The sequence below is a fragment of the Eucyclogobius newberryi genome, unplaced genomic scaffold (genome assembly GCF_026437365.1).
Source record: "Eucyclogobius newberryi isolate DKJ021-1_F unplaced genomic scaffold, fEucNew1.0.hap1 SCAF_11, whole genome shotgun sequence".
Lineage (NCBI taxonomy): Eukaryota > Metazoa > Chordata > Actinopteri > Gobiiformes > Gobiidae > Eucyclogobius > Eucyclogobius newberryi.
Genome location: NW_027315735.1, coordinates 29249123 through 29393301, shown reverse-complemented (window position 1 = coordinate 29393301; position 144179 = coordinate 29249123). Strand labels below are relative to the sequence as shown.

The 144179-nt window shown below is 40.6% G+C and overlaps 3 protein-coding genes across 4 annotated transcripts; 2 read left to right on the top strand and 1 right to left on the bottom strand.

Moving 5' to 3' along the window:
- Window positions 1-11000: 11000 nt before the first annotated feature.
- Window positions 11001-25768, bottom strand: zc4h2 (zinc finger, C4H2 domain containing). Its single transcript, XM_072439852.1, has 5 exons — window positions 25660-25768; window positions 23215-23386; window positions 22948-23120; window positions 13848-14010; window positions 11001-11445 (listed from the first exon to the last, which is right to left on the bottom strand). Exons 1-5 carry the CDS (start codon window positions 25710-25712, stop codon window positions 11332-11334), a joined length of 675 nt encoding a protein of 224 aa, XP_072295953.1. The 5' UTR covers window positions 25713-25768; the 3' UTR covers window positions 11001-11331.
- Window positions 25769-37401: 11633 nt separating this feature from the next.
- Window positions 37402-61133, top strand: LOC140354677 (moesin-like). 2 transcript variants are annotated; one of them, XM_072439851.1, is made up of 14 exons: window positions 37402-37488; window positions 39123-39206; window positions 42294-42389; window positions 43903-44025; window positions 47368-47519; window positions 47631-47714; window positions 50177-50323; window positions 50400-50496; window positions 52681-52844; window positions 53845-53975; window positions 54729-54889; window positions 56196-56288; window positions 57523-57759; window positions 60894-61133. In XM_072439851.1, exons 1-14 carry the CDS (start codon window positions 37480-37482, stop codon window positions 61056-61058), a joined length of 1743 nt encoding a protein of 580 aa, XP_072295952.1. In that variant the 5' UTR covers window positions 37402-37479; the 3' UTR covers window positions 61059-61133. The 2 variants fall into 2 exon arrangements, with proteins under 2 accessions (XP_072295952.1, XP_072295951.1); XM_072439850.1 differs by lacking the exon at window positions 37402-37488 and adding an exon at window positions 38908-38946.
- A 3389-nt stretch (window positions 61134-64522) lies between these two features.
- Window positions 64523-125335, top strand: LOC140354676 (progesterone receptor-like). Its single transcript, XM_072439849.1, has 9 exons — window positions 64523-65921; window positions 73766-73902; window positions 77499-77615; window positions 84536-84664; window positions 90063-90269; window positions 95651-95795; window positions 109184-109314; window positions 110638-110789; window positions 123356-125335. Exons 1-9 carry the CDS (start codon window positions 65002-65004, stop codon window positions 123518-123520), a joined length of 2103 nt encoding a protein of 700 aa, XP_072295950.1. The 5' UTR covers window positions 64523-65001; the 3' UTR covers window positions 123521-125335.
- Window positions 125336-144179: the final 18844 nt, after the last annotated feature.

Sequence of the window (144179 nt, the reverse complement as noted above, 5' to 3'; positions counted from 1 at the left end):
TTATCGTGGCAGGAGTTTTGAGGCCTAAGTACATAGTTCTGAAATGGTGTGGGATGTGAAAAACAGCCTGTAGTGGCTTTTTAATTTCAATTCAATATCTTTGAGAGACAGGACAGTCCCAGAAAACGTGATCGTGGTTTGTCTCCTGGTGCCACAGTTTCTCCAGTAATCTGCTTTTCTCTGTGGATAATGGGCACTTTGACATGATGTTATGGGAAATGTGACACATTTTTCCAAACAAATTCCTTCCAAATATGGGATTTTGAGGTTCTCACTGGGATGTACATCTATACTTTCTCACAAGGTTACACGCTCTTTCCCATCAGTCTTTGTTATATTTAGTAGAGTGGCTGTCCAGATTTTTTATATATTCATATCATTTAGAAATTACAATAAAAGTTCTGATTTATAAACCTTATAAAAAATCAGTCAGAGGGTTATAACGGTCATTGTTTTGTTTTGTTTCATTTCTTGATTATAATAACTCCTTATTTGTAATTACTGATAAAAGTCCTGTTTGTCCAAGTCAAATGACTCTTTCTCCTCCTGTTTGGGGGTCACTGCCCCGAGTGCTCCGATGACCACGCCTTCTCCAGACCTCTCTGGACCGGCCCCTTACGGATCGTCCCACAGGTGGTGGCTCCACGGGGGGGGCGGCCTCATGTTGTGCCTGGTCGGGCCTCGTGAGGACCTATTCGGCCCCCAGACGCTCGCCGTCACCCACCCCAGGCCAGGTGGAGCCCCTGTAACACCAACGTATCTGATGAAACTAATGATCTTCATGGACGTGTCAGAAGAAATGCTCATATAATATATTAGAGATCTTTATTTGGGCAGTTTACATTCTACATGACATATGGAGCATTAACATGATCATTACATAGAGCTGTACAGAAGGAGCTGGATGCATTTATTCAACTGTTATTGTCACTCACAGCTGCTTCAATGAGGTGACAATATTTGTGACTTCTGGAAATTGTATTCACTAAAAAACATCTTTTCCTCAAGTAAGTGAAAGTTTATTCAAAGATATTTCCCAAACTGCACTGGGGTTCCCTCCAGCTGGTTCAAAACAAATCATTGTCCTTGTTGCATATTTCCCCCCAAAAAATACAAGTTTAAAAGCTCGTTGTGGCTGACGGGACCCACGAGATGATTCGAAATAATGATTCAAATCTGAAATAAATAAATGAAAGATAATGGTGACTAATGACCGCAAGACCTTTCTGCTCGGTATTTAAAATCAGTTTTTTTAACATTATAAATCAGAATTACTTGAAAGACATGCAAACAACCAGCAAAAGAAAATGGAAGTGATCAAAAAATAAGAAAATAATTGTACAAAGAAATACAATAAATCTGTTTCCTTAATCCACAAAACCGCTAAATTATTAAAATGTTGAGCTGAATTTTGAGTTTTAAATGTGTGTTGTTTTTTTGACAGAAAGTAATGGCTGGTGTTGTGCATTTAAACTGTTTGTTTCCATGGAGATATCATTGCTAAGAGTGGAATATTCCACAGTAGAGCATTTAACATAATCATTCCTATTAAACACATTCTTACAGTGAGTGTGGTGGCCTCTCCACAGATCTGACCTGGAACTTAGCTGGGTGGAAGTTCAACACCATGCTAGACAACAGTAACCATGGAGACAAGTAGACGACAGACCCTCCGCCAGTGAGGTTCCACAGTGTCACTTTAAGTAGGATTCCGGCCAAAACAAATGAATGCAAATCCATAAATGTAAATAATAAACATTCATCGTTGAGCTGCGCCTTTTTTTGCCACTGTAGAACTAAATAATATTTGAGATTTAAGAATTTTTCACGATCATAAGTGTAGTTGGTTCAGGAGCAGGACCACGCCTCAACCTCTACTCCTCCAGTAACCACGCCCCACTCTTTAACCACACCTCTAATTACCCAGAAGCCCTATTTATAAGGCCTGTCCACAGCATCTCTTGTCATCTCTGCTCTCTCGACCCCGCCCTCCCTCCCTCCCACCCAATGTCTCTATCATCTTCACCTTAACACATCACCATCTACAGAGGGGGGAGGGGGGGGGCTGATTACCCGAGACAGAGCCCCCATCCTGGGTCTCTACCCAGCCAACTCTCGTCGCTCCATCGTCGCTTCATCGTCGCTCCATCGTCGCTTCATCGTCGCTCCATCGTCGCTCCACTGTCGCTCCACCGTCGCTCGCTCCACCGTCGCTCGCTTCATCGTCGCTCCACCGTCGCTCGCTCCATCGTCGCTCGCTCCACCGTCGCTCCACCGTCGCTCGCTCCACCGTCGCTCGCTCCATCGTCGCTCCATCGTCGCTCGCTCCACCGTCGCTTCACCGTCGCTCGCTTCACCGTCGCTCGCTCCATCGTCGATCGCTCCATCGTCGATCGCTCCATCGTCACTCGCTTCATCGTCGATCGCTCCATCGTCACTCGCTCCATCGTCGATCGCTCCACCGTCGCTTCACCGTCGCTCGCTTCACCGTCGCTCGCTTCACCGTCGCTCGCTCCATCGTCGATCGCTCCACCGTCGCTCCATCGTCACTCCATCGTCGATCGCTCCACCGTCGCTTCACCGTCGCTCGCTTCATCGTCGATCGCTCCATCGTCGATCGCTCCACCGTCGCTCCATCGTCACTCGCTCCATCGTCACTCCATCGTCGATCGCTCCACCGTCGCTTCACCGTCGCTCGCTCCATCGTCGATCGCTCCATCGTCGATCGCTCCACCGTCGCTTCACCGTCGCTCGCTCCATCGTCGCTCGCTCCATCGTCACTCCATCGTCGATCGCTCCACCGTCGCTTCACCGTCGCTCGCTCCATCGTCGCTCGCCCCATCGTCACTCCATCGTCGATCGCTCCACCGTCGCTTCACCGTCGCTCGCTTCACCGTCGCTCGCTCCACCGTCGATCGCTCCATCGTCGATCGCTCCATCGTCGATCGCTCCATCGTAGCTCGATCCATCGTCGATCCATCGTCGATCCATCGTCGATCCACCGTCGATCCACCGTCGATATTATCGATAACCATTCTTTCATATTCCATTGTTGTGCCGTGGTCCTCTGAACTGTAACTAACTAGTGAACTGTAACTTAATCCCACTGAAACAAACGCAAATATTGAGTGAGTAAAGTTCCCGCCTTTTCTTTCTCCGTGGGTGTGTTTAGCTCCCGCGCTTGTCCTCAGACGATCTCTCCGGCGCGATCGTGACGACAAACATTTCGCTGTGTAGCCGCTGCCCGCTGCGTATACCACAGTTTTCCCCCCTCGTTGGCGCGGTGGAATTGTCCGTCAGCTGCTGGTCTGCGCGGGGCGTTAGTGCAGTCTGCAGTCAGCTGTTCTCTGCCAAACCCAATCTGTCTTTATACTGTCCATCCATCCATCCATTCTCTACCGCTTGTTCCCTTTCGGGGTCGCGGGTGACTGGAGCCTATCCCAGTGACTTCGGGCCTTAGGCGGGGTACACCCTGGACAGTGGCCAACTTGTCGCAGGGCCAACACAGAGACATAGACATTACAGACAGTTCACTCTCACATTCATTCACTAGGGCCAATTTAGAGTTACCAATTTTTACCTAACACATGCATGTCTTTTGGACGGTGGGAGGAAGCCGGAGAACCCGGAGAGAACCCACGGTAACACGGGGAGAACATGCAAACACCCAGAGAGATCATGTGATGTTGGTCTGGTCCAGGAATCGAACCCATGATCTCCTTCTTGGGAGGCAAGAGCGCTAACCGCCTTTGCCACCGTGCACCCTATACTTATACTGTGTGTGTTTAAAAGAGCAACAATTTCACACCCTTTTTTTTTCCTTTACCAGATGGTCCCAAAACATCTCCGTAAAAGTCCATGGCGCGGCGCTTCGGTCGCTGTCAAAACTTTATCGTCTCATTTGGTCGACGACAGACGAACGGTTGTTTGTTTAACTGACGATGGAAATTTAAGGCTTTTCAACTCGCCGCACGTTGTTGTCTAAAGCGAGTTTATTCAACTGGAAGTGAAAAGTAATGAGTTGGAAAAAAGTGAAATAAAAAGCAGAGAAAAGTGGTGCGTTCATCTCGTAAAGTACAGTCTTTATGGAAACGCCGGTCTCGTATAACTGCATTGTTGTCTCGTGGCTTTGCTTTGTGTTGTTTTTTTATTCATGGACCCCGAATGTGGAGCTAAATAAACTGAAAATATAGACTTTCATTGAACCGGCTCTGATAACTGTGGCGTGCAAGAGCAGTCAGATCTGTTTGTTTAGAGGTGTGGTTCCCTCACAGCTTTGGCACTAGAGTTTTCCAGTAGAAATGCCCCTTTAGGTGTTACAGTCGTCTAGTTCCGGTGAAGTTGCAGTTTAGTTCCGGTGCAGTTCCAGTTTAGTTCCGGTGCAGTTCCAGTTTAGTTCCGGTGCAGTTCCAGTTTAGTTTTGGTGCAGTTCTGGTCCAGTCCTAGTGCAGTTCTGGTGCATTTCTGGTTTAGTTTTGGTTCAGTTTTGGTTCAGTTTTGGTTCAGTTCTGGTGCAGTTCTGGTACAGTTCTGGTACAGTTCTGGTGCAGTTCTGGTTCAGTTCTGGTCCAGTCCTAGTGCAGTTCTGGTGCATTTCTGGTTTAGTTTTGGTTCAGTTTTGGTTCAGTTTTGGTTCAGTTCTGGTGCAGTTCTGGTACAGTTCTGGTACAGTTCTGGTGCAATTCTGGTGCAGTTCTGGTTTAGTTTTGGTTCAGTTTTGGTTCAGTTCTGGTACAGTTCTGGTGCAGTTCTGGTTCAGTTCTGGTCCAGTCCTAGTGCAGTTCTGGTGCAATTCTGGTGCAGTTCTGGTTTAGTTTTGGTTCAGTTTTGGTTAAGTTTTGGTTCAGTTCTGGTACAGTTCTGGTGCAGTTCTGGTTCAGTTCTGGTCCAGTCCTAGTGCAGTTCTGGTGCAGTTCTGATGCAGTTCTGGTGCAGTTCTGGTTCTGTTCTGGTCCAGTTCGGGTCCAGTTCTTGTTTAGTTCTGGTTTAGTTCTTGTTTAGTTCTGGTTCGGTTCTGCTTCAAGCTCAGACTTGCTTTCGTCCAAGTTTAAACCTGCTTTAGCCCTGGTTTATTTCAATTCCAGTCCTGTTATATGTCTAGATTTGTTAAAACACTGGTTTGTGCAGGTCTTGTCCAAGTTTATATTGCTTTAGTCTGGTTTAATCCTGGTGTGGACCCAGTCTGGGTTCAGACCTGGTCCAGACGCTGTTTTTCTCCTCTTTTTCAACACCCTGACGCACACAGAAAATACAATATTCTGCCATATTCTTGCCATCATTCGTCACAATTCCCCCCCACTTAAGTCAAATGAGGTTCCATCGGGTACAAAGGCGCGAGTAAAAGTATAAAACAGTTTGGCCTGCGTTTCAAAGAGCCGCTGAGGCCTTTGAAACCACCGTGCAGGTGCCGAGCTTGTTTCACACGCAAAACAAAATTGTATCCAAAAGATTCACAGTGTTGCAGATCGCGCTTTCCTCGGCGTCAGCGCATTGTGCCTTTTTGTTTTACTGCTGTGTGAAATCACCGTGTAATGAACCCAGTATTATTCCACACTGTTTACGCGAGGAAATGTACAGCAATAAAAAAAGCACACGTTCGTTACTCATTAGATGATTATAGGATTTGCTTGTATGAAAGAAAAACACTTACTTTTTTATGGCGCTGCACTCCTGCCCCGGAGAAAACTAAACGTGATGGACACTTTGAACAGCTTCTGGAATTTAGCGTGAATAAACATGCTCATATTACATTGCCAAAGAAAGAAAGAAAGAAAGAAAGAAAGCAAGAAAGTGACAAGAGTGAACTAAAGAAAACAAAAAAACATGACAGCTTGTGAGGGAAAAAACAACACGTCAAACTGCATCGCTTATGAATTTAACGACCGGGTTTTAATCAGTAATAATAATGATAATAGTGATAATAGTAATAATAGTAATGATAATAGTAATGATAATAGTAATGATAATAGTAATGATAATAGTAATGATAATAGCGTCGTGCCTCGTTGCGCTATCCTCACTGTCCAGCAGGTGGCGTTGACGCATCAACAGCGGCGTAAAGAGAGAGAGCGCGTGAGAGTTAGAGTACAAGAACGCATGAAAACGATGTTCTTTTATGACAAGTTTAATATGTACTAAAATTATGACCTCATGTTTATGGTGCGTGTATCTCTAATTGGACATGGGCTGTTAAAACGCAGATTCTGTTGTAAACTCACACGGAGAGAATAAGATGACTATAACTCAAAGCATATTTCCAACAGGTTTAAATGCAGGGAGAAGGTGTGAGTGGAGGACACGTAACAGGGAAGGAGATATGTAACATGGTTCAGTTGGTTTGGCTTTTGTTGGAGCCAAGGCTCTACGCACGGCGCGCTCTCCGGCACCTTGGCTCGTCTCCCGAATCGGCGCCGAACATCAGAAACTTTCGTGCAAAAGTCGAGCCGATGGTTGTGTCGCTGGTGGAAAGAGTCTCACCTCTTCTTTGTTTTTCCCCTCTTCTCTCTCTTCTTTGGATAAGCTCGCTCTCTCTTTTTGGAGCTCGTGCGATGTGTTTTCCCGCCCGTGCCAGAGGAGTGCAAAAGCTCGACCTTGACATATTTTAATCGGCGGGAAGACGCACGGGCGCAGTTCCCGACAGCGAAGGGCAGACTAAACACTTCTGAGCGAGCCGAGGGACCGCTCACAAAGAGTGCAGATAAAAACGTGTGGGTTTGAGTGCGTTACAGTCGCAAAATCAACCGATCTGTCGGTTTATCTATCAATCCATCGGTCAATTTGTGGCCCAGACTGTTCAGAATTCATTGCATTCACTGGAGTTGGCGGGAAACGGTGGTATTTTGTCAGGTTAAAAGATGAAGCTGTAAATATGTTTGAGCCAAAGTGATCGTTACATAACTTTTTTTTAGACGTTTAGAGCTGGAAACTCGATAATTCCGTTGGAAAAAGTGGAATATGGTGAGAAAAGGAAGGACAGAGAACTGAAATTTAAGCTCATAGAAACAAAAAACAGAACAGAAAAACCCAAACTTATAGTATGATATAGAACTGTGTGATTTTCAGCGTTTATTCATCTAAAGTGTTGGGAAGAATACTGCATTACGATCTACTTTGTAACGTCTTCCGTGTCTGTTTTCTGTCTGTTTCTGTTTACTTCCCTTTTCAATACAAAAATCTGGCCGTACCTGCTCGCCAGCGCTCGGAGGCTAAGCGGGACAGCGCCTGGTTAGCACTCGGACGGGGACGACCGGAGGAAATGTCGTGTCCTCGGGCAGAGACATTTCAAACGCATTGCCAAAGCGCTCGGAGTGCCTCCAAGGTGGAAAAGCGCTATATAAATACACTGTAATAATAATGCTGGACCGAGACCAGCGAGGCACAAGCCGGCCCGTGTTCTGTTTGACTTTGAAGCGCCGCCGCTCGGACGCGGGACTCCAGCCACGGAGCCGGGAGGTGGATACATGTGGAGGGCGGGGGAAAAGGGCGATGACGAGAGGAAACGGATGACGAGAAACGAGTGGATTTTGAATGACTGGACTGAGTTAACTTCGGGCTTTTATCAAATGGAAAAACTGACTTTTACTGTGAACTCGAACGTGGACAAATTTAACAATCCCCGGGACAGATGGGACCGATGCACCGGGGGACACGTGCCGCACTGACCTTTTATTTCTCTTTTCGATTTGATTTCACCCGTCGCTCTCTCTCTCTCTCTCCCCTGGTCTCGTTCTGCTTGGTCTTTATCACAAATTAGAAGAGGAAATATTGCACATGCCCACCATAATTTAAAGCTTCATTTTCCTGATAGAATACCACAATTAGTTTGGAAAAGTAGCCGTGTTCTGAATGCAGAGAAATAACGAGTCGCTGTATTTCTGTATTCTGAATCTGTATTTTCAGCAATAGCAAAATTAACCAAAATATTACAGCCATAAATAAAGAGTTTAACATCATAATCTGGACTGAAACGCATAGGAAAAGAGCTTTTTATTACAAACACTACTCAATAACTAAATCAAAATGTCAGAAAAGAGTAAAAAACATCCAAATTTCATCAATAATACATGTTTTTCTGTAAATATTCTCTCAACTTGCAGACGGCAGTAACTATAATTCAACAAGTATTTGCTTGAAGATGTATTTAAAAAGATTCAGTGATATATAAGTAATTACTCGGTTGTCGACTACTAAAATACTCGTTAGTCGCAGCCCTATGTAGGCTAAATCTCACTTTTTATAACTCCAGTGGCATGAAAAAGTGGGACAATGCGTAAGTGGGACGAGGGAAACCGAAAGAGGGACGAGTCGTCTCCAGAACCATTTGGTTGACAATCGTTTCCACACTTTCGCAGTGGGGAAGTAACGATATCCTCTCGGGGGGCCGGACTTTGAAAAGGGGCTGACAGGAGTGTAGAAAAGGAATGTCGAGATTATTCAGGTCACAACATAATCGTAAGAGAGAGTCATTGTGAGAATCGTAGGAGACAGTTGAATTTTTGCTCGGGAAAAAGGAAAAGTAAAGTGTGTGTTTATGTCAGATTCAATTTACTTTATCGTTTAGATAGTTTGATTTAATAAAACTGTTTACATGCACAGTCAATAGTCGTGAATAATTTAAAATTGTGATGTTTCTTCCCACAATAGTCGTAAAAGAAGCATTATTTTAGATGTGATTTTTGATTATTTTTTCCTTGACAAAACCTTTGGTACAAGTCATTTCTGTCATATTCCAAAGCTTTAAACTATAAAAGTGCTGAATAACAGGAGCAAAGGATCATGGTCTATGTAGTTCCCTCTGTTTAGGGATGATTATTGTGAGAATTAACACTTAACTTCTCAACCAAAACAACATTAAAATCCTCAACATGTGACCTGCTTTATGAACTTTCAATTTGACACAAACGGCAAATAAAAAAAGCACTTTACATTCAGATTTACTATTTTGAGGAAAGGGCTGAGCAAAAACAACTCGATTTTGCTTCTAAAATTGTCACATTTCGCTGAATTGAACTAAAAAAAAAGACCTTTGAATTGACAATTGAATTACAAAAAAAGCAATTGCTCTTCTAAGAAATGCCACGATTATCATTTTTTAGTCGTCACGATTATACTGTGACCTAAACATTCACGATTATCGATTCACCTGATAACTTTGACGTCCCTCACAACAAAACAAAGGATTTAAACACAGGAACTTATAATTGAGTATATAACAGCCGACAGTTTTATCATGAGACTATTGACGACACAGCGTCACATTAGTTCTGTTTCATCCCTAACTTATAAGTCCTAGAATAAAGACTCTGCCCTCTGACTCGTGAGTTCCTTAAATGTTATCGCCCAACACAATAACGGCAAACGGCAAATCAAAACAGTTCAAAACGCAGGACAAATCCATCAAAGGACGTCCAGATCTTTAGGGCGCATCTCATTTACCCCTCAAATCCCCCCCACCCAAAAACCGCCCGCGAAGCCCCTCGCCGGCTCCGGGAAGAACTATTTGGTAAAACACGTGCGGGTCACAGCAACCTGCGGTTCCCCCGGCAACGGCAGAAGAACGTGGAGTTGCCGGGGCAACGGCAGAAATGAGGGGTTACCCTGACAAAACCGCTACAGGAACTCATTTAGACAGACCTCGCTGTCCCTTTTTCAGACAGATAGCTGCAGACACGACAGCCGCTGTATTAACGCGCTGAAAGGAACACGCTCCGGCTTCACTCGCCCCGTTTTTCTGACACGCCCGGGGGTTTTTTTTTTTCCATTAATAAACAATGATTCATAAGTTTGCGACGCGCGTAAATAGTTTCCAGTTGGCGTTGACGTATAGTGCCAAGTGAAACATAAAAGCGTGGTCTGGTTTAATTGCAAACGCGCCGACCACAACCGGATCTTCCTGCTACGACGATAATTACCCTCAACCGTTCAAACGTGTGAAAGCCAAAACGACATTTGGATTCTGCCGTTGTCACGATTGCCAAACGTTTCAGACTCTTAGTTCGATACGAGCGAGCGTTTGATGCCGCGATGATGAGATAAGATAAAAACAAGACAAAAGACTGACGTTTTCGATGCAAAATAGCAATAAAAGTGGTTTTATTCTAGTTCTGATGAAGCTAAAATGACACATTTTGCACGATTCTTGTGGTTTTTCTTGTATCGATACAAATTTTAGCATCGATTAGTGCCAGATTTGTCTTTTTTTCCTACAAACAAAGAGAACAGTTTCTTATTTCTTCGCAGTCCGTCAACATTCGAGTTGTGGACAGTGAATAAACGTCTTCACTCCGCTGTTTATTCATGCATTTATTCATGTTTTGCTTCTCACATCTGCGCGGTTTCATTCTGCTTATCGTGGCGGTGGCGTAAAGAAAGTATCATCGTTTAATTATTGCAATATTTTCCGAGGCAATCCATCACACCGCACCGCACCCGGAGCCAAAATCTGGATCAGAACAGCTATTTTATATTCTGGATACTTGAGAAAATGGCAGAAACGAGACTATTTAGTCATGATAATAATAATAATAACCAGCTGCAGACGTAACAATGCTGTAGATCAATGGAAAAGTACCATGTTGGTTTACTTGTCAAGAGAGAAGAGTGAATCATTTTTGTCTTTTTGCCTTAATGCTAACCTTACAAACTCTTGAATTAATTTACTCCCTCTTCTGCTCTCAAAAGTGTAAAAAAGTCAACGTGGGCGCTCCGGCGACGCCTGCAATACTTACATAAAGAAATAACACGTAACACCCCGGATCAGTACAAAACAGCCATTTATTTTCACTAATATAATAAAGTTAAACAAAAAGAGCACTAACACGTCGTAAACATCAAAACAACAATGTCTTTCGGTTATTTTAAACACACAACATCTCGACCTTGGCACGGGAAAACGATCACGATGGAAGCACGGCACGCGGTATTATGATATCATAGGTCATTAACGATACAGAAATGAGCTAAATTAGCGGTTGGTCGAGTTTTCTTGGCGCCCGTCCTCCGCAGACACGGTTAGGAAGTCCTTTTACGGAGGTCGTACGTACTACATTTGAAACACGTCCTATTTTAAGCACTGGTAAAAACAGAATGAGATCAGCCACGGACAAAAGGGCAGCTACGTGTTTGATCGAAGGGGGGGGGGGGGTCCCGCGGGGCGTTCAAGCGCAGCCAGGGAGCGACGGTAAATGTACCTGGCCAGCCTCGGATCTGCTGGTTCCGGGCCGTTCCCCCCCGTCGCGAGGCCGCCGCCCCTGACGCCGCCGCCGCCCCTGACGCTGCCGCCCCTGACGCTGCCGCCCCTGACGCTGCCGCCCCTGACGACGCTCCAGAGCTCTACTCGTCCGGCTTCCTCTTGGGCTTCTTCGGGTTACGGGAGCGGCTCTTGGCCTTGCACAGCGGGCAGATGGGCGCGTTGCGGTGGATCTGCTGGTGGCACGATAAGCAAGCCTGGGGAAAAATGGGATGAAATGAAGAAGTGCTTTAGGCAGCGTCACAGCATCACGGCGCTGTGTTTGGGCCTCGTCAAAGTGGGGATTTTTCTTGTATTATTCAAGGGTCCGGTGACTAATTGTGAGTTTATGCATTTTCATTTTGGATATTTCTTATGAATTTACAGTTTGATGATACCAATACTGCAAGAATGGTCTTGTTTCACTTCTCTAAATACAAAATACAATCTAAAAAATTATTCACTAATGTTCTACAAACAAAAAGCTTATATTATTGACAAAAAAAGTCAAAGTAATTAACACAATTATGTGCTGAAACAATATTTTTTTATATAATCTATTTATTTTATTTTTATTTATTTTATTTTTATTTATTTTATTTATTTTATTTATTTTATTTATTTTATTTATTTTATTTATTTTATTTATTTTATTTATTTTATTTATTTTATTCATTTTATCTATTTTATCTATTTTATGTATTCTATTTATTTTATTTATTCTATTCATTAATCATACACAATTTTGGCATCGCAATTTATTTTATTTTTTATTTATTTATTTCTGGCGCGTCTTTTTATAACCGCGGCTTCTCACGGCGCCCATCTCGCCAGCGCCGGACCCTGTTTTTGTCCAAGCCAAACATAAGCACATGGGAGCAGAAAAAAAAGAATCTCACAAGATCATTTTCCCCGTGCGTGCACAATCTTGTTGCAACCTAATCCTGCGAGATCTTGTGGCGTGAGATCTTGTCCCATCCCTAATGGTTTACCAAATCATGTTCTGCCAAAAAATGCAATTTTCCCACCCCGAAAATGGAACAAATGGTCAATCGTGTTACTTCTCTGAGTCGTCACGTGTAAATATTGCTATAAAACGCATGTGATTATGATACGGTTGGAGGTAGCTGTGGCCGATATGCTGTTTCCATCACAATTCATGCCATTAGTATCGTTTTATATGCTATTAAGAAGTGGCTAAAGCCGTCTGCTGCATCTCAATTGGTCAGTTCCGCCTGTCACTCACTCGGAGCGTGGCCAACGGGAGCCGTAGGCGGGGGGAAAGGTGCCTGTGCTTGAACATAGAGCTGTATTTAAATAGAAAGGCGCTGGATCATATCTCTTCTCTCATATCTGGTCCCCGAAAGCTCACTTAAGTAGCCGTGCTTAGTAAAGTGCCTCTAGCAGTCTTAGCTCTGTTTGCAAACTAGGTGTGACTTTGGTGAAGATCCTGAGGAGTGTCGAGCGTTGAACCCAAAAGGAGGATGTTTCTTGAGCCGATAATGCCTCGTGATTGTCTATTGAATCAACACATGAGAGGCTCGTTATGTTGTGATGCAAGTGATATTTCGGGAGGCGGCCGTCCAGTTTGGGCAGTGTTGTCGATACAGTTTGGGTGTTTTAGGTTTCAGAGGAGCCAATACGAGTGTTTCCTTCAATGTTTTTATGATAATTATCGATAAACGTAACATTTTATTCGATTGAACTACGGGCGTGGTCACACTTTCCTCATCAAAACCCAAAAATGAACCTGAAATGAAGGACTGGAACAGGATTTTCGGAACAAATGGGGAAGTACCGTGTGTACTATTGAGCCACATGTGTACTGTATGTGTACTATATGTACCGTGAGGGTCATGTCGAATGATTTTATATTTTATTTAGCGCTTCTTGGTTGACTGAAACATGCCCTGTGCATCGATTCATTGACATATAAATACATCTATGATTAATTTGGAACCAAAAAAACAAGACAGAAGTTTATTCAAGAACTATTTATGCAAAGAAGTTCTAGTAAACTGACTGTATTTGTATATTTGAAAAAAAAAGAGAGCTTCATCTGAACCGTTCACTGCTAAAACTCAAACTTCACTAACTTCACGCCTTCAATTTCCTGCTGTTGTTTCAAATCATTAGTCGATTAATGAAGATTTTGGTTGACAAAGACATGACCAGTTAATCGACTAAACGACAGCTCTTTGTATTGATCTCTCGTGATTAATCATAGTTCTTTTGCCTGTCCAGAATGGTATCAGTCTGTATTTTCATAGAGATCTAAATCAGTCTGGTTCAGTCGTCGACTTCAGGTGATTGACAGGTGGATTGGATATTCAGGGACGCGCATGGTCCGTCCGTGTCAAGACAAACACGGCTGCGGACCAGGAAAAACCACCTCATCGAAAAACATTGTGGATTCCTGCAGAATGGATGAGCGAAGCACTAAACCCCGTTAATCTGAAGTGAGGGAAGTTTATTTTCTGTTCTAAATGCCGGACGGCCGACGAGCTTCAGTTTCACGCGGAAATAAACAAATCTGATGTCGAGGCCGTGACCGTAATCGCTCACGCTTCATAAATAATTGAATCTGCGTGTGTTCTGTGGATCCCAGACCGTTCTTTACCTTCATGGGCGGGGGCTGCTGCCTGAAGGTGGCGGTCTGGCGGGCGTCTTGCTTCCTGGAGACCTGGAGCTGTTGCGCGGCGGCCGCTGCAGCCGCCAGGGACTCCGGGATGGCGGGCTCGTGCGGCTCCTTCTGCCACTCTGCCTTTTGCTTCTCGAAGTAACTGCATACAAACACACACACAAACACACACACGCCGTGCTGTGATTCTTATTCAGAGCTGACGAATCATATCACAGTCAGAGATTATCCCAACAGGGGCTCGTGTTGTTGTGCGGTGTCAAAAACGAACACAAAAGAAACTCAATCTGCACGTCTGTTTGAGGGAGGAACTCAAACGTGGGAGTACAATGTAAAGTCTGTGTGTGTGTGTGTGTTAGCGTGTGTGTGTTACCGTGTGTGTGTTAGCGTGTGTGTGTGTGTTAGCGTGTGCATGTGTGTGTGTTAGCGTGTGCATGTGTGTGTGTGTTAGTGTGTGTGTGTGCATGTGCTTGTGTGTGTGCATGTGTGTGCGTGTTAGTGTGTGTGTGTGCATGTGCTTGTGTGTGTGCATGTGTGCATGTGTGTGCGTGTTAGTGTGTGTGTGTGCATGTGCTTGTGTGTGTGCATGTGTGTGCGTGTTAGCGTGTGCATGTGTGTGTGTTAGCGTGTGCATGTGTGTGCGTGTTAGTGTGTGTGTGTGCATGTGCTTGTGTGTGTGCATGTGTGCATGTGTGTGCGTGTTAGTGTGTGTGTGTGCATGTGCTTGTGTGTGTTCATGTGTGTGCGTGTTAGTGTGTGTGTGTGTGCATGTGCATGTGTGTGTGTTAGCGTGTGCATGTGTGTGCGTGTTAGTGTGTGTGTGTGCATGTGCTTGTGTGTGTGCATGTGTGCATGTGTGTGCGTGTTAGTGTGTGTGTGTGCATGTGCTTGTGTGTGTTCATGTGTGTGCGTGTTAGTGTGTGTGTGTGTGCATGTGCTTGTGTGTGTGCATGTGTGTTAGCGTGTGTGTGTGCATGTGCGTGTGTGCGTGTGCATGTGTGTGCGTGTGTGTGTGCATGTGTGTGCGTGTGTGTGTGCGTGCATGTGAGTGTGTGTGCGTGTGTGTGCATGTGTGTGTGTGCGTGTGTGCATGTGTGTGTGTGTGTGTGTGTGTGCATGTGTGCATGTGCGTGGGCGTTGTGGCCTTCATGCTTTAATTGGCTTATTCCCAAACAAAGAGGGAAGATAAGGATATCGACTTTCATTACACTCCCCAGTTTCTCCTAAAATAGTTTGCAAGCATTTCAATATCGGGAGTGATGTTTACTATTCAATTGCGGCCTTAATCCTTAAAGCTAATAAAGCTTAGTCAACATGCGGGGAATTCAAAGTCAAAGAAACATCATCTCGCACTTGTCCAAACATCGGGTAATATTTCCGCCCGGGTTTTCGTCCCGTGGTGCGGCGTCGGGAGTGCTCGTTTTGCACCAATACTGTATGTCGCTTTGGCGGGATGTCGAGGTGTGATTTAATTTTTGTGTACACTGCTCGCACCTCGCGGGGACAATTACAATGGAAGATGTAAAAAGGAAGAAAAAGACTCCGGGATTACTTCTGCGACGCGGTGAGAGGACGACAAAGCGCTGAGAAGTTACAACTTTTTTTTCATTTTCTCCAGTCTGAAAGTGCCTTCCACCAACAAGGTCATCCGAGAACCCCCCTGCTTAAGCGCAAATCATCTTTACTTCAAATACCGTATCTTCTGAACTATAAGTCGCACCTTTTTTCATAGTTTTGGCCGGGGTGTGATATACTTATATTTATACTTATATACTTATACTCCGGAGCGACTTATATGTGATATTATTTGTTATTTTCACACTTGCAACCACATTTCATACTCCAGTGCGACTTATATATGTTTTTTTCTTCTCTATTATGCATTTTTTGGCTGGTGCGACTTATACTCAGGAAAATACAGTACATTGTCAACGTCGTCAAAGTCGAGACGATTTTTTAGTTACAGCAAATGGCCTGAAGTGGAATAATGATCCAATTAAAGTTTATACTACTACTGCAGTAACACTACAACTGCTACAAATACTAATCATTCCACTTAGTCGCATATTATTTGTTAAAAAATCGAATCTTTGTGGAAACTTTATTTTGCTTGCATGTTTTCCTCGATATCATTACTAGCGCTGTCACTTACGAGACATTTTAAATACATTATCAGCCAAATACTGTATTGTTCGGACTATAAGTCGCACCAGCCAAAAAAAAATGCATAATAGAGAGTATGCACTGGAGTATGAAATGCGATTGCAAGTGTGAAAATAACAAATAATATCACATATAAGTCGCTTCGGAGTATAAGTATATAAGTATAAATATAAGTCGCACCCCAGCCAAAACTATGAAAAAAGGTGCGACTTACAGTCCGGAAAATACGGTAAATGGTTGAAATGTGCGCTTTGAGAAAGAAATATTTACAAATGAGGCGTATTATTGCAGAAAATCTCAAATTATTTATCATTTTGTGATATTTTGAGTGAATAAAGCCACTGTCTGCGTTATAAAAGCACTTTTCGCATGCTATTTTCAGAGTTTGATTGCGGTTATGCGGTTGGCTTGCCACAATTAGCTGTTGGACGTTGAAAAAAAATATATATCTTTGTAGTAGAAACTTGACACAGTTCCCGCACTTGAGCCAACGTTTGCTGTATCACTGCTACTGTTTGCAAGTTTTTCCGCGAGATAAAGCAAATATTATTACACACACGGGCCTGAGTGTTTCAAGTGTTTCCATTGGCAGTTGTTGTCGTAAAAAGTGAAAGGAAGCTAAGAACACAAGTCCACAAAGTTGTTCTAGTGTACAGAGCAATTAAAGGAGACAGGCAGCGGGCACGCCACTCCGCTCCGTCTCTTTTATGGCCACTATAAAACCAGGGTCACATTACTTTGATTCCTGACTGAAGTTTGAACTCTGGAGTGGGGCGCAAAAAAAAAAAAGAAAAAAAAAAGGAAAACATGTTGACGACAAGCTAATGAATCACAATTTGACCTTGACACCGGAGCTACGCGACCGCCCAATCCAGAGGTTTCTCCAGGGGGGCGGTCGCCGGGCCAAAACCCGCCGGCTGACGCTTTCTTCACCAATAAAACCACGCACGGCGATAATCTGCGTCATTCGCCGCCACCATCATCACCGCCGCTATTTATGCGATCCGGTGCTAGAGTTACATTACCTCGCGTCATTTCATGTAGACGCGCCGCGGCTTGGCATATTTGCAGCCGGGCGTGGCGTACGTGTTCGCCCAGGCGGCAGCTCCGTTGGCCACTTGGCACAGTTGCCCGAGTCGTTTTTCGAGGTTTTCGGGAAAATAGAGACGGCCCAGGTTAAGAAAAAGACCGGGGCGGTTTATTGGTGCGTTTATTTGGCTGTAAAATGCTCAAAATAAAGCAATATATACGGTGAGGTCGTCTCATGCAACCGTTTGACTTCATCCAAACTGCTATTGTGACTTGATTACTGAGAAATGCATGTACTGTATTTTCCGGACTATAAGTCGCACCTTTTTTCATAGTTTTGGCCGGGGTGCGACTTATATTTATACTTATATACTCATACTCTGGAGCAACGTGTATGTGATATTATCTGTTATTTTCACACTTGCAACCGCATTTCATACTCCAGTGCGACTTAAACATGTTTTTTTCTTCTCTATGATGCACTTTTTGGCTGGTGAGACTTATACTCCGGTGCGACTTATAGTCCGGAAAATACGGTATCTTCCTAATACAAAATTGCAGGCGTTAAAAATATATATATATATTCAGGATAAGAAATATATTTACTATTCAATTCAAGTTTGTTTTTTTACAGCATATTTAAATCATAAATGTCACTGTGAAATATACAAAAGCTGCACGGTATAACTCAAAAGTATGAGAATAAAACCAAACGGGTCTAACAGACATTTCTTAACAGGCAAAATGTGGGAAAAAGCAGCCTTATTCAGTCAATATAAACTAGCCTTGATTTAGCCTTGGTTTTGTCTCTATTATGTTATTTGGACATGGTTCCACTAAAACAGAGGTGTCCAAACCTTTTTCACTGAGGGCCACATTTTGGTGTTTTGATGAGCCTCCACACCTTTAATAAGGCTTGAAACATTGATATGTGGTCTGTATCTTATCAAAATGTGTGTTATTTAGGTTATCGTCGCAATTTTTTTCCAATTTTACAGTAAAAAGTTATATTTTTTGTTGTTTGGGCCATTTTAGCTGGAAGCCTGAGGGCCGCATTTGACCCTCGGGCCATAGTTTGGACATCCCCCAACTAAAACATTGAGGCATGACCATAATTGGTAACAATTTCAGTTGTTAATTGAACTGAAATGATCAAAAAGTACTATTGAACTATTGCAATGATCTCAAAATCGCAGTACGTGACAGCCACATTTCAGATATCTCGCAGCGCTAAAAATACGACAAAATATCATGGCCTTTCTAAACGATATAACAAATTGTACATGGATATTGTGCACGGATATAACCGGTAGAGTTGCAGTTGCTGGCGCAGCCCGGGCGAGAGCATAAAGGCATGTTCTGGTGCATCGCTCCGCGAGGCCGGACCTGGCCGCGACCACGACAAATGACAAACGCTATCATCAGACACTCGACTTATATTTTGTGAATGCTTGTGCCACTCGCGGGGCTTAACTGTAGGTCATCCGCTAATGGTGAGGTGAGAGGGCGCCGCGGGTTACTGAATACACGTCCTGTGTCGCAACGCTCTCGGTTAATGGTTTTCGTGGCTCGTTCGTCTCCTCCCGGTGCGTTCGAACAATGATTGGAAAATGTCTACTTTGGGATTTCGAAATGGGAATTCAGCTGTCTCTGATCGTCCAACATATGTGTGGGTCTCTTAAATTAAGTTAAGAGGTTTATAGTCGGTCCTCTGTTAGTAAAAGCATGTGGTTTGTTGCAGATTTCATGCTTTGGAAGAAGGAATTATGTTTTATGTTTGTTGTTTTAAGCAGTAATTATTGAAAGTTTGTCTCATGTTCGTAACTTTTATATCGGAAGCCATTCAAGTGCAATACTGTCATAAACATGTGGAATATTGTCATAATCATGTGGAATACTGTCATAAACATGTGCAATACTGTCATAAACATGTGCAATACTGTCATAAACATGTGCAATACTGTCATAAACATGTGGAATACTGTCATAATCATGTGGAATACTGTCATAATCATGTGCAATACTGTCATAAACATGTGGAATATTGTCATAATCATGTGCAATACTGTCATAAACATGTGGAATATTGTCATAATCATGTGGAATACTGTCATAAACATGTGCAATACTGTCATAAACATGTGGAATATTGTCATAATCATGTGGAATACTGTCATAAACATGTGCAATACTGTCATAAACATGTGGAATATTGTCATAATCATGTGGAATACTGTCATAAACATGTGCAATACTGTCATAAACATGTGCAATACTGTCATAAACATGTGGAATACTGTCATAATCATGTGCAATACTGTCATAATCATGTGGAATACTGTCATAAACATGTGCAATACTGTCATAAACATGTGCAATACTGTCATAAACATGTGGAATACTATCATAATCATGTGCAATACTGTCATAAACATGTGGAATACTGTCATAATCATGTGCAATACTGTCATAAACATGTGCAAATCTGTCATAAACATGTGGAATACTGTCATAAACATGTGCAATACTGTCATAAACATGTGCAATACTGTCATAAACATGTGCAATACTGTCATAAACATGTGCAATACTGTCAAATATGTGCAATACTATCATAATCCTGTGCAATACTGTCATAATCACGTGCAATACTGTCATAAACATGTGGAATACTGTCATAATCATGTGCAATACTGTCATAAACATGTGGAATACTGTCATAAACATGTGCAATACTGTCATAATCATGTGCAATACTGTCATAGACATGTGCAATACTGTCATTAACACGTGGAATACTGTCATAATCATGTGCAATACTGTCATAAACATGTGCAATACTGTCATAAACACGTGCAATACTGTCATAAACATGTGGAATACTGTCATAATCATGTGCAATACTGTCATAAACATGTGGAATACTGTCATAAACATGTGCAATACTGTCATAATCATGTGCAATACTGTCATAAACATGTGCAATACCGTCATTAACACGTGGAATACTGTCATAATCATGTGCAATACTGTCATAATCATGTGCAATACTGTCATAAACATGTGCAATACTGTGACGTAATGGCAATCATCCTGGTGCAATATTTTCTGTCCATATAACAGGTGTTTACACCTGTTATATGGACAGAAATAAGTGGTATTGTTATTAGGGGTATAAGACGTTTTTTAAAAATATATATATTATTATTATACTTTTGTGCCTAATCTGTTTATGTGCCTAATCTGTGTTGCGACATTTGAATTTCCCCATTGTGAGACACATAAAGGTTATCTTATCTTATCTTTATAAGGACAAAAAAAAATCATGATGGTGGATAATTATTTTGTTGCTTGGCTCTAATTGAACCAAACTTGTTGAGACTGGTAAGATAACAAATATAAGAGAATGTTAAGAAAACAATTAAACACTCTCTTTTAGTTAAATTGTAGTTTGGACTTGGGTAAACCAGGAGTGTGTGGTGTTTAGGTTTAGGTCTAGTTTAGACACAGCAGTGACGACAATGCCTTAATATTTTAATTATGTACTTTTAAACCTGTTTTATATGTAATTCATTTCATAACTATTATTGTGATGTCAGTGTTGGCGCAGCAATTATTGGCCTCTTTTTTTCCCCTGACGTAATGGAAGGAGTTACTCGATAAGGAGCAAACAAAACAAAACAAAACCGTTCTACATGTTCTGTCCAGTGGGAAATACACCTCTGTAGTGTTTATTGTACAGCAGTGAGACAATGTGGTGTATAGAGTTGTAGCCATCTCCCCTGCTGACCACGTTTCAAAACTCCACGTGGACTGAAGCGCTGCGATTTGCCACAGCTTGGCTTCGGCTCTCACTGGTCTACCTGCTGCATGCCCCGCCCCCCACGATTCATTTGATTTGACACAATTCATCAGCAGCAAGTGAACAGCGACAGGTGAACAATGGCCCTGTGTGGAGGGTGGAGGCGACACATCTGCCCAGTATAATTATAACAGCAGTGGAAAATAATTGTTTGTCCTCATATTATACAAAATCAGCACTAGTCAGTAGGATGTGACACAAAATGCATCCAAAACTCACCAAAATCCACCAAATACTGTTTTGTGGAAAAATGTCCTCCCAACACTTTTCTAAATGGTCTTTTAGCATTACCGTATTTTCCGGACTATAAGTCGCACCAGCCAAAAAATGCTTAATAGAGAAGAAAAAAACTTATAACATAACATATAAGTTGTACTGGAGTATGAAATGTGTGAAAATAACAAATAATACACATATAAGTCGCTTCCGGACTATATAAGTTGCACCTTTTTTCATAGTTTTGGTCGGGGTGCGACTTATACTTATATCTATACTTATATACTTATACTCCGGAGCGACTTATATGCGATATTATTTGTTACTTTCACACTTGCAACCGCATTTCATACTCCAGTGCGACTTATCTATGTTTTATTCTTCTCTGTTATGCATTTTTTGGCTGGTGCGACTTATACTCCGGAAATTACGGTATTTGTAATTGTGAATTTTGACAACCATGTATCAAACTGTACGCCTCAACAGCATGTCTCAAGTTAAAAATAGACTGCAAAGTAATCGGGCGACGTTAATGTGCTGTGTTAAGTGCTAGATGGTGCGTTAAGGCTGGTTAAACTTTATAGTCGGGCCTGCGTCCTGACCTGTTCTGACGTGCACCGACGCAGACTTAAACCCTTTGAGCTGCCGTGGAGTAAATCATGGCCTGGGAGCGCTGATGAATTCAATGTCTGTGTATTTATTTACTAGGACAAAAAACAATCATATTAGACCCTGTGCGCATGTCTCTGCTGACCTTTATCAAGCTGTCCCGAGCCCTTTTTAGTAAGTTGCCCGTATAGTCTCTGTGGATAAACCGATCGGTCCTCGCTGCACTTTGATGCCTTTTGACCGAGTTGCGCGTACGCAGGCACAGCGAGCGTTCTGATTGGCCGCCTGGTGCGTCGCAGGAGTCATGCGGCACCTCTGAGTTGATTTGACGCTCGAGTAGCCCACCGCTGTCATGGACGATTATGTAAATGATGACTCAGGGGGGGGGGACAGTTAACACCGCCGGGTACTGCAACTAACATATACTCCTTCCTCTAAACTAGGGTGTGTTAGTTTCAGTGTATTTAGATATTTCAGCCAGTCTCCTTACCACCGCCGATGTGTCAGAACTGAAGAAACTACAGTATTTTCCGGACTATAACTTACACCTTTTTTCATAGTTTTGGCCGGTGTGCGACTTATACTTCAGAGCGACTTATGTGTGATATTATTTGTTATTTTCACACTGACAACCACAAGAGGGCGCTCTAGGCTCTAAGCAACGCAGAAGAAGAATCAGCACTTCTTCTACCTCCGGAGTTTGGGGAGTTGTTTAGAAGTGACACAGAGAAAGAATTCAATGGATTTAGTGATTTGGGGTAAAACTGATGCTTTGGTAAACTTGTTAGCATGTTCTTTATGCTATAGTTATCTGAATAACTGTTCATATGTTACGTTAACATACCAGACACTTACCACAGTTCTGTCCGTGCGTCATGTAGCTGAAGGTGCTACGTTAGCATACGTACACCTATTCACCATGTTCTCTAATCTGTTATTATTCTAAATTGCATTTCAAGATGAAATGTCTGTTCTTGGTCTTGGATTTTATCAAATAAATTTCCCCCAAAAATGCGACTTATACACCAGTGCGACTTATGTTTTTTTCTTCTCTATTATGCATTTTTTAGCTGGATAGCTGGATTTTTTAGCCCACTCTAAAACCTCTCGTCCAGTTGACAGAACAAATCTTTTCATTTCGCCGTGTAGCGCGCCGGGACCACACCAAACTGCACCGCTGCGTCACAGAATAGCACTTACTCCAGTGAAAGCTTCTCCTCTTCCTCGTTGAGGTTGGGCAGACGGTGCAGCCCCAGAGTCATCCTCAGGGCGTCGACGTGCTCTTTCAGGGGCTTGTACTCGTCGTGGAGGCGGCGAGTGGTTTCGAGCAATTTGTTCAGATCGTTCTCAGACTGCTTGATCGTGCTCTCCATCTGTCGCACAAAAAAAGACAACGCAAGGTTTGGCAGTTATCGGCGCGACGACCGTGTCCGTTATGTCAGAGTCAAAGCGTTTTTTCGCACTTACCACATTGATGTCGGCGTGGATGAGCCTCAGCTCCTCGACGTGTGCCATCTTCTCCTGCAAGAGGAGGTCCATTTCTTGTTTGTACTCCTTCAAATGCTTTTCCTCCGACTCCAGCGACTCAAACTCGTTCTTGAGACGAGCTTTGATCTTCTGCATCTGGACGGTCTTGTTGCTGTGAGCGAACGAAGACGAAAACGCCAACCGCTTCGTTAATTCAATAAAAAACAATATTCATCACATATGTCGCAGCCTGTGGTTTCGTCTCGTAGCTCAGTGGTATATTTAGTTTAAAAACAGAATAAGTTATTAATTGCTTAGTGTATTATTTGCATTTTAAGAGGCGTTAGGAATTAGCAAAGGAAAATAATCCATCCTCAACATGTCACCTATGAACAGGAAGCTGAAACACATACATAGGCAAGTGGGTTGACAATAATAGCCTATTTCAGCCAGGTTGAGGCACAAAGGTGCAATAAAGACAAAAACAAAAGGTGCACTGTGTCACTTTTCATGTCAGATTTGTGAAGGTGCCGCTGCAGAACCTTCAGGCGTTCAGTCGATTAATCGGTCGATGGCGTCTTGGTCGAAAGATTATTAGGATTTGTACGGGACGACACCAGAAAGTACCAGATATGGAGCAAATTAGTTGTATTTTTTAGTATTCATTATAATTATAAAAAGGCAGATTAAACTTGTGTTTCACATGATTACTCACAATCACATGTCGTGGCTTTTTTGAGCGCATTTTGGATCAGATACAAAAGGATATGCAATGGCGCCGAGAGAGCTGGCCACGCCCCCTTTTTAGTCAGCTAACTGATTGACAGGACGTGTCTTGAGTTGAGCGAGAATCTCTTTAGTCGACTACAGCCCCGGACTGTTAGAAAGCGTGTTCTTTAAGGCATTTTGTTTTCAAACTAGGGGAGTTTTTTCCAGTGATCACATTAAATCCTAAAAAATAACAAACACATGGAAAAGTTGCTTCACCAAACTGTAGCTCGTGATAACTCTGTTCTGCCTCAGTGCGCTCAAATTGTTACCAGAAGTCAAAACAGAATTAGTAGGTCATTTGTCCCGATTGTTCTCCATAGTGTTGCATTGACGGGCGGGTCAAATGCAGGGCATAAATGTATTTACGGGGTCAATAAAGTGTTGACCTTAACCTTGGACTGGCGGTTTTCTTTATTGTTTGTATAATTGAATACAGACATTTTCGTCCTGGCGATGAAAGAGGAATTACACCGACGCTAATGCTAATGCTAACTCAAAACTGTAATGAATAAATAAATAAAAAGCCTTTTTATGGGTTTCAGAGTGGTGAAAATGTAGCACCTTTTGCCAAAACATTTTAAGGCGACAACAACGATAATTCTGATAATCGATTAGTCTAGCGATTATTCTTTCGATTAGTAGTTTAGAACGCAAGTCTTAAACAGATATATACTGAGTTTGACCCAGATGAAGCCGTTTGAGGATCCTGGTGGAGCACATTAATTGACTAAAGAGTGTTTTCATCAAATACACAACATTTACACATTTTACGTCATATTTCAATTACGATTTTACGTCATTTTCCGGCAATTGAGGCTCAATTTGAGTCATAAAGCTTCTTTTCTCAGCTCATGTCCTGTTTTTGAACCCGTGTTTAGACAACTAACGATTATTAAATTACTACATTAGTTGACAAATATTAAAATAATCAATTCATTGTGATTAAAACGATTAACTTGTCGCAGCCCTGAAGCATTTAACTCATCACATATTTGCCTGGGCATAAATCCTAGGTAATAAAACATACATAATCATAGGTTTCAGCTTGTTGACTTTTCACGCGGCAAAAGATGGAATATCTGTTTGTCAATATTATTTGCAATGACATGTCCTAATAAAGTCTCATCATTCTTAAACTTAAGGATAAACAGGAAGCTAAAAGGGCATGAATACGACCCAAAGACACTCAAGTACCACCACAGCCTCAAAGAAACCCCGCAGTAACAGAGTAATAACCAGTTTCTCACGTGCATCTGTTCTTTCATTGATAAAAAAAAAAAAAAAAGGACAAGTATCCGCTCTGTTATTCGCCCTCTGCGTGTTTCTGACAGGGCGCTGTGTGCGTTGCTAAGTAGCTCGTAGCTTCCCCCCGCGGGTCATGGATGCCTCACATCTGGCGTGTAGCGGATGCACATCTGGACGCGGCGCATGATCTCACCGAATTCCCCTTGTCTCTCTCTCTCTCTTTCCCCCAAAACAACGCGCCGTGTTTATGCTCTTACGCAAAGGCGAACGATTAAAGAAAGGCGAGAAGAAGAAGCCACGGAAAAAGGAAAGAGGAGGCTAACTGCGGCTAGCTGCGGCTAACGCGGTAACAAAAGCCAAGTCCCGGGATAGCGCTAACTAGCTAATAACCGGCTAATAACACCGCGCCGCGTTAACGTGTTTCCGTACCGTATTTCCAGGATACTCTCCAGTTTGCACATGATTTCCTGCTCGTCCGTCATGGTTGTGGGGGGTTGTGGAAGTCGCGGCGTTTGTTGGCACGAGTCTGTGTTTTCCGTAGCGCGGGCCCGTCGGTGGTGGTCTGGCCCCCGTGTGTTGATCCAAAACACAATAGGACACATGAACGCGCAGCTGGAGCAGGGGGGGAGGTGTCACGTGACCGCGCTCGCTTTTACGTGCGCCCGCGTGCGTGCGTGCGTGCTTACGTGAGTCCCCCGTGTCAGCGCGCCTCACGAGACCGCTTTGTCCCCCCCTTCCCACGGGGCCCCCGCGGCACATAGGCGCGCAGCAGGAGGGCCCCGGCGCGTGTGAGGGCCCATTTCCTCACGCGTAATGATCGCCTCCGACGGTCCCTCATCTGCCTAAAGAGTGGGTCCAGCTCGACTCAGACGGTCCCTCATCTGCCTGAAGAGTGGGTCCAGTTCGACTCAGACGGTCCCTCATCTGCCTGAAGAGTGGGTCCAGTTCGCCTCAGTCGGTCCCTCATCTGCCTGAAGAGTGGGTCCAGCTCGCCTCAGTCGGTCCCTCATCTGCCTAAAGAGTGGGTCCAGCTCGACTCAGACGGTCCCTCATCTGCCTGAAGAGTGGGTCCAGTTCGACTCAGACGGTCCCTCATCTGCCTGAAGAGTGGGTCCAGTTCGCCTCAGTCGGTCCCTCATCTGCCTGAAGAGTGGGTCCAGTTCGACTCAGACGGTCCCTCATCTGCCTGAAGAGTGGGTCCAGTTCGACTCAGACGGTCCCTCATCTGCCTGAAGAGTGGGTCCAGTTCGCCTCAGTCGGTCCCTCATCTGCCTGAAGAGTGGGTCCAGCTCGCCTCAGACGGTCCCTCATCTGCCTGAAGAGTGGGTCCAGTTCGCCTCAGTCGGTCCCTCATCTGCCTGAAGAGTGGGTCCAGCTCGCCTCAGTCGGTCCCTCATCTGCCTGAAGAGTGGGTCCAGCTCGACTCAGACGGTCCCTCATCTGCCTGAAGAGTGGGTCCAGCTCGCCTCAGACGGTCCCTCATCTGCCTGAAGAGTGGGTCCAGTTCGACTCAGACGGTCCCTCATCTGCCTGAAGAGTGGGTCCAGTTCGACTCAGACGGTCCCTCATCTGCCTGAAGAGTGGGTCCAGTTCGACTCAGACGGTCCCTCATCTGCCTGAAGAGTGGGTCCAGCTCGACTCAGACGGTCCCTCATCTGCCTGAAGAGTGGGTCCAGCTCGCCTCAGTCGGTCCCTCATCTGCCTGAAGAGTGGGTCCAGCTCGCCTCAGACGGTCCCTCATCTGCCTGAAGAGTGGGTCCAGTTCGACTCAGACGGTCCCTCATCTGCCTGAAGAGTGGGTCCAGTTCGCCTCAGTCGGTCCCTCATCTGCCTGAAGAGTGGGTCCAGCTCGACTCAGACGGTCCCTCATCTGCCTGAAGAGTGGGTCCAGTTCGACTCAGACGGTCCCTCATCTGCCTGAAGAGTGGGTCCAGTTCGACTCAGACGGTCCCTCATCTGCCTGAAGAGTGGGTCCAGTTCGCCTCAGTCGGTCCCTCATCTGCCTGAAGAGTGGGTCCAGTTCGACTCAGACGGTCCCTCATCTGCCTGAAGAGTGGGTCCAGTTCGACTCAGACGGTCCCTCATCTGCCTGAAGAGTGGGTCCAGTTCGCCTCAGTCGGTCCCTCATCTGCCTGAAGAGTGGGTCCAGCTCGCCTCAGACGGTCCCTCATCTGCCTGAAGAGTGGGTCCAGTTCGCCTCAGTCGGTCCCTCATCTGCCTGAAGAGTGGGTCCAGCTCGCCTCAGTCGGTCCCTCATCTGCCTGAAGAGTGGGTCCAGCTCGACTCAGACGGTCCCTCATCTGCCTGAAGAGTGGGTCCAGCTCGCCTCAAACGGTCCCTCATCTGCCTGAAGAGTGGGTCCAGCTCGACTCAGACGGTCCCTCATCTGCCTGAAGAGTGGGTCCAGTTCGACTCAGACGGTCCCTCATCTGCCTGAAGAGTGGGTCCAGTTCGCCTCAGTCGGTCCCTCATCTGCCTGAAGAGTGGGTCCAGTTCGACTCAGACGGTCCCTCATCTGCCTGAAGAGTGGGTCCAGTTCGACTCAGACGGTCCCTCATCTGCCTGAAGAGTGGGTCCAGTTCGCCTCAGTCGGTCCCTCATCTGCCTGAAGAGTGGGTCCAGCTCGCCTCAGACGGTCCCTCATCTGCCTGAAGAGTGGGTCCAGTTCGCCTCAGTCGGTCCCTCATCTGCCTGAAGAGTGGGTCCAGCTCGCCTCAGTCGGTCCCTCATCTGCCTGAAGAGTGGGTCCAGCTCGACTCAGACGGTCCCTCATCTGCCTGAAGAGTGGGTCCAGCTCGCCTCAGACGGTCCCTCATCTGCCTGAAGAGTGGGTCCAGTTCGACTCAGACGGTCCCTCATCTGCCTGAAGAGTGGGTCCAGTTCGACTCAGACGGTCCCTCATCTGCCTGAAGAGTGGGTCCAGTTCGACTCAGACGGTCCCTCATCTGCCTGAAGAGTGGGTCCAGCTCGACTCAGACGGTCCCTCATCTGCCTGAAGAGTGGGTCCAGCTCGCCTCAGTCGGTCCCTCATCTGCCTGAAGAGTGGGTCCAGCTCGCCTCAGACGGTCCCTCATCTGCCTGAAGAGTGGGTCCAGTTCTACTCAGACGGTCCCTCATCTGCCTGAAGAGTGGGTCCAGTTCGCCTCAGTCGGTCCCTCATCTGCCTGAAGAGTGGGTCCAGCTCGACTCAGACGGTCCCTCATCTGCCTGAAGAGTGGGTCCAGTTCGACTCAGACGGTCCCTCATCTGCCTGAAGAGTGGGTCCAGTTCGACTCAGACGGTCCCTCATCTGCCTGAAGAGTGGATCCAGCTCGACTCAGACGGTCCCTCATCTGCCTGAAGAGTGGGTCCAGTTCGCCTCAGTCGGTCCCTCATCTGCCTGAAGAGTGGGTCCAGCTCGCCTCAGACGGTCCCTCATCTGCCTGAAGAGTGGGTCCAGTTCGCCTCAGTCGGTCCCTCATCTGCCTGAAGAGTGGGTCCAGCTCGACTCAGACGGTCCCTCATCTGCCTGAAGAGTGGGTCCAGCTCGACTCAGACGGTCCCTCATCTGCCTGAAGAGTGGGTCCAGCTCGACTCAGACGGTCCCTCATCTGCCTGAAGAGTGGGTCCAGCTCGACTCAGACGGTCCCTCATCTGCCTGAAGAGTGGGTCCAGCTCGACTCAGACGGTCCCTCATCTGCCTGAAGAGTGGGTCCAGCTCGACTCAGACGGTCCCTCATCTGCCTGAAGAGTGGGTCCAGCTCCAGTCTCCTCGTGTCCGTCTGTGAGAGTCGGATCTCTCCTTCACTGGAACTCCTCCAGGTTTCTACGCTTTTTTCCCAAAGAGGTTTTTTTTGTAGTTTTTCCTGGCCGAGAAGGAGAGTCTAAGGACAGAGGACCCTGGGACATCGTCCCTCGCCACCACAGACATTGTCTGACTTCATCGCCACCACAGACATTGTTGATATATTTCTCCCTGTGGCAGAGGCAACTGTTGTTGTGATTTTGGGCCTTACAAAAATAAATTGATTTGATTTGATTTGGGGGTGCACGGTGGCAAAGGCGGTTAGCGCTCTTGCCTCCCAAGAAGGATATCATGGGTTCGATTCCCGGACCAGACCAACATCACATGATCTCTCTGGGTGGAGTCTGCATGTTCTCTCCAGGTTCTCTGGCTTCCTCCCACCGTCCAAAGACATGCATGTGTTAGGCAAAATTGGTGACTCTAAATTGGCCCTAGTGAATGAATGTGAGAGTGAACTGTCTGTAAAGTCTATGTCTCTGTGTCAGCCCTGCGACGAGTTGGCCACTGTCCAGGGTGTACCCCGCCTAAGGCCCGAAGTCACTGGGATAGGCTCCAGTCACCCGCGACCCCAAAAGGGAACAAGCGGTAGAAAATGGCCTAATATAAGTAATCAGTCCTTTTCCTCTGTATCTACCTCTGTATCTACCTGCGTTGCAACAATGAAATTTCCCCATGTGTGGACAATAAAGGATTATCTTATCTTATCTTATAATACATATATAGAGTCAAATATGGCATGCATAAATGAGGCCCTGCGACGAGTTGGCCACTGTCCAGGGTGTACCCTGCCTAAGGCCCGAAGTCACTGGGATAGGCTCCAGTCACCCGCGACCCCAAAAGGGAACAAGCGGTAGAAAATGGCCTAATATAAGTAATCAGTCCTTTTCCTCTGTATCTACCTCTGTATCTACCTGCGTTGCAACAATGAAATTTCCCCATGTGTGGACAATAAAGGATTATCTTATCTTATCTTATAATACATATATAGAGTCAAATATGGCATGCATAAATGAGGCCCTGCGACGAGTTGGCCACTGTCCAGGGTGTACCCTGCCTAAGGCCCGAAGTCACTGGGATAGGCTCCAGTCACCCGCGACCCCAAAAGGGAACAAGCGGTAGAAAATGGGTGGATGGATGGATGATTTGATTTGAATGATGACTAATGATGATCAAAGCCTCCGTGAAGCCCCGCGCGCCTGGTGAATGCATGAATGATGACGTGTTAGAACTGGACCATGTGTTTCTCGCTGCACTATTTCTGACCATCTGTAAATGTAAATATCTCTGTACAAGTTTGTTTTTGTATTGTTTACCTTATTTTATTAGTAATTTACTCATTTATGCATGCCATATTTGACTCTATTTATGTATTAGGGCCTAATATAAGTAATCAGTCCTTTTCCTCTGTATCTACCTCTGTATCTACCTGCGTTGCAACAATGAAATTTCCCCATGTGTGGACAATAAAGGATTATCTTATCTTATAATACATATATAGAGTCAAATATGGCATGCATAAATGAGGCCCTGCGACGAGTTGGCCACTGTCCAGGGTGTACCCTGCCTAAGGCCCAAAGTCACTGGGATAGGCTCCAGTCACCTGCGACCCCGAAAGGGAACAAGCGGTAGAAAATGGATGGATGGATGTTGCTTGATTATTATTTTATTATACATTGTTTACGTTGCACCTTTTACGCCGAGACAAGTTCTTATGTTTGCGAAACTGTGACAATGGAAATAAACCTTTTTCTGATTCAGATTCTGGTCACAGCCCATATACTGTATTGTTTGTATTATTGATGTGGTATGAATATATTTAATAACACTCAACCAAGCAGAATTTGTACTCACACACAATTAATGTCATATTCATGTGCATATAACTGATGTAAATAAGAGTGTTTACCTTACCATTATTATCAGTATTATTTGTATAATGCCAGGTATTTTTATTATTATTATTTTATCTTTATTTTTATTTTCTGCTCTCCATTCCCTATTAAGAGATGAGGGGCCTGTTTACAGGAGTTTTGTTAATAAGAGTTTTTGTTTTGGTTCATAAGAGTTCTTCTATTAAGAGTGTTTCTTTAAACTTCCTATAAGTTATCTGTCCTTTCCCCCTGTATCTACTGCATTGTACACGGAAATGTCCCCATTTGTGGACATTAAAGGATTATCTTATCTTATCTTATCTTAGAATTGGCCTAAAAGTAATAAAATAAAATGCAATATTCTGTTCAAAACTACTGCACATACTAGGATACAGTTATAGATCCAGAAGTAGCACAGCTTGAGTCACTTTTCCGAGTACTTTTCTCACAGCACAATTTCACTCCTTTGAGTAATAGGCCTCTATATTTAGATCGAAGTAAACATGTTTGTTACTCGTCTTCAATAGAGTCTACATTAAAAGCATTATGTAAATGAATGGTTTGAACATTTGTTCTGCACCGCTCCTATAGGCCTATGATTTGTGTTTGTTTGTATATCATTTTTGTGCTCGCTCTATCATTTGATAAATCCAGACTTTTGCTAATAGGCCTTCAATGTCTGGTCTTAGATAAGTTTTCACTCTTATTTGAGTAATTACTTGTACTACTTGTACTTGAGTATATATTTTTTTCGTGTTTTGTTTGTTTATTTCTCTACCTACCTCTGTGATTTATTTCAGTTTATTTTAGTAGATGTCTTATGTCAGCGTTACAAAGCAGTTGTAGAGATGTAGGTGGCAGCTAAAGGTACTGCACCACATATTGACCACTAAAACCTGCAAAATAACTACTCAAGTAGAAGTGAGGCCTGTAAAACACCCATAAGTCAAATAAACCATTGATCACACCCATAACATAGAAGTTGAAGCCTATTATTAATTTTTGTTTTAGTTTATTTGATTTCCCTTTGCGTTTAGCCATTTGTAAACATGACACAGACGTAGTTCAGAGGCAATATTGTTTAATACATCACTTATTACATCAGTGAAGGAAGCGTATTTGCTGTTCCATTGTATCCAGCAACATTTAATTTGGCTACGCTCACTATAACCTTTGGTAATTGTATCTTTCCTGTTTAATATGCCAAACGCAGTGACACCGGGCAACAATACACGGAAATACTTTTTAAAGGCTGAGCACAATATGTCAAGCAGGGATGTAGTCTTTGGCCTGCGACTAATTAAACTCAAATAATTGTCTTGGATTAGATGTTTAGATGATAAAGTGGCCAAAAGAGTAACATTTTCTTTCAATTTAAAGATGAAGCTAAAGAGATGCCACCTGAGGCGATCCTGATGGAGGATATTTACAGATAAAAAGGTTAAACATCAAATCATGACATGCACATACTTCCTTTGTCGTTTGGATGTAACTCGTGCTCTGTCCGGTTCCTAAACCTCTCAGAACATGCATGTTTTACTGTCTATGATTAAGATCATAGATAAGATAAGATATTCCTTTATTGTCCACACATGGGGAAATTTTGGTGTTACAAGTAGATACAGAGGGAAGGACAGATTAAAAAACACTCTTAATAGAAGAACTCTTATAAACAAAAACAAAAAACACGTATTAAAAAACTCCTGTAAACAGGACCTCTCATATCTTAATAGGGAATGGAGGGAAGAAAATACAATAATAAGATATTAATAATAAAAAAATTAAATAAAAATTAAAATAGCTGTCCAGATTATGATTATTCCATTTGTAAATTCCATTTGATTATAAATATGGTGATATATTGTAACGCACTTCTTGGCAATACACGTCTCAACACGGAGATGTATAGAATCGAGATACTTTCTAAGAACATCATGAACTGATGTTCTTAGAAAGTATCTCGATTCTAAGAAACTTTCTAAGAACATAAAAAAAGTCCCATTATTGTCACACCTGATGAAGGGACCTTTAAAGGGACTTTTTGGCTTCACATAAGACTTGCTTTTCTTTGGTCTGCTGCCTACACAGAGTAGGATATAAAAGTTCAAAAACTCGATTCGAATCAGAGTCAAAATGTTTTGTTTTTCTAAAACTCCTAAAATCCTCCTCTTAGTGTTTGGAGACCCTTTGTCCCATATTGTCCTTCTCCTTTGCAGTCGTCCTTGTACTTTAGTAACAGCGGTTTAGTCCTATTTTAGACCTGGTTTAGTGTAGTTTAGATGTAGTGTAGTCCTGGTTTAGACCTGGTTTAGACCTATTTTAGACCTGGTTTAGTGTAGTTTAGATGTACAGTAGTGTAGTCCTGGTTTAGACCTGGTTTAGACCTGGTTTAGACCTGGTTTAGACCTGGTTTAGTGTAGTTTAGATGTACAGTAGTGTAGTCCTGGTTTAGACCTGGTTTAGACCTGGTTTAGACCTGGTTTAGACCTGGTTTAGTGTAGTTTAGATGTACAGTAGTGTAGTCCTGGTTTAGACCTGGTTTAGACCTGGTTTAGACCTGGTTTAGACCTGGTTTAGACCTGGTTTAGACCTGGTTTAGTGTAGTTTAGATGTACAGTAGTGTAGTCCTGGTTTAGACCTGGTTTAGACCTGGTTTAGACCTGGTTTAGACCTGGTTTAGACCTGGTTTAGTGTAGTTTAGATGTACAGTAGTGTAGTCCTGGTTTAGACCTGGTTTAGACCTGGTTTAGACCTGGTTTAGTGTAGTTTAGATGTACAGTAGTGTAGTCCTGGTTTAGACCTGGTTTAGACCTATTTTAGACCTGGTTTAGTGTAGTTTAGATGTACAGTAGTGTAGTCCTGGTTTAGACCTGGTTTAGACCTGGTTTAGACCTGGTTTAGACCTGGTTTAGTGTAGTTTAGATGTACAGTAGTGTAGTCCTGGTTTAGACCTGGTTTAGACCTGGTTTAGACCTGGTTTAGACCTGGTTTAGTGTAGTTTAGATGTACAGTAGTGTAGTCCTGGTTTAGACCTGGTTTAGACCTGGTTTAGACCTGGTTTAGTGTAGTTTAGATGTACAGTAGTGTAGTCCTGGTTTAGACCTGGTTTAGTGTAGTTTAGATGTACAGTAGTGTAGTCCTGGTTTAGACCTGGTTTAGACCTGGTTTAGACCTGGTTTAGTGTAGTTTAGATGTACAGTAGTGTAGTCCTGGTTTAGACCTATTTTAGACCTGGTTTAGTGTAGTTTAGATGTACAGTAGTGTAGTCCTGGTTTAGACCTGGTTTAGACCTGGTTTAGACCTGGTTTAGACCTGGTTTAGTGTAGTTTAGATGTACAGTAGTGTAGTCCTGGTTTAGACCTGGTTTAGACCTGGTTTAGACCTGGTTTAGACCTGGTTTAGACCTGGTTTAGTGTAGTTTAGATGTACAGTAGTGTAGTCCTGGTTTAGACCTGGTTTAGACCTGGTTTAGACCTGGTTTAGTGTAGTTTAGATGTACAGTAGTGTAGTCCTGGTTTAGACCTGGTTTAGACCTGGTTTAGTGTAGTTTAGATGTACAGTAGTGTAGTCCTGGTTTAGACCTGGTTTAGACCTGGTTTAGTGTAGTTTAGATGTACAGTAGTGTAGTCCTGGTTTAGACCTGGTTTAGACCTGGTTTAGTGTAGTTTAGATGTACAGTAGTGTAGTCCTGGTTTAGACCTGGTTTAGACCTGGTTTAGTGTAGTTTAGATGTACAGTAGTGTAGTCCTGGTTTAGACCTGGTTTAGACCTGGTTTAGACCTGGTTTAGACCTGGTTTAGTGTAGTTTAGATGTACAGTAGTGTAGTCCTGGTTTAGACCTGGTTTAGACCTGGTTTAGACCTGGTTTAGTGTAGTTTAGATGTACAGTAGTGTAGTCCTGGTTTAGACCTGGTTTAGACCTGGTTTAGTGTAGTTTAGATGTACAGTAGTGTAGTCCTGGTTTAGACCTGGTTTAGACCTGGTTTAGTGTAGTTTAGATGTACAGTAGTGTAGTCCTGGTTTAGACCTGGTTTAGACCTGGTTTAGTGTAGTTTAGATGTACAGTAGTGTAGTCCTGGTTTAGACCTGGTTTAGACCTGGTTTAGTGTAGTTTAGATGTACAGTAGTGTAGTCCTGGTTTAGACCTGGTTTAGACCTGGTTTAGACCTGGTTTAGACCTGGTTTAGTGTAGTTTAGATGTACAGTAGTGTAGTCCTGGTTTAGACCTGGTTTAGACCTGGTTTAGTGTAGTTTAGATGTACAGTAGTGTAGTCCTGGTTTAGACCTGGTTTAGACCTGGTTTAGTGTAGTTTAGATGTACAGTAGTGTAGTCCTGGTTTAGACCTGGTTTAGACCTGGTTTAGACCTGGTTTAGACCTGGTTTAGTGTAGTTTAGATGTACAGTAGTGTAGTCCTGGTTTAGACCTGGTTTAGACCTGGTTTAGACCTGGTTTAGACCTGGTTTAGACCTGGTTTAGACCTGGTTTAGTGTAGTTTAGATGTACAGTAGTGTAGTCCTGGTTTAGACCTGGTTTAGACCTGGTTTAGACCTGGTTTAGACCTGGTTTAGACCTGGTTTAGTGTAGTTTAGATGTACAGTAGTGTAGTCCTGATTTAGACCTGGTTTAGACCTGGTTTAGACCTGGTTTAGTGTAGTTTAGATGTACAGTAGTGTAGTCCTGGTTTAGACCTGGTTTAGTGTAGTTTAGATGTACAGTAGTGTAGTCCTGGTTTAGACCTGGTTTAGACCTGGTTTAGACCTGGTTTAGTGTAGTTTAGATGTACAGTAGTGTAGTCCTGGTTTAGACCTATTTTAGACCTGGTTTAGTGTAGTTTAGATGTACAGTAGTGTAGTCCTGGTTTAGACCTGGTTTAGACCTGGTTTAGACCTGGTTTAGACCTGGTTTAGTGTAGTTTAGATGTACAGTAGTGTAGTCCTGGTTTAGACCTGGTTTAGACCTGGTTTAGACCTGGTTTAGACCTGGTTTAGTGTAGTTTAGATGTACAGTAGTGTAGTCCTGGTTTAGACCTGGTTTAGACCTGGTTTAGACCTGGTTTAGTGTAGTTTAGATGTACAGTAGTGTAGTCCTGGTTTAGACCTGGTTTAGTGTAGTTTAGATGTACAGTAGTGTAGTCCTGGTTTAGACCTGGTTTAGACCTGGTTTAGACCTGGTTTAGTGTAGTTTAGATGTACAGTAGTGTAGTCCTGGTTTAGACCTATTTTAGACCTGGTTTAGTGTAGTTTAGATGTACAGTAGTGTAGTCCTGGTTTAGACCTGGTTTAGACCTGGTTTAGACCTGGTTTAGACCTGGTTTGGTGTAGTTTAGATGTACAGTAGTGTAGTCCTGGTTTAGACCTGGTTTAGACCTGGTTTAGACCTGGTTTAGACCTGGTTTAGACCTGGTTTAGTGTAGTTTAGATGTACAGTAGTGTAGTCCTGGTTTAGACCTGGTTTAGACCTGGTTTAGACCTGGTTTAGTGTAGTTTAGATGTACAGTAGTGTAGTCCTGGTTTAGACCTGGTTTAGACCTGGTTTAGTGTAGTTTAGATGTACAGTAGTGTAGTCCTGGTTTAGACCTGGTTTAGACCTGGTTTAGTGTAGTTTAGATGTACAGTAGTGTAGTCCTGGTTTAGACCTGGTTTAGACCTGGTTTAGTGTAGTTTAGATGTACAGTAGTGTAGTCCTGGTTTAGACCTGGTTTAGACCTGGTTTAGTGTAGTTTAGATGTACAGTAGTGTAGTCCTGGTTTAGACCTGGTTTAGACCTGGTTTAGACCTGGTTTAGACCTGGTTTAGTGTAGTTTAGATGTACAGTAGTGTAGTCCTGGTTTAGACCTGGTTTAGACCTGGTTTAGACCTGGTTTAGACCTGGTTTAGACCTGGTTTAGACCTGGTTTAGTGTAGTTTAGATGTACAGTAGTGTAGTCCTGGTTTAGACCTGGTTTAGACCTGGTTTAGACCTGGTTTAGACCTGGTTTAGACCTGGTTTAGACCTGGTTTAGACCTGGTGGTACTGGAAAGGTTAAACCACCGAATGTTTACGCTGGAAGCTGCTCCCCAAGTGTATGTTTTCTGACCAAAAACTTGACATTTACTGTTTTAAACATGCATATTTACAGTGTGTTTTTCTTGTATTTATTGAAATAAATGAATACAGTTTACTACTTCTACAACAACAACAACAACAACAACAACAACAACAGTATAACAGTACAATAGGCTAATAGGTTTCTGGTTGTGATATTTTAAGGCAAAAAAAAAAAACATTTCAACATAACACAAAGAAAATGATTCACATGTTTGTCATAAATAGCAACGCAGTCTTATTTGCTTTGCTCCTGTTTGTTTGTAATTCCTTTCCCTATATGTATAACGCTGCTGTGTGAGTTTAAGTGTCACCTCAGTAAACTCTTAGGTCTCTGAGGGGCCTCTGGATTACAAATAAAGAAGTCGTGAACAATACAATGGTCCTTTCTGGTCCGCGCTAATCCTGAGAGGTATTGCAAGCAGTTTCATATGACTGGAAAAGGCTCCTGCTCCTGCACCGCTCTGGAGGAAAAAAAGTGTCAACTTGTGATAAAATACCGCGCACAATGTCTACAGTAAGTACCTTTTTTACTGCTTCAATTTTCACTTCAACTCGCGCGTTGAGTCGAGAGAGGAGAACGGCGATTGTGTTTTTCCACCGGTGATTTAATGTGAGCTGCAAATGACTTGGCACCTTCGGTTTAGCGAGGCCCGAGTAGCCTTTCCATTGTGTTTTTAGTTACCGGAGCGCGGACGGCGTAAAAGTGTTGCGTTCGGAAAGTTGTGTACGTGTGATTTACGTGGTAAATACCCGTTCTATTATCACTCTGACTCAGTGTAGCTTTTTGTAGTGGAGAGGTCTGACACCTGCTCGTTTCTGTGATGATTTATTTCTTTCAATCAGCATATTAATCAATGTGTCAGGAGGATGCCGGAGTTAGCCTGAGAGCGAAATTCCATCCGTTGCCCTATACGACCGTTGAATGTTCCGCAGTGTGGCGTTAAAAGCTCCATGGAGATAAGCGGGAGACGACACCGGGCCACGTCACAGGTCGGGTGTTTGTCAAGGGATTCAGTCAAGATGCTGTGTAAACTCAGTGTTGTACAGGCGAAGCAAAGACAAGCAGGTGTCGGACCTTGAACCAGAAAAGTTACATTGCACACAATAAAATATCAATTTGTTTGTCTGTTTTTGAATGCAAACAACACAGAAAAGTATGATCACATGTTACATAATACTCGCATAAATTAGGATTGGGATTTCGGGGTCAAAAGCTGCTGCTGCCCGACTTTGATACTTGAAGTCAGCTGCTGTAGAGATGGACTGATGAACTAATTTGGTCATTTATCTGAAACATTTGAGGTCTTTGACCTAATGTTACTACATTTCGGGGTTTACTCTCGGTTGCCCACAGATAAGAGCAACATATTTGTGCAAAAAGAAACGGCACAACTGTTTGATTACTATGTGTAACGTAAGCTTATTTGTTTTCCAAAACAAATAACTGGCTAATGTTTAGCTTTGGAAAAAGCTAACAACAACCAAACGTACTGGTCAGCACTATTAAACACTGTAAAAGAGCGGCCTCTGTGATTTTATTACTTGTCACATCAAAATCCTGACTTTCCAAGATCCATCCATCCATTTTCTACCGCTTGTTCCCTTGTTGATATATTTCTCGTCGCGGGTGACTGGACCCTATCCCAGTGACTTCGGGCCTTAGGCGGGGTACACCCTGGACAGTAGCCAACTCGTCGCAGGGTCAAGATATAAAGCACAAATATGCAAACAAGTCTGGACCTCGACTTCTCATTTTGCAGCATGTGTTAATATAAGTTAATATAATGTGCTGACATAAGGTGTAGTTTGGTTTCATTTAAAGACTATAAAAGAGTGGCCTTGGTTGTAGAGTCATTCATAATTAAGCATTTTTGAAATGAACCAGTTCTGTCTAAAATATATTGGGCTTCATTTTTTATTATAGCCCCCTCCAGCCACTTGTGATTGGATGCTGCTTGTTGAACAGAAAAATGTAAGGAACGTTTCTTTGGTCATTTTCTGAACCAAAAGTATGGCTAGTTTCAGTTAGTAACCCACATAAATTGAGTTTAGCTTTAATTTCTTTAGTCGTGCATGCTTTTTTATCTATTGTTCTCCCAGTTTCCAAATCCTCCTCACTGTGAGCTATTTCTGCTTTCCTTTTTTTAGATGAATGTTCGAGTCACAACAATGGATGCGGAGCTGGAATTTGCCATCCTGCCCAGCACCACCGGCAAGCAACTGTTCGATCAGGTACAAAACAAGGCACCGGCGGTTTATCTGCCCGACGAGAAATACTGAAGTCTGAAGTCTGCTGAGGGGTTAGGTCAGAGAGGCGCTGGTGACAAAACCAGCAGCCCACAATAACATCCTCTGCACACACCAAAACTGACCCTTTTTCCTTGCCTGTTATTAATCAATGCTGTGTGAAAAATGTACAATAACGGACTAATAGAACACAGAGGACAAACAAGCTAAGAAAATTCCTCGTTTCGATCAAATTTGGTTTTGTCTTGTTCAAAAGAAGCAACGATACATCAATGCCAGTCAACACAACACAAACATAATAGTCTCATTGCTTCCTCCAAAGCCTGAAGTCTTTTCCAAACCACATGCTTTTCGCTGTGGATCCAAGCACAACATTGGCAATAAGACAGAAGCTGAAGCTCGATCTTAATCTTGACTGACAGAAGGATTTGTGTAACAGATACCGCTCAACGGAGGAGCACAAAAACCACATGTTTGCAAAGAATTCAGTTGGAAAATTGGGGTCAAAGGGCTCACTATTCACAGTGCGCGGTGGCCAAGTGGCCCACAGCGGGTTTTGGGACTCTCCTGTTGATCATAAATATTGCACCGCGATTAACAGCGTGCTGCAAACTTCTTAGCATCCGCTTCAGAAGTACGGACCTCAAAACTCTTGCAGTGGACTCAATAAGTGGATACCTCTGGAGCATACTGCAGGAAAGAAGATCATTGTATAAAAAAAAAATTATGGAAACTGAATACACAATCAAAAAGGGCTGCAACATGTTAGTGTTCGGGTCGGAACAATAAACAGAGTCCAAAGCGTGAGTGAGAAAAGGTGTTTTATGACTCGCACTGAGCAGGACACGTGCATTTTTGGCATTTTTTAACAAACAAATACTATATCTCTCAATCAGGAGGATCTTAATAAGCGCCATCTTTAACAACATTGAGTAAAAATCATTTGGAATGTTCAAAACAACCAATCATATAATCAACATAATACTCGCTGGACAAAATGATCGTTAGTTGCTGCGAGGACGGGACAGAAATTATAACTGACGGTTTGAAAATGGAGTATTTTAAACGACTTTGGACCAAATGGGACGATTATTGGACCATTTTTAGGACTATATGTTAAATGTTTGTAGGTTCACGCTCTGTGTCTTGGGTCTGTTCTGTTGTTATTTAATGTTGTGTCCCTGTAGCACACGACTTCCTTGGTTTTGTGAGGATTTCTTGTACTTTAGTGATTTGTACCTATCGTTTCTTGTTCCTCCAGCTTTCGTTCCACGTAGGAGTCTTTATTACCTTAATGGGCTCAGGCTGTTGTTGAATATTTGTCTGAGTCTCAAGTCTGGCCAAACACCCAATTACCGTCCTAACAGTGCAGCAAAAATAACGATTTAAAAGTTTTACTCAAGATTATTGTTTGAAGATTTGTCAGTTTGAGCATGTTTCAGAGGAAGAAATGTCACTTCTAAACCTATTAATATGAGTAGCGGTGATTATAGTATTTATTTTATTAATGCTTGGAGCCGTTGCCAAAGAGAAAAAGGTCCATAAAGGTTATTTCATGTTTTTTTATGTATCTGTTTATGGTGTTTCAATGCAAAATGTACTTGTAAACATCCGTCATATTCCTACTTTAGTGGCAGTAAAGTCCAAAATATAATTCATGTATTCCTTAAACTACAATTATAGCCTGCATTTTCAAACTGGTCAAATGTCCTTTTTATTTAGATTTACCTCATATTGAGTGAAAATCCAAGCACCATAGTAACCTTGCACCATTGTTGCATGTTGTTGACCAGCTGTGACGAAGGAAATACATGTAAAATAATTTGTCTATCAAAACACACCCACAATTCAAATGTTCCGAAGGCTTAGAGATGCACCCTGAGCCCTGTCACACAAGTGTTGCTTTCCCTGGTTCTGCCTTGTACTTTAAACTGTATGCAACTAAGCCTGTTTATTTATTTACTTTGTGTTCTTCTTCACTTTGAAACAAATGGAAAAAGCTAATTCTTGTCCAAACCAAATCTTGTCTAAACCATTATGGAAATTCAAATGTATGTGATTTGGAAACTTAAATTAACTTTTGACCAGTGCCTATGACAAGGTTGGACGACTTAGTGTGTTATAAAATGCAGTTAAGATAAATGTATTTGGGATTTTGCCATTTTTTTTAAAATCTCAAAATAGTAAAAAAAAAAAAAGAAAATAAATTCACTTTCTGTTTGTAATTGATGACATCACACAAGGAAATCACCCAGCAACCACGGTCACAAAACATGTCACCATTTGTTTTATTTGACAAATGAAAATACATGAGAGCACCTGAGGAATAAAGTCTGGCGGTAATGCAACACTCGGATGCCAACCGCCATAAAACAACAACAACAACAACAACAACAACATGAGAGCACCTTTATTTTGTTGAATTAATGTTTAAAGGGTCAAAAAAGTAGTTTATTTGTCCAAATGATGCATAAACTTGTCCTTAGTGTGATGTAACTTCCTGTCATTTTCTACTGTTTTCTCGATAAATACCAGCTTGGTATAAAACTGTGATTTATAAGTACAACAGGTATAAATACACAAAATAAAGTCAAAATCAGAAAATCATACAAACCTGTGTTAGACACTTTGACAAACAGAGCAAACTAGAAACCTTCAGGAATAACATGATAATAGAAATCATAACTGTAACCATAATAATAATGATAATATAAAAAAATACTATAGTAAATTAGATTCGGCTTTGGCTATTTGAGAACCACTTTACATTTGTATTCTCTATCAAAATGCCAAGTTATTTACCACGACACAAAACTTTAAACTGTGCAGTGCTCGAATGCAGACTTCATTTCACAGATTGCACATATTTTCTCCATTATTCATGACACAGCAGATCAAATCCACACTTACAATTTATAACATCACGTCGCATATTCTCTGACACTTGAAGCTGACAGCATGTGGCCTTTTCGCACACAGTGGCCCCGGAGGCGCGTTGTTTACGGCACAAATAGGCACTTAACCCAAACCCTCTGACCGTCTCTCGTTGTTGTACTGTTTTAATGTGTTTAGATTGTGAAGACTATCGGGCTGAGAGAGACCTGGTTCTTCGGTCTGCAGTACCAGGACAGCAAGGGCTTCTCCACCTGGCTCAAACTCAACAAGAGGGTATGGAGCATTTGTGATTACACAGGTCTTTAAAAACAACGGAACAATACTAACATTTCAGAGTAAGTCAATTCAATCGTCCAAAAAAGTCAACCTAAACGTAAACCGTGTGACTTTATCCATCAATAATTGTAAAGTTGTAACGTTTCTTTGCGTGAATTTGATATTGTGATATCCCAGGTCTCGATCTCAATGGGTTTTACCTGGTTAAATAAAGGTTAATAAGTGAAAAGTAAATGGTTTCAGTAACAATTTCATCACGTATAACCCACTGTTTTACACCTGTCCTGAGTCTGTTCTGTTCTGTTTTGTCTATGTGTGTTGTCATTTTGTCTGGGATGTTACACAAAGCACCACGTGACGTCAGACGTGTTGAATCAAAGCTCATCAGGTTCTGGCCCAGCTTTGAAATCTATAAGAAATATAATCTATGTTGAGTAGAAGATTTCAGACAGTTTTTCCAACGGCCATTTGCTGTTCATAGTGGCATTTATTAGTTATTTTATCCATTGTGTGTGAGTACATATATATTTTATGGCGATAAATTGTTCAGTAAAATTGCCATAGATAACTTTAGGTGCGTGGAATAGTCTTAATAATTATAGCTTTATGTGGTACAGGCAATAGAAGTCAAATAAGCAATAGATGTACTAACTAGAGTGCTTTAAAGATGCAATATGTAACTTTTCAAGTGAAGGCTTCACCGCTTGCCTGAAATGTTCCGCAATTTTTTTTTTCATATTTATTTGAAACATAAATCACTCATAACATATTAATTAACATCAAACAATGTAAATGTGCCAGAGACAGCCGGTCTAAGATAATTTGCATAAGTAATCGCTTTGCCAGATGTCAAAAAGGGATCTGGCAAAGTGACGTATGGCGTGGTGTAAACAAATCGATCTCCATGGAGACAGCCAGGTGACGCTTTCGGGCCAAATTACAGGTCAGATCAGTGAAGAGACAAGCCAGCTCATAGTAAGAGTGCATGTTATTGAAGGTATTTCTTAGCAATAAATTACCTTTATGCGTACAAATACAAGTATATTTACAATATAAGTATAAGGCCATATTGGGAAAGATTTCATTGTCATTGCAAAAGAGACTAATTTTCCGGGAACCATAAGTGTCCAGACAGGGATCTGTCTAGCTCACAAACCCTTTGGCCCAATGTACAAAGTGTTCATTTTTGGTTCCTTGTACAGCTTTAAAAATATATTTTTCATATGGTGAAGTGAAACTGGGGTGGAGCACCCAAGCACAGCCAATCAGAGCACTGCTTTTGTCCCAAACTTCCGGTTTGATGAAACATAAAATGCTTTATAATTAGATGCAGGAAGCGCGCAGTGGAAAAAAATACAAAATCTACTAATGTACTAATTTAGTAAGTGCATCACTCATCGAACTCTGACTCCTTTGCTTCCCTCCTGTACTCCCCTGCCACGAGTTGCATACATAAATATGTTCCTTTTCCTTTGAGAGTGATTCATCTATCGACGTTTGTGTCCTGTAGGTGACGGCTCAGGATGTGAAGCGAGACAACCCTCTGCTTATTAAGTTTAGGGCCAAGTTCTACCCCGAGGATGTGGCAGAGGAGCTGATCCAAGAGGCCACACAGCGACTCTTCTTTTTACAGGTTTGGATATTCAAAACCCTGACATTTGCAAAGACATTCCACTTTCATTTTCACTGCACTAAAAATATTGGCATTTATAAATTAGAAAAGAACGGAAAAGAAAAAGTTAGATGGGAACACTTTTTATTGTTATTACATTCATAGAACCTCCATCCATAACAGGCAGCAAATCTGATTTATTTAATGACTTTGGCAATTTTCCAAGCCAAATTACATAGTTAAACTGAAATGTAAAATTATCAAAAATGTTTTTATAACCAAGCACAGACAAAACAACAAATGTCGAAACAAAAGCTGAACTCTTAATGACTACGGTGACTCAGTTCTCCCATCAAACAGGTGAACTTTTCTGAAAGGATTTATGCATCACAACAGATACAGAAGCTTAAGAAAAAGACTCTTATAATGATCAAATCCAACATAAGCAGATGAGCCTTTTATATTTTCTTCATTGTAAATTGCAACAACAACAAAAAAGCTCTTTAAACATATCTACTTCCATGAGACAGGAAGGTACCGGGAGAAGTTAAAGGTCAGATAGATTTGTAGAGATAATAGTGCACTCAAGTGTTTTTGAGCAATAAATGCAAAAAAAATAAAAAAGATCCGAGACAAATATTTGTATGCAATTATGTGGAAAATTCTAGCAATACTACTTCCATGGAGACAAGCAGGTAATGGACCCTGAACATGGATTATTGCAGAGTGCTTTTCTGTATCTTAAATGAATGTAATTTAAATTTGCTTTTAAAATGTACAATGTGATTCAGAGCAGTTGGCATCCGATTCCGGTGGATTAATGCAATAACACTCAGATAGAAATTAAATCTTTGTTAATTTATGAATACAATTTTTACCACTTATTTTTTGGGAGATTTTACAGCATGACATGTTTTCTGCCAGTTTAGCACTTTGTATTTGGCTTAATTTATGGGTGATTTAGAAGTATCAAGTCACCTTAACATGTATGCTTTAGATGGGGAGTGAGAGCCAGAGGAACCAGTGGAAATCTGCAGGAGCAAGGGAACAGGAGCAAGGGGACAGGAGCAAGGGAACAGCAGCAAGAGAACAAGAGCAAGACAAGAGAAGCAAGGGAACAGGAGCAAGGGAACAGGAGCAAGGGGACAGCAGCAAGAGTACAAGAGCAAGACAAGAGAAGCAAGGGAACAGGAGCAAGGGAACAGCAGCAAGGGAAAAAGACAAGAGGAGCAAGGGAACAGGAGCAAGGGAACAAGAGAAAGGGAACAGGAGCAAAGGAACAGGAGCAAGGGGACAAGAGCAAGGGGACAGGAGCAAGGGAACAAGAGAAAGGGAACAGGAGCAAAGGAACAGGAGCAAGGGGACAAGAGCAAGGGGACAGGAGCAAGGGAACAAGAGAAAGGGAACAGGAGCAAAGGAACAGGAGCAAGGGGACAAGAGCAAGGGGACAGGAGCAAGGGAACGGGAGGAAGGGAACAGGCGCAAGGGAACAGGAGCAAGGGAACAGGAGCGAGGGGACAAGAGCAAGGGGACAGGAGCAAGGGAATGGGAGGAAGGGAACAGGAGCAAGGGAACAGGAGCAAGGGAACAGGAGCAAGGGGACAAGAGCAAGGGGACAGGAGCAAGGGAATGGGAGGAAGGGAACAGGAGCAAGGGAACAGGAGCAAGGGAAAAAGAGCAAGGGAACAGGAGGAAGGGAACAAGAGCAAGGAAACAAGAGCAAGGGAACAAGGGCAAGGGAACAGGAGGGAGGGAACAGGAGGAAGGGGACAGGAGCAAGGGAACAAGGGCAAGGGAACAGGAGGAAGGGAACAGGAGCAAGGGAACAACAGCAAGGGAACAAGGGCAAGGGAACAGGAGGGAGGGAACAAGAAGAAGGGGACAGGAGCAAGGGAACAAGAGAACAGGAGCAAGGGAACAAGAGAACAGGAGCTAGGGAACAAGAGAACAGGAGCAAGGGAACAAGAGAACAGGAGCAAGGGAAAAGGAGCAAGGGGACAAGAGCAAGGGGACAGGAGCAAGGGGACAGGAGCAAGGGGACAAGAGCAAGGGAACAGGAGCAAGGGAACAGGAGCAAGGGGACAAGAGCAAGGGGACAGGAGCAAGGGAACAAGAGAACAGGAGCAAGGGGACAAGAGCAAGGGGACAGGAGCAAGGGAACAAGAGAACAGGAGCAAGGAAGGGAAAGTCCCCAGTCTGTAATTGAGAACTTTAGAAAAAAATACTCTATGAAGTAGCAACTACTTTGATATGTTTTCCTTTGCCAAGTTAAAGTTCTGTACCTGTTGTTTCTGGGGACCGTCCAAATGATAGAAAATGTGCTGCTGGCTGGCAATAATGAAAGATTTCCAGCATTAGGCGTTGACACTCCAATGTTCTCTGGTTGCATATTGTAAACCATGCACAGTAGGCTATGTAATCCCCACCACTAGGCCTCTGGCTTAAGGTCTGACAATAAATCAGCCACTGTTTGTATTAATAACTTGTTAATAATGCCATTAATCATACTTGAAATATTCTTTTTTATCACTCAGTGTCAGCGTGTGTCCTTTGTGTTAACCCGAGCAGCTGTGATGGGTTCAACACCTTCCAATACTTCAAAGGCCGTGTAGATGTAGTAAAAGTACAACTAGAGGTGGGAGGTGAATTATTGTTGCTTGGGAGATGTGCAAAATATGAATATCGAGTGAATTGTCTGTAACTAAAACTGTTAAAATGACCTGAAAAGAGACAGAAAAGTCTAGTGTAAACTTGCATAAAAAGGTTAGAGTGATATTTCTGCTCTTTTGTGGTTAATTACATGGTTCAGTCATGTTTTAGTACTTTCCTGATGCACAATGAATAAAGGAATATCGTTATAAGATAAGATATTCCTTTATTGTCCACACATGGGGAAATTTCATTGTTGCAACGCAGGTAGATAGAGAGGAAAAGGACAGATAACTTAATAAATTAAAAAAAAAAAAAAAAAAAAACACTCTTAATAGAAGAACTCTCATAAACAAACACTCTTTTAAACATATACACACAGGCCTACTCCAAAAATATCCAGATATTCATTTTTGTCTTTTTCCTCTCAAAAACAATATCCTTATAATTATATCAGTCTTCAATATTTCTACCTTTATATTAATGCTACTGCTAAAACTGTCGATTAAAGGCTATTGAGAGTATGCTAACGATGATGTCTGCTCTTGACCTAATACATAATGTACTACACTTTTTTATTTGTATTTGTTAGTAGAAGAGAGGGATGCTGCTGGCCCCACACGGCTTCAAACAGCACAACAAATACTCTACAACCATTATTTTCATTTTGAGACAGTATTTTCCACCATTTGACTAACAGTTTTCTCGTTTCAGGTCAAAGAGTGTATCCTGAATGATGATATCTACTGTCCTCCGGAGACGGCCGTGCTGCTGGCCTCATATGCCGTTCAGGTCAAACACGGAGACTACAGAAAGGATTACCACATACCTGGATATCTGGCCCGAGAAAAGCTCTTACCACAAAGGTAGGCCGAGGAGGGGATGAGAGTGTAAATCAAAGTTCAAGTCATCTCACCCTTTTCTGCCTTCTCTGCCGTCTGAACGTGGCGCCGCCGCCTCCGGTTCCATAACACCAGGGTTTTGGAGCAGCACAAGTTGAATAAGAATCAGTGGGAGGAGAGGATCCAGGTGTGGCATCAAGAGCACAAGGGAACGCTGAGGTAAGGCCATAAAAGCTCACACTTTAAAGTACTTAGAAGTTTTAAAACTATCCAAAGAGGTTGGTACAGTAGCCTAAAAGTGTACTGTGGAAAACTGTGTATAATATATGTAGCAAAAGTTAAAAGATGTATATATTCTTGTCCATATGCTGCACATTATATACTTTTGGATATTTCTGTTTAGTTTAGTTTAGTTTATTTGTTTATTTCGTTTAGTTTATTTAGTTTAGTTTATTTAGTTTAGTTTATTTAGTTTATTGATATTAGTTATTTAAATAGTATTTATTATTTGGTTATTTAAATATGATTTAGTTATTTAAATATTATTTAAATATTATTTAGGTAGTTAAATATTATTATTTAGTTATTTAGTTTATTATTATTTAGTTTATTCGTTTATTTAGTTTAGTTTAGTTTATTTGTTTATTTAGTTTAGTTTATTTGTTTATTTATTTATTTAGTTTAGTTTATTTGTTTATTTATTTATTTAGTTTAGTTTAGTTTATTTGTTTATTTATTTAGTTTAGTTTATTTGTTTATTTATTTACTTATTTTAGTTTATTTGTTTATTTGTTTATATATTTATTTAGTTTAGTTTATTTGTTTATTTATTTATTTAGTTTAGTTTATTTGTTTATTTGTTTATTTATTTTAATTTATTTGTTTATTTATTTATTTAGTTTAGTTTAGTTTATTTGTTTATTTAGTTTAGTTTAGTTTATTTGTTTATTTAGTTTAGTTTATTTGTTTATTTATTTATTTATTTATTTAGTTTAGTTTATTTGTTTATTTATTTATTTAGTTTAGTTTATTTGTTTATTTATTTATTTAGTTTAGTTTATTTGTTTATTGAGACAGTGAGGGACAGTGCTCAATATACATGAACTTTAACATGATTCATCAACATTTGTAATCTTCTGACCTTCTTTCAACACTTCTGGAGAATTTTGAATCTTCGGGCAATTTGTACAAGAAGGACAACAAGGAAACCATTAGTCAACATGTAAATTAAGACATGGGTTACTCAGTCAGACAGACCCTTTTTAATCTTCTCCATTTTACTGTGAGTATACATCACAGTATCATCAGCATACATTATTATTTCAGCCCTACACATATTTGGCAGGGTGTTATTTGATATCATGTGAACAGCAGGGGGCAGAGAACAGAGCCTTGCGGCACACCATTGCTACAAGGTCTTAAGGGATATTTAATCTACACACTGCTGCATTTCACTGAAGTAACATTTAACCCAATTCCTTGTGTTTTTGTTGAGAGAAAATGTGCATAGTTAGTTGATAAGTAACTGGTTAACTGTGTCAGAGACCTTTTGTAAACCTAGGAATAAACATAAACTGCCATAAACATTCCTCCACCATCGAAAGCCTGATTTAATATCATAATAAGTAACAGCGTGCAGCCTCAGTTGAGTAGCTTTTCCCAAACTGGAAAGGATTCCGTGCTGCAGTGGAGTCAAGATGCTCCACGAGCTTCACTGCCAACACGTTCCCAAAGACCTTAGAGATGGTTAAGGCTAATTAAGTGAGAGTTTGAGACCACAAGTTTGTCTTCTGACTTGAATACTTGTATAGTCCTCTTATCTTTTCTCATCTTAAGTGCTGAGCAAGTACTTGTAAATCATATATTTTAGTATACTGTATATTAGGGTTAGTATAATACATATTTACACTTTAAGTCAGACTATACGTGTAAACTCCACCCACAACCACTCTCCAAACTGGGCTGTGCCTGAAGGACTAAAGGGGAAGGATGGGCAAGGTTTAGACCAATGAGGAACAAGTGTTGAAAGTCCGCCCACTTTTCCATCAAAACCAAGGCATGTAATGTCACAAGTTTCATGGTTGGCGACTCACACTTGCTTGATATTGTTCGATACAACAAGCAGCAAGATTTGCACTAATTTATGTTTTTATTTTTATTTTTTAATGGACTTTGGACAGTGGAGAATGCTACTAAAACACATGTACAATAAAAGTTGATTTAGTGTTTAGTTCCACTTTAAGACAATGTGAACGAATCACTTAGTCAACAAGCTCTAATTTCTTAATTTGATTGAAGGAGAAGTAAATATGATAAAAGTATTGTGATAAAACTATTCTTTGCAGTATCATTTATTCAAAAAGTTATTCAGATACGTGTTATTGACAACTCTGCTTACGGCAAAATGTGTTTCTATACAGGTGGAATTAGGTGTTGTACAGAAAGAGCAGGACCCAGACAGAATGAATACAGACAGAGAGAACAATCCTGATATACTTCTATGCAAACTAGTACAAAATAGGCATATATAATCACAGAATATTTCAGGTAAAGAGGCCCCCTTAGCTACAAGGACATGACAGATGAGGTACAACTCACCTTGGCTGGACGCTGGAGTTTATTTTAGACTTAAACTGGGACTTAAACTGGATGTAGCTTGTGAAAAAACGTACTTTCAACAGGGAAGACGCCATGTTGGAGTACCTAAAGATCGCTCAGGATCTGGAGATGTACGGCGTCAATTACTTTAGCATCAAGAACAAGAAAGGATCCGAGCTGTGGCTGGGAGTGGACGCACTGGGCCTCAACATCTATGACAAAAAAGACAAGTACGACAAAGAACATATATTATTTTCCCCCTGTATTGTTTTATCGTAATGTTATATGTACTGTGTGTATTTGTAGGATGACACCAAAAATTGGCTTTCCCTGGAGCGAAATCAGAAACATTTCTTTCAACGACAAGAAGTTTGTCATCAAGCCAATCGATAAGAAGTCGCCGGTAATTCAACCCTTCATGTAGTTATTTTTTGCCACAATGTAAAAACTCTGCCTGATCCGTGATGACGCTGCAGCTTTACTGTACATACTGTGAACCCAGGCCGGATTTTCTCTTCTGGCAACTTATTCCCTTGTCAAATATCTATTCAACTGCTATTGTCAGACATTATTATTAGACATTTACAGAAGTGCAGTGCATCCAGAATGTATTCTGCTATTTGTTATGTTACAGTCTTATTTCAAAATGGATTAAATTCATTATTTGCCTCAAAATTCTACAAACTAAAACCCGTAATGGTAACGTGAAAGTTTGTCATGACACTCAAAATTGAGTTCAGGTATGTCGTTTTTCCACTGATAATCCTTGAGAAGCGTCTACGACTTGACTAAAGTCCATTAGTGGTAAATACATTTGATTGGACATGATTTGGAAACGCAAACGTCTGTCAATATAAGGTCCCATAGTAACAGTGATGTCAGAGCACAAACCATGCCATGAATTGCCTGTAGACCTCCGAGACATTATTGACTCAAGGCACGGATCTGGGGAAAGGTACAGCGATGTTTCTGCAGCATTGAAGGTTCCTATGAGCACTGTGGCCTTCATTAATTCAACTGGAAAAAGTTTGGAACCTCCAAGACTTTTCCTAGAGCCGTCCGGCCAAACTGAGTAATCGGGGCAGAAGGGCCTTAGTCAGGGGGGTGACCAGGAAGCCACTCCTCAGTAAAAGGCGTTAGCCTGAAGTTTGCAAAAAGGCACCTGAAGAACTCTCAGACCATGAGAAACATCTCTGGTCTGATGAAACGAGCATCGTGCTGTGGGGATGTGTTTCAGCTGAAGGAACTTAGAGACACGTCAGGATCCACGGAAAGATGAATGCAGCAGTTACAGAGACAACCATGATAAAAACCTGCTCCTGGACCTCAGACTGGGGCAAAGGTTCATCTTCCAACAAATCAAGGACCCTAAGCAGGAAGCCAGGATAACAAAGGAGTGGCTAAAGGACCACTCTGTGAATGTCCTTGAGTGGCCCAGAGGCCAGACGTGAACATAACTGAACATCTCTGGAGAGATCTGAAAATGGCTGTGAACTGACGCTCACCATGCGACCTTATACAACCTCACTGTAGCGTGCAGGAGAAACTGCCCAAACAGGTGTGCCAAGCTTGGAGCATTATACTCTCAAATACTTGTGGTTGTAATTAGTGCTAAATATGCTTCAACGATGTTTTGAGCAAACACTTTGAATACTTATGTATGTCTTCTTTTTGCTATTTGAATTCAAACAACCTGATTTCACGTTCTCATTATGGGCTATTGTTTGTAGAAATTTGAGGCAATTAATGAATTTAATCAATTTTGGACAAAATGTGAGCAGCAGCACGAAAACAAACAACGTGCTCATTTAGAGAACCTCAAGACTACGTCAAAGCAAGTTTATTATAATCTTGTTACTAAGGACGAGAATCATTATATTTGCGACAAGTTTATTTGTGGAGCATAATTCATACAGAAAGTCATTTAAACAGAACAAGAGAAGAAGTACAGTAGACAATACACATTAAAACATAAATAATCATTATAACAAAGAGTGCCGGTAACTGTCTTATGCACAGCTAAACACGACAGTTTTGAACCTAGACCTGAAGATTGTCAGAGCAGAGGCCTGTCTCATATATTCTTGCATAAAACTGAAAATTAAAGATAAATGAAATAAATAGTACAAAATAAATAAAGTAAACACTCAATTGATTATGTTCTATAACCCAGACGCACCATAACAAACTGAAAAACCCAGCAAAGCCAATCATTTCTCTCCAAATAGCAGCCATGAAATCACAAAGTGGTTTAAAACACAAGAGTGCCAGAGCGATGCACGGCTGTAATTGCTTCAAATTCTGAACATACCAAACATTAAAGTCGTGAGTGGATGAAACAGGTGAACCCATTTGATCGCATGTGCGTCGTCCTAAGAGCTTCCACCTGTTTGAATCCTAAACAATGTAAAAGGAAAGTGTTTTAAACTCACGCGGTTCGTCTATACTGGACCTGTTTAGATACACTGTAGATCAGGCTAAACAACGTGCGCGGCGACAACACTGTTTTCCCAAAGTATCAGGTAAAAATGTCAATATTTTCAGACCTTTTCAGTCATAATAATTGCATATTTACGTGGTTTTCCAGGACTTTGTGTTTTACGTGCCTCGACTCCGCATCAACAAGCGCATCCTGGCTCTGTGCATGGGCAACCACGACCTGTACATGCGCCGCCGCAAACCCGACAGCATCGAGGTGCAGCAGATGAAGGCCCAGGCCCGCGAGGAGAGGAGCAAGAGGCAGATGGAGCGGTGCGAGGACAGGCAGCACTTACACTTGTTTTACATTGGTGGATAGATTCTGTCATATTGGGGAAGTCTAAAAGGAATATCTAAATCTACGTATTTGTGTTGTGTTTTAAGAATATTAACAAAAGACACTATGTCTGCATGAAAATTTCAATACGCAGGACTGACACATGAATTTGGTTACGTATCTCAGATGGAGTTTAGGTTTGTGTTGCTGCATATGACACTTTGGATGCTAGTTTTGAATGATTTTGAATGAGTTACATAATTTTTGTTGCTTAAAGTGTACTCTCTTTTAAGCCTGTATTTATGATAGAAAAACTGAAAAGATGTTGAACTTTCCATCAGTTTTCGTTTCATGTAAACAGGCTAATTTATGACTAAACTATCAACCAAAGTTTCTTCATTTTGAATTCCCGGATCCAATTATACAATAGAATTCTTGCTGCCTTCCATCTCAGCGTTAAAGCAACACTGCGTAACTTTCTGAGCCTGATTCCATGAGTCAAAAGTTAAAACCATCGTTTGGGATGTTCTCCATTGACACAGATGCATTTAATGACACGCTGTGGAATATTAGAGGCAAAAGGAACAACATTTCCATGGAAACAAACAGTTGAAGGCTCCTCCGGGCCAAGTACGAGTCAGGTTTGTGGAGATACAAGCTTGCTCAGTCATTGCATGTTTTTCACTGCAATTAAAACATCTAAAGTGGAAAAAAAAGCAATAAAAAACCCAACAACATGCTTTTTTATTATTATTTTTTGCTTAAAGGTTTCGCAGTGTGGCTTTAAAACGGTATCACATTCATTAATAAGTCGTTTAACACTGCCGGCCTGTAGTATGCCGTGTGATGTCGTTTGCAACCCAGACATTTCTTACAGTTTACAAGATGTTCTCATTGCTTGGAAAAAAAAGGACTGTCAGGAGGATTTTCTAATGCATTTTATTTATTTATTTCTGGTGTTTTTTGATGTGTACTTATGCACAATTCTCCTGTCAGGGCTCTGCTTGAGAGTGAGAAAAAGAAGCGCGAAAACGCAGAGAAGGAAGCGGAGAAGATCGCCCGTGAGACCATGGAGCTGATGGAAAGATTGAGGCAGATTGAGGAGCAGACAAAGAGAGCTCAAGACGGTCTGACAACCTTTTCAATACAAATGTTCTGCCTGATTCTGTCTCTGCGGAGAAGTGAAAAGACTGTCATCGGCGTTCGTGTTTGATGTGCGCCGTATTATCGTAGCTGTGCGCTGTAGACTGTATGTACTGTATGGAGGTGGTTCCCAATCTGCAGGGCTGACACCGTTCAAAGAGTCCAAATGGTTGCAGAGTTGTTCCACACGTGTAATCTCGGTTTATACCTGGTTTAGTCTTGTTTCAGTCCTGGTTTAGACTTTAATTTTGATCAGGTAAAGTTAAGTTTTTTTTTTCCTGGTGTAATATAAATTCAGGTTTAAATAAGTCCTGGGTTTATCTTGATTTATTTCTGGATTAGACCTGGTTTAGTTGCGCTTTTCTCATTCTAGTTGATGCCTCGTTTGCTGATTTTGTTCCGCATTATAGTCTTGGTCCAATTCTGGTGCATTTACAGTTGCATAATCACCACATTGAGAATTGGGCCTAAACTGAGACTCAACACCAAACAGAACCCAGACTAGACCAGAACAAAACCAGGACTAGAACGGGACCAAACCAAATCCACTTTAGGACTCACACTAGGCCAAAACCGGGACCAAACACGAACAGCTTTGAATTCACCCTTAGTCACAGGTTAGTCCTGCTTTAACCCTGATTTAATCTAACTTTATTCTCAGTTTAGTCCCTATTTGCTCTTGTTAGTAATGCCTATTTTACCCCGCTCCCTGCAGAACTGAATTGACTGTGTTGCAGAGTTGGAGGAGCAGACTCGCCGCGCGCTGGAGCTGGAAAAGGAGCGCACCACCGCTCAGGAGGAAGCCGAGCGCTTGGACAAAGATCGAAAGGCTGCTGTGGAGGCTAAAGCTGCGCTGCTCTACCAATCGGAGACCCAGATCAGGAACCAGGACTGTCTGGTACTGACAGACACAACACTTTGTCTCTTTCCTTTTTGTCTTTCTTTTGGGGTTGCTATAGTAAATGATCTGCCTCTTTGTGTGCAATGTTTTGCATATTAATTTGGCAGAGGACGCTTCACTCTGTTTGCCGGTCTTGATGCACACCATTTCATCAATCTCACAGAGGGACCGGCCAGCAGAATGCATTGGCTTCTGAGCAAGAGAATTACTTAAAACATGCACAATTAGGTTATCCCACGGCTAAATATTCCTGACCAAGATCTGGAGGGGCACTGCTACATTTTTGCTTTTGGAATGTCAGTAAAGGGCAAACAAAAGTGGACACAGCTTGAATCCACGAGTGGTTTCATGGATTTTATACAATTTAGAAAAGAATTGTGCATATTCTCTTTGCCATTTAGCATGTTATAAATCAATGTTTCATTGATTGTCATCAATTACTTTATTTAAAGGTGAACAATATAAGTTTTCTTATGCGTGTCTGTCACCTGCTTGTCTCGTGAAAATGCTTTGTTAAGCACAAGGTAAATGCAATCAGGGGCTATTCAGACATCCAGAGTAGGCAAATGAAGCTGCTGTTGAAGGAGGAGCTCTGAGGCACTCCCAATACACTTATAATAGTTTAAATATGTAAAAGAGTCCAAATGCTTTGGCGAGTGAATAAATAAACTACTTTAAGCAAATAAGAGTGCAAGTACAGTATAAACTATTCAATTCAACTACTTCAATTACAGATGGTTTTATTGTCAAACAAATACTTGTTTTGTTGGTGTCGCCTGCTTGTCTCCATGGAGATTACTTAATCCATTGTGTGGAACACTCTATGCAAAACAATCTCCATCTGCATGGAGTAGTAGTGTTTGCACCCTCCGGAGACACATACATAGTGCCCCTTGAATATAAAAGAACAAATGATACATTTCAGTAGATTTGTTGAACTGATAAAGTTGTGCGACTCAGTGGAAAGAGCATTTACCCCTGAACTGCTTTATGTCCACCTGACATCACATATTTACCAATGCAAGGCTTTGGCAGAAACTGAGTGATTAATCCTCCGTGGATATTCTCCATGCCATATAGAGCACAATATATCTGTGTCATATGCACACAAAAGGCCGACCGTGTCTTTCTTGCATGAGGAAAAGAAAATAGTCGGCGGCCGTGCGGCTGCATTTAAACATCTGGGCTCTGCACGCTCACACTTTGTCTCCTGAGCACACACACGCACAATGACAGAGCACAATGACCCGAGAGCAGGAGGACTCTTAACTCTTTTTCCATTTGTGTGCTCGTGTGTGCACAGGCCACTGAGCTGGCAGAGCTTACGTCTAAGATTTCCCAGCTGGAAGACGCCAAGAAGAAAAAGGATGAAGAGGCAAAGAGATGGCAAAAGAGGGTGAGGATTAATGAAAGAATCATGGGAGAGATAAAGGATGAATCAAACATGAGCAGAGATGTTCCCTGAATCGCAGACAAGGTAAAAAAGACACTTTTCACACTTTTAAGAGTTAACAGGCTAAGTGTGCAATTTATTTGTTGATCATTTAATTTTGAAGATGGTTTCCAGAAGAACAAAATGTCTTAGGGTGAAATTGGCTTGTGCGCTAATCATATGCAAATACCATTTACATTATAGCACATATTATAGTTTTGTCTCAGTGAGAAGTACCTGCTAACAAGACCTTGAGGTGTTTATTTTATATACATAATTTGAGTATTTAAGTGACATTGACAATCACAAAACACGTTATATGTATTTACTGTAGATGCAGGAAATCGAGTGCTGCGAATTTATTTGCAATTTCTGCTCTAGACACGTTTTTTTTTTGTTGCAATGAATACAAAATTCAGATGAAAATGATGTGTCCTATATTCACAGCAGTCGATACATTTCAAAAAGGATTGGCTCAAAATACGTGAAAATCTGAATATCATTTCAATCATTCAGATCAGTCCCAACTCTGATAGAAACAGGACATTTTGTGCTTAAATTGTGTTTGCACCCTTTAGTTATTTATAAAGCCAAATGTGGAAGTCTTTGTCTCGTTTCAGCTCAACTTTGAACATTTACGTTGCAGCTATTTCAACATTTTAGGTATTATCTGTCTGTATTATATTATCTGTTCAGTATTGGTTGAAGCCCCACTGTAAACGCTGTTATTACTAGATTGTACAATATTGTTTGCCCTGAGAAACACGCAGAACTTCCACCCGAAAAGCAATTCAGTTAGTTTGCTCGTACTTTGACAGTTATGACCGACTTGTTACAGTTTGTCAGTAAAGTATTGCGCGTATGCGTTCGCACATCCGGAAACTTGTGCAGTGGCAACCGAGTCCGCCATTTTGAAAGGGGCACAACAGCACGTCTACTACATACGAAATCCAGGAAATATGAGGCCAAAATGCCATAAACCTGCGTTCTGTTAACATTGCTCAGTTGATAGCTTTGTCGTGTACCTTAGTTTGCCGTTATCGTCTAAAGAATCAAAGTATTTGTAGCTCATTATGCCGTAGAAAAGGATGCAGTCGTGTTGGTTTGTATATATCGCGTGCCCCTTTTAAAATGGCCGCTATGGGGAAGTCCCGGCTGTCCCGACGTCACGGCGAACGCATGCGTACTCTGCGTGCAGGCGGTGATGGCCGAGAACGACCTGGAGCGGACCAAAGTGGAGCTGAAGACCAAATTGATGGGCGTTCAGATCCAGGACACGCCCGTCCAGCCTCACATGCACGAGCACGACGAGACGGACGAGAGCAGCGCCGAGGCCAGCGCCGAGCTCGTGGTCCCGGGGATGGTGAGGGACCGGAGCGAGGAGGAGAGGGTGACCGAGGCCCAGAAGAACCAGAGACTGCAGAAGAACCTCAAGGTACGAGAGAGCCCGGTGTGGTCCCAATGTGGACGGGGTTTGGTCCCGTTTGAGTCCCGGTGCTTAAAGGTAGTGCATACTTTTCATTTGGTTTGAGGGGTTGTTTTGCCTTAAAGGTGCCATAACATGCTTTTTTCACGTTTCGTAGTCTATCCTAAGTGTATAATTGATAATAATAAGTGTTGTGCAACACCCTTAACATAATAGTTAAGACATATCACCCAGACCTTGGACCCCCTCACCAACCCGGAAATGCAAACGGCTTGGTTTGATATTCGCCCCCACCCTTGCGAAGAGCGATCTGGCTCCCCCGCCCAACCCGTGACGTAGTCTCAGAGCGCGTGTGTGCCCCGCCCACCCGTGACGTAGTCTCAGAGTGCGTGTGTGCCCCGCCCACCCATGACGTAGTGTGTTCCCCACAGCTGTGTGCTGTAAGCTCCGCGGTGCTTACAGTCTTATGTCCATCGCGCTCTTATTTCCTGGTTTTTCGGTATCGGATAGAACTTCTCTCCGTTTAATTTCCCGGTTGCTGCATCAAGTGCCACATAAACCTTCACCATTGTGATAATAGTAAAGAGTGCGATATCATTAATGAAGTTTTGGGCCTCTTTGAGCCGTGTTTCGTTGAAAATCGGAGCAGAAAAAACTCCGGGGCTTGAATGGTGAGACACGGGAACCTGGAGCAGCGCGGAGCCGGAGGGAAGGGGGCGGGAGGCGGCAGGCGGGAGGCGGGAGGGGGAGGGGGGTGGAGAGGGGGAGGGGGATGATGACGCGTGCCTGTGGTTATGACGCGGTCTTGACCCACCGCCCGTCAGTTTGGAGATTCGAGGAAAGGAGATAGTCTGTAATATAGCTAAAAACTGCGGGAATCAATCAAAAAAACACTCTGGGTACATAGATGAAGCACAAATAGCAATGTAAGAAGGTTAAAAGCTCTGAAATGTCGATTTTGCATGTTATGGGACCTTTAAGTGGTTTGAGCAAACACATATGTACAAATACAAAAATAAGAAAATTAATATGAATTGCTCCCATTGACTGAAGATCCATACAATTGTTTATCAAAATCACTACATTTACCCCTTTAGCAGTGCTGAAAATCTGTGTAAAATACAACATACAAACTTTTACTTAAGTAGAATTTTTTTATGTGCAACTTTTACTTTTTACTACTATCTGTACTTGTACCAAAGTACCAAAATGTTTTACTTTTTCCATCACTGCTCCTAAATCAACCAGAATCTGTTTATTATCATGACTTATACACTATTATTACTGCTGCTGCTGCTGCTGCTGCTACTGCTACTGCTATTACTACTACTACTACTACTACTGCTTCTGCTAGTAGTACTGCTACTACTACTACTGCTACTACTACTACTACTGCTACTACTACTACTGCTGCCGCTAGTACTACTACTACTACTGCTACAACTGCTACTACTACTACTACTCCTCGTACCTTGACCTTGACCTTGACCTTTGGCACACAAATACAAAACTCTGTGCATTAGATGTCGACTCAAATATAAACTTTAAAATACAAATACATTCCATAAAAGTAGTACTCTCTGTCATTAGTACGGATTTGTTTGGGGTTGTGACCAGAACGTGCCCTGAAGCTTTTAACAACCCAAAACAGATTAACAGATTTACTTAAATCAGTCAATTTAGTCAATAATGCCTTATTTAAATAAAATGGCGGCGTAAATAGGCAAATGAAAGCTTTTAAACCGGTCTCATTATATTTGTATGTTTTGATAAATGCAGTGATTTTGACTTGCTGACTGCCTAATTGCCACACAAATGCACCCAGGACTAAGTGCACCTCACATAATTGTTAAACACTGTTCCTCGTTTATTTAGAAGCCATTGGTTTCATTCAAGTTGCAAATCTTATTCAGGTCTAAATCCTGTTACAAGTAAAGCGAAACTGCCCTTTGTGCACCAGGCCAAACAGGAAGCATTTTTTAATAACAGAAAATTGAATAATTGAATATTTTTGGATGAGGAATGTACCGTGCTGTACTTAAATAAAGCTACTATGCCGTCGCTTTTAACTGGTATAAGCTGGTGGAAGTATCTCGGAGTATCTTGGCTGGTTTAGACCTGGTTCGTTCCTGGTTTACTCCATGTTTGGTCCCGTCCTGGTCCTGGTCCTGGTTCTTAGTTTTAATGTGATAATGTGATAAATGAGTGTGAACCAACCAGGTTTCAACCCTTGTTCAGGATATTACAATTAGGTTTACGATAAATGTTTAAAAAGTACAATTATTGTCTTCAGCGAGTGCATTGTCAACACCTGCAGGAGCATTCACATTTGAGAGAACAGTAGACAGATAAAATGCATTTCTGAACATGTTTGCAGAGGTCTAAACTACAGGAACAATAGACTGAATAAGTTTGTTGTGGACAACATGCTATTATGTAAATAATGGCTGCCTCAGCTATTGGATAATTGCGACATCTTAAACTGTGATTATTATCCGTTTGCCAAATACAGTGCAGCCCTGGTTTGGATATCTTTTTTTTTATTTTTTTATTTTTTCCGTAATAGACGTGGTTTAGATTAGGGTTAAGTTTAAGGTACAATTTGTTGCCCTCTGCACTTGACCCTGCCATGCTGCTGGCCTGGGGCGCCTGGCAGAAGCGGTGCCACAGTGGTACGGGACACATCTAGAGTGGTCGGTAACACGTGCACTATGTAACTTTTCTGTTCAGAGTTCACCACTTTCTTGTCTCCATGGAGATGTTAATGCTTTGCCTGAAATGTTCCATGGTACGGTATTAAACATATACTATATTTATTCAATTACAGGCAACTTTTATGGTTAAAATACCTTGAGATACATGCATTTTACTGGGGTCGCCTCTCCACAGATCCCACCTGTAACTTAGCATGGCTCTTTCACCTACTTGTCCCCATGGATATAGGCAAGCATGTGACCTTCCCTCCACCAGAAAAGTTTCATCGTGAATCTTTAATAAACTGCCAACAACAACAACACATGATTTCCCCCGTAATATTTGAACAAACGTGAGACATTTTTGCACAGATATAGCGCGATATCGGAGCCGGTTACGAACGCGAGCCTTTCGAGAATGACACTGACCTGCCAACACGTCTCTTCCAGGCCCTCAGCTTCGATCTGGCCGAGGCTATGGACGAGACCAAGAAGACCCCGCTGGACCTGATCCACGCCGAGAACGTGAAGGCGGGCCGGGACAAGTACAAGACCCTGCGCCAGATTCGCCAGGGCAACACCAAGCAGCGCATCGACGAGTTCGAGTGCATGTGAAAGCGCCCGCCCGGATCAGAGCGGCAGAGAAAACAGATGTTGAGCAAGAACGCCAGCGATATATTAATAGAAATCTAAACTAGGATTAATGACACGGCTTTAATCACGTTCTTAGATGTATTTATTGTAGGATTTTCCACACCGGGGAAACTGTTGAATCGAACAATACGTGGTGTTGACATAAAGAATATGTAATCGAGTCATTAATATAGAACTGTGACACAATAATACAAACTCGAGCTGCTTTTTCGGGTTTTTATCTGATTTGTCTGAATGGAACATACTGCCGTTTTAATTTTACCGACCAGAATAAAGTAGAATAAACAAACCAAGCAACCAGTCAACGTTTCGGGTCAAATTTGAGGCGTTTTGTGCGTGTTTTAAAGCCATATTTGTATCTTTTTGAGCAACAAAAACACTTTAAATCAAAGCGATGAGTTCAATGGCATGCTGTGGAAATAAACACACTTAGCAATGCAATAAAAGTTATAAAATGAGTTAAATGGAACAGTCCAAGCAAGGCAAAGTAGTGGACACGTTGTCAGAAAAGTGACATAATGCACCTTAATATGCATATATCCATAAATGAGTTACAGTTCCTGGTCATCAAACAACACGAGACAGACTGACGTGATACGGTTGCTCTTTCTGAACGTAAAACACATATTTTCGACACTCACAACAGCACGCGCTACCTGCCTTTCCATGGGTTTCAGAATGAGGAATTAGAACTGTTGCCATAGTGACTAACAATATTATTCATATTGGGAGGGAGAAGGCCTCGAAATGTGTCCTATAACAGAAAGTGAATCAAAATCATGTACACGGACGATACAAACCTTTATAATCTGTCGTAATTACATATTTTCATAGACACAATACATGCACTGTCCTTGTCGATAAACATATGCATTAAAAAACTAATTTGCTTCTATTTTATACTGTATTATTTAATTAGGCGTGACAGTATAACGCAAATTTTGAAGTAATTTTATCATTTAGAACCTTTAAATTAATTCTATCTTTAAAAAAAACTACACTGGGGAAAAAAGAAACTTCAATAAGTTAATGTGTGAATAACTGGATGAAATGCCAAAGTCATGTTTATCTCAATTTGAATATATTTTTTCTTTCTTTCTTAAAATAAAAGACGTTTGAAAGGAACATGTTTTTGTGTTTTTTTTTTGCCCATTTTATGTACGAAAATGCTTGTTTTTCTTTATTTCAAGAAAAGCAAGGCATTTTATAGTTGTTCCATCTGCAAATATTTATTTAACATATTAAAACAATACTCCAATCAAGAAAAATATTAGGCCAACTTAATTCAAGCCCTTATACACTTATTTTTACACTTTAAATACAACTGCAAATATAATTAAAGCCGCGGTAGCGTCGATGATGGCTCTTGCCACCCGCGCGACCGCCTTCCTGCGCGACCGTTGTTGTTGTTGTTGTTGTTGTTTTATGGCGGTTGGCATCCGAGTGTTGCATTACCGCCAGACTGGTATGCAAGCGTTGCATTACCGCCAGACTTTATTCTTTATACATCATTCTTCAGAAACACAGGAGCTCAAAGCCCACGTTTTGATCGCAATTACCCCGACACTGCATTCTCTTAGACTTTATTCTTTAGACTTTGTTTTTTGACTTTATTCTTTAGACTTTATTCTTTAGACTTTATACTTTAGACTTTATTCTTTAGACTTTATACTTTATTATTTCAACTGTGTTGTTTCGACTTTATTATTTACAACAACAACAACAACAACAACGGACTACGACAGTCTGAGGACTACGAAAAGTCTGAGGAATAAAGTCTGGCGGTAATGCAACAATTGGATGCCAACCGCCATAAACAACAACAACAACAACAACAACAACAACAACATTTACAACAGAAGAACTTTTAGGACTACGACAAAGTCTAAGGAATAAAGTCTGGCGGTAATGCAACACTCGGATGCCAACCGCCATAAAACAACAACAACAACAACATTTAGACTTTATTCTTTAAACCCGCTCCTTCCTGTATTTCCGTCACCTAGCATAAGAGACCCACCGCTAACGCTGATGCTGTTGCTAACGCTGATGCTAACGCTGATGCTAACGCTGATGCTAACGCTAATGCTAAGACCACGGCGCGAGAGGAAATGTTCCATCAAAATAAAAGAGGAAGGGGAAGTGAAACATTCATTGCGCCCCTGCTGGCGCGTGAAAAACACACGATATCTGTAATGCACTTTTTTCATGGCGTCTCGAGTAGAATATAATCCATGAGTTTCAAACAAATCAGACAATGTTGAGTTTTTCACACAATGGGTAGGGGGCGCTATAGAGTAAATTTGTTACATGGGTATTAATCATTTCCAATCAGACCATAAAACACATTAGTGAGTGAAATATGAGCTCCGCAGATCAATTCCATTAGGCGTGACTTGGAAATTAAGCGTGTTACGCGGAGACCGTAAAGAATGTCAACATTCTTTTGAATATTTATTAAATTTCAATGTCTTTAGATGCAAAAAGTGTTGTTTTGAGCTCGATCGGACAAAAAACCTAGGACAAGTATAATTTTGAAAAAAAAAAAAGTAAAACATGATTCGACATGGCTGACTTCCTCTTTATCATAGAGCGATGCTGCCAGGTGTGTTTTACTCCTCAAAGGTCAGAGGTCAAAGGTAGCTCTATCACTGTCCCAAGTCTCATGTGCCTAGGCCAAAGATTAAGCGTTTCATGTTTTTTCTTTTTTGAACTAGTCGGCTCTGTTGCGACGGGCGTTCTCGCAACCTGCATTTTATTGGAGTTCGGGCCGAGCCGATTGCGTCTATGACCCCATGTGTGACCTATGACCCCATGTGTGACCTATGACCCCCAAAATGCCTGAGTTGTGGCAAAATGACCATGAATAATGAGAAGAAACCAGGCAATAACAGAGACTCATCGCATTCCACAGAGAGCCAATTATGTGTCAGGCTTGAAAAGGTGGAAATTATGTACTGTTATTCCACACAACATCATCAAATCAAGCAATCACGGGCAGGATATGTAAGTTGACAATGTTGAAAGGCCGTGAGCTTGTCGGCCGCTGACATTCTCATCCATCAAGAGACTCAAAAATAAACGAGCCGTATATGCATAGCCAGATTAGTAATTTAATATTTGACATAATGCTGTTTACATAGTGCAAATCTTTGTGTCGCGCTTCGATTTCAAACAGAATATATGCTACTGGAAAAAGTGGGTTAAAGTTCAAAATTGAGGAGGTTTTTTTTTTTTTAAACGCTTTTTCTGTCTTTTTTTTTTTTTTTTTTATTGTGTGTGTGTGTGTGTGTGTGTGTGTGGGGCCCCTTTTCTCGCGAGAGCCCACGCCGCTCTCTGCGCACTAACGAGAGGCACGTCACGCGTCTAGACACACGGGAGAGTCAGTAAGTAACGCGCAGGGTTACAACCGGGTTACAATTCTGCGCGTCACAAAACGAAAAAAGAAAAAAGAAAAAAAGAAAAAGAAGGAAAGCTCCCGCGGGCCAAAGTACACAATCCGTGCGCCGCGAGTTGCGCAGCGCGTCCGTAACTTGTAGAGCGAGTTCACGGAGGGCAACGGACACGCACGCATTCGGGACGGAGGAGCAAAAACCGGGGGGAGAGAGAGAGAGAGAGAGAGAGAGAGAGAGAGAGAGAGAGAGAGAGAGAGAGAGAAGGGGAAAGGAAAAAGAAAAACGCAGGAGCGACTTTGAAAAGTTGGTGCGCGGCTCGGACCCGGCGCGCGCGCGGAGGGGACCCACTGGCACAGGATGAGCACGAGCCCCGCGTAGACGACACATGTGAGTGCGCCCGAGCTCCGGAGACACATGACCGGGCCCCCGCGGTTGGGTAGGCGTTTTCCTCTCTGCCGCGCGAGGGCTTTTCTTACTTACTCCTGCCAAAAGTGACGACGCGATTAAAGATGGCCTTTCGCATGAGCCTGTCCGCTTTGGGAGACAACTCTTTATTGCTGAACGAGGCGGATCGCGCGGACACGACGGACACCTGCGCGCGCCGTTGCACCGAGGAGCTCAGCAAAGCCGTGTCCGTGTCTCTCGGCTTGGACCCCGTGTCCTCCCCGCCTCTGAACAACAACAACAGCGGCGGCAGCAGCAGCCGCGGCGAAAACGGCAGCGGAGCCGACCGCGCGGCGGCGGCGTGCGGAGCCGCGTTCTCGTACTTCGACCCGAGAGCGGCGAGCGGCACCGCCGTGGAGCCCTACGGCATGAACCGGCACGTCGCCGGACTGCTCCGCGGGGACAGCGCTCCGGGAGAGGACGAGTTTGAGGAAGTTTGCCACGGCATGCTGCAGGTGAGCTGCATGGACCTGCTGCAGGCGGGCGACGGGGACTGCGCGCACAGCTTTACGCGCCGCCCGGTCATCGCCAGATACGTGGGTCGGGACTCTAACTTGTTCATGAACGAGCTCCCCGCCGCCCCGCATCCGTCGGACGGGATGCCACATCTGAAACCGTACGCCGCCTCCGCCACCGCCGCGAACCCCGGGCTGTACAGAGACACGATGAGCGTCGCGTGGTGCGCCGGCGAGCGCGTCCACTGCGAGGGAGCGGAGACGGCGGAGCGGGCGGCGGCGGCAGGACAGCACGGCCGCGTGTGTAAATACTGTAACTGTGTGCGCGGAGCGAGGCAGGAGTGCCGCTGCGTGTGGTACGGCGGCGGCACCGGGGGCGAGCAGCAGCAGCCCGGTAAAGACGGCATGGTCGCGGAGTACGGCGGCCACGCGGAAAGTTACCAAAGTGCGGTCGCGCAGGGGCACGCGGGTTTCACCAGCATCAAAATCGAACCGACGGCGTGGATGGAGTGCACGGACCGCGGCTTCAGGTAAAGAGAGAAAACGAAGCAATGTTGATTTTGGAAAGACGAGTGTGTCCTAATTGATCTGCACGCCAGAGCTGCGCGTGATTGGCACTTGGGCAGCTCGGGGAAGGGAGTGTCTGTCAGCGAGTGCGTTGTCTCCTCTCACCTGTCCTGTCTTGCCTGTCTCTGTCCTCAAACACACACGTCCCATTATACAACATTTACTGTTTCTTTTCACGCAGCACAGATCTGACTCATTCTCACCCCAAATATCTGGCTGATGTTGCGTGTACACTTTTCATTCCACTGCTTTGTTTTCCCCCAGTTTTCAATACGCACCAAATATAACATTTTTGTCATGTTGTCAGTGCGATTTTATTTCATTCAATTCCAATCCCAGCATTATTAACACTACACAGACCGTTAACGCGCACGCGCTCTACAGGGCCCCGCGCGCTCTGGATTTGGCCTTGGCGAAAGCTTGTCAGACAGAATCAAAGTTCAGCCTTTGCTTCACTTTGCGAAAGGGGCCGTACTTTCGGTGCCGTTGCTGCCTCACGGTTGGAGGTAACTTTGCAGCGGCCCGTAAACCGGAGATAGATCACCTGCTGCAGTCGGGGATGTTCTTGATTCCCTTAAAAAGGCCTGGGGCGCGCGCGTGTGTGTTCCTCCGGTACAATACAGGCAGGGGCTATATTTAACAGGTTAACAATTAAAACGCCAACTGCGCAACTGTGAGCCTCACGAGCCACGATTTGCATTTGGATGTGGCAAAAAGTTCTGTGTCCCATCTTTTGTGCAAACCTCCCTTGTATCCAGGCATGACAATGAGGCGTGTGGATCAGAATAAAGAGCACACACTCATTCATTCATTTATTTATTATTAGGAAAATCTCTCTCTTTTTCAGCTTTTCTCGATAGTTGAATTCCTTGACCTGTTGACCTCTTCTGTTTTTTTTTTTAAATTTATTAGTGTTTTGTTTATTTTTAGTGAGGAAATGTATTAATAAATGAATAATAACAGAAGCACAGGGGTCATTTTCATATTCGTAGTCTCATGATGTTATGGAAATATTGTCAAATTAGATTTCAACTCGGGCAGCAGACTTAAAGAAAGGACGATTTACGTGTCACGTTTCTCTTCACAAACATTAACTTTCACCTCCTGCAAGCATTTGTTTCATAGTACACTTTTTTGACAGTACGTGTGGTTATATAACTTAATTCTGCTTTCAGGCGACATGTACAAGTTGTCATCTTGCTTAAGGCGGGATTATACCTCTCTTGTTGTTAAAGTCTTTGTGTTAGACAGTTGACACTTGTAATATAATTTAGAAAGCTATAAATGTGCATGCAGCTGAAGCAAAACGAGTATTATACCACCACATTTTCAATAAAAATAATAATAATAATGGTACTAAGGGTGCACATACAAATATTTAAATAAGTTTCATGCTTTTAAAAAAAAAATCAACAGTGAAAAACAGATTTAACAAAACTATTAAAAAAACATATAATAATTCTAAAGAACAAAGACCAAAAAAGATACAAAAAACATGAAAAATCAAACAAAACACGACCAGAGAAAGAAAAATCGACATAAATGAGAAGATATCCCACAAATCAATCAAAACTACGTTGTAATCAATCAAAAACACGTTGCCCACAGTCTGTCAGATATAACAATGTTCAAAAGAAATGTCCCATCACCCCCTGTCCTTAGATCCTCCTTTTCGGCGAGGAAAAAGTAACAAACCCTTTGGGAGAAAGTAGAAACCTTGAAAGAGCGATCCGACTCCCACGGACGGACAGGACTGACTCGCTTCCATTTGCGCAGTTCATCCAGGCAGACGAGGAGCAGTTCATCTAGAGTAGAGAGCGCTCCTCCAGGCTCTTGAGTCATTAGAAAGTATTGCTCTTTATGTTCACAGTTTAACGCAAAATATCCAGTTGAACATTACTTGCCATTGCTTTGGTCGATTGCAATTACTGGTAACAAACACAGGATGGTTGAGTTCTTTTACACACTTAAACACACAAACTATTATTATTTTCTTTGTTTGAATCGCAAATTCCTCCTGTATAACGCCAAAGAGGATACATTACTTACTCCTTTACTGTCTCGTATCCATTATTTTTAAGTACCCTGTCTGCTGATGGTTTATTTTGGACCCGTAAACCATATAAACATAGATCTGGATTTAAGTTGATGAATGATATACTGCCGTGTATTGATAGCGGCTAAAGTATTAGTGCTCAGGTTACATACAAGTCGTTGAAATCATTGTGGGTATTTTCTGTTTGGTTGTTGCTAGTTTGAGATGCAGTCATAATCTTGGAATAGCAGTTTAATTTGTTGAAGACAACAGATTTCATCTCACAGAAGGATGATCAGCAGCAAGCATCTTAAGTAATCAGATGTAGAAGACAGTGTTTGATTCACAAAGTCTCTGAGAGGAGCCTGCAATGTCTGTTTCTTGTTTATTTGCAATTAGGAATGCGACAGAAATGAAGACGATGAGCAATCATGTTGAAACTATAAGCACAATAATCCCAGGAACAATGGTTTTAATGTACAGTAACGTTTAAAGTAGAGCTGCAGTGATTCATTGACTAATTGTGACTAGTTGACTGTAAAAAATTGAAAAATCTGAACTATACAAACTCTAAAACACACACAAAAGATATTTTGTAACTAAGATCGTGGCATTAGAAAATCTAAACGTCAAAAAGAATAAGAAATTTCAGATTTTTTTTTAATCAATAATACACTTCATTTGTAAATATTCTCTATCTAGAAGCCTTCAGTCACCGTATTTCAACTTGTATTTGGGTAAAAATATATTTTTTTAAAATGTAAACCTCAATGTACAATAGAAGTTATCGTTTGACTAGTCGAACTGGTTAAAAGGCCTGAACAACAACAAATACATGACAAAATTAAATAGTAATTAAAGCCGGCGATGATGGCTCACGCCTCCCGCGCGACCGCCTTCCCGCCCGTCCATGTTTTCTGCTGCGTTTTGCGTCATACCAAACGACGCTCAGTAATTCACCGTTGATGACTGCGTAGTTTGCGATTCAAATAGTAGTTTGTCCTGACAAATTGCAAGATCGTGCTGAACGCAGACCTGAGCAGGGAGAAAGAGAGAGAGCCTCTGTGACCCGTGACTTTTCATTGATGTTCAGGGGTCAAAAATACCCGAGTTGTGGCAGAAAGAATAAAGTCTGAAGAATAAAGTTGAAAGAATAAAGCCTAAAGAATTAAATAATAAAGGCTAATGTTTTAAAGAATAAAGTCGAAAGAATTAAGTCTATTGAATAAAGTCTAATGCTAATGCTAAGACCGCAGCACGAGAGGAAATGTCCCATCAAAATAAAAGAGGAAGTGGCCCCTGCTGGCCAACAGTGAAAAATACACACTATCTGTAATGCACTTTTTTTCATGGCGTCTCGAGGAGAATATAATCCATGAGTTTCAAACAAATCAGACAATGTTGAGTTTTTCACACAATGGGTAGGGGGCGCTATAGAGTAAATTTGTTACATGGGTATTAAAGGCGGTATGGACGATTTTTGGGCGATTTGAGAACGCAGGTGGAAGTGCGCATGCGCACTCCCCCGTGCGGACTGATACAACACACAAGTGTGTTTGTTTATTAGCGCAACGGAGCGCAACGCATCGCTCGTCTCCCGTAGATTTCTGTCCACTTCTGCGTCAGCTCGAACTGTCTTTCTCCGTCTTCATTTTGCCCCGTACACTGAGGGAACTATATTATGATAGATCCATGCGCTTAGGCACGCGGAAACGTGAGCATGAACCGCACGCGGCTGTAGGTGAGCCATAGGTGCGTTTTATGATTGATACGTGGCAGGACAAATTATTTATCCATGCCACGAGGAAATATGATAAAAAATTTGCTGAAAAAAATCGTCCATACCACCTTTAATTATGTACAATCAGACCATAAAAACACATTAGTGAGTGAAATATGAGCTCCGTAGAGCAATTCCATTAGGCATATTTATTAAATTTCAATGTCTCTAAATGCAAAAAGTGTTGTTTTGAGCTCGAAACCTAGGACAAGTACGATTTTGAAAAAAAAATAAGTCAAAAATGGCGGCGCCACTTAATTCAACATGGCTGACTTCCTGTTTATCATACAGCGATGCTGCCAGGTGTGTTTTACTCGTCAAAGGTCAGAGGTCAAAGGTAGCTCTATCACTGTTCCAAGTGTCATGTGCCTAGGCCAAAGATGAAGCGTTTCATGTTTTTTTCTTTTTTGAACTAGTCGGCACTGTTGCAACGGGCGTTCTCGCAACCTCTGTCTATGTCCCCATGTGGGGCCTTTCATCGATGTTCAGGGGGTCAAAAATGCCTGAGTTGTGGCAAAATTACCATGAATAATAATAATAAGAAACCAGACAAGAACAAAGACTCATCGCATTTCATTCCATGGAATGGCTCGAGCCAATTAGCCACACAAGTTACTCACTCAACCCTCCACAGCTCAAATCTGATGGTATTACCAAAAACGAACAAAGACCTCCCAACTATTGCAAAGAAAGTGCGCACGTGATAAAGGTTGTGCCCCAAAATGTATCCTCATTATCCTCCCACTGCGAACGTATTTACCACAACTGACCCAAAATTCTCCGGAAATGACAAGAACAAGAGGTGCGATAATGTAATGACAAAACAACAACTGCAAACAACAACGAAACCTGGATGTCTGAAGAATTGATACCTCTCCTTACAATGCTAACTTTTCTTGAAAAGCTTGTCTTGTGAAAGGCGTTATAATAATTATATCCTTGACCAAATCGATATATTTTCCTCCTTCCTCATTGTGGGTTGAAAAAACAGCTTAGTAGTTCATGGATGAATGAGTTTCCTCATTCTGAGTTTCTGAGGTTCCATAGCCCCGCCCATAAGATCTGCCTCTCAATATCGGTGATCCAATCAAAAGACGTGCACGTGATGCACCTGCTGCTGGCTCCTGTGTAACAGCAGCAGACGTACAAGAGCCAACTCTGAAGCTGATTGGTTGACACATCATTTTCATTTCCATTCACTTTTAGCTACAAGCACCAGCTCTGTTGAGGTCTGAAGGCCTCGGCAGACTTTAGATCCCTGGCAACACATGATGGCTGAATATGATTGGATAAAAGATCAAAAATAATGACCAGCCCTCCAAATCTCAACCTGGGGCAGAAGCAGTGCAACAAGAGGGAAGCCATGAAATGAAGAGTATAACTCTGGGGAATAATTTAATAAATATTTGTTGGAAAATATATATATATCTTTTAAAATTATATTCTGATTATGTTTAGGCCAGCAGAGAAGGCATTGCTTGTCCTGACGGCCCACCACTGAAAAAGATATATATTATGTTATTCAGAGTTATTCAGACAACTATAGCATAAAGAACATGCTAACAAGTTTACCAAAGTATCAGTATTACCCCAAGTCACTTCTAAACAACTCCACAAACTCCGGAGGTAGAGGAAGTGTCCATTCTTTCTCCTGCGTCACTTGGAACCTAGAGCGCCCTATTGCGGTTGTCAATATCACATATAAGTCGCTCCGGAGTATAAGTCGCACCACGGCCCAAACTATGAAAAATAATTTGAAGGAAGTATCGATACTGAAAAAAATCACACTATTGGACACATTTGGACCTTTCCTGAATTGTTTTAGAGCTTTTGTCCTTATAGTTTAAAGATCGCATTTGAATGCCGCCAACACTAGTTTAGACCTACTATGCACTACAAATTCCCTGAAATAAGTATGATTTTTGTATTAGTCTAGCACAGGGATGTCCCAATATCAGAGGTTAGTGTTAGGACTATTGTGAGGAGACAAACATCACGATTTAAGGATTATTCCCGATTATTATTATTATTATAGACCAGAGGCGGAGCCAGACATTCTAAACATCCGGGGCTTAGCCCAAAAAGAAAGGGAGAGGTTCATTTGGGCCAATATTATGTGGTTTTAGTGCAGTTACACATAGTAACCCTCCAAAGGCAAAGACAGACCATGGCCTTTTTGACTTCTGAGAGAGCTCCTTCCTCCACAAAACATTGAACAGAACAGCAGAGATGGTGGCATTTAGTTACATTTACTTTTTCAAGAAATTGTACATCTTGGTGTTCTGATTTAAAACAATCAGTGACAAAACAAATATGAAAAAAAAAACATACCCCCGACAGGGCTCGATCTCACGACCCTGAAGTCCACAGCCTCATGCTATATTGGCTGAACTAGTCAGACCTATGCAAATGACTGACTGTTTTTGAACTGATCGTTTTAGATTTAGTCTGATTTGAGTAGAAAGTAAAAGTCAGTCTTACCTTTAGCAGACACCTGCCTCAGTGAGCTGTTTGTCCTGTAGTTTCTCTGCTTTAGCTTTGTAGATGAATAAAACCCCTCCTTTGAGCCACTGCTACACCGACAACCACAACGAATGATGAACGATCATGTGCTGTTGTTGTTTACTCTACGTTAGATAAACTTTGTTTTTTAGCGCATGTTCTGAATGTCTCTCTTTTCCAGTTGATCTGCTCTTATCTATGCCCCTCACTTTTTGCAAAACCTCTTATTATGTAGAAAAGGCCTTTTTGTCAGCTCCATGGTCAGATCACATGACGTGCTGCTGTAAACACAGCGCACTTTCTACGCTCCCGCCCACTTTCTACATGCAGCCAATCATACATCAGTTCAACAAAAATAACCATTGAAACGGGTAAAGAGAACAAGCACCCAATCAGAGATGAAGCTGTTGAGGTCTTTGGCGCGCTGTGTCTTGGGCACTGGTACCAGACAGGAGGTCTTTCAGACCTGTGGTACCACCCTCAGCTTCAGGCTCATGTTGAAGACATGCTCCATAACTCCACACAGTTCATCTGAGCAGGACTTAAGGAGCCTGGGGCTGATGCCGTCAGGTCCTGCTGCCTTCCTCACTTTAATCCTCTTCAGCTCTCTCCTCACCTGTGCTGCTGTGACAGTCAGTGGTTGGCAGGGGGACTGTGTGCTGGGGGGATGGGTGAGTCCAGGTGAAGTAGCGAGCTGATGGTCCGGGGCAGAGAAGTGAAGAGGAACAGATGCAGGGCATTGTCCAGCTGTGGAAGAGGGAGCATGCAGCTGAGCAGTCCCTCAGAGCCTCCTCGCTCTCAGCAGACCACATCCTCACCTCACGGGACACCACAGGCTTCCTGCGCACGATGGGTTCATACACAGGCCTCAGATGTACAAGGTTGAAGAATAAGCCTTCTTGGTGTTGGCAAAAAACAAGTCCAATGTTCTATTGTCTCTGGTGGGGCAGGTAACATACTGGGTGTATGTTGGTAGAACAGAAGAGGGAGAAGCGTGGTTGAAGTCACCAGAGATGAGGAAGAGCGCAGTGCTGTGTTTGCAGCCTACAAGTGCAGGAGAGCAGTGCTTCACAAGCATTATCGGCATGCGCAGACGGCGCCACATAGACTGCGATCAAAATCATATGTGAGAACTCCCGGGGCAGACAATATGGCCTCATGTCAATAGCCAACAGTTCAATGTCTTTGTTACATAGCTGTTCCTTCACTGTGCAATGTTCCGACTTACACCAGCTCGTGTTTGCATTCACAGCCAGCCCTCCACCTCTAAATGTACGAATGGCATTTGCGTCGCCGCCAGCAAAATGTTAAAATGCGACGAGTTTCTCTAATCATTATACAAATCTTTTGTATTTTATCGACCTAAATTAACAAACAGGAACAAAACGGTGCGCTCCAAATTGACGCCCAGGTGCCATTACAGTAAGCTCCTGTTGGGCGTGAAACCGATCATTACGGGAGCGCTGATCAATTGTCTGTGAATTCCCCAGGCATGAGGACCTGTTCCCGGGCGTGTACCTCTCCGACCGGCGCGTCTGTCAGGTGTGCGGCGACGACGCTTCGGGCTGTCACTACGGAGCGGTCACGTGCGGCAGCTGCAAAGTCTTCTTCAAACGGGCAGCGGCGGGTAAGAGCGCACTCACACACACACACACACACACACGGAAACACAGAAAAAAACAAAAACAAACAGAACATACACACCCAGTAACGAGACATTAAGAATAACCGGATACTAATTATGAGCTATCAACACTAGCGTTGGAAAAAAGTGCAGACGGTTTCGTGCAATCTTTCTTTTTCCATTTTATAAGGGCTGCAGGTGGAAATTAGCGTTCGTAGCTTAGCGTTTCTGGCGTTATTTAACTGTACATTGTCCTGTTACATAAGTAAATTAAATGAAAGTGATACAAACATGCAAAAAAAGGGAAAAAAATAGGACAAAATAGGACAAAATCTGACCATTCCTAAATAGTTTTGATCCGGATCTGAACTAAGACCACACTGTAATACTAAAGAAACAATTCTTTTGTGTCAGACATAGTATTTGAAAAGTGGATTTGAGCCTTGTCCTTAGTATAATGATGAATGAATAAAAAAAATCGAGTTTGACATGTTTTAACTGTGACAAAAAGACAAAAATCTAAATAATCCCTAATCATAACCATTGGCCATATGCTGTACTTTTGTTTTTACAGTCTATTTACATTTGTGAAATTCTTAAACCTCAACCAAGAGATTTGCAGGCAGGTTTTTTCCCCCAAACACATTTCTGATATAATAATAAAAATATAATAATCTTATCATGAGAATCCCTAAAGAATATTGAGAAATGATTTTTCTCCATTTGCCTTTCCCTTACTTTTACTACCGCATATATTTTGGATTTCAGACTATTTTCTTCAGAAATAGCAAAAAGCTTCAGGGTACAATACATTATTTTCAATTAGTTTAAAACCACAGTGTAATTATTTCTTTTTTAATCAACGTGGTATCAAAAGTCTTGTTTCGAGCCCTTTTCTTAATGTAAAATCTGAACTTGTAGCACTGCGACGAGACGAACGCGCCGCACACATCCAGTCAATATCACTATGCTCTGATTTAATTTGCTACTCCCACTCGCCTCGCTCATGCAGACAGGACACGGTGACCTAACATTCTGAGGGTGAGCTATTTGCCATCGGTAAACACCCACATTTTGTTGCTATGACCGAGCAAAGCCTGGGTACGGTTGCTGTTTTGGCTGTGCCGACGGTGCATTGGAAATTCGGAGTTATTGCTGTTGGCAAGCGCACCGTCCGTAATGCTACTCAACTTAAATGTGTCGAGGTCATGTTTTAGGCCTCGTTCTGACAGATTTACACTTTACACGTCCATTTCACGTGGCGAAAATGTAGACGGCACAAATGAAACGCAGTAGGTTCAGATGCATTTGGAATTAGGTCAATTTCTGTTACAGTTTCTTTATTTACTGTGGTTGTTTGCGTTCTTTGGTGTTTGTGGTCTCATTCGCAAGAACCTTTGCTCGGATGCATTGGTTACGTAATACCGGTACACATTTTTCCATGTGAAACGTATTACAAATTAATATGAAACGAGACGTGAAACGAGAAAAAAAAAGGGCATTTAAGGACATGAAACGAGAAAAAAAAAAGGGCATTTAAGGACAATGACAAAAGACTGGCCAAAATCGAATCAACGCTGTTCTTATTTTTCCTTTTTAGTTTTGTTCACGACCATATTTCAAAAGTATTTCTGGGACAAAGTCTTTACGGGACTGGACAGTTGTAGCGTGAAATGTGGCGGGAGTAGAGACACGACCAAGTACAGGAAGAAAACCCACGAAACCGATTATAAACAACCCCAAAAGTGCAACGCCTTAAACCACTACACCACCGGCAAGTGTTGTGACAAAGTTTTGAAAATGCTCTCTATAATTATAATCTCGCTATAATTTTTCCTGGTGAGGGTAATTGCTTTTCCTGGAATGTTTGACAGTATTGGAGTGACTCATCTCCTCTGAAAGAAGCAGGCGATGCCCCCGGACCAAGTAACAGGTCAGATCTGTGGAGAGGCCAGCACGCTCGCAGTAAGAATGCACATTTTTAGTGGCGTGCGGTCGTCAGGGCAATCATGGTAAGCAGGGATTGACCAATCAAATCTAAAATTACCGTGTGTTACAACTATATATGAATTGTTCTAAAATATATCTAAATAAGCCGGTTTTCCCCTCAACTTCTGCTGCTGAAGTTGGCTGATGACGATGTCTTTAGTGGCCTCTACAGGTCGCTGGGCAGTATTGCACGGAAGCTTGGTTCTTCTTCTCCTGCAGCTGCTCAGTCTGTGGTCGTGCACAGAGGCCTGTTCATGCTCCGCTCTCCAACATGAGGTTTTAGAACCAGAGCAGAAAGCAGCTTCTTTTAGAGCTCTGTACATGTGCTCTGAAGACCACACAGGCTCAAACCACACTGAATAAATAAATCAAGGATGTTTGCATGTTTTGGTTGGGGTTTAAAAGGGGGTTTAAAGCCCCCCTTGTTTTGTTTTCACTTTTGTTTTATCCACTATATATTGAATGCCCAAAGTCTGCTCGCCCATCCATAAAAGTCTCCACACGCTACTGTTTAACAATATAGAATACTGTAATTGAATATGTTTAATGCCATACGGTGAAGCATTCCAGGCAAAGCAATAACATCTCCATAGCGACAAGTAGATGGCGTTCCCCCACCAGAAAATGTCCATTGTGCACCGTCAACTAGAGGTGGGCTGTTGTGAATGTTATTTTAAAGAAATGCTAGATTTGAATATTGAGTAAATCGTTTACAGTTAAAAAAATGTTATATTTCTGCTTATTTCAGAATCAGAATAAAGTTTATTCGCGGTTCGGTGCAACACAAACATGAAACACTGAACAATTAATACAAAAACAATGCACAATAAATAACTACCGGGTATTAAAAATAGGTAAGTAGAGTTAAAAATAGACATGATATGTACATAAAGTAAAAATGTAGTGCTATAAAAAGTGAACAGTGCAGTGAGTGCAAAGTGCTCAGGCAGTGTTCATGAGTACAACGGCAGAGAGAAAGAAACTGTTCTTATGAGGTTCTGGTCGGATGGACCGTAGCCTCCTGCCTGAGGGGAGTGGCTCAAATAGTTCCTGTCCAGGGTGAGAAGGGATCCGACCTGCTCGTCCCAGAGCCCTGGAGACGTACAGGTCCTGCAGAGATGGAAGTTAGCGACCGATCACCTTCTCAGCAGAGCGCACAATGCGCTGCAGTCTCTGTTTGTCCCTGGCTGTGGCTCCAGAGTACCACACGTGATGGAGGAGGTGAGGATGGACTCAATGATGGCCGTGTAAAACTGGACCATCATCTGCGCTGGCAGCTTTGCTTTCTTCAGCTGCCGCAGGAAGTACATCCTCTGCTGGGCCTTCCCGGTGAGGGAGTATCTGGACACTTTTCGTCAACATCGTCCACCGTTAACTACAGTAAAAATGTTTTGCATTCATCCTAAAACAAATCACAATCACTGGCGCTCTTATCGTGACCTACTATTGAACAAAGTCGCTGCCTTCCACCAGTGTCCCTGTAAACCATGGCGATATTCATATCTCAAAAACAACACACAGTTTACAGAGATGTTCTTCACGTTAATCCTACATTATCCCTCCGCGGATAAGATGTACCGCTGTTATTGTAATTCATTGTGCAATTCCAGGTAAGCAGAACCACTTGTGTGCGAGCAGAAACGACTGTACCATCGACAAACTGAGACGGAAAAACTGCGCCTCGTGTCGACTCAAACGATGCTTCATGTCCGGGATGAGCCTGAAAGGTGAGGTGCTTGTTCATGCTATAGTCGTTTGCTTGTCTCTGTTTTCACCGCTTCTTTCAGCCAGAAACGGTCGGGAATGTTATCCGTCTGTTGTAGCTTTTGTTCGCTAGTCATTGGAGTTAAATTAAAGAGTTTTTTTCATACGTTTCTATGTGTTTATTTTGTTTAATAAAGACACACAAGACCTGCCATAGTCACCGAACACGTTAAAACAACTACAAAAAAGTGCGATGTATGAGAAAACGCTGGATCGGTCCGTTTAAACGAAGCCATATCTGATAAACACATTCAGTATTACGCGGCTGTCAGTTGTCCTTGATGTTCCTCTGCGCCGAGCCCAGCGTTTTGGCAGTTAAATTTTGTGTTTTCACAGTCGGGCTCATATTTAACTTACCGTACATGTTTAAATAAAAGACATTTGACTGCAGATTAGCCTAAGCATTAGCAGTATCATTATTATTACAGTGAACGATTATGTACTGTCTGTTCATTAGCATGCACCGTCCCAACCAAAGAAACAAACATTGAATAGATACACATGTAGTAATAATAGTAGTGTTAGTAGTAGCAACAACAGAAGCACTATATGTAACTGTTGTCATAATTGTAGTATTGATAATTGTAATTAGCCGCGCTAGTTCATTCATTTCATTGCGGAGACACAAAGTGGTCCGCGTGGAGCCATTAAAACAATTAAATTAATGTGAAAAAAAAAGACAAACAACATATTATCGTGATTGTAATGGAGTTAGGAAGTAGCAACACGTTCAGATTAGATGGTAGTTAATTCAATCAGGTTTGGTAGTTTTTCCTTGCCGAGGAGGAGGAGGGGGGTCTAAGGAGAAGGGGCCCCTTGGGACATTGCCAAGTCCCTGTGAACATTGTTTATTCTGTTCTCGCTCTCGTGAAATATGAACACATTTAATTGACTATTTAGCAGTGACACAACTTTTACAAAACTTCAGAATTATTTCTCATTAGCTTTCCTGTCTGCTATTGTAAAAGCAGCAGCTGCCTTTCCCAGACCTGCACAATGTTTATGTCAGACCAACAATATGGCGCTGCATTCACTCATTCGCAACAGATTTTTATGAAAGTTTAATGCGTTTTGTTTCTCGTTCAACCGAAGCCAAAGAAAACTTGAATCTAAAACGGGAACACTGATTTTACCAGATATACATGAAAGGAAAAAGCAATAAAAACTAATCCTGACTTGTCCGGAAAGTAGAAGACAGTAAAGCGATCAAGATCAAATCGTGCAACACGTTCAGACCAGTTGCGCCACACCCTTACTCAACATTGAAACCGCGCCGAAAATAGTAAAATAGAGTGTTAATTACAATGTAGTGCGGGCGTTGAGAGAGAAGCATTTCTTTATATAATCCAATCAACTTTTACAATCCTGACAAACAGAATGAAATGCTTGAGAAACTTATGCTCATGTAGAAAAATAAGGATCCTTAGTAAACTATTTATAAGGTGTTTAATAAGCACTCATTATTTCTTTATAAGTACCATTATGTAACAACGTAACACCATAACGTACCACCAAACACACCCACAAACCATCTGTCTGGAGGTCTGTGAAACCGGTTAGTTTGCTGTTTCCGCAGTTTTAGTTAAACAAAAACAAAAAAAAGACCAACCAGTTTCGAGGGCGACTCCGGAGCCTAAGCTGAAGCAGATGTGTGTATGGTCGTGGTTTGTGGTGTCGTGGTGAAATGTAGTGTAGCGATGAACGAATAAGAAGAAGATAAAACAATTGGGCGGGAGCAGGTGAGCAGAGAGCTGAGAGAGACGAGCGCAGGAATCACCGTGACAATCAAAACATAGGCCTATACGCTACCTACCAGGTCAGGTGTACCATAAATAACAAAAGCAACCAACTCACTAATTAAGGCTTGTAGCTTCCAGTCGAATTGAGAAGGCCAGCACTGATGGTTAAATGTGTTTTAATGGTTCCTTTTCCGTGCCATTCAACCAACGTGAGAGCGAGGCAAGAACCAATATAAAACGATCACATTTTGTCCATATAACCACCATGTTACGAGCTCATTACATTAGTACAACATTTTACAACACATTTGTAAATTAAACATATCAAAGCGTTCATGAATACAGTCGTTTCAACTGCACGCCTTGTTCCCCTGTCGACTGTAGCCTGTCCTTGTGTTTGTACCACGCTCAACATGTTTTGCCCATGTTTTCACCATTTATCGTAGTTCACTTTACTTAGCGTCTTTTCCTTACTGTCAAGTGGACTTTCGTTTCACGACCACGTAAATGTGTCAAATTGACCTTTACAAGGCTCCTGTCCTACACTGATGGGTTCTTACACTTTTATGTCAACACGAAATGGACAAAACTAGCCCAGGACGTTCACCCACCGCGGACTGCACGGCGCCGCATCCAAATCTTTAATGTCCTGTCCTCATATACCACAACATGAGCACTATGACCAAACTTTCCCCCCAAAACGCCTCAGAGCCATCACCAAAGACAGAAAATCTTTCCCCAAACACGTGTATTTTACTGAAGTAGACATTACACGAACTCGCATGCGACCCATCCCGTCACCACAGACCAGCGCTCGTGTGGACCCCGGTGTTCCGCGCATGCAACTCAACGTGAACACGAGCTGCTCCAACCACGTGCTTCGGCCACAAAAGAAACAGGATCGTTTTCAGAGAACAGCTGCAAAAAAAGGCAACTTTCAAATGGCATCAAACGTGCTTTCAAATCTGTCCCAAGAGGAGGAGGAGGCCCGCCACGCCCTCACACAACACTGGGACCAGACCGAAAATAGTCAAATAGAGTGTTAATTGCATTGTAGGGAGACATATTTCTATATATAATTCAGTCAACTTTTACAATTGTAGCAAACAAAAGGAAATGCCACGAGAAACGTATGTATACGCACTTTAAAATAAGGGTTCCCTACTTCCCTATTCATAAGGCATTACACTGTATGTAGCTTTTTGTATTGAAGGATGGTTCACCTGCCCGTCTCCATGGAGATGCTATTGCTTTCACAGTATAGCATTACATTGAGCTACATTATTATTTTATCTACATTAAGGTTCTCAAAAGTATTGAAAATTAGGTACTAATCGAACTAAAACTGGTTTCGAAACTAGAAAAAAACGATCACAAAAGTAGGACCAAAAACTGACCTTTGCTTAGTAGTTTTAAAAATATCTTTATCCAAACAAGAATAAGACCACGTGGAAACATTAAATAAACTACTATTATTTTGTGTTATTCTATTGTATAAAAAATGTGTTTTTTATGATAATTTCAGTATCAAACTTGGTATTGAGTATCGAACCTATTCTTTAGTATTTCAAATTTTGAGTCTCACGACAACACTAATCTTCATGGAGACAAGCAGACAACAATATTAGCCAGATTGCTGGAGAAACGAGACTGATCTCCGTAAGAATGTATGCTTTAAACCACTTGTACTTGAATAAAGGCAATATACAGAAGTTTAACGACATTCTGCAGAAGAATCCAGTCAATTTATAGCGCGGCTTTAGGTTTTTATACTTATACTTAACTGATATTGTTTACTACTGTATTTGTGGCTGGAATTTCACCCATCAAATTGAAAACATGCACAATACGCTGCTCCTCCATCTTGGTTTCGGTAAAAGTCAGAGCACATTTTTCTTTACACACTTCGCTCCTTTCACCCTCAGGCAAAGCTTTTTCATGTTTAAACCATTCTCCTTATTCCACATTTGCGTTGGACAGCCTGAGATTCTGGAAGGGGAAAAGTCTTGGCGCTGGAATATGATGTAAAGTAGTTGTGATTTTAATAAAATGTTCAACGTTCACAAGTCAACACTGCACTGTTGCCCTGGGCGGCTGGAAAACGGCTTTGTGGTCTGCTAAGGACTCATTTTCTGTTGAAATCGGCCGCTCAACGCTGCATAATACAACTGGAAGGAATTTTACCAAAAAGATATAAATTTGGCCACATCGTAAATATCAATATAGTTTAATTCTGTGTCATATGTCATCACATAATACAAACAATATTACACTAACAACGGTAGACTTACACTAACTCTAAAGCAGGAAAAAACCCTATAAACCCTTTTCTAAATGTGCATTATCGTAAAAAAACATGAGCTGCAGTAATTAAATTGAAGAATTAAATACTTTAGTGGTAAGTTAGTGTCTAAAATTAGTCTGAGAAGTAACTTATTTGATGGTACAGACCAAAAAAAAATCACACTTTTCTCGCTTTTGCACAGAAAATGCTCTCACAATGAATATTAGCTCCTAAAATATATCGTCCCAGCTTTTAAACACTGAACAATAAGTAGTAATCATTGTGACAGGCGTATGTTTGATGTGATATAGTGAATAATTGTCGACTCCTATAGCTCAAACTTTATGGCGCAAACAAAACAACAGCACTTTTCTCGCTTTTGCACAGAAAACGTAACACACCACAAACACTGGGTCCCAAAAATATAGTTCCAGCTATTAATCACCGAGCGATAAGTAGCAATCGTCGTGACAGGCGTATGTTTGACAGCATTTTCACGCAGCTTTAGCGCTAAACGTGCCCAGGAACTGTCCTTAACTGACCCACGCTGTGTCCTTAGACTGTATAAACACGCAGGCGACTGGGGCATGTGGCCGGACGTTTCTCCCTCAAAAATTTTCCACGGAGCGATTAGCCTCAGGTGCTAACATTGTGATGGATGTGCTGCTGTTCGAGTGCTATGCCTTTTCTCTTTTCTTTTTCCACCTCCTTTAAAATAAACTCTGTGCCACAGAAAGTGTGCAGGTGCCATATGAATAAAACTGGTGAAAACACAGAGAATATAGAGAAGCTGATCAATAAGATGGATTTTCGTTGTCATTATGTTAGATTTAATGCTTACACCTTTTCTGTGTATATTTACTTTCTACTTTCGAATCAGTCACTTATCGGCTTGGAAAAACATGTATTTGACTTTTTAAAAAATACACTGCGATATGAAAAATCATATTGAGATACATGCTTTTATTTTTTTATTTTTTTTTACGTCATAAGGCGCTGGTACAGCTGGCAGCCCGGTGTAAACACTCTCTTCTTTCTCACACTTATTGTGCTTTATCTCCTATATTTTGTAAATATAGCTTGTATATTTTTTCTATTTTACTGTACGATAGGGACACGCGCTGGAATAGTTTTTTAATTCAACTGTTTTTGACTTTTTTCGGCTGGATTTGAGCGCTTTTCGTTGCGTTCGTTGTGTTGTTGTGACGTGAGCTAGCTCCGAGCGAGCCCACCAGCCCCTCCCCGCGCCCTCCGGCCGCGCTAAAGTACGGCGTGTCGTCGGTACACGTTTATATACACGTTTATATGAAAGAGGAACTTCATGAACGATCGGGACACGCACTGGAATGGCTTTAAATTAACTTGTTTTGACTTTATTCGGCTGGATTGAGTGTTTTCGTCGTTGCGATGTGTCTTGGCTCTGAGTCCCCCGGCTCCGGCCCCGCCCCCCGGCTCCGGCCCCGCCCCCCGGCTCCGGCCCCGCCCCCCGGCCGGCGCCGTACCGCGTTTCCACAAAGGAGGAACTCATGAAACTGCAGAGAACAGTCGTCTTACCCGGAGATCGTCACGTTATCCCGGCGCAATACTGACCTAACCTAATACTGATGTGCAATTCTGTCGTATGTGCAATTGCTGTTGGAATTCATGTGCAATTCATGCGCAATCTATGTGCTGTCGTGACACATATTCATGTGCAGTTACTGTCGGGATCACATGCAATGGTATTTATTTATTTATTTGTCTATGGGAGTTTTTATTTATTTATAGGAGATCTTCTACTGAAAGTGTTTTCAGACTTCCTATAAGTGATCTGTTCTTCTGTATCTACCTCTGGATCTACCTGCGTTGCACCAATGAAATTTCCCCATGTGGGACAATAAAGGAATATCTTATCTTATTTTATGTCCATAACCTTTTTGTGATACTGCATTACAACTGCGGAATTAAAACATTGGTAATATTGATATTTTCACAAAACTTAAGCCACATTATCTTTATTATTAATTATTACAAAAGTTGCAGTTGGAAAATGAGACTTTTTTATGCTGAAGTAAAAGCCTAAATCCCTCTCAACTTTTGTTTGTCCTGGTTGCTTCCTTCATAATGTTAAGTGTCTTTGAGTCCATGAAAAGCACTATATAAAACTGATATATTATTTTTTAGGGAGTGTCTGCAGAGCCGCGGCGCGCGGCCGAAAAAGCCATGTTATTTTTGTGCCGGCGGCCGCGGCTCCTGAAACTGCGCCGCTATTTGACCGCGTTTTAGCGTCGTTTTAGACCGCGTCGGGTTTAGGTTAGGGTTAAGGTTAAGGTTAAGGTTAGGGTTAGGGTTTGGGTTAGGGTTAGGGTTAGGGTTAGGGTTAGGGTTAGGGTTTGGGTTAGGGTTAGGGTTAGGGTTAGGGTTAGGGTTAAGGTTAGGGTTAGGATTAGGGTTAGCCATGAGGCTATAACGGGCTATAAGGGAAATGCCGCGGTCCCTGAAACTGAAATTGTTGTTTTCTGCAGCATCAGAAACGTGAGACACCCCGTGATTCTCGGCCGTATTATGTATTTCTAAGTGTTCACAAAAGTCTCACATTGCGCGGCACATCCTCCGCTTAAACACCGCGCATTGTTGCAAATGTAAAGCTGGCTGGTTTTTTTTTGGACTCCTGGCCCAGCTGCCAAAACCCAGGAACCTTCCCACACGATAAGCAGGAGCCACCATAGACTCATCATAAAACATGACGAGCCATTAACTCCGAGATTATTCCAGCATTTTTTGTATCCAGCGTGCAATAACTAGACGAAACAGCTTGGAAATAATGCCGCCTTATCTTTTTTTCTTTTCTCCAACTTGTTTTTGTGCATGTTTCTGTTAGGTCGCCGGCTGAAGGGTGTTGGCCAGTCGAAAAACGCCGAGGAGGAGACGACGGGAGCAGCTCCGTGGAGGGAGAGAGGAGAGAGGGCAGGTAGAAAAGACTTGCAGCCAGAATCCAGGCCCCAAAATGGTGAGATTACTGCCAAACAACAAGATATTATGCTAATTGTTTTCGGTGACACCATATGTCGCATAATTAGTTTGCACACGATTTTACAGTTGTGGCTGGTGTAATTATTCCAACTTAGAACATGACTAAACTGTACAAGTAGAGCGACAGAAACAAAAAAAATCTGCATAGTTTTCTGCAGTCTCTTGATCACCCGGGTGATTCATTTGTGCGAGATCCATGGATGTGGTTCTGCAGTTCTCTAATGATGGGAGAGGAACTGGGGACTGTGTGCAATCTGGGGCTGTCCCAAGTTTGAACACAGATGATGTATGAAGTATGGAAAGGTATTCGGCGGACATCCTAAGATTTTTATAAGAGATCTTCTACTGGGAGTGTTTTTCAAACTTCCTATAAGTTATTTGTTCTTTTCTTCTGTATCTATCTCTGTATCTACCTGCGTTGCATCAATGGAATTTCCCCATGTGGGACAATAAAGGATTATCTTATCTTATCTTATCTTAAAGGTGAAGTTAATACTAGAGTAACACGCTGCAATGCACTAGAAGCACATAGAAAATGGCGTGGCCCTCACTGGTTTTGTATGTAGTTTTCTTTTAGGCTTGAGTATATTTGAGTATATTCACATCTCACTCAAATCAAGATGAGATTCAGTTGTTTTTTAGCTGTCTTGACAAAAGGATTTCCAGTGATGTAAAGTAGCTAAATATTTTTGAATGCTGAAAAAGAATTGGTCAGTCTTTTTTTCACAATTTTTGAAAAAAGTTTTTCAATTCAGTTAAATTTGTTTTTGTAATGCCCAAAATCACAACAGCAGTTTCCTCGAGGAGCAGCAGGGAAAAACAGATTAAACAATGTTCATAGGGGCTTGGCAATGTCCCATTGTCCCATCCCGTGTCCTTAGAGAAATGTCCCAAGCTCCTCCAGCCTTAGACCCTCCTTCTTGGCCTGGAAAAACTACCAAACCTCCTTGGGAAAAAAGTAGAAACCTGGAGGAGTTCCACTGTGAAGGAGAGATCTGACTCCCTCAGGCGGACGAGAGATGGATAGTGGAGCTGGAGCCACTCAGGAGAACCAGTTCTTTGAGGCAGACGAGGAACCGTTCATGTGGAGTAGGGACCGTTTCTCCAGGCAGTAGAGGATCATCTGGGTCCACAGGTCATGGAAATGCCTGTCCCACTGTCAGTGGGGGAACTTGATCAACCGCAGTGAACCTTTCTAAATTTACTGATGGATTTATATGTGACACTAGTTTTACAGCTTGGGCTTGTTCAGGGCTAAAAGTGGGAGTAATTGCATCTAATTTATCTCTGATTATTTGTTTTAGTGTTAAAAATAGAAGAAAATCCTCAGAGCTGAGAGTAGTTGGGATTGAGGGCTCGACTGCGCTGTGACAGTTAGTTTGCCTGGCTACAGTGCTGGAAAGAAATCTAGTGTTACTTTTGTTGACTTTGACTTTGTTGACTTTGTTAAATTTCAATAGTATCTGGTTTGGGCCTTACGCAGAGCATGCTTAAAGGACAGTAGACAGCTTTTCAATACTTTTAGGGGTTCTTCCTTGTGGGTGCGAAATGGTCTTTCTAATTTAACTAATTAACTCTTTGTTTATGTGAACGCAGATCTTCCTTGTGGAAGCGTGTTTTGGCCTAATGACCTGTTTTAACGGAGCTGCAACATCAAGAGAATTCATGGTCAAATCGACAAATTGGTTACTTAGCCTGGATTAAAGCTGTTCGAATCGCATGACACATGACATTTGAGATAGATTTTTCGGATATTGTCATTTTCATTTTAACTTTATTCTGTGGTGGTGGACAATTATCTGACAATATTGGGTTTTGAGGGAAGACAATGAGGTCACTAATCTCTATTCCATAAGTTAGGACAAGATCCAGATTGTGCTTATGACTGTGAGTCGGTTTATTTACATTTCGAGCAAAACCAATGCTGTCTAACAGGGTGCTGAAAGAATGACTGAGAGAGTTATCACTCACGTTCACGTGGATATTGAAGGCTCCAGCTATAACTACTTTATCCCAGGCTAACACAAAGTTTGATATAAAGTTAGAAAAACTCTGAATAGGGATCAGGAGGTCAGTAGATAACCACATCCAATTTGGACTCGTGATTGACACATGAGGCTTTCAAGTGAGTGAAATGCATTGTTAATTTTAGGACTTGTGAGTAGGCTTGAGTGTGAGACCACTGCCACACCACCACCTCGGCCTGTGCTCCTGGAGGTCTGAAAGTTTACATGGGTGAATGGGGTGGACTCATTTAGTCTGACATAATCATCTTGTTGAAGCCAAGTTTCAGTTAGAGCCAGAAGATTTATGTTAAACTAAAGGCCATTTGGAGGAAATTTCCTTAATATTTAGGCGTCCACATTTTATACGCTTATTTATTTGTTTATTTGTATCGTTATTTTTCTTAAGTTATTTGGTCTGACCCCTGAAATAGTTTTTCTGAGATTTGACTTTTTGGCATTATTTGCACGAGGGACACACACATGCTTAAATCTGAACACTTCACATGTGACGGAGCAGGCAGGAGCTCAGCGACAGAGGAGCGTCTTACACTGCTGCTCTGCGCCCGGGGCTCATCCCTGGGCAGGCTTTTAGATTTGAAAACACCCGGTCCATATAATTTTGTCCGGGGGTACGGGGCTTAAAAAATGTCATATCGCACCGTTTTTTCCAACGCGTTTACAAAATAAAGCGGCGCTTTTAGCGCCGTCTGACGTTATGCCGTGCGCCATAAACGAGCGCCGTAATTTACGCCAGACGGCGCTCTGCGTGCGCGGAGGTGCCCCTCAACCACACGCTTTGTATCATATTGACTTTCCATACTCTCGCGCCTCCTGCGCCTCGCGGCCGTGCGGTCGCCTGCGCCTCGCGCCGTGCGGTCGCCTGCGCCTCGCGCCGTGCGCCTCGCGGCGTGCGCCTCGCGGCCGTGCGGTCGCCTGCCAATCAACCAATCAGCGCGCAGCATGCAAATTTTCACTTGTAAACAGTAAACTGTCATGGCGGACTATCGTCAAAATCATATCGTCATAAGGCGCTGGTACAGCTGGCAGCCCGGTGTAAACGCTCTCTCTTCTTTCTCACACTTATTGTGCTTTATCTCCTATATTTTGTAAATATAGTTAGTATATTTTTTCTATTTTACTGTACGATAGGGACACGCGCTAGAATAGTTTTTTAATTCAACTGTTTTTGACTTCTTTCGGCTGGATTTGAGCGTTTTTCGTTGCGTTCGTTGTGTTGTTGTGACGTGAGCTAGCTCCGAGCGAGCCCACCAGCCCCTCCCCGCGCCCTCCGGCCGCGCTAAAGTACGGCGTGTCGTCGGTACACGTTTATATACACGTTTATATGAAAGAGGAACTTCACCAACGATCGGGACACGCACTGGAATCGCTTTAAATGAACTTGTTTTGACTTTATTCGGCTGGATTGAGTGTTTTCGTCGTTGCGATGTGTCTTGGCTCTGAGTCCCCCGGCTCCGGCCCCGCCCCCCGGCTCCGGCCCCGCCCCCCGGCTCCGGCCCCGCCCCCCGGCCAGCGCCGTACCGCGTTTACACAAAGGAGGAACTCATGAAACTGCGGACAACAGTCGTCTTACCCGGAGATCGTCACGTTATCCCGTCGCAATACTGACCTAACCTAATACTGATGTGCAATTCTGTCGTATGTGCAATTGCTGTTGGAATTCATGTGCAATTCATGTGCAATTACTGTGAAATTCATGTGCAATCTATGTGCTGTCGTGACACATATTCATGTGCAATTACTGTCGGGATCACATGCAATGGTATTTATTTATTTATTTGTCTATGGGAGTTTTTATTTATTTATAGGAGATCTTCTACTGAAAGTGTTTTTCAGACTTCCTATAAGTGATCTGTTCTTCTGTATCTATCTCTGTATCTACCTGCGTTGCACCAATGAAATTTCCCCATGTGGGACAATAAAGGAATATCTTATCTTATCTTAAAAGCTTCCCGGCGGCCCGATTTAATGATAATATTCCCTTTTTTCTAAGATTTATTAATAAAAATGTCCTTGCACTCGAAAATGCCCGTCCACATTTCAAAATACCCCGTCCAAAATACGGGAAGACGGACGGCTATCTAAAAGCCTGTCGCTGGGTGGTCACGTTAGACCACTAAAGCTATCGCTCCAATTCCAAACTAATAGGGATGTACCCTCCGGAGTCGGATGGATTCTATCCCTGTGTATGAGCCCGGGCTTTCCCCAAAACGCACTCCAATTGACAACAAAGACTACATTGTTTTGATGGCACCAAGTAGATACCCAGCAGTTTTATGCAGCTAAAATCTGGAACAGTCTTCCAGTGAGTCAGTCCTCTACTCTGACAATGTTCAAATCCAAGCTAAAAACAGTTTAGTTTAGCAGTGCATATGACTGAAATGATGTTCTTTGCACTCTTTTCTTTTTGTCTTGAACTGTTGTGTGATTTTTGTCATGTCTTTTTTATTTGAATGCATCTTTTTCCTGTTGTGTGAAGCACTTTGAATTGCCTTGTGTACGAATTGTTCTCTACACATAAACTTGCCTTGCTTACATTGTAACCTGTTTTGAGAAAACACAGCAGTATCTTGGTGCAGCTTGGATAAGGGGCTCTTATTGGCCGTCCCCTGTATTAAGCCTAAAGCAGTGGTTCCCAACCTTTTTCTCCCAGTGTCTCATCTCTTATCCGTGGATACACTGGGGACCTATACGTCCTTCTCCTACCTGCAATGCTACTGTTTTGTTAGAAAAAATATATTTATTTTATGATTATTATAGATGTTATGATTATAAAATATTTCATAAAAGCTACTAACATGCCATTCCTTCATTAACACTTTTTCTAGAGTAATGTGTTCTGTACAAATACACACATGTATGAACGCTATACTTTATCAACATATTGATATTGAAAAGTCAATAGTGAAATATTTCATGCTTTTGATTGTGATCTACAGATGAGTTAAATACATTGTCTTCAGACTCATCACAGTTTACCTTTTACTTGCCTGGGGATTGGCACACAGCATTTTCTTTATGCTTTGGCCGAAATGTGGCTCTGGTTTACCCCTGGCACAATAATTTGCTTGGATTGGATTAAAAATAAAATTACATAAAATCTTTGGAATATCTCATTTAGTGTAAAATTCTGGTATTTCAAATTAAATTGTATAACAGCATGGGAAATTATCAAGAAGAAAGTTCAGTGCTTTTCCAGACAAGGCTCAGCTTCTACATAAGTTTCCACTGTCACTCGCCAAGACGAGCTTCATTCTGCAACTAAGCTAACAAAGTAAGACAGCCGGTCTGAGCTGGTCAGTTTTCTGGAACACCTTTGAGTCTAAAAAGTTGCCTCCCTGTTGTGTCCAGGCTCATCTTCATCGTCCTTCGGCGTCCCTCCGTCCCCTGGCTCGGGCCTGTCCCTCCTGAGCGTCCTGCAGACCATCGAGCCGGGCGAGGTGAACGCGGGACACGACAACGCGCAGCCCGACAGCTCCGCGTCTCTCCTCACCAGCCTCAACGAGCTCGGAGAGCGGCAGCTCGTCTCCGTGGTGCAATGGGCCAAGGCCATACCAGGTACAGCTCCAGCTCACCTTTATTCAACACCAGGGACACGCAGTTGCTTTTGTACAGTGAGGGTTTCTACACACATTTATAATGTGGTGGCTGGATCAATGCTCGTTTGGGGCGTAGGGTGTAGACAAAGGATTCACGTTGACAAAGCTCTGCAAACTTTTCAAGGTAGTTTATTTACAGAGAAAGCAGTGTCAAATACAGGACAGCAGAAAACAGCGCCCGGGTCTCCGATGATCAGGGACCCCCCTCTCTGGGCGCACCTCCCTTATATACTGAAGATGCACAAAGACCGATAAACAATATCTGACAGGTATGACCCTATCCATGTACCAATGGATTAGCCAATGAGAGAACAAGATGTAAAGGTATCCTTATTTGGGTAGCACCAGGGGAGAAGTTACAGAAATGAAGTCATGCGTGTGTATGCCGATGTTCAAACCTATATCTCCTTTTTCGGCCTATAGCTTCGCCTGGTGTACTCCTAGCAATAAATTACAACAGGCCTCAGTACTCCTAACACCTTGTATAAGAGTTTAAACAAACCGAGTGGGATGGAGGAGAACAGAATGTACAGTTTAGATACTTCAATAACAGAAGAAAGTTGGAAACATGCTGACTGAAAACCGTTTGTTTTGATTATTACGTTTCATTTTGTAGTAATGTCACAATATTTCTCTTTTGACATGTGTTTTAGAGTCTGTCCCGTCCAGATGATGATAAAAATGAATCTGTGTAGATGTTTATGGCTTTGCTCTAGAATGTTCCTTGTAATGACATTAACCTTATTATGTTTTAATGTCTTTAATGTGGTTTAGTCTTGTTTGGACAGAATATATACACTTAGGTTAAGTGTAGTGCACACCAAGTTTTTACTGTATGTGATATTGTTTCAATAACTTCAAACTGGCTTTTTATGGAATTAATTGTGTTTTACTCTCTTTTCTTATTCATTCATATTTATTGTATTATTTTTCTTCAACATTGACCGATTTTGCCATCACATTTTCATAACTTACAGTAACAGACGTACTCAACAACTCACATTTCTGTTTGTTCCATGGGAATGAAAAAGAAAAAAACCTGCATAGCTTAACGTCACGAAAAGATTAAAATCTGGTTTTGTCATTTATGGTACGAAGCCAAGCCAGCTCTTGCTGTGAACGACGGATTGTCTCAAAACAGAAGTGGTAGCATCAAAATGAGTTTTCCAAATATAAATCTCAACTGGCAGTTATTGCAAAATCATTGTAAGCCTTGATACTGACAATATTCAAGTGCATTTGTTTTATAATTAAACGTTCAATGAATAACTTTTCTGGTGGAGGGACCGCCATCTGCTTTTCGTCTGCGTGTGTCGGAGTAACAGTATTCAAAATGGGTAACAGTTCTCTGCTTTCTCCACCACTGGTTTCTTGTACAACTTGAATATTCAACAGGGCGCAAGAAATCTGCTCCGGGCAAAACCTCAACTTAGGCAAACCACACAACAATCAGCAAACGCAAGCCCCGCCAACATTTTATGGCAGTTAACATTTTCTGCCTTGGACAGAACGCAAGAAGTGTGCAAAAGGCCAACAGTGTCGCAGAGTGGCCACTAGAGGGTGCCGCTTCCCCATTTACCGTGGCACAAAGCATGAAAACATGGACACGGTGCCAGTTTGTGTGTCATAACCGGGGTGATAACAGGTTCAAAGATGAGGATTTACACGGCGTTCTCCTTCGCGGCGGTAGATATTTGACAGCGCACTTGATGAAGACGAGGGCCATTACACAGTTTTATACAAATTCTTGTCCACGGAAATCATTTTCACTTTTCTGACAATTACCAAAACTACCTAAGGTCCTAAGATTCCATTTGCAAACATTTTTTATTTTACATGTAATTATTCACACTTTCTGTATTTGCATATTGTTTTTTTGCAACTGGCAGATTTTTTATTCCTTTGTGCAACCTTCAACCTTTGTCCTCATCGTGACAGTCTTGTAGTAGTTTATGTGTTTTCCAACAAAATATAGAGGATATGGCGTTAGATAAATTGTATAAACTTGTGTTAAAATGTATGCAGTGTGTTGACAGTGCTCTTCATGTTGTCAAGTGCGAATTGTCCTATTTTGTTTGCAGATTTGAGTTTTGTTTCTGATAAAGCGATGCTCAGATGTTTGGTTCACACAATAGCAATTTGAATCAATTTCCTAAAAAAAAAAAAAGAAAAAAAAAATGGTTTGCCCTCAAAACCTTTTGGCAGAATGTCACTATGAAAGTGCTGGAAATGACCTCTCAAACCACATGGAAAGTACTTTTCACTTTTCAGTCCAGTTGAAAAATGTAGTGGAGTAGAAAGTACAGGTACTCACTCTGAAATGTCTGAAATGTCACTGTAAAATGTAAGTAAAGTGCAGATACCTTAACATTTTATTTAAATACCGCACTTTTATTTGTACTTTGTTACTTTCCACCACTGATCAACAGCTTCAACAGCTTCAGGCCAGTGGCTCTCACGTCCCACCTGATGAAGACACTGGAGCGGCTGGTCCTGGACCACCTCCGCTCCACCGTGAGCTCAGCCATGGACCCGCTGCAGTTTGCATATCGGTCTGGCATCGGAGTGGAGGACGCCATCATCTCCCTGCTGCACCGCTCTCTCTCTCACCTGGAAAAGCCTGGCAGCTCTGTGAGGATTCTGTTCTTCGATCTCTCCAGCGCCTTCAACACCATCCAGCCGCTGCTCCTGAGGGACAAGCTGGAGACGGCTGGTGTGGAGTATGACCTGGCAGAGTGGATCCTGGACTACCTCACAGACCGACCCCAGTTTGTGAGAGCCCGGGACTGTGTCTGACACTCGGACCTGCAGTGTGGGGGCGCCCCAGGGCACTGTCCTCGCGCCCTTTCTCTTCACCCTTTACACTGCAGACTTCAGACATGACACGGACAGCTGTGTCCTGCAGAAGTTCTCTGATGACTCTGCCATCATCGGACTCATCACGGACGACGATGATGCGGAGTACAGAGGACTGGCGCAGGACTTTGTGGACTGGTGTCAGCGGAACCACCTCCTCATCAACGCGGGGAAGACCAAGGAGATGGTGGTGGATTTCCGCAGACGCCACTCCACTGCCCCCTCACCAGTGAACATCCAGGGAAGGGACATTGAGAGAGTGGACTCATACAAGTACCTGGGTGTTCATCTGAACCACAAACTGGACTGGACTCATAACACAGACGCACTGTACAGGAAGAGCCAGAGTCGGCTCTACCTCCTGAGGAGACTCGGGTCTTTTGGAGTGACAGGGCCACTCCTGAAGACCTTCTACGACTCTGTGGTGGCATCAGCCCTCCTGTACGGTGTGGCCTGCTGGAGTAGCAGCATTACAGAGAGGGAGAGGAAGAAGCTGGACAAAGTCATCAAGAAGTCCAGCTCCGTCCTGGGCTGTGCTCTGGACTCGGTGCAGGAGGTGGGGGACAGGAGGGTCCTGGCTAGATTCACATCTATGCTGGACCATGAGTGTCACCCCCTGCAGGACACTCTCTCCGCTCTGGAGAGCAGCTTCAGTGAGAGACTGATCCACCCTCGATGTGTGAAAGAAAGGTTCCGTAGGTCTTTCCTTCTGCTGCTGTCAGACTTTATAACAAAAACTGTTAGTCCTGAACACTCGCAATACTGACCTAACCTAATACTGATGTGCAATTCTGTCATATGTGCAATTACTGTTGTGATTCATGTGCAATTACTATGAAATTCATGTGCAATCCATGTGCTGTCGTGACGCATATTCATGTGCAGTTACTGTCGTGATCACATGCAATGGTATTTATGTATTTATTTATTTGTCTATGGGAGTTTTTATTTATTTATAGGAGATCTTCTACTGAAAGTGTTTTTCAGACTTCCTATAAGTGATCTGTTCTTCTGTATCTACCTCTGTATCTACCTGCGTTGCACCAATGAAATTTCCCGATGTGGGACAATAAAGGAATATCTTATCTTATCTTATCTTATCTTATGATGCTATGATTATATTATAATATTGTCAGGGTTTTGCCTCTTCATTCTATTATTTTGAACTATTTCAGTATCTTTTTTTGTTGCATGTTATGAAAAAATATGAAAAAATAAATAGATGTCAATATAAATTCATGTTGACATAATGTGGAAAAAACAGTCATCTTTGTGGCAGTGCAGATGGTTCATTCATTTGACGTTGCCCCTGGACCGTCGCGACCACAAACTTAAATAAATTGTACTGGCATTTTTCGTGTAAGAGCAACACAAAGTGGCACGCGATTGTGAAGCAGAAGGAAAACTGTACATGTTTTCCAGATAAAAATAATTATAATAAAAAGAAGCCTGTAAAAACGTTCAGTGCTCAGTGTTTTGACCAGAAGGACGGGCACAAACGTCAGTCCGTGGTGAGCGAAGCTGGTAGAGACAAACGCGAAAGACTTAAAGACACCACAGCAGTTATAAAGTCACATGGCCTGAATACTTTTGCATGCTGCAAAATATAAGTCGCACTGGAGTATAAGTCGCATTTTTGGGGGGGGGGGAATTTATTTGATAAAATCCAGGACCAAGAACAGTAATTTAATCTTGAAATGAATGCAGTTTAAAATAAAAACAGATTAGAGAACATGGTGAATAGGTGTACGTATGCTAACGCTAACACCTTCAGCTACATGAGGCACAGACAGAACTGTGGTAAGTGTCTGGTATGTTAACGTAACATATTAACAGTTATTCAGAAAACTATAGCATAAAGAACATGCTAACAAGTTTACCAAAACATCAGTTTTACCCCAAATCACTAAATCCATTGAATTCTTCTTCCTCTGAGTCACTTCTAAACAACTCCACAAACTCCAGAGGAAGAGCTGATTCTTCTTCTTCTTCTTCTTCTTCTTCTTCTTCTTCTTCTTCTTCTTCTTCTTCTTCTTCTTCTTCTTCTTCTTCTTCTTCTTCTTCTTCTCCTCCTCCTCCTCCTCCTCCTCCTCCTCCTCCTCCTCCTCCTCCTCCTCCTCTTCCTCCTCCTCCTCCTCTTAGGGCCTAGAGCGCCCTCTTGCGGTTGTCAGTGTGAAAATAACGAATAATATCACATATAAGTCGCTCTGGAGTATAAGTCGCTCTGGAGTATAAGTTGCACCACCGGCCAGAACTATGAAAAAAGGTGTCGCGCATAGTCCAGAAAATACGGTAATTTTTCCTTTCACGTCGCAACCGTGTGCCACTTTGTGCTGCTCGCTCACAGAAAACGCCAATACAATTCCGTTAATTTGTGGGCGTGGCGTGACAAAAGTACTACTCAAAGCCACCGCATTCTTCGTACAGACGGCGCGTTTATCGCACCGAACACCAGCGTTAAAAGGCACATTCTTGTTTCCTCAGGTTTCCGCGACCTCCACATGGACGACCAGCTGACGGTGATCCAGTTGTCGTGGATGAACGTGTTGGTGTTCGCGCTGGGCTGGAGGTCGTACACGCTCACCAACTGCAAGATGCTCTACTTTGCCCCGGACCTGGTCTTCAACGAGTGAGTCCTCAGTACACGCAGTTGTACTTTATGCCTGTTATTGTATATATACTGTATGATGTCATTTCACCGCCTTTGCTGCTTTTACAATCGTATCTACACAGCTTTATTCAACTTATTTGTACAACCTGATGGAGTACGTGTTCTGGCAGAGGAAGGTTACGGCGTCTTTTGTGTTGGATTGTATTTTGGTGATATTGTGAAGATGTCCATCCATCCAATTTCTGCCGCTTTATCCGGGGCCGGGTCGCGGGGGCACCAGACTGAGCAGGGACTCCCAGACTTCCTTCTCCCCAGACACTTCCTCTAACTCCTCCGGGGGGATCCCGAGGCGTTCCCAGGCCAGCCGAGAGACATAGTCTCTCCAGCGTGTCCTGGGTCTTCCCCGGGGCCTCTTCCCGGTGGGACATGCCTGAAACACCTCCCGAGGGAGGCGCCCAGGAGGCATCCGGAACAGATGCCCGAGCCACCTCAGCTGGCTCCTCTCGACGTGGAGGAGCAGCGGCTCTACTCCGAGCTCCCCCCGTGTGGCCGAGCTCCTCACCTTATCTCTAAGGGAGCGCCCAGCAACGTTTTAATATCGAGTATATTGTATGTGGTAGAAAAAGGCTACAAAAAAAGCTTGATTTATTCTTTTTATTTTTTATTTTCCTAGGTTTTTTTGAATAACAGAACAGGAAAAAAAAACTAAAAAACATGACACAAGAGAGCAAGCAAAAAACAAAGTTATAATAATGTAAAATAACACCCTATTAATATCGAGTATATTGTATGTGGTAGAAAAAGGCTATAAAAAGAGCTTGATTTATTCTTTTTTATTTTCATAGTTTTTTGGAATAACAGAACAGAAAAAAAATAAAAAAAACATGACACAAGAGAGCAAGCAAAAAACAAAGTTATAATATTGTAAAATAACACCCTATTAATATCGAGTATATTGTATGTGGTAGAAAAAGGCTACAAAAAGAGCTTGATTTATTATTTAATTTTTTTATTTTCATAGTTTTTTGGAATAACAGAACAGAAAAAAATAAAAAAACATGACCCAAGAGAGCAAGCAAAAAACAAAATTATAATAATGTAAAATAACACAAAACAATAAAATCGAATAAAAGAGCTGAAAGTTGTGTTGTAAATGCTCAAATAAGGGTATAAAGTGATACATTTTTACAGACATCACACATTTGTCTGATAAATAAACCTCAACTAATATATTAAAAGACATTTTAACACATTCTGTATCGTCCAACAATTTTTCTCTGGATAATAAAAAAAAAAGATATGTGTCAATATGGCCCACCTCTATCACTGACTTAGTATTTTGTTGGTAACTGAAACTAAGTATTTTAAGCATAAGTAACTAGTGATGGTGCTTTAATATGAGCTGAAATGGTCATAACTTCTTGGTTTTGTGTGTTTTTGTTTACGGAGGAGACGGGAGTATAACTTCTGTTCGCGGTTATGCTCAGATATGCAGCCCTCATTATAACGCAGTGAAAAGCTCCAAAAGGGAGGATCAGCTGCATTTAGGACTTGACACCAAACAGAATTTACTGACGTTTTGAAGTTTAAATACACAAAATCCTACAAAAAAAGAGGCAATGTCGAGGCAAATACAAAGCGATTATCATTGTCATTGTCAAGGGAACGAGACGCACAAAGGACTTCAGAAGAAAACAAACATCTGCTTTTCTAAGATCATCTATTCTGCTTCATCTTCCTTTTTTTTTACTCTTTTTGAAAAATTTATCAGCGGTGATTCCCCCCTGAAACTCAATGTAATAACTGTTGACTCTATACGGAACATCCAGATCTATAAAGATATTGTTATATTATGAGTTGTGTGTCTGAATGTTTGCTTGACAAGATTCTAGCTGATTTATCGTTGAAAGGTTCACATTATAACTTTTCCGGGGGTTTTCTGGTTACGCCACCTGCTCGTCTCCACGGCGATGTTATTGTAGGACAAATATTGTGCAATTCTTTTGAGATTTTAAACACGTTCTAACGTCGTTCCCGCATCAAAAGCATACCTGGAGTGATATTTAGCTTCATTGACGCTAGTTTGATTAATCTTATCCGGTAAATGCTCTCCAAAACAAATCTGAACTGCATTTGTTCAGATTTGTTTGGTTTTTAAGCCCATAAATCATCGCCTGACGCGTTCTGAGCATTTTCACCGTCAAATCACGTTCAGTCCAACTTCGCGGTCGGTCAGGGGCGAGCTAGCGTTGTAATGTCCCCTGCTGCCAGTAGATGGAGTGCAAACACGTTTCCTGCCGAGGGAACGCCGACTGTAGGATTTGAGCAGATACAGTATTTGAAGTGCTAAAGCAGGAGATGTCGAAGCAGAGGTTCTGAAGAGCACGGTAAAAGGCCAATAACGATACGTGTCCTTTTAAATCCACAGAGACAAGTCTTAGTCGACCAAAATTCATGTTTGTTGACTATTATTTTATTTTTTGGATTATGAAGTTTTCCATGGACAGCAGGAGAAAGGAAAAGGAAATGGCGTGCTGTTAGTTAGATGAATATTTCAATTTACCGTATTTTCTGGACTATTAAGTCGCACCTTTTTTCATAGTTTTGGCCGGGGCGCTATTTATACTTATATTTATACTTATATACTTATACTCCGGAGCGACTTATATGTGATATTATTTGTTATTTTCACACTTGCAACTGCATTTCATACTCCAGTGCAACTTATATGTTTTTTTCTTCTCTATTATGCATTTTTTGGCTGGTGCGACTTATACTCCAGTGCGACTTATAGTCCGGAAAATACGGTAATCTGCCATTTTACACATAGATACACAAATTTCCTTGCACTTTTCTGTATAAATAGTGAACTCCTGTGCATTTGTGATCGTTAGAAGTGCAGTTTGGGTCAGACACATGGGCAGGGCCTAGAAATAGTTTTTCGAGCGCTTTTGCCACACCCCCTTTGTAATCGACTACTCAATCGGCAAAAGCATATGTACAATTCCCCTTAAAAACCACCGCTCAAGTACGATTTTGGCAATCACTTGAAACCAGAAGCTCTCGAAGCGTTCCCGCTGTTACAGACATGAGATTTGAGTGACAGGAGACGAGATGTGAACGAACACACTCTACCTGACAGGAAGAAACACCAGCGAGGCCAATTGACACATCAATGTGAATACACGGATACAAAATGTATGGATTATGCATTTTGACAGTGCATATTGAATGTAGGAGTGTTTGCTTATTGACGTACCAAGGTGCTATCTAATTAACCGCATAATGATTCACTCTCGATTGATGCACACGTATGATTATGTGCGCAGTCTAAATTTAGTCCGGGAATGAGACGGACTAAACCGTCCTGGTGCCCGCGGGTCCTTTGAGCCTCTCGGATCTGTTCGAAATATGAAACACTCAGACACTCGATGCCCAAATTCATTTAAATGGAGAAAAAGTACTAATACTTTTGAAAATTCTGCAAAAAGTACAAGTTGTTCAAATGTCAAAAGTAATAGCACACGTACTACTGCGAAAGCGATCGTAATGAGGTATAACTTGTTGAAATCGGTTAAAGCGTTAAGGACTTGAAACTGGCTAAATGGAGTACTAATACTTTTGCTAATTCTGTAAAAAGTACAAGCAACATCAAAAGCGTCGCGTTTCACCAAAAAAACTCCACCAGGCAGATTTATTTGAGCGCCGGGCATGTGCAGACTGCAACAGATGAGATAACCAGCTCCGTGTCACGTTGTTTTTTTTTTTCAAAATAACACCCGGTAATCATGTACTTATAATCGGCTTAAGTTGGCAAACGCAAAGTCACGCATCGTCAAGTGCAGTGTATAGATCGCGACAGTAATGGTTTAATCCGTGGACAGGTTAAAATTAGACAAATAATCTTCAATATCTTAGGGAGTGTCAGGAATTGGCCGTTACAGCGCGCAAAAGAGGGACTTGTAATGCGAAACAAAACATTTAACACACACTAAAAAGGCCAAATTTATTCCTCCAAAGTCAGAAATCTGCACCAAACGGCAAGCTTTTACCGACAGAGGATCGATTGGCCGCGGCCCAAAGCTCATCACTGACAATTAGAAACGGCTGAGTTTTGATTAAAATGTGATTAATTGCACAGCCCTCACTTTCATCTAAAAAAAACAATGTTAAATGTGTTGCTCCAAGTGTTGAGCTTTCCTTTAAACCACGTGCTTTTAGCCACAGATCACTATCACGTGAAACCAGAAGCTCTTGAAGTGTTCCAGGGTTTTGCAGATGTTAAGTTTGAGTGACAGGAGAGGAGGAGCTGTCAGCGCGGGGCCGATGCAGAATCAGACCAGGAACGACACAGAACCAAGCCAGGTCTAACTCAGGCAGGACTCAACACGTTTAGAATCAGGACTCACACGGGACTGAAATGAACCCAGTGACACAGAGCCAGAGGAGAAGAGACTGTAGAGTAGGAAAGAGTAAATCCTCAAATTTCAATGATACTTTCTTGTGTTTGTTTTGCCCCTTTTGCATGTATTTGGACAGTTACATGAGTTTATTTTTGAATGAGTTAGTGCTGGGTGTAGTATAACGATTGTTTTGATGTCCTATTATTCTTTTAAGCTGCTGTTTTGTTCTTATCTGGTTTAAAATTTGAATTAAGATTGGGTTTTAACATTGAAAAAAAAAATTATAAATACACATAAATACCTGACACAAGCACAACTTAACCAATATGAAAACTGGACTGGAATATATTTATCATGGCTAAAATGTGAATAAATTAATTAAAAAATAATAATAATAAAAAATATTGTCATGGAATTAGACATACACCCGATGCTATTCCTTAACACATTGAGAACACAATTCAACTTAGAATATTAAACGACACAGAAACATCAGACATTTGTGTGGCATGCATGGGAGAAAACGCGGGGACTGTGTCAGCCAGGCCGTTGTAAGGAGCCTGGCTGACCCTCCTGCGTCTCACCCTGTTTTTTCCCATGCTGGTTGGTTTTATTAGATATTCTGGAATAGGCGGGTCACATTTCTCATTGGTCAGCCTCACATCAAGGCACTTGGTATTTTTCCGTAGAGATCAAGCCTACAAGGGGGGTGCAACTCCCCCCCATCGGGTAAACATTCTTTGGCCCATCTTTATTATACCTTCACAAACAAATGCAGTTTGTCAAACACCCGTTCTTCTCTTATACTAATGATGCAGATAAAATATCACTATTATGCAGATAAATACATCACAGAAATATAGTCATATATTCACATTTTATCACATTTCCCTCCTGTTTATCAAAGCATTAGTCTACTGTCTCATATGCCAAACACATGACTCTTTTCAGTTTTCAACATGTCTTTCATTTTGGTGTTAAAATGACACTTTTACACACAAAAGTGATGCACATTTCTCAACATTGAACACACTTCTTTTCTCTCGGCGCACAACATTTCTACTGCATTACTGTCCTAAATTTTGAGTCAGATTGGTTAATCTCTGTAATTTGACAAACAGACAATTTATCTTCATGTTGATCACTTATTTTCTTCCCTTTATTCCATGTCTATGTTTGTTGATCGATTGTCCCGATTGTCCCGATTGTATAATACAGGTGTTCAGCACCCATATTACCGTCATCGCTGTGATGATAAGATAACTGTTGATTCTTTTTCGCAGAGTATGGTACTCTGTGCACCGTAGCCTCTGGCTCTCGTTCATCGTAGCAGAGTATAGCACTTACACGAATCTGTTTGTTGTCTCTGCATACAAAAACGAAGAATACAAACGAAGTCCTGCGTCTGCGATGTTATGGATTTGCCGCTGTGTTGTCCAGACATTTCTCTCACTTTCCCATGAGAGCACCCATGTTCTCGTCCCTCCAATGGTCGATGTGAGGACGACACGGTGTGGCTCCGTCCACTTGGCTGTCCATTTGGCTCGTCTCTGTAAACACCACATCTCCAACACGTTCTCTGCTGCGGTGATAAAGAAAGTCTTTTTCAATTCAGTGTATTTCAAACAGTTTTCTTGTTTAATTTTTTTTTTAGTAATTATTGATTCGGAATATTTGTTTACACGTACATATCCCTCCTTTTTGATGAACGGCCTTGCCCATTTGTCAAACTACTACATTTACACAAAATTCTATAATCCAGATAGTTTACAACGTTCACTAATCCAGGATGTAATCAAGGAAGAGATGGAATTGCGTCTGTCACTCCAACTCCGCAATGTCACCTCTTGACCTTTCACAGTTCAGTGGTCACATCCCTGGCTGAGCCCCCCCTTCCACGGCGCTGGGCTCCCACCCTGTGTGTCTGTAATCCGACACTGCCTCTGCGATCTGTAACTTGTAAATCTGTTTTACCACCATTTGTTTCAAACTCAAAATGTTTCAAACTCTAAAAGTCTCAAACTCTAAATGTTTCAAACTCTAAATGTTTCATATCCTCAAACTCTAAATGTTTGGTCTCCACGTGTGCACGCGTATGTGTGTATGTGTGTGTGTATGTATGTATGTGTGAGTCAAATACATCAAACAATACTAATTATCTCAATAATTCCCCGTTGAGCTGGCCTTTAAGGGTCAGTTCACAACTTAGAGTATTCTTCACATAATTAATAATTTCACATCTCCTCTGTGGGCGTGGCCTGAATAAAATCACCCATCTAATGTAATATGTTCTAATCTTCTATATGTGCTTCAGGTGAGTTTCAAACTCAATCTCTCACACCTGCTCATGTGGTGCTTTACAAACATTGTGTATTAGTTTGTTCTAACAAGTCTATATGTGTATTAAAAATCAAAACGATCCTAAACCTTCCCCTTGGTTATAAGGCACATCATTTTGTATCAACCCCTTCCCCTTGTCTCTCTCTCTGTCTTCCTCTCGCAACGGAGGAAACACCCATTTCCAAATTTCTAAACCTGCTTTTTCTTTCTCTTTCTTCTGATATAACTATCAGACGCTCCAACCCCTGGGATTCCCCTGTTATCCTTTATAATGTCCCTGTCATTCTGCTTCTAAACTCATGTATTGATTACCCATCCCCCTGTTTAGTTTTCACTATCTTTAGGTAATCTGCGGGTCTCATAAAATGTATTCTTCTGCATTACACTCCTCCCCCCGGGTCCGTCCTGACTCCGTCCTGAGTCCTGTAATGTTTAGTTCCTGTTATCACTGGTTTTCATAACTTCTATAGCGTCTAAATTTAGATTATATTGTCTAATTTAAATCTATTCAATTCTTGATTGAATCTCCACAATCCTTCAGGTATTTACTTTAGAATGTCAAATTCTTTCCCTGTTAATTTTAACTTTTCCTATTACTCATCACGTCAACCCCCCCTGAGGTGGTGTTGCTGTTAATTGTCACTGTGATACGTAAAGATAACGACATCTGCTCCATCCCTGAGTCCTCCCCAGATTCTTTGCCAGTCAATAGCCCCTTATCTCTGACTATCTTTATGACCCATATCCTCCCATGTCCCCCCACTTGGTGTCGTTTGCCTTTAGTTAATGACACATTCATGTCTTTCCTGGGAAGGCATTGGACGTCACTATTTAACTTATTCCCTCACTTACGTCTACATCGCAATACGAGGTTTCCTCATGATAATACAAATAAATAAGTTACTGATATACTTTTACTATCACTTTACTTACTGCCCGTTCTATGTCCAAAAACATCAGTAGTCACTCATTTACCCATATTATCACTTCCAGGCCTGTGCCTGCATTTTATCCTAAATTTAAAAACACTTCTGTCTTTTCGTCCTGTACTTTCATCTAGTCATGCATTAAGTCCAAAAAGATAATTTTCGTCAAGTCCAATAATAAAACAAAACAAAACGTAGCTTTGTTCTGTGCACTCAAAAAACACGATACCGTAAAAACACAACTTTTGTCTTCTATGTCGGGGACAGGAAATGTCCTGTCTGTCTGTGATCACATTCCCCAAAAAATTGGCCATCTATAAAAATCTGAATTAATCTTCATCTCTTATCAAGTTTAATACAATCTTTATAATTGATTGTTGTCAATCAAAACAAAACCCTAAATTTGTTGAAATACTAACATTTAAAACCAGCTGAGTTTAGTTTTACTTATTTCTTCAGTTCAGAGCGTCCTCTGAACTGCTTTCTCCTCTCCTGCCTTGTTGACCCCCCTTATCTCCCCCTCTCTGCCACGTCATCTGAGCACACCGGAAGTCTCCCTCCAAAATCCTCTTATGACTTTTCCTTTGTCTTTTTACAGTTTGGGGTGATAATTCTGGCATTATGTGGTCTCGGTCGTCTGAGAGAAATGCTACTTGCTTTACAGTCACGTAATATCTCAAGCTTCTAGTAGAATTTCTTATTGATTTTCCACCGGAGATAATGCTAGGTGTTTAAAGATTCACCCGTGACTGCAAATTTTAGATCTCTCAGAATAACGCCTTGTGACCCTTGTATGATTAATTGTGATTCTCACACCTTAGTTTTTAGTGAATCACTTATTAATCCTCATTCACACATTCACACTTCTCTCTTACTTACTTCGCTCGTGCACAGCGCTTACATTCACACATCTTTATGTCAGTAACAACTCGGCATAAGGCTTCATAACTTTCTTTCCTGTGAGAAACTTAACTCGTGGTGAGCAATTTAACTCCTTTATGTGAGAAACTTATCTTCACAAAGCTAACCAATATTTTTCTTTTTAATGAGTAAATATTAAACTCCTGTATTTTTTTTAATGAGTAAATATTAAACTCCTGTATTTTTTTTTAATGAGTAAATATTAAACTCCTGTATTTTTGACTGAGAAATATTAAACTCCTGTATTTTTTGACTGAGAAATATTAAACTCCTGTATTTTTGACTGAGAAATATTAAACTCCTGTATTTTTGACTGAGAAATATTAAACTCCTGTATTTTTTGTCAATGAGAAATATTAAAATCCTGTATTTTTGACTGAGAAATATTAAACTCCTGTATTTTTTGACTGAGAAATATTAAACTCCTGTATTTTTGACTGAGAAATATTAAACTCCTGTATTTTTTGACTGAGAAATATTAAACTCCTGTATTTTTGACTGAGAAATATTAAACTCCTGTATTTTTTGTCAATGAGAAATATTAAACTCCTGTATTTTTGACTGAGAAATATTAAACTCCTGTATTTTTTGACTGAGAAATATTAAACTCCTGTATTTTTGACTGAGAAATATTAAACTCCTGTATTTTTGACTGAGAAATATTAAACTCCTGTATTTTTTGTCAATGAGAAATATTAAACTCCTGTATTTTTGACTGAGAAATATTAAACTCCTGTATTTTTGACTGAGAAATATTAAACTCCTGTATTTTTGACTGAGAAATATTAAACTCCTGTATTTTTTGTCAAATGAGAAATATTAAACTCCTCTTTATGCGAGTAACTAAACTCCTGCACAAAGCCTATGCATAAAACGTTTCATGGCTAAGTCTTTCACACACAAAGTTTTGTCTGACCTTCTTTGTCGCCTGTGTTCTCCTGCTGCTTCGAAACGACGCGCTCTCCTCGCGGAGAATGAGGTGCGATGGGCGGCCACAGGAAAAGTGGACTTCCTTTAGCTGTGCACAGACTTCACCGATTCACCCGTCAATCTCCGCGAAGGGCAGCTGGTCGTCCGGCTCGATAGGACCAGAAAATGTCCTGGGAGGAGACATACACCCGATGCTATTCCTTAACACATTGAGAACACAATTCAACTTAGAATATGAAACGACACAGAAACGTCAGACATTTGTGTGGCATGCATGGGAGAAAACGCGGGGTCTGTGTCAGCCAGGCCGTTGTAAGGAGCCTGGCTGATCCTCCTGCGTCTCACCCCCGCGTCTCACACCGTTTTTTCCCATGCTGGTTGGTTTTATTAGATATTCTGGAATACGCGGGTCACATTTCTCATTGGTCAGCCTCACATCAAGGCAATTGGTATTTTTCCGTAGAGATAAAGCCCTCGGGTAAACATTCTTTGGCCCATCTTTATTATACCTTCACAAACAAATGCAGTTTGTCAAACACCCGTTCTTCTCTTAGACTAATGATGCAGATAAAATATCACTATTATGCAGATAAAATACATACACAGAAATATAGTCATATATTCACATTTTATCACAAATATATATTGAAAAATAATAAAATAAAAAATAAAATAATAATAATAATAAATACATTAAAATAAATTATAAACTATATATTTATGTTACACAAGAACTAAACTAGGGCTTCAATTTAAACCATAATTTACTCTGACTAACCCGGCCTAAACTATATATTCAACAAATCTTACTACTAAATTGACCACTTTACGGCCCATTTTATTTGATTTTATTTGATTGAGGAGTAGATGTTTTACTTTACCTTGTCCCAAGGTAAAGTAAAACATCTACTCCTCACATGATAAAACATTTAATTTAAAACAATTTGTGAACAACCATGTAGATGATGATATGGGAAACAAAACATTTATTTTCCTTGCATTTATCACATTTTTGTATTAAATATTCTTTCTGATTATAAAACGAGACAAAGTTTTAAGAGTGGAACTTTAACACACCCAAAAAAGGCCAAATTTATTCTTCCAAAGTCAGAAATCTGCTCCAAACCACAAGCTTTTACCGACAGAGGATCGATTGCCCGCGGACCAAAGCTTATCACTGGCAATTAGAAACGGTTGAGTCTTGATTAAAATGTGATTAATTGCACAGCTCTTACTTTCATCTAAAAACAATGTCAAATGTGTTGCTCCAAATGTCGAGCTTTCCTTCGAACCACGTGTTTTTAACCGCGCTGATCACTGAAGAAACTAGATTTCTACTCGCTGCACAAACCCTTGTCAATCATTCCCTTTACTACGCTTTTACCCCGCTCAATCTGTAAAAAGAAATGCCAATAAACGTGCGAGAGAGAGGCCCCGGTGTGGATGTGAAATGCGGGGTTCTTCTGCCGCGCCTATGTCTTTCACCGTAATAGACGCCGCTGCCCTTCGCGCTGACCCTCATTTCTCCCGTGCTCTGTCATTCTGTGGGTCACTTTTCCATCTCACTCATTTCTCCCACCTCTGACGCCGTGCTCCCCGTCTCCTCTCCTGCCATTAATTGTCCTCTGTCCCTCCCGCGGGACCCTCTATTTGCCTCTGGTTTGCCCCGCTTTTGTCGCTCTGCAAAGTGAAAAATACAGTTACTTGAAAATACTAACTTGCCTGAATACTGTTTGCTGGGTGTGTGCAACGACTGTGTGAAATAAAGTTAAAAGTGTATCTGAACTTTTCCCATGATAAGGTTAGAAAATTTTTGTTTTTGTGCCTGATTCAATATGGTCTTTAATGAATCGCAAGTTTGAACGCTCAGAATAAACAAATAGCTGTAGTTACACGAATAGTGATAGTGTAGTTGGGCGATAAGATTAGTGAGATTATATTGTATTGTATTAAAAATGCCCGACGTGTCACATTCAATGCTGTCTGTTTTTAAAAAAATCCACTTTGGGATGTGTAAAGTTTATAATAAACGCTGCAGCCAATGTTTCACTCCATTAAATATATATTCTTAGGCATTTGGCTGATATTCAAGCTCTATTTTGTTGTTAAATAGAGTCCCAGTGGCGTGCTGTCAGGGCAATCAGTAATTGGCCAGTAAAATCTAAAATGACCGTGTGTCTGTATGTATGAATTGTTCTAAAATATATCCAAATAAGCTGGTTTTCCCCTCATTTCTGCTGCTGAAGCTTGGCTGAACTCACAGTGTGTTTTAGTGGCCACTACAGGCCGCTGGGCAGTACTGCACGGGAAGCAGTTTAGATTTTTTTTCTTTTTACTTTTCTGTTATTCACTAGATATTGATGAACAGCCCAGGTTAACATGCCCATCCATGAAAGTCACCACACGCCACTGCCTGGTCAAACTTATGAGCGCTGCTGCTGTTAAAAAAGTGATGCACACACATTTATACCACTGTAATAACAAGTAATTTCATCTTTGTTATTAAAAAAATGCATTGCACCAGTCCGATCTGTTACAGGATTTAGTAATGTCTTAGTTTTACTGTAATTTATTTGAATTACATTGACTGCGCTACACAATTACTTGGATCAGTCAGTCTGCTAATTTAAATTTATTTTATTATTATTTTTTTCATTTCATTTTATTTTATTTTATATTTAGTTTTATTTAATTTTATATTTACTTATATTTATTTATTTATTTATGTATGTATTTATGTATTTATTTATCTATTTATTTATCTATTTATTTTTATTTTATTTATTTTACACACACACACACACACACACACACATTGCAATATTTACAGCTGAGCACGGCTTTGGTTAGTTTTTAACCACTTGACTTGAGCCTGGAGGTGCACGACCGCAGCTCAGATGCACGTTTGCGTCCGGTGGGGAGTGAATGCCACAGTTTGATCATCACTTACTGTCCAAATGTGGTTCTGTGGCGTGGGATTGTACAGTTATTACTCGAGGTGCTCCTGGTGACCAACGAATCAAAGTGTATTTATAGAGCCAACGTTACAGTCACGCGCACCGAAACACATGCCAGCCCCGTCCACATTCTATTCGAACGCGTAAGTGTCTGGAATCGGAGTCAGAGCCAATGAAGTCGTCGGTCATTCATTTACCTATCCAATCCCAGGCGGAGGTTTTAACGCGTCAAACTCAGATACGGAAGTAGATTCAAGGAAAGTCTACTCTACTCGCCGTGATGAACGTGCGTTAGATGCGGTTATGCGAAGGGCGTCGTCGCGATTCAGGAGACATTTTCTGCGTTGGGGGGCGGATAACGCGGAACACGCCTTGTTGACATGGGCTACGTAACATCCAGTTAAGCGTGTCGCGTTTTTTTGCGTCACTTCTGGGTTTATGTGATTGGTTCTGTCTCCGCTCTCTAAACTCCGCCCTAGAAATTGAACTCCGTCCTAGAAATTGAAACGCAGCGGTCGAGCCCCAGACCCACACATGCGTTCGCGGTGACGTCATGCAGCCGGGACTTCCCCATAGCGGCCATTTTAAAAGGGGCACGAGATATATATAAAAAACAACACGACTGCATCCTTTTCTACTTAATACTTTGATTCTTTAGACGATAACGGCAAACTAAGGTACACGACAAAGCTATTAACAGAACAATGTCCTTACAGATTAAGCAGGTTTATGGCATTTTGGCCTCATAATTCCTGGATTTCCTATGTAGTAGACGTGCTGTTGTGCCCCTTTCAAAATGGCGGACTCGGTTGCCACTGCACAAGTTCCCGGCGAACGCATGTATAAACAGTTTCGATAAGTAGTCTAACGTCTTAATCTTACGACAAAAAAGGTAAACGGTGACTTTCTTGTGCTCTTGTCTGTTTCAGCCAGCGGATGCAGGTGTCCAGCATGTACGACCACTGCGTGCGGATGAAGACGCTCTCTCAGCAGTTGTGTTTGCTCAAGGTCACCCAGGAGGAGTACCTCTGCATGAAGGCCCTGGTCTTCTTCAGCATCCGTGAGTCCCCGTCCAGCACACTGTCAGAAGAGAGCGGGGGAAACTCTAGTAAAAGCGCCGGAGCGTTTGAAGCACTTTTTATGACTTTATTGGCACAATGTGGGCTGTTTGCTTGTACTCACGGCGATAGAACGCTTTGGTTTTTAGTGTTTATTGGTGAGGAGAGTATGGTGCTGAATGAAATGGGGGAGAAGAGCGGAGGGGACATTCAGCAAATTATTAAAGCCGGGAATCTGTGATCTCTCACGACACAGAATGTACCGTATTTTAAGTCTCACCTTTTTTCATAGTTTGGGCAGGGTGCGACTTATACTTATATTTATACTTATATACTTATACTTCGGAGCGACTTATGCAATATTTTTTGTTATGTTCACACTTGCAACCGCATTTCATACTCCAGTGCGACTTATATATGTTTTTTTCTTCTCCATTATGCATTTTTTGGCTGGTGCGACTGTTTATTGGTGAGGAGAGTATGGCGTTAAATGAAATGGGGGAGAAGAGCGGAGGGGACATTCAGCAAATTATTAAAGCCGGGAATCTGTGATCTCTCACGACACAGAATGTACCGTATTTTCCGGACTATAAGTCGCACCTTTTTTTATAGTTTTTGCCGGGGTGCGACTTATACTTATATTTATACTTTTATACTTACACTCCGGAGCGACTTATATGTGATATTATTTGTTATTTTCACACTTGGAACCGCATTTCATACTCCAGTGCGACTTATATATGTTTTTTTCTTCTCCATTATGCATTGTTTGGCTGGTGCGACTTATACTCCGGAAAATACGGTATGTGCTGTCGCTCCTCAGACCGCTCGGCCAGATCATCACCTTTAATGTCGCGCTGCGGAGCATTCGTTGACATATCGTTTCCGTGGAGACGCGAGCTGCAACAGGAAGAAGCCGCGTCTTGTCAAACTAGTTCCGTATTTCAAGAATGTCAGTGAATAAAGTCGTGAAAAAGCTCGGTCACAATTAGATAAAGTCCCAGATAAATACGTTTAGTGCTGTGCAGAGCGTCAACGTCTCCATGGAAACGAGCAAATGCCGTACCGTACCCTCCGCCGCTACAGTACAAAGCATCGTTTGAGCACTTCCCTCAACTTTATTACTGCTTGTGGCGCTGCTGTTTTGCCTCGTGACGACACACCAATAACACAAGAATTACGGCAGATCTACTTTTTTATACGTGATCTGAACTTGTTTGGCTCAGTAATTCCATTCTTACTGTGCAATCCAACTACTGCTCACGATACTATGACTACCACGTCTCTGTAGTGTCTCATCTGCGTGTGTTCTGCTCTGTGCCCAGTGCCGGTGGAGGGCCTGAGGAGTCAGAGGTGTTTTGACGAGCTGAGGACCTCCTACATTAAAGAGCTGGATCGTTTGGCCAGTCACCACGGCGAGGCCACCCGCACGCAGCGGCTGTTCCAGCTCACGCAGCTGCTCGACTACCTACAGGCCGTAAGGAAAAGAGAACCACTTGTACTGCTACTACTACTGCTAATACTACTACTACTACTACTGCTAATACTACTACTACTACTACTGCTAATACTACTACTACTACTACTGCTAATACTACTACTACTACTACTGCTAATACTACATACTACTACTACTACTACTGCTAATACTACTACTACTGCTAATACTAATACTACTACTACTACTGCTAATACTACTACTACTGCTAATACTAATACTACTACTACTACTACTACTACTACTACTGCTGCTAATACTACTACTACTACTACTACTGCTAATACTACTACTACTACTACTGCTAATACTACTACTACTACTACTACTGCTAATACTACTACTTCTACTACTGCTAATACTACTACTACTACTACTGCTAATACTACTACTACTACTACTACTGCTAATACTACTACTACTGCTAATACTAATACTACTACTACTACTGCTAATACTACTACTACTGCTAATACTAATACTACTACTACTACTACTACTACTGCTGCTAATACTACTACTACTACTACTACTACTACTACTGCTAATACTACTACTACTACTACTGCTAATACTACTACTACTACTACTGCTAATACTACTACTACTACTACTACTACTACTACTACTACTACTACTGCTACTACTACTACTACTGCTACTACTGCTACTACTACTACTACTACTACTACTACTACTACTACTACTACTACTACTGCTACTACTACTACTACTGCTACTACTGCTACTACTACTACTACTACTACTACTACTACTACTACTACTACTTCTGCTAATACTACTACTACTACTACTGCTACTACTACTACTACTGCTACTACTGCTACTGCTACTACTACTACTACTACTACTACTACTACTACTACTACTACTACTTCTGCTAATACTACTACTACTACTGCTACTACTGCTACTACTACTACTTCTGCTGCTAATACAGTTACATTTTACTTGCTTTATACATGCATTTACTTTTTCTTTAAATTGTACTTAGTAGTAGTTTCCAGACACCATATGTTTACTCCATCTTGTGTATCTTTCCCCATTCGTTCAGATGTGATTTCCTCGTCTCAGGTTAAAGAGCAGAGATATGGATGTCAGTTTATTTGTTATATAAAAATGTTTGTTCTAAAACACCAGCTGCCAAACCAAACGTTCCCAAGAGCACGTTTAAAGTCTAATTACAATACAAATACTGCATCATATTTGTCCTTTAATAATCACGAGCACACATCTCTTTCAATTATAATTACTCTTTCTTGAGTTTCCCCAAATACGTACTTAAATACTTTGATTATATTTGAGTTATAGTATCATATTTGTACAGTAATTCTCCTCTTTGTTGAGTACAATTTTACTACTACTCTTCCCACGTTTGATACTAAAATTGGCCCTAAAAACGTATATATACACGACTCGCACAACGGAAAATACCTCAGCATCCAAAAGAACAAAACAATCGTAGTAGTTGTTGTAGTAGTTTGTCTTGACTGTGACTGTACTTCCTCCACCGCCCAGGAATTTGTACGCCAATGCGTTTTATGGGGCACAGAACTATAACCAGGAAATGATAAGTAAACACACTCTTGATTTATTATTAACTTAGAAGTAACAGCGTGACTCACTTTACTGCTCTATAAATACACAACATCCAGAAATGAGCAAATACACTACAGAGCAAGAGGTCGTTCCTTAACCTGATGCGACCGACGTAAATCAATATTTCATTCACGACATATGTTTAACTGTGCATTTAAATGTTGTGTAGCGACAGTGTGTTACAGGAGAGCGGGTGTTTGGGGAAAATGGTGTGTTTCGACTCCTACACAGTGTTGGAGATGTTTATTCTGTGTTTGTGAGCATTAAAACAGCGTGATTACTGTAGAAATGCCCACATACACGTTCAAACACGGTTATGTAGAGTTAAAACGTGTCAAACCACCGACATAAACCACTTTTTATTGTCTTTAATGTAAGAATAAAACAACAAAAAACAGATTTGACAGCTGACATCGCACAGATGCATGTTTATTATGAAAATTAGAAACTCTAAATTAGTCAATTAATGTAGTTTACTTCTATATTTACTCAAAATGATCAGTAAATAATTGCATTTTATGGACTTTTATGCCCCAACAGACATAATTCTAACTCTAATATCAGGTTTATGTTAGTTTATGGACCACATATTAATGATTAACTATTATGGATGGACTATTATCTTAATACGCGTTAATAAATGATTTATAAAGGCTGCCTAATACCACTCACTTCATTAATAATTAAAATGTGGTCCCTAAACTGAATGAAATCAACGACTTTGGCTTGATTTAACTCCTTTATATTGATAATGTTTGTGATGTTATAGTTTCCTCATATCCAGGAAGCATATTTAGTACATGATACACACCGTAAATATACAGTATTACAGTTTATTTCCATCGTCATAAGAATAAAAACAAGATTGACAAGGAACTTTCTCCGGTGATACTAAACAACAAATATGATATAAAAATATAAAAAATAATAATAAGGCATGAATAAAAAAATGGATTAACTAAATAAAATAATTAAAAGAAACAAATCACAGCACGTAATATGCAATTCATGAATATGTTGAATTAATTATTATTATTATTATGTATAAAATCTTTAAAGTTTTTATTCGATTTGTTGTTTTTAGCCACTATTTACTTATATATTTTAGATTATTTATTTACTATTATTTTTTTTACTATGTTATTGTATTGTATTTATTCATTTTTCATCATTATAGTTAAGAGCATGTGTTTGTGTACTGCACTTTGGAAACGTTTCAATTTATAAAATGCGCTGTATAAATAAAGCGGATGGGATTGAAATATAAGTGGACAAGATAAGGTCAAACAGATGTCCACTGTACTCATCTAAATGTAATGAAATAACTAATGCTATTTTAAGGAAAACATGTTCCCAAGGGCTTTGGTTTGAGTATTTAAAAACACAAGTACAAACAGTAAGTATATAGTGCTCAGAAGGACATATAAGTCTCTGCCCCTGCTTTACTTACTTAGTAAAACTGCACAAATAAACACATTAATGCAATGTTTTAACCTCATCTTGCTTTATACATGCATTTAAAAGTACAAATAAACACATTAATGCAGTGTTTTAACCTCATCTTGCTTTATACATGCATTTAAAAGTACAAATAAACACATTAATGCAGTGTTTTAACCTCATCTTGCTTTATACATTCATTTAAAAGTACAAATAAACACATTAATGCAGTGTTTTAACCTCATCTTGCTTTATACATGCATTTAAAAGTACAAATAAACACATTAATGCAGTGTTTTAACCTCATCTTGCTTTATACATGCATTTAAAAGTACAAATAAACACATTAATGCAGTGTTTTAACCTCATCTTGCTTTATACATGCATTTAAAAGTACAAATAAACACATTAATGCAGTGTTTTAACCTCATCTTGCTTTATACATGCATTTAAAAGTACAAATAAACACATTAATGCAGTGTTTTAACCTCATCTTGCTTTATACATGCATTTAAAAGTACAAATAAACACATTAATGCAGTGTTTTAACCTCATCTTGCTTTATACATGCATTTAAAAGTACAAATAAACACATTAATGCAGTGTTTTAACCTCATCTTGCTCATACATGCATTTAAAAGTACAAATAAACACATTAATGCAGTGTTTTAACCTCATCTTGCTTCATACATGCATTTAAAAGTACAAATAAACACATTAATGCAGTGTTTTAACCTCATCTTGCTTCATACATGCATTTAAAAGTACAAATAAACACATTAATGCAGTGTTTTAACCTCATCTTGCTTTATACATGCATTTAAAAGTACAAATAAACACATTAATGCAGTGTTTTAACCTCATCTTGCTTTATACATGCATTTAAAAGTACAAATAAACACATTAATGCAGTGTTTTAACCTCATCTTGCTTTATACATGCATTTAAAAGTACAAATAAACACATTAATGCAGTATTTTAACCTCATCTTGCTTTATACATGCATTTAAAAGTACAAATAAACACATTAATGCAGTGTTTTAACCTCATCTTGCTTTATACATGCATTTAAAAGTACAAATAAACACATTAATGCAGTGTTTTAACCTCATCTTGCTTTATACATGCATTTAAAAGTACAAATAAACACATTAATGCAGTGTTTTAACCTCATCTTCCTTTATACATGCATTTAAAAGTACAAATAAACACATTAATGCAGTGTTTTAACCTCATCTTGCTTTATACATGCATTTAAAAGTACAAATAAACACATTAATGCAGTGTTTTAACCTCATCTTGCTCATACATGCATTTAAAAGTACAAATAAACACATTATTGCAGTGTTTTAACCTCATCTTGCTTTATACATGCATTTAAAAGTACAAATAAACACATTAATGCAGTGTTTTAACCTCATCTTGCTTTATACATGCATTTAAAAGTACAAATAAACACATTAATGCAGTGTTTTAACCTCATCTTGCTCATACATGCATTTAAAAGTACAAATAAACACATTAATGCAGTGTTTTAACCTCATCTTGCTTTATACATGCATTTAAAAGTACAAAAAAACACATTAATGCAGTGTTTTAACCTCATCTTGCTTTATACATGCATTTAAAAGTACAAATAAACACATTAATGCAGTGTTTTAACCTCATCTTCCTTTATACATGCATTTAAAAGTACAAATAAACACATTAATGCAGTGTTTTAACCTCATCTTGCTTTATACATGCATTTAAAAGTACAAATAAACACATTAATGCAGTGTTTTAACCTCATCTTGCTCATACATGCATTTAAAAGTACAAATAAACACATTATTGCAGTGTTTTAACCTCATCTTGCTCATACATGCATTTAAAAGTACAAATAAACACATTAATGCAGTGTTTTAACCTCATCTTGCTTTATACATGCATTTAAAAGTACAAATAAACACATTAATGCAGTGTTTTAACCTCATCTTGCTTTATACATGCATTTAAAAGTACAAATAAACACATTAATGCAGTGTTTTAACCTCATCTTGCTTCATACATGCATTTAAAAGTACAAATAAACACATTAATGCAGTGTTTTAACCTCATCTTGCTTTATACATGCATTTAAAAGTACAAATAAACACATTAATGCAGTGTTTTAACCTCATCTTCCTTTATACATGCATTTAAAAGTACAAATAAACACATTAATGCAGTGTTTTAACCTCATCTTGCTTTATACATGCATTTAAAAGTACAAATAAACACATTAATGCAGTGTTTTAACCTCATCTTGCTCATACATGCATTTAAAAGTACAAATAAACACATTATTGCAGTGTTTTAACCTCATCTTGCTTTATACATGCATTTAAAAGTACAAATAAACACATTAATGCAGTGTTTTAACCTCATCTTGCTTTATACATGCATTTAAAAGTACAAATAAACACATTAATGCAGTGTTTTAACCTCATCTTGCTTTATACATGCATTAAAAGTACATGCATTAAAAGTACTTAGATACCTTGTTTTCTTTAAAAGTACTTAGATACCTTGTTTTCTCAGCTTCCTTACAAGATGTATGTACTATATATGTACTGTATCTTGGAGTTTGTGATAAAACGCTAAATAATCTATTATTTTGAACAGACATTTTCTCAGGATTTCTGGCAACCGCACGACAAACAAAATACAAATATATACATTAGGAGCATTTGAGAGGACTAAAAATACCGGGCCCCGCATTGATCCGAGGTCGCGCGGCCCTTCACCCAGCTCCATCTGCTATTGATTATGGATGTGTTTCAGCCACTAGGGGGAGTGCGCTGACAGACTTCCTTTTCATCTGGGTAATTGAAAACCACCACACAAGTGCAGAGACAGTCTATAGACGTGTTGTCAAGAACCCGAGGGCGAGGCGACGCACCGGAGACTCCCGCCGAGCTCGCCGAATGAAAGGGGAAAGGCAAAATGCATTCTGGACTGCGAGGGATCTGAAGTGGATTTAGATCTCATGAAAAGAAGAAGAAGAAGGGTCTGTAGATATCAAAGAGCCCAAAGATATTAGTGTTATACTGCATTAAAAGGTGACATGAATAGGTGGAAAATGCTAATATGAACCTCAAAACATAATAGATTCATTGAAATACCAAAATGTAGCTTAACCAGGTCTAAACCAAGCCAAATCTGTACAATTGAAACTAAAATCTATGGGAAAAGATGAACAAACTGAAATAATTAAACAAAAATGTGTCATAAATAAACATACTGTATATCTAAGGACTTACTGAGACCAAACCTGGGACTAAACCTAAACTAATCCAGGACCAAACACTAAGAATGGCCCGTAGTTTGTAGTTTTTTTTTTTTGAGCCGATATACGATGTTTTGTTTGTTGCCATGGATACCGATATTTGAAAATCCATAGCACGCCCCACAAAAAGTTTCCTGTGAAGTTTTATCTTGCATTTATTCAGTTACAGGTGTTATTCTTGCTCAAAAATGACAAACCAAAAAACATCCATTCGCCTCGCCACAGATCTGACCTGTTACCATGGCGATAGAGACGTGTACGTTTTAATACCGTGCTGCGGGAGCGATCCATCCAAATCCATTGTTTCTGCAGCGCGGTTTCAGTCACTGCTTGGACACAACAACAACAACAAAACAACAACGGTTTCAACAGTAAAACCAAATCAAAAGCGCACAGCTGTAAAATATAATTATGAAAAATAAGTAAAGTAAAAGTTACACCGTGTACCTTCAGCAGTACTAAAAGCATCTTAAACTGTAACTCCACTTCTGGGACGCGCACCGCTCTCTGAAAACCCCTGATTATTGGACTTAAGCCCGATCCAAAGCCTCCTGCGGGGCCCACGAGCGCCATCGGCCGACTCGGAGCGCTCGCCGTGTCAGATCGTCTTAAGGGTTAGGGCCCGAGGGCAGCGGGGGGAGGGGACTCTCTGTTCGGGGGCCTCGAGGGCAGCGGACGGGCCCCTGAAGACTTTATACCTCCTTCTCCGAGGCTTAGGCCGGTGTCAGCGCCAAAGTCTCTCCCTAAAGAAGATGTCGCGCCACTGTCACGTCTGCGGGCGTCGCTCAGCGGGGGCCCCCGGTGCTTCTGGTCCGGCCCTGCAGCAAAACAGTTCAGAGCATTTAAAGGAGCTCGTGTTCCTCCATTGATAATTTTTGCGGTACAAAGTAGGTTTCTGAAAAGAGATGATTAAACGGGCAACGAGATTAACGATGATTAAAACAGCTGCAACAAGTATTTCTATTTCTAAGGAGATAAAAGGCATTTTGCTGGCGGTTTGCAGGAAATATTTGTACTTAAGTGTCGTTCTTCTGCGTCACGTTAAGAGAAGTTGGGGGACGAATGTTAAGAGCCAAAAATGTAGATCGCGCTGCATAAAAAGTGAAGATTAAATGAATTACGATGTGGGTTGTAATTGCGAATGAGTGCATTTTAGAAATCTACGTGCTTTTAATTAAATATTAGTACTTTAGCATATTTTTCCTGTCCCAAAGTTGAATACATAAGTTGAATACATAAGTTGAATACATAAGTTGAATACATAAGTTGAATACATAAGTTGAATACATAAGTTGAATATATAAGTTGAATACATAAGTTGAATATATAAGTTGAATACATAAGTTGAATACATAAGTTGAATATATAAATTGAATACATAAGTTGAATATATAAGTTGAATACATAAGTTGAATACATAAGTTGAATACATAAGTTGAATACATAAGTTGAATATATAAGTTGAATACATAAGTTGAATACATAAGTTGAATATATAAATTGAATACATAAGTTGAATACATAAGTTGAATACATAAGTTGAATATATAAGTTGAATATATAAGTTGAATACATAAGTTGAATATATAAGTTGAATACATAAGTTGAATACATAAGTTGAATACATAAGTTGAATATATAAGTTGAATACATAAGTTGAATACATAAATTGAATACATAAGTTGAATATATAAGTTGAATACATAAGTTGAATATATAAGTTGAATACATAAGTTGAATACATAAGTTGAATACATAAGTTGAATATATAAATTGAATACATAAGTTGAATACATAAGTTGAATATATAAGTTGAATACATAAGTTGAATACATAAGTTGAATACATAAGTTGAATATATAACTTGAATACATAAGTTGAATACATAAGTTGAATACATAAGTTGAATATATAAGTTGAATACATAAGTTGAATATATAAGTTGAATACATAAGTTGAATACATAAGTTGAATACATAAGTTGAATATATAAGTTGAATACATAAGTTGAATACATAAATTGAATACATAAGTTGAAAATATAAGTTGAATACATAAGTTGAATACATAAGTTGAATACATAAGTTGAATACATAAATTGAATACATAAATTGAATACATAAGTTGAATATATAAGTTGAATACATAAGTTGAATATATAAGTTGAATACATAAATTGAATACATAAGTTGAATATATAAGTTGAATACATAAGTTGAATACATAAGTTGAATATATAAGTTGAATACATAAGTTGAATACATAAATTGAACACATAAGTTGAATATATAAGTTGAATACATAAGTTGAATATATAAGTTGAATACATAAGATGAATACATAAATTGAATACATAAGTTGAATATATAAGTTGAATACATAAGTTGAATACATAAGTTGAATACATAAGTTGAATATATAAGTTGAATACATAAATTGAATACATAAGTTGAATATATAAGTTGAATACATAAGTTGAATATATAAGTTGAATACATAAGTTGAATATATAAGTTGAATACATAAGTTGAATATATAAGTTGAATATATAAGTTGAATACATAAGTTGAATACATAAGTTGAATACATAAATTGAATATATAAGTTGAATACATAAGTTGAATATATAAGTTGAATACATAAGTTGAATATATAAGTTGAATACATAAGTTGAATATATAAGTTGAATACATAAGTTGAATACATAAGTTGAATAAATAAGTTGAATATATAAGTTGAATACATAAGTTGAATATATAAGTTGAATACATAAGTTGAATACATAAGTTGAATACATAAGTTGAATATATAAGTTGAATACATAAGTTGAATACATAAGTTGAATACATAAGTTGAATATATAAGTTGAATACATAAGTTGAATACATAAGTTGAATATATAAATTGAATACATAAGTTGAATACATAAGTTGAATACATAAGTTGAATACATAAGTTGAATATATAAGTTGAATACATAAGTTGAATACATAAGTTGAATACATAAGTTGAATACATAAGTTGAATATATAAATTGAATACATAAGTTGAATACATAAATTGAATATATAAGTTGAATATATAAGTTGAATACATAAGTTGAATACATAAGTTGAATATATAAGTTGAATACATAAGTTGAATATATAAGTTGAATACATAAGTTGAATACATAAGTTGAATATATAAGTTGAATATATAAGTTGAATATATAAGTTGAATATATAAGTTGAATACATAAGTTGAATACATAAGTTGAATATATAAGTTGAATACATAAGTTGAATATATAAGTTGAATACATAAGTTGAATACATAAGTTGAATATATAAGTTGAATACATAAGTTGAATATATAAGTTGAATACATAAGTTGAATACATAAGTTGAATACATAAGTTGAATATATAAGTTGAATATATAAGTTGAATATATAAGTTGAATACATAAGTTGAATACATAAGTTGAATACATAAGTTGAATATATAAGTTGAATATATAAGTTGAATACATAAGTTGAATACATAAATTGAATATATAAGTTGAATACATAAGTTGAATATATAAGTTGAATACATAAATTGAATATATAAGTTGAATACATAAGTTGAATATATAAGTTGAATATATAAGTTGAATACATAAATTGAATACATAAGTTGAATATATTAGTTGAATACATAAGTTGAATATATAAGTTGAATACATAAGTTGAATACATAAGTTGAATATATAAGTTGAATACATAAGTTGAATACATAAGTTGAATACATAAGTTGAATACATAAGTTGAATATATAAGTTGAATATATAAGTTGAATACATAAGTTGAATACATAAGTTGAATACATAAGTTGAATACATAAGTTGAATATATAAGTTGAATATATAAGTTGAATACATAAGTTGAATACATAAGTTGAATACATAAGTTGAATACATAAGTTGAATATATAAGTTGAATATATAAGTTGAATACATAAGTTGAATACATAAGTTGAATACATAAGTTGAATATATAAGTTGAATATATAAGTTGAATACATAAGTTGAATATATAAGTTGAATACATAAGTTGAATATATAAGTTGAATACATAAGTTGAATACATAAGTTGAATATATAAGTTGAATACATAAGTTGAATACATAAATTGAATATATAAATTGAATACATAAGTTGAATACATAAGTTGAATACATAAGTTGAGTATATAAGTTGAATACATAAGTTGAATATATAAGTTGAATACATAAGTTGAATATATAAGTTGAATACATAAGTTGAATACATAAGTTGAATATATAAATTGAATATATAAATTGAATACATAAGTTGAATACATAAGTTGAGTATATAAGTTGAATATATAAGTTGAATACATAAATTGAATACATAAATTGAATACATAAGTTGAATACATAAGTTGAATATATAAGTTGAATATATAAGTTGAATATATAAGTTGAATACATAAGTTGAATACATAAGTTGAATATATAAGTTGAATACATAAGTTGAATACATAAATTGAATACATAAGTTGAATATATAAGTTGAATACATAAGTTGAATATATAAGTTGAATACATAAGTTGAATATATAAGTTGAATACATAAGTTGAATACATAAATTGAATACATAAGTTGAATATATAAGTTGAATACATAAGTTGAATATATAAGTTGAATACATAAGTTGAATACATAAGTTGAATACATAAGTTGAATATATAAGTTGAATACATAAATTGAATATATAAGTTGAATATATAAGTTGAATACATAAGTTGAATACATAAGTTGAATATATAAGTTGAATATATAAGTTGAATACATATAGAGACATCCGTTCAGTTTGTCATTTCCTATATAAACCTGTATTATCATGGTGTGGTTGTTTTTTCAGTTTCGATTCCATTTTGTTGCGCTCAGGAAACCACACGCTGCACTAATATATAACCCCCCACCAGAATGAGGTCACACAAGCCAAAGTATGTAGAGAGTGTGGCAGGGCATCAGGCGTAAAACTGTGCCAAATCTATATTCAAACCAACAAGAGCAATCAATCATTTGTTTATTTCCAGCTTGGTTCTCTCAATATAGTATTACAGTAAAGTTCACAAACACAACATTACCTTTTGTGCACATAATAATTATACATATAATTATACATATAATAATAAATATAACAATAATTATAATAATACAAATAACAATAAATGTAATAATAATAATACATATAACAGTAATAATAATACAAATAAAAAATATAATAATAATACATATAATAATAAATATAGCAATAATAATACATATAATAACAATAATAATACAAATTATAATAATAATAAATATAACAATAATGATAATAATAATAAAAATACTAATAAGACACATTTAAATAAATAAAAAACAAAGGACAAAATGGGACAATTATTCTGAAACTAATATGCTAAAATAATTCTTCTTTCTTTTGATGCTTTGATGATCCTTATTTTCTACTTGTATTCTACTTTTACCTTTTATCTTATGTTCTTCCTGGTCCAGCTTGTTCTTTTTGTTTTTGTTTGTTTGTGTTTATTTATTTTCCCCTCTTTCTTCTGTTGTGTGTGTTGTTTTTGTTGTTTTATGTTCTATTAAAAAATAGATTAAAAAACAAAAAAAACAATAATAAATCAATACATTTTAAATAATAAGAAGAAGAATAAATTATGACAAAAACAGTCTAGAAAAAAAAGTAAAACATTTTATTTCCACTTGCAGTTACTGAACTCCCATGTGACCGCTTTATAATCATTTTCTAGATTTAAGGCAATTTATGTAGTGATAGTGTCAATTCATTTATTCACACCAATATTAATACTATAATAAATGTATTGTAATTATACCTGCATCATAGTACACACTGTTTACAACATAATTGATACACAAGATATAACACATTAACAATTATATATATATATATATATATATATATATATATATATATATATATTATCTGTAGCTTTTATACTGTAATAAAACTTGTATTTAGCTTTGAGTTGGAGCATTCCCACGGCTAAATAACACACACCGCTTTGACGTAACAAAAAGGCAAAAAAGTGCACGGTTATTCGACTCGCGGCGCCGTTCGATACTAGCGGCTCACACTGAAGTCTCGTCTTGCGTTGCAGATCGTGAAGAAGCTCCAGCAGTTCACGTACGACCTGTTCCTCGAGGCTCAGTCGCTGCACAACCCCGTCAACTTCCCGGAGATGATATCCGAGATCGTGAGCGTCCACGTTCCCAAGATCCTCTCCGGAATGGTCAAGCCCATCATGTTCCACAACGCGGCCTAGCGGATAAAACCGTCTTTTTACTTTTACAACGTAATATCCATCCGTCCTGGGCCACCACCGGGCGCCTGCGGTCAACCCCCAATCACTGCGGGTTTTCATGAAGTGAAACGAATAAGCTTTTTTGTTTTTTTGTTTTTTACCTAAAAGATGAACGGGAGGTTAGACTTATAAGTTATGCTTGTACATTATCAGAAGGCCATCGAGCGCATTCTTCCAATCCCTCGCCATGTAAAGATATCCTGCTCTTCTCACCGCTGCCTGTTTCCTGGAACTAATCTGGTCAAAAGTTGCGCCAAAACACAAAAAAAAATCCCAAGGCTTTATCGGTGTTTGCAGTGCTTCGTGACAGCTCGGCCCCCGTGCGCATCCGTCAGAAAACAATTCGCTCGCCGCAAAGCATCGGACGGCGGGAGGAGAGAGAGAGAGAGAGCCGATTGGCCGAGAGCTGGCGCTGGCCCCACCCCCCCCGCTTCTCAAACTCTGTAGAAGCTATACGTGTGCCCCCGAGAAATCATGCGCGTGAAGACCACCGGAGCGTTTGCGAGAGAGAGAAGAGTCGGTCAGATGACAATACCTGCTTCTTTTTTCACGGTTGGGAAGTCAGATACGCCGCCTTTTTAATGCACTTATCGACAAATGAATGCAATGATGACAAAAGAGCTTTTTTTAGTTCGTTTTGACTCTTATTATTACGAACTAAACCCAAAATGAAATGTCACTTTTTCAATCCGAACGACACTGCAGCACCGTCAGTACTGTTATGAACCACTAGGGGGCTCCAGTCCTCCAGTGTTAAAGGAGTCACAGCACCACCAAAAACAACACCAGATAAAATCATATTAAAAACAAGTTAGCGAAGTAATTTATTGTGGAAAAAATGTGCTCAGGGACGGTTCAAATCATCGACTCTGTGACCACGGCTATTCAATTATACAAATAAAGGGCTAAATTGTCATTTCTTTAATTGTATAATATGTACTTACTTCCGTTGCCTTGTCCCGTGGTACTACTACTACTACTACTACTACTACTATCACTATCTCAAGACCAAATTCAATGTTTTGTCTTTGACGGCCATTTTGATTTCATTTTTTTCACAAAGACCCGACTTGTCCTGGTGTGACTTTTTGTACCACGTTAGTCAATCATTTTTGGCATGCATCTTTCTCTCCCGGGGCTACGACTGGCACGGAAATCCATTCAAACATCTGAGAAGGAATGGTAGTTCCATGGTAGCTCCATGGTAGCTCCATGGTAGCTCGCCTGTGCCATGTGGAGCGTCTCTTCCTGTCGTGTTGCGTGTACATAAATAGTTAACACATTTGCCGCTTACAAAATGATAAAAAATGCGTTGTTGTGGCATGCTCTGAACCATTTTTGCCTTGAGGTAAAAACTGTTTTTTTGTTTTTTTTGTTCATTTTTTTCAAGTTTTTCAAGTTTTCATTCATAAAATAAAAAGTTGAAGCCAAAATGTTTATAGTGCCAAATTTGGATTGTACGGACTCACATTTTCCTTGACTCCATGTATCAATGACTATTTATACATTTTCAAACTGAAGATATAGTTGGGTTGTTTTGTCAATTTTTTAGGCTTTGCTGTTGTGTCTTAAAAGCATGTTTGAACATATCATTATACAACTTTTCTACCCTTTTCTTAAAGTGAACTTTGTAAGCACCTCTCGCTGTGTGTGTTCGTCCTGATGTATTCACTGCCGGCAGAAAAAAAAAAAAAAAAAGACACACTTTGCTGACTGTCTGTTTGAAATTGTACTTGCATTTTACTGCGTTAATAAAACATAAGCATGAGACTATTACGCCGTGTCTCCATGTGGTTGTTTTTCCTTGTTTTTCAGAGTAAGACAGTGGACACAGTCATATGAACGACTCTTATCTCTCTGGCGTTATCATCTTTAAGCCTATCCCGGCCTTCACCCTGTCAAGTAGAACCTGCCTCACTTTAACTCGAGCCTGTCCCATTCAGCTCACAAGAGGCAGCTGTGTGTGCTTATCTCAGATCTGGGACTCCACATAATGGAGTTTGACTTGTGTTTGGTCGCCATCTAGTGGAGGCTGGAGGAAGTGCGGGGCAGACAAGGAGGACATCTGGTGGATTCATTGTGGTGTAATTGGACACGGGGACATGAAGTGGACACTCAGAAGTAGAGGAAGCACTTGAAGTCCGCCCGTCAAGGAAATGCATTTGAGCTGCAACGTCGTAAAGCACAAGAATAGAGGAGATTGATAGAAGGAGAAGTCATTCATAAGAAATTAGGCTCATGGATTGTTGGAATATTTCACTGTAAAAGGGCAAAACAAATTGGTCACATTTATATAGTCAAGGCAAAGCGCTTTATATCAAGGAACCAGACACCCATCACACACACACACAATCACACACTAGTGTTCGTACACACTGGGGGCGAGTTGGGTTAAGTGTCTTGCCCAAGGACACAATGGCAGTGTTCATCTGAGGCAGCTGCGATCGCACCACCAACCTGCGGGCCAGTGGATCTGACCGACCATCGGATCAGAAGACGAGCTCTGACGGTTTGAGAGCGGGGATCAAACTGCCAACCTGCGGGTGAGGCCAGTGAAACGCTCTTCACACTTTCCTCACCTCGGTAACGTCTTTCTCATAAATGAGTTAATTCTGATTTTCCCACAGAAAGTGTTTTGTAAAAGCAGAATTTTGTGACCAAAATTAGACCCCCACATACAAAAATAAACTGTTTAAACATTTTATCACTCGCGAACTTGTAAGGAAGAGACATGTATGACACTTCGGGGTGAGAGCTGATTGGCTGATGCACGGACGGTCCACCCGGCTTCAGTTTTGCATCTGGAAAAGCTGTGATAGTGACCAAAAAACTCATGCATGTGAATACTATAGCAATGTGCTGACGAGTTTGTGAGATTTAAGAACTATTTGAATATATTTTAAAAAAAGTGTTTGTTCCTTTCATGGTTTGAACATCAGATATTCCGGCTTTTGTAGATATAGTTAAGTTTAATGCCTTACTCTGGAACATCCCAGGCAAATCAATAACATGTTTATGAATTTGACAGTAAACCCAAAACGTCAAAAGAATCATATTTAATAGAGGCGTGCCAGTTTGAATGATTTTTATTTTTAAAAATGTAAATAAATAAATAAAACCCACAGATTTTTACATTCAACACAAAAATGCTCAATCCAGCCCTTTTTCTCTGAGGTCACACAAGTCACGCAGAGGGAGCATCAGTTAACCCGGCCTAAATTATAAAGCGCATCGTAATAGTCCATGATTTATGTGTCTCTGGTACACTTGACGCCCTGTCTTCACTCTGCCCACGTTTACAATAGTCTCAGAGGTATATTTTTAACAGAAGGGTGTTTTCCTTGTCATACGGTCCGTTTTGAAAGCTCAAACCGTAAAAAGCAGTCTCCGTGACCCCTGCCGCTCCTGCTCCCAGCCCCACTTCCTGCACCAACTATTTGTCCCTCTCATAAATGAATCGGAGCTGAACGGGCCGCGAAAGACATGCTGAAATATCACTTATTTCTAAATATAATGCCCCGCTTGACGTGCTCCCGACGCTCGCTTTAAAGGGCTTGGCGTCTTGGGGGTTTCGCCGCGATCAAAAATGTATGCGTTGATGTAGACATTTGAACTGGAGTTGGTTTTCCATTTGATTTTTCTGTTTGTAACTCTCACACGCATCAATATTGCAGCGCGCTCTTAAAGGGAGTGGACTTGTCTTGTCGAGAGAGAGCAAAAACTCGCAAACATCCAAAGTTTAAGTGGGATAATGTGGAGGGTTCTCATGAAAAATTAAACAGAGCGTCATGCAGTCGGAAAGTATTCCTTTTATTCCACGTGTTGTAGATGTTGGACTGTGAAAGCGTTCCGCAATCTGGGCTACGTTCGCTACTGCGGAGAGTACATTTTAGTACAAGTTTAGTGCACAAAAACAAATAGCAGATTTCTAGCAGAGTAAGTACAAGGCAGAGCTTTGTAGCGTGTGAGGAAATAGCCATTTATATCAGGGAGGCAGTGGTTCAGTTGGTAAAGAGCTGCACAATCGACTTTTCTTGTGTGTTATAATATACTCGGAGTGGCATTTATTACAATGGCAATAAACCTATTCTGATTCTGATTTAGCTTAATTTTCACGCTAGTTTGATGACTTTTGAACGTTTTCTCCCCTCCGAGCGTCAAAAACAGCTTAAAAAGGTGTCCGTAAAAAAGTTACCGTGTGTAAAAAGCACTGTGTGAAATTGTCTCTCACAGATCTGACCTGTTACTCTGTCTGCTGGCATCATCTGCTTGTCTATTTTATTTTATTTATTTTATTTATTTTATTTATTTTATTTATTTTATTTATTTTATTTATTTTATTTATTTTATTTATTTTATTTATTTTATTTATTTTATCTTACTTTATTTTGCTTTATTTTGCTTTATCTTCTTTTTTAACTTTGTTTATTCTTAAATTTATTTTATCTTATCCTATCTTATTTTTCATTTTATTTTTCATTTTATTTTTCATTTTATTTTATTTTATTTATTAACAGCCTAAATCTTTTTTAAAAATCAACCTTTTCTCTCTGGCCTTTTGACATGAACTGATCAGAGTCATTATTTCCTTACATCACGTGTAGTTGTAATTGATTGTATTTAATGTGTCACTAATGTATTCTATTGCACTTGTACAGCGCGTTGTAAGAGCGCTTTAGAAATAAACTTTGACATGAACATTACAGAGAGATTAAAAAAAAAGTCAGTGCTCACAAATCAGTGTTTCCATAAGGCACTTTTGAGCCTTCTTTAGCTCTTTAGCACAGAGAAGAGCGAGGCAGAGTCTGTCATGGCGTCAGGCGCAGTGTTTTAGAGTCACTCTGGTCACTCTGGTCACTCTGGTCACTCACTGGATCTAAAGTGATCCCGCGATGGAGGAGCCGAGCCCTGTTTGATCCTATACATTAAGATAATCCTTTATAGTCCACACATGGGGACATTTCGGTGTTAAAACGCAGTAGAAACAGAAGGAAAGAACAAATTATAGGAAGCTAAAAAAAAAAAAAAAACACTCTTAATAGAACAACTCTTATGAATAAAACAAAACAACTCTTATTAACAAAACTCCTCTCATATCTTAATAGGGAATGGAGGGGGGGAATAAAATAAGATAGATAAATAAAATTTATAAATAAAATAAAAAGATAAAGATAAAAATAAAAATAATAATAAAATAATAATAATAATGAAATAAAATAAAGTAAAGTAAAGTAAAAATAAAATAGATAAATAGTACAAAAAGATAAAGATAATAATAATAAATATAGCCGCAAGCGGCAATGATCGGCCCTCGCCACGCCGCCGCCACACCGCCGCCACGCCGCAAGAGGAGGGGGCGCTAACGCGCCCCAATTGTCCTTTTATCACGCCTACTGCTGAATCTGTGACGCTGTCACATGTTCTCCCCTTTGTTTTACCATCAAAAAGCAATTTTATTTTGAATTCTTGGCAAAATGTGCGGCTTTGCCGCACAGACACCGTGACTCTTTGAATGAAAATGTGGATAACTTTTGATGGTCCTGAAGATGAGTCTCACCAAATTTCAGGTTAATAGGGCTGACGCCCTGGGAGGAGTTTGTGAAAGTCTAAAGTGTAAACATGTTCTGGCCCCATTGGAATAACATGGGAGGTTTCGGTCATCGTTACGGCAACGCCATAACAATTATGACATGGGTCTCATTGACTTTTTTGATGGGGATGCTAAAATTGAGTTGTGTGTCAAATTTCATATAATTTCGCAAAACTAAACATTTAACCTCCATATAAAATCTGTAGGGGGCGCTGTGGCGCCAAATGAATTTATTTCACTTCAAGTAGGTTTAGGGCAAAGAGTTTAACAACTGATTCTAATTTGACGCAATTCGGACTTTATCTGCGCAAACGGCAGAAATTTTAAATATGGGAGATTTCTGAAATTTTAGTTACAGTTTGCGGCTTCGCCGCACAGAGACCGTGAGAGGTATCAATGTAATTTGGATAACTTTTGATGTCCCACTCCTCAGTAGCATTTTCACCAAATTTCAGCTTTTTAGGGCCAACGCCCTGGGAGGAGTTCGTAAAAGTACGACGTTTGGAAAAACTCCGAAGTCATGTTTAGCCATTTTTGAAGTAATATGGCCGACATTTGGTTCGGGGGACGGCGTTGCCGTAATAATATTTTTTACTTCTCTTGTCACCATCTACCTCTGCGCCAAATTTCATGATTCTACGATCAGATTTTTTTTGGGTCATTTCCCATCTCTCAATGCATTTTTGGTACATTTGGTGGCGCTGACGCGCCAATTTTTTTTATTTTAGAAAAGGGAAATAGCCAGAATGTAGAGAGGCACGATTTTTAGAGGTGTGCAAATTTTTGTGACTTTTCGTCAATGTTCACTGGGTGAAAAATAGGGGGGTTGGTCCCGAGAAGAAGAAGAAAGAAAGAAAGAAAGAAAGAAAGAATAATATTCCGATGCGAAAACAATGTTTCCCATTTTTCAAATATCATAAACTATACATTTTCGGAAAGCGCTCGCGCTTTCCTACCTCATGGTGTGGGTCCCTGGTCACTGACGGGTACTTTCGATAATTTTGAGTGGGCTCCGCCCACTTTGTGTTTTTGGCCCTCTATACAGTAATAATGTTCAATTTTTGCATTACATGCTTATATGCACGGAACATGCAAGAGATGGGGAACGTATTCGTGAGCTACTTAGCGCAAATGAGTGCTTTATATGGGGATGACGACCGCTTCGCGGTCGTCATCCCAATGTAAAGTGCTCGTTTAGTGCGAACTTTTGCACGGGCTTCGCCCGTTTACAACGGTAATGTTCCATTTTCCTACAACTAATTAGTATGCACGGGGCGTGCATGAGTGGAGGAGTGCGTTAGTGAGTGTTTGGAAGTGGGCGAGCGCTTCGCGCTCGATTTCGTGCGCACTACGTGCGCACTTTCGCAGCCGTGCTTCGCACGGCCTTACGAGATTAATAGGCCTCTCGCCAGCTTGTGGCGCTCGGGCCTAATAATAATAAAATAATAATAATAATAATAAAATAAAGTAAAGTAAAAATAGCTAGCATAAGACTAAATAATACTAATAGTAAGTAAGTAAACAAAATGAAACACTCTTATTTACATCAGTTATATGCACATGAATATGGCCTTAATTGCTTGTGAGTATGACAGTAATTGCACATGAATATGACATTAGAGTCAGATTGTGTTTGTGCAGAATATGACAGTGTTTTTTAGATTGTTTATGGACGGATTCTAAGGGTTTTGTTGTTGTAGATGAGGTTTTGGACCAGCTGACTATGCAATTATGTTATACCGTATGTGAGAGGATCATGGCAAAAAAGAATAATAATATGTACCGTATTTTCCGGACTATAAGTTGCAACTTTTTTCATACTTTGGCCGGGGTGCGACTTATACTTATATTTATACTTATATATTTATACTCCGGAACGACTTATGTGTGATATTATTTGTTATTTTCACACTTGCAACCGCATTTCATACTCCAGTGCAAATTAAATATGTTTTTTTCTTCTCTATTATGCATTTTTGGCTGGTGCGACTTATACTCCAGAAAATACAGTATATATGTATTTTTTTTAATAATACATTTTTTTTAAATTAAAAAAATCATCAATCAAAAATAATAATACAATAATAATAATAATAACAATAATAATAATAATAAAAAGGATGATAAAAAGGAATAAATAAATAAAAAACATTCCTGTGAAAACAAATGAAGGACCCTCCACCAGTAAAGTGACATGTTGCACCTTAAATTATCCTAAAAAAAAGAAAAATAGCTCATATCCAGCACATTATTTGAAGCAACTTTGGAGGAGACAATATTTTCTTTCTTTTTTCACGAGTTACAACTGTAGGTTCTGCACATTCTAAAGCCTGGTATTGTTCCGTACGTCGACACTAATGCGTTTCAGCTCGAGCCTCCAAACATCACAAACTATGAAAAACCACGGAAACTCTTTTGGAAACTGACCAGCGCTCGAGCACACGCGAGCAACGCCGGAGCCTCCATAGAAAACATTACCGCGTGGAGAAGTGTTTATCGTGGTGTATTGACGCAGTAATTAGCGCCGAAATTAGCATTGAAGCTAATGACCAGGTAATGGGTCTTATCCAGATCAAGACAAAGGAGAGACAGGGATGGAGAGAAGACGCTGCTGCCCAACGCTGGAGCTTTAATGAGCAGTAAGAAAGTAAAAAGTACTGCTGATTACCGTATTTTCCGTCGCACCGGAGTATAAGTTGCACTAGCCAAAAAGTGCATAATAGAGAAGAAAAAAAAAACATATATAAGTCGCACTGGAGTATAAGTCGCACTTTTTTGGGGGAAAATTGTATTGATAAAATCCAGGACCAAGAACAGACATTTCATCTTGAAATGCAATTTAAATGCTAACGCTAACACCTTCAGCTACATGAGGCACAGACAGAACTGTGGTAAGTGTCTGGTATGTTAACGTAACATATTAACAGTTATTCAGATAACTATAGCATAAAGAACATGCTAACAAGTTTACCAAAGCATCAGTTTTACCCCAAATCACTAAATCCATTGAATTCTTCTTCCTCTGTGTCACTTCAAACAACTCCACAAACTCCAGAGGAAGAGGAAGTGCAGATTCTTCTTCTGCGTCGCTTAGAGCCTAGAGCGCCCTCTTGTGGTTGTCAGTGTGAAGATAATCAACTTGTGAAATGCGGTTTCCAGTGTGACAATAACGAATAAAATCACATATAAGTCGCTCTGGAGTATAAGTCGCACCCCGGCCAAAGTATGAAAAAAGGTGCAACTTATAGTCCGGAAAATACCGTCTTAAATATGTCTTCAATCCAAAGTTTTTCTGGAATTGCACCAAAAATACAAACATAACAAAGGTTCGACCGTGATTTGTGTTTGTTTTAGTTCATCGAGCACCACAAATTCTGCAAACATCTGTGAACTTTACAAAGTGGAAGTGGAAGTCAGATGTCGACTCTCGATAGCGCCGCTTGTTGAACACATAAACACGACGCCTTCGACAAACGACCAACGCTACCTCATTAAAACCAACCGGAACGTTCACGTCATACAACGAAACGCTAAAAAAACCCTCCAAAAAACCTCGGCACCCCTGCATCCAACCACTGCCTCTTCAAAACCGTGAGAGCCGTGACCTCCAGCGACGCAGGAAGTATCACTTTTACCACCTTTTGTTTGGACGAACTCAAATGGAACTCTCGCCGACCTCGCAAACTCTCGCCGATAACTTCGAAATTAAAAAGACATTAGCCGCTAATGCGACGCGACGCTGGATTCGGCCGGTGCAGAGGTCAGAGCGCCACCGAGCCAAAGCCCCTCTCTCATAAAACTTGAGCACGGTTACCGCAACTCACGGATAGAGTGACCGGCAAACAATTAAGACGGCGGTGAAGGTGGTAAGAGGACACCCCAGAAAAGGCTTGTTTGACTATTTGGCTTGATCTAAATGGAGAGCGATTCCTACACCCAAGCACCCAGTCCATTAACAACCAATTAAGTTCCTATTAATATTTTACCAGACAGCGCCTCTCATCCGCCGCGTGTTTTAAGGAGCTGTTCCCCGGAGGGTTCGAACATGAGCAGCTTTTAGCACAGCATAAAGAGGCCTGTGTAATGGTCTGCAGGAGGAGGTGGTGGTGGTGGTGGAGGAGGAGGTGGAGTGGATATCCGATAGCACTGAGATCCAGAGAGACAGGCGCACGCAGCTGCTCTCTGGCCGGGCCCCGGGCGGAGTGAGCCGGGGGCCGGGGGCGACTCCCGAGCGGGGCTGGGGACCCGGGGACGCTGGTGTTGCAGGAAATCCACCGTTTTATTGCTTTGACACCAGATCAGACGGTTTTGTTTTGGGAAACCACAACATGCGACGGAGGCGTTTGCGCCGGTTGCGTGGCGGTAATAAGAGGAGCAGCTTCCAGAAGGCCCCGGGACGAATGTGGAGGAGTAGTCGGATACTTTTTACCCCTACTTAAGTGATGTATGACACTATTTACTCTTACTTGAGTAAACGCTTTGGTTATTATTCGCACTGTGAGCAAGTCTACAGCCGACCCAAGTTGTATATGAGTTGAACTTTTGGGTTTCTCATTCTTTCAGAATTAGTTTTTCACATTTTTATTTCTATATTAAATACCAGACCGCGTGGATTCATTGTCTTTTTCACTTTCTAATTGCTTTAACTTCAAATTTTTAATTAGATGTTACTTCCAGACAATACTTTTTACTTGAATGTACATTTAATAATACATTTAAGTACCGCTAACTACACTTGAATTACCCTTAATAAAGCATGCACACCGACGTAAATCATGATGAAAATGTAGTTTACTAAGAATAAGTCAGGTTATGGTATTAATTAAGTTACTAAGCCTGATTTTCCCCCCTAAACTAATGACACTTCACCCATTTTTCAACATGTGAGGAGTAAACGAGTGGTGGGTGTAGTAGCAAAGCTGTTGGAGTAACCGGATTGTTATAGTCGCTTAAGTGGTTGAGGTAATAAACATTGCTGTGTTTAAAGCAGTAGAAATATGTACAAGTAGAAGTAGTAGGACTTTCAAATTACTCGTGAGGTATCTGGTAACACATGTCCCTGCTTTAGTGAATAAACAGCATATTAAGGACAATTCAGGCTTATTAATTACTTTAACTGATACTCTAACCCTAACACTCAACCCTAATCTTACATAAGTAGTGACTAAGCCTGAGTCATGCTTAATAAACTGTAGTACAGCGTAGTTATCATGAAGTACCCTGTATTTTTGGGGTAGTTGCGGGTGTATTGCATTGTTTCTCGACTGTAGTCATTCCAGTGATGTCTGTGGTACTATTTGTCGTCGTCGTAATCATAATATACAAGTGAGTGACGGATGTGTGCAGCTGGTGGAGTCCATTCCCCGAGAGCCGAGCCGAGGAGCCGGGATCAGGGTGTTTAGGAAATCCAGCGTTTTATTGCTTTGACACGGCATCAGACAGCTGTGATGACCTTAAACCACTGCGGGGGAGAAATCGTGTTTCAAACCTCCAAACACCACTAATGACTTTGTGCTTGTTTACACAAAACGGCAGCAGTTTTTTGGCCCGGGGCGATTGATGTTCTTGTCACCGGCGTATCCGGATTGGTATTGTACTGCGAACAGAGAAGACGCTGGAGGAAAGTGATACATTACCTGGGGAAAAACACATTCATTAAAAAACGTTCTGTATTTGTTTTGCACTAAACAGACTGATTTGCAGGTTTGTTAGGCTTTTAATGGCCACAAACTGCAGTAGTCGTTGTAGTAGTTGTGGTATTTAGTGATATACTGTGAGTGGTTGAAAGAAGAAATGAAAGATAAAAGTGCTGTAGTTACGTTACGCAGCAAAATTACACCTTGAACCTAGAAAAACACATTTATTTTAGGATTTTCTATTTTTTTTATATAAGTGAAATTATCTAAAGTGAATTTTACGTATCAAGAATTCTGATAATAAGCTTAATAATCTTACTTATTTTGCATTTATTTAGTTAATCTTGACGAACAAAATCAGATTTATCTTGTTTTAAATGAATTAATCTTGGTTGGAGTGTGAAATTTGCAGTGATAAGTTTTATAATGGATTATTTTTACTTTTACTTCATTTGACTACATTTGAGAGCAGCTACAGTACGTGCACTTTCTACTCCACTACATTTGATAAAAACATTAGTACATTTCATGGTTTGAGGGTTTATTTTTAAGCATGTTTATTGTAATGTGTGAAGGTGAAACAAAAACACACTCATAAAAAGTCTTGAAACATTGATATATTGACTTAAAAAGACGAACCATCATCACATTTCACTATTTAGTCAAAAATGAGTTTAGTTTTGACTCTAAAAGTAACATTTTAAACATGACTTGACACATATATATATATATATATATTTTTACTCCTGTGCGTGTACTTTTACTTCACCCCCCACTGAGTAAGTAACTTGGAGCACGTACAAACCTTTCTCTAAGTCTGGAAAATCTAGAAATAAACCCTGTTGTGCGTGTTTTTTGTCCAGCGATACTTTCAACATCACAAAAATACTAGCGTCAGAACTTTTACTTGGACAGTCTCATTTTAACAGCGTCATCTTTGGGCCTTGACTCGGGTGTATTTTCTCCCAAAAGCTCGTCTCCGTTTGAGCCAAAAGAGTGAAAGAAGTGAACAGAGGACAGAGTGAGAGAGGCCATTATGACTGCCGCCTCGGGGCCGTCCCAGCGGAGCAGGCATTTGTCTTCAACCAAAGTATGATTTATTTTTGCAGGGTTATGTTTGTCACCACGGTCTGAAAATGACTTTTGGAAATGGCTGCAACAAGAGGCACAAATGGAGAGGGAGAAAAGAAACGCTCCAGACTTTCCTTCTTTGGTTACGTTGTCTGCGACGGTTTTCAGTCTCCGTTACTTTGAGCCAATGCCATTTCCGTGACTAATTTGTAACAGCGCTGTTTATTTGAATGTATTTTTACTTATTTGCTTCAATAACAAATAGTTTAGATACTTTTAATTCTAAGGAGTAAAGATTTCTTCTCTTTTTTTGTATTTCTATACCTCAGTTGCAAATATTGGTACTTTATGGAGGCGTGCAAGTACATTTTATCTTTTTATTTTGGCTTGCTTTAATGATTATTTCTGTTGAATTTTTTGATCCCAATGAATTAATATTTCTTAAACAATCACTATCAGCTATTTGTTCATTCAAGTAATCCATAGGAGCAGCCGTATTGTGGTGATGTGTTATTTAAATTAAGATTATGTTTGATTTCAGTGCTGAATGTGGCCTTTCGTGTGGAGTTTGCGTGTTCTCCCTGTGTCTGTACATGTTTCCTTAGGCGCAATCGTTCTTGCCATATACTAATACTCGAAATATTACTGTAAACAACGTTCCCTTTTTGAAATAAACATTTAGCAAAGTAAAACAAAGAGCTGTAGTAAATAAATGGTGTAATAAAAATACACAATAATGAACCATAATGAGTCATTGAACTTATTTGACACTCTAAAAGCTCAAATCGAAAGGAACATTTTTATAAATTAGGCAAAAGTTTGTTCTACCAAAAATAAACACGTGCAAATAATTCACAGTACACACAATAAACGTATATGTATATTTTCTTTGTTTCAGTTTTTTTGATTTTAAGATTAAACTTCAAACACAGAACAGAACATGACCAGAGAGCGAAAATGTAAATAACACAACAAATAAACTTTGACTAAGCATCCAAAGAAACACAATCATGGCATGTTTAAATCAAAATAAAGGTCCCACTTGGTCTAAAGCAGGGGTGGGCAAACTACGGCCCGCGGGCCACATGTGGCCCGTTTGTCTTTATAATCCCGCTCGCCAAACATGCCAAGTAATATTAGAAAAATAAATAATAATAAATGTTTTGCCCTCAGGCATCTGTCTGCACTTGTATCCTTAATAAATATGACGTGAAATGAATTAAATAATAGATTCAATAGCTTATATTTGACAGAAAAGTGATATTTTATTTGATATAAAAAAAAATTCACACCAATGATCGCGGGCCGGCCCTCCGCTACTTGCCTTGATTCGAATACAGCCCTTGGAGGAAAAGAATTGCCCACCCCTGCTCTGAAGTCTAAACACTGAACCCCAAAAGTATTGTTTCATCTTTCTATTGAACAGTAAGTACATACACTATAATCATTGTGAAGCTCATTGTAATTCCCTCATCTCAAGTCAATCCTCAACAAACACTTGCTTCTTAATGAACACACGGTTGATCAGGAACGATTCAGGCTTCGTAACGACTTAATTAAGACGTTAGGATTAGTAGTTATGGCATTAAGTACGTTACCAAGCCTGAATCATTCTCAACAAACCATTTTAATGAAGCGTCTGTCACTATTCAGTCTATTAACAGCGCAACTCACTTTAAAGCTCACCTCGTACTTTTCTACTCTCGAGCTCGGAATTGTCCCGCCTTCAGCCGCCTCGTTATTCCCGAGCAACAGTAGGCCTACTTCGACTCCTTCCTCCGCCTCTTAATTTATCAGCGGGGCGGCGGTGCTGACGACGTGGCGGGCGAGCGGGGGGAGCGAGCGCGCGGGGAGGAAGAGCGAAAGCTGCGGTCGTATCGTGTTCCCTCCACTGGGTGTAGATGTAGTCTTAGATTTCTCGGCGGGCTGCTGATTAACCGTGTGTGTGGTGCGTTCGTGTACTCGTAGGCCCGTGTTTGAGAGCGGGGAGCGGGGATGGGGGAGTGCACCGTGCGGGAGGAGCAGCAGGAGGAGGTGGAGGAGGAGGAGGAGGCCGACTTCAGCTTTAATTTCCCCCAGCTCCCCGAATCACACCCCCGCGCCGCTCTGTTTTTATTGGGAGCGAGAGGCAAAAAACCAGCCCAGTGTTTATGACGCATTAAAACGTCGCCGTGGAACTCGACTGTAAATCCGTACGTTTGGGGGGCCGATCGCGAGGAGGAGAGGGGTGTGGGGGGGGATTATTTCGGTGTCATTTTTTGGGATTGTGTCGTGAAGTCGTGTTTGTCGCCTCGATGGGAGGAAAGAACGGGAAAGAGTTTGTGTGTCAGGGAAAAGGAGAGGAAGAGGAGAGGCGGGTTTAGTTTAGGGATCAGATGTGAACTAAAAGCATACTTGGCAATTAGATCTTTGTTAGTCTTTGTACTGCAGTAGGCCGACTGTTGTACTCTAACTGTATTTTCACTATTCGACTACTTCAACAACTATGTATTCATTTGTGTATTGTTTGTTTGCTAGAGACAGATAAATGTATATTGACATGTAGTAATCTGATGCAGGTATTAAAGTGTTTTAATACGCAGTCAATGTTTTATATTATTGGACATTATGCAGTATAAATACCAAAAAATCACAATGTTGTTTTTTCAAATCGACTACTTTATATCTATAAATACTCACAGTAGAAAACAACAGCTTTTCATCGTCGAGTGGTTAGCGACTTGCTCCAGGCGAAACCGATTTTGCACGTTCTCCTTATGTCATTGTGCTTGGGCAGTTTTCCCTACAACTGATCAAAAATGGTACTAAATTGGAACTGGAACCAGGACTAGAACTAGGACTAAACCAGGACTAGAACTAGCACTTACCCAGGACTAGAACTAGGACTGAACCAGGACTAGAACTAGGACTAAACCAGCACAAGAACCAGAATGAAACCAGGACAAGAACTAGGACTAAACCAGGACTAGAACTAGGACTAAACCAGGACTAGGACTAGGACTAAACCAGCACAAGAACTAGGACTAAACCAGGACTAGAACTAGGACTAAACCAGGACTAGAACTAGGACTAAACCAGGACTAGAACTAGGACTAAACCAGGACTAGAACTAGGACTAAACCAGGACTAGAACTAGGACTAAACCAGGACTAGAACTAAGACTAAACCAGGACTAGAACTAGGACTAAACCAGGACTAGAACTAGGACTAAACCAGCACAAGAACTAGGACTAAACCAGGACTAGAACTAGGACTAAACCAGCACAAGAACTAGTACTAAACCAGCACTAGAACTAGGACTAAACCAGCACAAGAACCAGAATGAAACCAGGACAAGAACTAGGACTAAACCAGGACTAGAACTAGGACTAAACCAGGACTAGGACTAGGACTAAACCAGCACAAGAACTAGGACTAAACCAGGACTAGAACTAGGACTAAACCAGGACTAGAACTAGGACTAAACCAGCACAAGAACTAGGACTAAACCAGGACTAGAACTAGGACTAAACCAGCACAAGAACTAGGACTAAACCAGGACTAGAACTAGCACTTACCCAGGACTAGAACTAGGACTGAACCAGGACTAGAACTAGTACTAAACCAGGACTAGAACTAGCACTAACCCAGGACTAGAACTAGGACTGAACCAGGACTAGAACTAGTACTAAACCAGCACTAGAACTAGTACTAAACCAGCACTAGAACTAGGACTAAACCAGCACAAGAACCAGAATGAAACCAGGACAAGAACTAGGACTAAACCAGGACTAGAACTAGGACTAAACCAGGACTAGGACTAGGACTAAACCAGCACAAGAACTAGGACTAAACCAGGACTAGAACTAGGACTAAACCAGCACAAGAACTAGGACTAAACCAGGACTAGAACTAGGACTAAACCAGGACTAGAACTAAGACTAAACCAGGACTAGAACTAGGACTAAACCAGGACTAGAACTAAGACTAAACCAGGACTAGAACTAGGACTAAACCAGGACTAGAACTAGGACTAAACCAGGACTAGAACTAAGACTAAACCAGCACTAGAACTAGTACTAAACCAGCACTAGAACTAGGACTAAACCAGCACAAGAACCAGAATGAAACCAGGACAAGAACTAGGACTAAACCAGGACTAGAACTAGGACTAAACCAGGACTAGGACTAGGACTAAACCAGCACAAGAACTAGGACTAAACCAGGACTAGAACTAGGACTAAACCAGCACAAGAACTAGGACTAAACCAGGACTAGAACTAGGACTAAACCAGGACTAGAACTAAGACTAAACCAGGACTAGAACTAGGACTAAACCAGGACTAGAACTAAGACTAAACCAGGACTAGAACTAGGACTAAACCAGGACTAGAACTAGGACTAAACCAGGAGAATAGGACATTATAAAGTCTACATTAGGACTCAAACTGGGCTCAAACTAGGACCCAACAAAGGCGAGTGTGAACGCAGCTCTGTGGTTTAGTCCTAGTTCTAGTCCTGGTTTAGTCCTGGTTTAGTCCTGGTTTAGTCCTGGTCTAGTCCTGCTTTAGTCCTGGTTTAGTCCTGGTCTAATTCCAGGATTAATCTCAGTTTAATCCCGTTTTCTGATGTAGAGTTTGTGCACCCTAAATCTCCCACTTCCGGCTCAATGAGGGATAAATACAATATGTCTTTTTACTTTCATGATGACCAATATAGACTTAAAAATAACCTTACGTGAAATTAGACAAAAGCATGCAGAATGAATTAAATAAAGCCATCCCTCGATCTTCAATAGGGAAATGTATAACGTGTCCGCCCCTTAAACCCCCAGTCCACTGCTCCCTGTGACAGATTACATACACATCTAGGCCAGACTGGCATGTTTTGGGGGGGGTGTAAATTCCCATAAAAACCCCCTATTACCCCAGAATGACCACGTGGACCACAGAATGGTGCAGTGGACACATTACGTTGCATTACCGCCGGCCCGTGCTGTCAGTGAAGTGTTAATGACGTACAGCGGAGCTCTTTCGGGACAATACGAGCCCCCGTGTTCGTAATTATTGTGGCAGCCCCTGTACCTGGAGAGACATTAGCTGCTTCTAATTAGAGTAAATATCTTTCTGCTCGAACACTGTAATGCCTCAGAGATCTGACAGCGGCTAGTGATTTTTCTCTCCAAGGCGTTCCCCACCCTCTCGCTCTCACTCTCTGTTTTTCTGTCTTGATCATTGCCTTTGCTGCTTCCTGAAGCTTTTTTCATCCCCTGCACTCAATTTACCTCCTCCTCCTCCTCTCGCTCTGGCGCTCTGTCTCTCCTCTTCCTCCCAGCCTATTTTTCTCAGCAGCAGGGCACCACTGGCAATGACAGTATGTGGTTATGTTCCTGTCTCCTCATCATTGTGTTCGTGTTGTCGTCTTATTTTTCTTTAGATTGTTGTCAGAAATGTTCCCGGGTAAAACTTGTGCTCAGTCGCGTTCAAAACACTTAATAACAGCAATCGGCTCGTTCAAGAACAATATCCTTTGTGATATTCATGGTCAAATCAACACTTTTTGTGTTTTATGTACGGCAAAGCGCAAGTGGGCTTGTTTTTTTTGTTTTTTTTAAATGAAGATTTGTGAATATTGAACAGGAAATATATGCAAACATGAAAAAAAACAAGACTAGAGAGAGAATGAATCAGAATTAGAAAGGTTAATTGCCATTGTCAATGAACGAAATTCACACACATAGGAACTACAGACAAAAATCAAAAGGCGTTCTCCAAATCAATAAAAGCTAAAACACACATGAACCCAAACAAAAGTCCCACTTTGTCCACAGTCTGTCAAATTTGTCCATTTCCAAATTACGAATGTCCATTATAATGTCAGTCCAGTCCTCAATAGTTGTTTTGTGTCATCCATTCTTCTTTTTCGCTGCTGCTCTGAGGATGCTCCAGAGATAAACCAACTGTGTCCATGGCATAAGTCCTGAGGCCCAAATACATTGTTCTGAAATCTGGTAAAAGACCTTTATACCTTCAGTTGTCCAGATTTTAAATCTTGAGTCTGTGCTGTTAAGCCAACCAATTTTAAAATGTTAACATCTTTGATTAGTTTGTATATTTTGATCAGCTCCTTCCATGTTGTAAGAACAGATTTCACCCAAGGGTTCTCCATCTCCCCCAAATGACTCAACTGTTTGTCATCTGCCAGTAAGGCCTGCACAGGAACCCCCGGCACAGCACTAATCTCAATGTTTCCATTGAGCTTCATATTATATATATATCAATCTTGAGATTGCTTTATTCCACTCGTCAAACAGCCGGCTGGCGATGGAAATCGTAAGAGTCTGGATCAGATAGAGAAACCTGAGTAAAACATTTATTTTTACATTTTCAATCCTTTGACATAGACTCAAGTAGGGGATAAAGATCCATTTTTTAAGATCTTTTTTTACAGTCGTAAAAAGAGGGTAGTAGTATATTAGTATAGTTTTCTCAAGTACGGTTGATAGGTCTGTATGAAGTGCCACACCCATCTAAGAGATTCTGTTTGCCATTTAAATGGGTCTTTTTAAAGGTCAGAGGGCAAATGAGATCATTTCATAATTTCATAGATTGAACATCATCTGTATAGCAGGCAATTCTATGCTTCGTTCCATCGATTATAACACCGTGAATTGTTTTTGATTGTCTAATAAATTGGGCCAATGTTTCCAAATACAAACAGGAGGGGAGACCAGGCACAGCCCTGCCTGACCCCCCTTTCCTCAGTCAGTGAATCTGTCAAATTTCCAGTAATTTTAATTTTTGATGTTGGACCATCGTAAAGAGCCCCAATATTCTTTATAATTAAATCGTCGATTTGAAATTTGTTCAGTACTTTACATAAATATGGCCAGCGAACAGAATCAAAAGCCTTTTCAGCACCAAAACTAATTATTACGGCTTTGTTTTGTTGTTTTTGTATTAGGCTCATTTTGTCTTCTTATGTTGTGTTGTGTTTGTCGTTTGTAAATGAATCCTGTTTGATCATTGTGGATTAAGTATTTGTTCCATTCTTTTGCACATAATTGAGATGTAGATAAATACTCCACATTCAGAATAGAAATGTGTCTGTTTGAGGCTCAATCCCATCGGTCCTTCTCTTCTTTTGACATCAGGGATATGATGGCTTCTTTCCAACCAGCAGGGTCTGAGTTTTCTTAAGTGCCCAGTTAAAAGTTGCCAAAAGAAAAGGAGTAAGTGTGTCTTTTAAAGCTTTACACCACTCTTGAACCCATCGCTCCCGGAGATTTATTGTTCTTTAATCTTTTGATTGCTCCTTGCATTTCAAAAACTGTTATTTCAGCAAATTTATTCTTCAGACTTAACAGGCAAATGGAGGGTGTCCAGAAAGAAATGTACATCATCATGTTGCTTTGTCACTTTTGATGAAGTTTGATTTCTGCATAATAAGAGTACAAATACTACCTGAAAGGAGTTTACTGTATGTAACACCTGCTTATCTGTAAACTCGACTTTTATGAGCTTTTAAAACAGTTCTTCCTCACTCAGCGTTGTCCTTTCTCAACTACCCCCTATCTCCGCCCACTTATTGACTTGTGACGATTCAAATACTTCAGACCATTAGGTTACAAAATGACACGTAGGCATTTTTTTACATAATAAAAACACAATAAATAAAACCCTGCTTAACAGTGAAATGCCACCATAAAGAGGCTCATCAATTCTATAGGTTTCACATACATTTAGCAGTTTACAATGTACAAAATGTAAAATAATGTGTTATAACTTAAGCTTTAGCACGATTACGATTCTGATAAACGTGATGTTCTCCAACGCCACATGCATCAGAAAACTCATCCGTGTGTGCAGAGTCAGAGGTGGTGAAAGTGTAATTATTAGTCAATGTGATACTTCCCTTTTCCAGACTTGTTTACCACTTCATCCCTCTGTCTTGTTCTGCCGCTCTCGTTCTGCTCTGAGCCTGAAGTCTGTATCAGAAGCTGAGCACCGCCGGCTGTGAGACTCGTAACCGTACTAATAAGAATTCTTTTGACCATGTTCAGAAATATTTGTGCTTGTTTCCTCTTGTTCTGGGCTCCATTGTGAACACAGTCATGGAGGTTACTGTTGTTGTAGTAGTAGTAGTAGTAGTAGTAGTAGTAGTAGTAGGTTTAGTAGTAGTAGTAATGGTAGTAGTAGTAGTAGTAGTAGTAGTAGTAGTAGTAGTAGTAGTAGTAGTAGGTGTAGTAGTAGTAGTAATGGTAGTAGTAGTAGTAGTAGTAGTAGTAGTAGTAGTAGTAGTAGTAGTAGTAGTAGTAGTAGTAGTAGTAGTAGTAATGTAGTAA

Excerpts from the sequence above, each read along its gene's own strand:
- zc4h2 (XM_072439852.1), bottom strand. The coding sequence starts at position 25,712 with ATGACGGACGAGCAGGAAATCATGTGCAAACTGGAGAGTATCCTGGAA. Across the intron at positions 23,387-25,659 it reads GAGAGTATCCTGGAAATACG|CAACAAGACCGTCCAGATGC; the intron begins GTACGGAAACAC and ends GTTCGCTCACAG. Across the intron at positions 14,011-22,947 it reads GAGGAGAAGCTTTCACTGGA|TTACTTCGAGAAGCAAAAGG; the intron begins GTAAGTGCTATT and ends GTTTGTATGCAG.
- LOC140354677 (XM_072439850.1), top strand. The coding sequence starts at position 38,923 with ATGCTGCTTGTTGAACAGAAAAAT. Across the intron at positions 44,026-47,367 it reads AGCGACTCTTCTTTTTACAG|GTCAAAGAGTGTATCCTGAA; the intron begins GTTTGGATATTC and ends TTCTCGTTTCAG. Across the intron at positions 50,324-50,399 it reads ATCTATGACAAAAAAGACAA|GATGACACCAAAAATTGGCT; the intron begins GTACGACAAAGA and ends GTGTATTTGTAG.
- LOC140354676 (XM_072439849.1), top strand. The coding sequence starts at position 65,002 with ATGGCCTTTCGCATGAGCCTGTCCGCTTTGGGAGACAACTCTTTATTG. Across the intron at positions 65,922-73,765 it reads TGCACGGACCGCGGCTTCAG|GCATGAGGACCTGTTCCCGG; the intron begins GTAAAGAGAGAA and ends TGAATTCCCCAG. Across the intron at positions 95,796-109,183 it reads CCGGACCTGGTCTTCAACGA|CCAGCGGATGCAGGTGTCCA; the intron begins GTGAGTCCTCAG and ends TGTCTGTTTCAG.